This window comes from Malania oleifera, chromosome 5 (assembly GCF_029873635.1).
Source record: "Malania oleifera isolate guangnan ecotype guangnan chromosome 5, ASM2987363v1, whole genome shotgun sequence".
In the NCBI taxonomy this organism is placed as follows: domain Eukaryota; kingdom Viridiplantae; phylum Streptophyta; class Magnoliopsida; order Santalales; family Ximeniaceae; genus Malania; species Malania oleifera.
Genome location: NC_080421.1, coordinates 47,523,890 through 47,668,068, shown reverse-complemented (window position 1 = coordinate 47,668,068; position 144,179 = coordinate 47,523,890). Strand labels below are relative to the sequence as shown.

General features: G+C 35.3%; 1 protein-coding gene across 2 annotated transcripts; it reads left to right on the top strand.

The window, feature by feature from the left end:
* The first annotated feature begins 36,382 nt into the window (after positions 1-36,382).
* On the top strand, positions 36,383-92,607 carry LOC131155162 (myosin-6-like). Of its 2 annotated transcripts, none has more exons than XM_058108111.1 (40): positions 36,383-36,563; positions 36,747-36,939; positions 37,785-37,913; positions 38,193-38,336; positions 38,583-38,728; positions 38,816-38,972; positions 39,134-39,192; positions 39,296-39,455; positions 45,990-46,139; positions 46,291-46,427; positions 46,541-46,687; positions 46,832-46,933; positions 52,046-52,103; positions 52,251-52,352; positions 58,937-58,974; positions 59,058-59,184; positions 59,285-59,452; positions 59,538-59,669; positions 59,757-59,866; positions 60,004-60,064; positions 62,470-62,647; positions 62,763-62,968; positions 63,259-63,378; positions 63,876-63,974; positions 64,100-64,312; positions 64,416-64,555; positions 64,677-64,791; positions 64,898-64,942; positions 65,035-65,118; positions 65,222-65,392; positions 73,374-73,529; positions 73,670-73,858; positions 84,611-84,739; positions 84,850-84,920; positions 85,004-85,103; positions 86,316-86,372; positions 91,396-91,452; positions 91,537-91,617; positions 91,715-91,797; positions 92,051-92,607. In XM_058108111.1, the coding sequence occupies exons 2-40, from the start codon at positions 36,937-36,939 to the stop codon at positions 92,163-92,165; spliced, it is 4,539 nt and encodes a 1,512-aa protein (XP_057964094.1). In that variant the 5' UTR covers positions 36,383-36,563; positions 36,747-36,936; the 3' UTR covers positions 92,166-92,607. The 2 variants fall into 2 exon arrangements, with proteins under 2 accessions (XP_057964094.1, XP_057964092.1); XM_058108109.1 differs by having other exon boundaries at positions 36,389-36,505.
* The last annotated feature ends 51,572 nt before the right edge of the window (positions 92,608-144,179 follow it).

Sequence of the window (144,179 nt, the reverse complement as noted above, 5' to 3'; positions counted from 1 at the left end):
CTAACAGCTATATAATATGATGTGTGACGACTTTGGTCCCATTAAAAAGGGAAGACTATTAGTGACAATTTAAAAAATTCATCACTATTAATAGACTATTAGTGACGGTTTATTAAAACCGTCACTAATAAAAGACTACTAGTGACGGTTTCAATAAACTGTCACTAATAATGCTTAATAGTGATGGTTATCTAACCGTCACTAATAAGTGTCTTTTAATGACGCTTTAATCTTGTGACTAATACTCCAAAAAACATCGCTAATATTTTACTGAGTTAGTTTCCGCACAAAAAATGGTTTCCCGCGATGGATCGGTGGGAAAATTTAGGTTTTAGTGACGAACGTATTAGTGACGGTTACTATTTCTTCACTAATACTTACACTAGTAGCGACGATTTTTAAAAACCATCACTAAAAGACCACTTTTAGTGACAAAAGTGAAACCGTCACTAATAATTTCATCACTAAAAATCAATTTTTTTTGTAGTGATCGGTATTTTATCTAGTCCTATAGATTTCTTGCTTTTCATATTTTTTAATGTCATCTTAATTTCAAGGACTCTAATTTTACAAATAAATCTCCCATTTTTAATCTTCTCTTCATTTGTCACTTCCAAGTTCAATCTTTTATTTTGGTTTTCTTTGAACAACTTATCAAAGTATCTTCGCCACCTTTCTTTTTTGTCTTATTCTCTAACTAAGACATTATCATTCTCGTCCTAAATACATTTTACAAAATCTAAATCTTTGCATTTTCCTTCTCTAGCTCTAGCAAGTCTATGAGTATTTTTTTTCTCCTTCTTTTGTATCCAACTTAGTATATAAAGTATCATAAGCTTTATGTTTAGCTTTGTTAGCCCTAGTAGCTAAGTGTTCTCATTCCAACTTGTTTTGATGACAACTACCCATTTGTAGTTCTTAAAGTATGCTAACATTTTTCATCAAGCTCAGTTAAGATATATAGGAAAACTCCAAGGCAAGCATAAGGGTCAAACATGTATTGAACAAGTAAAGAGCAAATGATCATCAACAAAGTCCAACATATGGCACATCCATAACTCAACCACTCAAGCAAAGCCCATATGATTTTTACATTGCATATATCTATTGGGTTGTGCTTGTAAGATTGATATTGTAACTCCTATGCATATGGTATGTTTAAGAGTATCTTGCAAGAGATGAGCAAATCACGCATGCATATAGTTCATAATAGGTTAGAACATGATTTCGAGTTCACACATGCATATCGAGTCACTTGAACTGCACAAGATATCAAAATGGCTTTCAAACGTATTTTATCAAACCAAGACATATTGAAATTGGTAATTAATTCTGGACAAGATGGGACTTTTACTTGAATAATAACAATTTGAACTTATCCACATTCATATAAGTAAAAGGGATTGTCGACGAATACAAGGGATTCATCAACGAACGAATGAAGTAATTCATCGAGGTACACAGGGGAATCGTCGACAAAAAGATACCAAGACCACCTAAAATCTCAAAGTAGGTTCGTTAATGAACACAGGGGATTTGACGACGAAGCCATAGTGGTGGCTCGTTGATGTACATAGGGGACTCGTCGATGAAAAGAAACCGAGACCTATTTGAATTCAGCACAGAAGGATTGTCGACGAACACAGGTTTTCGTCGATGAAGGCATGTGGAAGAATCGTTGACGAAGGCGTGAAATTGTCGACGAACGTCAAGCTGCTGGCAACATTTAATGTGTATTAACAGCTAGTTTTCAAATTATCTTATCTCCATTAATGCCCAACAGCTCTCCAGCACATTGCTCACCCCCTTTGCCCTTTAATATGAGTCTTATGCATTCATTTCTACCTAGTTGAGTACTTTGTGGTTAAGCACACTGAATGAGCATTCATTTCTAGGGTTTTCATTCTTACTCATACTCTCTTGTTCTTTACTCTTGTCTTACATACCATTCACAAAGAGAGTAGTGTGAGGTTTTGACTTGTACTATTAGCTCAAAAAGGAGCAATTGAAGTTGTATCGTATTGTTTTGATTCATTGTGTTAAAGGGTTCTTTGCGAGCCTTTGTAAGGTGACTCTTGGTGAGCACCTTGTTGTAGCTCTTGGTGAGCAGCTGGATTGTAAAGCCTTCTCTATCAGTGAAAGAGGATTGCTTAGTGGATTTGGGGAATCCTTGAGTTGGTCTCAAGGCGTGGACATAGGCTTGGTCCTAAACCATGTTAATATCATCATGTTGAGCTTTTATTCTCCTTCCTCTTTCACTTTATTTGCTTGTTATTATTTGCCTTAAATATAAATTGTGATATTGTTGACTTTTTTAGTCCGATCTTTGTTTTTATGTTGACAAAACACTTGGAACTAATGTGTGAGCCTAGCACTTAAACAGATCGTTAATTTTGAGCACACACATGCGAGAGGATTGATGGATGTCAAAAAAGACTTCAAGCACATACTCTTGGTGCACTCAATGGAAGACAGAAGAGTAAAAAGACAAGAAGACATTTGTTCTTATTGTAATGCATTTTGTCGTGTATTTGATCTATAATAATGCATGACATGCATGGTATGAATGAAAGCTCAGTAATGACCGTAGACAGACCATAGGGAACCACAAGACCTTAGGGATCACCCTTCGGTTGACCAACGCTGAATTTTTTGGGTTAGCTCAATGACCATAGATTGACTTTAGGTCCCTAAACATCACGTGACAAGGCCCCTATAACTTAGAAATTACAATTATGTGAGCAGGGGTGACTTTAAATTTCAATCAGGACTTAAATGCACACTTTTAGTGTGTTCAGTCGACCGAACCCAAACCTACATAAACTATTCGCTCGACCGAACCTCCCAGAGTCAACTGTTGACCATTTGGTCGACCACTTTTAAAATGAACTTCCACTGCACAGTCGACCGAATTGGCATGTGGCTGATTCCCAACACCCTTGTCGACCGAACTTCTAGTTGAAAAATGACTTGGTCAACCAAACCTCTGAATTTGGTCAATCGAACATATCCTGGTCGACTGAACCTCAGAAGGTCCAAAATCGCCTAAATACGGTCAACCAAAACCTCAGTTCAAAAATGCCACGGTTGATCGAACTTAGTGATATGGTCAACCGAACCTCAAATATGGTTGACCGAAACTCTCGGGTTGAATATTTTTAACTGTAGTAAAACAAGGTTAATTTTATATAAACTTTATTAATCTTTTCTAAAAATACTCCTATGTCCCTCAACGGTTTTATTTTTATGAATGTCTATAGATACTAGTTCATTTGGAAAAATTAATAAGGGATTAGCAAATATCATTAGCCAAAATTCTTTGAAATTCAAAACTCTTATTTTTTGATCTAGAAGCCAAAAATCCATCTCTTACTTATCCTACTTGCTAAAATCCCTTGGTAAGAGTATTATTGAGATTGTTAATATTAGTTCACATTCTCATTGTATTTTTTTTTTTTTTTTTTTTTGATTTTTTGAGAGTGAGATTAAGAGTTCCCTTGTGATTTAATTCATAAGACTTTAGTGGGAATACTCTCTAAAGCTTGTGAATCTTGCATTGTTGTTGCAAGTATTCAAAGGCTTCTTTTTGTGCTTTGTGAAACACTTTTCAAACAAACTTGATTTCAAATATCTCCTATACTTTATACTTAATATTAGTTCTTGAGATATTTAAGTGTACTCTTGAATTCTATGTGGTTATTGCTTGTGATTGATATACACATTTTTATCACAAAGATATACTCACACCACTCTCACATACTACTTGATAATATTGAAATTATCTTGAGAGTAGCCACATTTAGACTTCACTGAACTTATACTTTCATATAATACAGAAGTGCAATTTGTAATTGTATTGAGCGTATCGTGGTACATATCTGCTTATGGAGAAGCATTGAAATTGAACATAAATTTATATTACATATCTGTTGTATTCCAGGCGTGTCCTAAGGAGGTATTGATCTAGCCTGTAAGGATCAGTTGTTAGGGCCTTCTCTGACCCACAAGGAGAGTTTGTAAAGGTTGAGGTCAACCCTAGTAATTTGACCTAGTTGTAACCCATGCCACTCCAGCAATAGTGGAATCCTCGAGCTTGTGAACTAGAGGTGGGGACGTAGGCAGTATTGGTCGAACCCTGATATCATATCGTGTGTTGATCTCTTCCTTGCGCACTTTATTTTCTATACTTTGAATTCAGTTCATGTATGTTTAATTATTTATTGTCTTGATTGTTCTCATATACATGCTTTGAATACTGTGAGTATTGGAATCCATTTAGAAAGACCTTAGGTTGTGAAATACTACTAATATCTGGTTAAACCTAGGAAGAAGTGTAACGACCTGAAATTTACATCCATTTTTTTCTATATTAATATAATTCCTAATACCTTGCATGAGCATAGCTATCATCATCACGGCCCAGAGTGGGACCGTGGTATCCTGCGCATTTCATATAACACCTAAGCAACAGAAGTACATACCTATCCATCATATGCCAAAATACAATGCCAAAGAGTATATACCAAGATGTATCCATACACATATATACACAACATTCCCCAAAAGTCCTAATATACTGTGGGCTCCATAGACCAGTCCAAAACTCACCCCAAAAACTACGCCGACTCAACACCACCTCTACCTCTGAGCCAGCCCTGCTCGCCTCTCTGGATTTCCTGAAATGTTTAATAATCCTAGGGTGAGACACCTCTCAATAAGGAGAAACATGTTATTACCAGTGTGTGGCATATGAGTTAATTGACAACATATCATTTAAATAATACTGTATACGATATACATCAAGAAAAACATATGTATAATAACACATGCTTATATCATATAGAATATGAAAATTTCTAAGTTATCTATTCAAAAGTACTTCTATCTATAATACATAATCTTTGCTTTTTGTATGTACTATACATAACTATATATCTGTAAATTTTCCCCTGGATAACTATATGTCATGACTTACCCCCTCATGACTGGGTTGTGCGGCCCATAGGCAGGGCTAAACACTGGTTGGCCCTACAGTGCTAGCCTAACTATATGCATATCTAGATGCTTATAGCACGAAAGGCCCACTCCACTTGGTCCGAATGTCAGGGAGCTCACAACTCTACCTGAGGGCGCAATCGGTTGTACCATACTCTATCAAAAATGTATGGTTGCACTATCTATACTGTATCGCATCGGTACCATGCTCTGTAAACTGTTGTATTCCATCGGGATTTGATACTATATAATAATATTTCTATATAAGTCTAATTGTTTTACCATGATTCTATATTTCTATAATAACCATGATTCTATATCAACTGTATAGTCATGACGCTATAATGACTATGTATATGTATATTTTGTAGCTGTAATTTTGTATTCTGTATATCATGGCTCTATGCTCTGTATAAACTATATTTATGTATATCATGGTTCTATATTTTGTATATCATGGTTCTATATTCTGTATATCATGGTTCTATAAAATTCTATATAATCATGGTTTTGTATATTTCTGTATAATCATGGTAATGAAACACTGTATAATCAACTCTATAAAACACTGTACAATCTTGTTCTAAAATATACTACGTATTTGTAATTCTGTAAAATACTATATAAGCATGATTCTATAAAATATTGTATATCATATAAACTATATTTTTGTATAATTTTGTATAGTCGTAGCTCTATATATAAAATTGTAAAAGTTATGTTTCATAACTTTGTAGGCTATATAATCATGCTTCTGTAAAATTGTATAACAGATTACATAATATTCCAGTATTTTTCATGCCACGCAATTCAATAAAATTCTATAAATATGTTCTGTAAAACTGTATAATGTTCATGCTCTAATCAAATACTATATTATACTGATAAAATGTCTAATAACGTTGGCATAACATGTATTCCCCTTACCTGACTATCTAGCTCTAGATACTATTTTATAATCCCACGCATGTGGCGTTCATAATTTCCAATATCCTAAAATAACGCCCATATAATTCCCAGTCACACAACTGAATTTACCATAATAATTATCACATTCATATTTTCCCCAAATCCACATATTCAGCATTTCTAAACTATAATTTACCTGACTCCTGGAAATATACCCGCTGGGGTCCTCAACCCATATCTGCAGGGTCCCAAAAACACTCTAATCCTGAAAATATAATACCCTAGTTTTACTCCAAAACACACCAGTATATTCCCACACAACACAGAATCTAAACTCAATTAAGCCTGGTTATACTGAAAATACCCAATTAATCAACTTACCCTGATTTTGGGATGGTACCCAAGTTGGCCTAAACAACAATCTACTCCGACAGACTTGAAGAGAATCTTCCCAGGAGTAGCGTGGCGGCTTCCGATCGTCGAATCGGTGAAAAATGAAGTCAGAATCCTAGAAATAAGGAGAGGATAATGAATTTTAGAGAGAGAGAGAGAGAGAGAGAGAGAGAGAGAGAGAGAGAGAGCCTACATGAAATCTTCACAAAAAATGTGCTTTTTGGCCTTATATAGACTGCTTGTCCACGTGGCCTCATCGACGAGCCATGTCTTCTCATCGATGAGTTCAAGAAGGGGGTTCGTCGACGAGCACCTAACCCTCGTCGATGAGTTTCAGGGCCTGAAATCAACTCTCTCGGTAAGTTCTCATCGACGAGACATGAGTCCACGTCGACGAGACCAAGAAGGCTTCTCATCGACGAGCACTCTGCATTTGTCGACAAGACCCTGCAGAGTCCCTCTTGAAATTTTCCTTTTCTCTCTTTTCTTTTATTATTTAATTACCATAATTCTTCGGGTCTCTATAAGAAGTTTAAAATTTCACTTCACCTCCTCTTGGGACTATACCAATTCCAACAGATATAATACTCTTGCATCTTAACAAGTTATCTTTGTGATTGTAGAAAAAGTTCTATATCCAAGAAAGACATCTATTCACCTCCCTCTAGACGCACACCCAGGCCAACAAGCTTCATTGATAGTTGTTTTTGTATTATTTTTTTCCCGTATCTTTATATTTTTCAAGATTCTCTATATTTCTACAATTTTCCATATCATATAGTAATTGATTTTTGTCTTGAGTCTTTTTGGACTTTTTGATCCCACCACCAAGTTTCTTTACTACACAAGTATCTTTCTTTGGACTCACCTAAAACCTCTTTTGTTATCCTTATAATAGAATTTGCCATTTTATTCCAAACAGTATTTGCATCAACTTTATCCCCTATTGTCCAATCACACTCTTTGTTTATTTTATTTTTGAATTTTACTATATTATTTCCCTTCAAGATCCACCATCTAGCCCTCTTGTGTTGAGTTATGCTACTCTTTCTCTTCCATTTTTTTTAATATGAATATCTAATATTAAGACTCTATTTTGTGTAGCAAAACTTTCACTTGAAATAACTTTACAATCCTTGCAAAATAGATGGTCCCCATCCTTAGTTAAGAAAAAAATCTATTTGACTTTTATTATACCCACTCTTGAAAGTTATTAAGTGTTTTTCTCTTGTTATAAAACAAGTATTCAATACAACCAAATCATAAGACATGGAAAAATCTTAGATTGTATCACTAGCCTCATTTTTATCTCCATATCCATGGCCTTCATACATCCTCTCACATCCTATATTATCCTTGTCAATGTGATCATTCAAATCAATTCCTATGAATGTCTTTTTAGATCTTGGTATCCCTTGTAAAATATTATCCATATCTTCTCAAAATGGTCTTTTAAGATTTTCTACTAAGCCTATTTGGGGAGCATACACACTAACGGCGTTCACTATCTCTAGGCTTAAAGCTATCTTGATTTTAATGATCATGTCCCTTATTCTCTTAACATCTACTACATTATCTTTTTCAGGTCTCTAGCTACAATAATACCCATCCGGATTTTATGTTTCTCTTTACCAATGTATCAAAGTTTAAATCCTATTTTTTCAGTTTCTCTAGCTTTCTCTCTTACCCATTTCATCTCTTAAAGGAAGATTAAGTTAATTTTCTTTCCAAACATTATTTCCACTATTTCCATACTTTTTTCCCATAAAAGTCTCTATATTCCAAGTTGCTAATTTATCTTAGTTTCTTGTGCTAACTTATTAACCCTCTCCCTTTTATACTGACCTAATCTAATCCCTTGATCTAAGTGAATTTGTTAAGAACCCATGATAATAAAATCTCATAAAATTTTACGTTGGCTGTTAGCTACCTAACACAAACTGGTACAAAGAATTTGTGTTACATAGGCAAAGTACACTTTTGCGTAATGTTTTTTTAGCAAACTTATTTCACGTAGACAATTTTCTAAGTCACACCCTACTACTAGTAGAAACCACACACAAGATACAATGCATTAAAAAAAAGAATAAAAGATACTAATCTCCATAGAGGTTTGACAAAAAGACAATGGCCTCCCTTGAGGTTTCAAAAATTTCAGAGACCTCTCCTGATATTTCAAGAATTTCAAGAACCTCCCTTGAGATTTGTCAAAAAGACACAAATTTCTCCTTATATTTTACAAAAAGATAATTTTTTTTTTTTTTTTTAGGAAAGGTTATTATCTTTTTGGCAAACATCAAGGGAGGTCTCTAGTATTCTTGAAACCTCAGGGGAGGTCTTGACATTTTAAAATCTCAAGGAAGAAGTTTTTGTCTTTTTAGCAAACCTTAGGGAAGGCGAGTGTCTTTTTCCTAAAAAAAATTAAAGCATACAATTTTAGGCGTGAATTCGGGCTAGGCTAAAATCCAAGCAATAGTACCTTTTTGAAAAACAAATGTTATATTCCAAGACTCGCAAATAAAACGCAAAAAACAAAAATGTAATATCTTAAGCCTAAAAATCCTAAACACAAAATCACCACAACTAACTGACTATTGAAAGAAATTGTAATAATAGAAATAAGAAAAGAAATAACAAGAGAGGAAAAGGTCTCACTGATGGCTAAAACTAAAAATATAAAGACATTTACATGAAAAATACCCTTTGATGCAGAAAAATTGATACTAGTAATGAGAATCAATTGAAAAATATTTAAGCAACGAGAGATTGCAAGAATTCTTCAATCTAAGATTAAGAATCAAATCCAAAAAATGCCATACAAAATCTCCAAACTCTCCAATGCCCTAACACCCCTTCTTTCTTGGCCCCAGTGCAAGGTTCGGAATCTTCAAATCTTTCAAAAATGCAAGAGATGCAAAAGAAATAATATACAAACTTCAAAATTTCGTAGAAAATATTTTTGCAGTGGTTATTTCAGAACAATTACATGTCTCCAAATATTGGAATTAATATACTTAAAAAACATTAAAGATTTTTGTGTGCCTACATGCAAGATAAAGGATAAGAGAATGAGATGGGGAAGTCTGCAAATGGGATATATGGGGAAGGGGTTGGAAGGTGTCAAAACAATAATACACTATTGTGGGACTATGGTTGGGATTGTGCAAGTTGTGTACCCTTGGGTTGGCCGAACGTCCAACTGATACATGAAAGTCGTGTTCGCATTTTGGACTTTATTTGATCAGCGAGACCTAAGGAGAGGACGTTGATTCGTAGGTTTGGTACCGTACCAGGGGATCCAAAGGTCTTGTTGGTGGCTGGAATTCCTATATAATAAAAAATAATAATAATAAAGAGAGGAATGGAGAATCTCTCTGTGGTTCCCAAAGGGTCAAATGAGACTGTGGGAAAGAGGTTGTGATACATGTTATCTAGGGGGAAAAAATTAAGGATTTTGCAATCCAAAAAAATAATTTGCAATATTTATACTCTTCTAGATTATATAGATATAAACAACGAAATAGATAAAGAAAAAGATAAATAATGAAAAAATAAGATGCCTAGAAAAAAAATTATTAAAAATGCATGGAATATCATTAATTTTTAATATGGAAAGCAAGTTAATTTGAAGCTATTAATATACATTTTAAATTAATAATTTATTTATTTTTAAATATGAAAAGATTCTTTCATTTTTAAATTTAGATAATTGCATCCATAAACTAGTCAAATCTTTGACCATTTCAATGTTTAGGTCAAGTAATAAAAGCAGTTAATGCTTTCCTAATCTAAAATAATCAATCTTTAATTGACTAATTGAGAGAAGTAATAAGATGGTCACATTTATTTCCCTTACATATTCCTCACTTATTGTAGTCTTTAATTCACACTTTTTTAGTCATATTTTCATTAGCTATAATATTTAGTAATATGGCAAGTGATTAAAATAAATAAATGCTTAAAAATATTTTTTATATATACACACACACACCTCAGCAAAAATGTTGCAGACTTCCTCTGTGATTTCAAAAATGTCATAGACCTTTCTTGAGATTTGCCAAAAAAGACAGAGACTTCCCCTTAAAAACTTGTATAAGAGGAGGTTTGTATCTTTTTGAAAAATCTCAAGGAAGATTCTTATAATTCTTGAAATCTTAGGGATGATCTTGCATTTTTTGAAAGCTCAAGAGAGGTCATTATATTTTTGTCAAACCTCAAGAAAGGTCTGTGTCTTTTGCCCTAATTTTATTGTAAGGTTTTATATTTTTTTTAATGTAACTTTTGAAAATGAACTTTTAAAGAGAAATTACTGAAAGTAAATTGGCTGAGATTGTTATAAAAATTATTTGTTCTTCTTATGGGAAAAAAGGTTGTTAGAAAGAAGAAAAGTGGTTTTGAGTACTTAGTAAAAAGGTTGTAAGGTGTCTAAAAATATTTAAAATAATTATAATTATATGAAATGTAATTTAAGCATTGGTGGTATTGAAATATTTGAAAATTAATGACAACCATCCAATATAATAATCTGTTGGAAAAAATAATCTACTCGTTTTTAAAATCTTCAACTCTACAATAATAATATTAAATTATGTGTCATTACTAGATTTTTTCAAAGGGTGAATTTGGCTGCCATTTTTGGATAAGCTTTATCTTCTTTAAAAAATAATAATAACTTTTGGGTATAACATGTTTGGTAGGTAATTCTTTTAACTTCTAAAAGCAAACTTTTAATTTTTTTTTTTTTGGAAAATTTTTTAAATTTGTATTTTGAAACTTTTAAAAAACAAATGCTACATATTTTTTACCAAAATTATTTTATTTTACTGTCAATTACATTTTCTTATAATCCATATTCATTGCAGTCAATTTAGATATTTTTAGGCTTCTGCAACTTTTTCTTCAAATCCAAAATAATAATACTAAAATATGTGTCATTACTGGATTTTATCAAAATATGAGTTTGGCTCTCATTTTTTGGAATGAACCTGTCTTTTTAAAACATAATAATAAAAATTAGTGTATAACATGTTCGGTAAGTAATTTTTTAGATTTTAAAAATTAACTTTCAGCTTTTTTGAAAGAAAATTTAGAAGTTATAATAAAAAAACAAATACTACATTTTTTTTTTCCAACAAATTATCCTATTATATATGGGTCCTTAATTTTTGCAAATATTATAGTATTATCCGCTTGTCAATTAACTTTTTTTGAAAATGCATATCCATTGAGGTTAATTCAAAAACAACTTTTTTTACCTAATACTATGTATTGATAATTTTTTAAAGGCTTGTTTTTAATACAAATCTAATCAATTTTATAATGACCTAAATTAATTGATTTTTATAGTTATTTTTTTAAAACTTTATTTTAAAACAGGGGGCCAAATTAAGTATTGGAATATCTGTTGGATTTTGTGGAGTCTAGTTGTGTTCGATCTAGATGATGACCCAACTTTTCTTTAATGAGATTTCTATCTTAAGACTTAATCCACGGAGCGAAAAATTGGGCCATAAGGCCCAAGCCACATTTAAGGGAGGAAGAGATACAAACATATCAAGTAACTACAAACGAGAGAGATGGTCAGTTATAACATTTTTTACTCTTTTTTTATCTCGAATGGTGATGTCAAATTCCTGAAGAAGTAAAATTCATCTGATCAACTTAGGTTTAGCATCCTATTTTACCAACAAATATTTCAAAGCAAAGTGATCAGTAAAAATAATGATAGGTGATCTGATAACATAAGAACGAAATTTTTCTAAAGCAAACACAACAGTTAACAATTCCTTCTCAGCGTGGTATATTTTTTCCAAGTATCATTCAAAGTATGACTCGCATAATAGATGACAGATGGCTTGTTATCAACTTTTTGACCCAGAATGGCACCAAGAACAAAGTTACTAGCATCAGTCATGATTTCAAATGGCAGGTCCCACCGAGGAGGTTGCATAATGGGTGCAATAGTCAAATGTTTCTTCAGTGTTTCAAAAGCCTGTTGACATTCATCAGTCCACAAAAATTCAGTCTCACTTTGCAATAAAGTATACAGTGGTTTAGCAATACTACTAAAGCCCTGAATGAAACGCCTATAGAAGTCGGCACGGCCAAGGAAAGAACGGATATCCCTAACTATCTTAGGGACAGGTAACTGGGAAATCAATTCTACCTTGGCCCTGTCAACCTCTATGCCACGCTCAGAAACCAAATGACCAAATACTAAACCACTACTTACCATAAATTGATATTTTTTCCAATTCAAACACAAATTTTTTTCTTCACATCTTTTCAGAATAGGAGTCAAATTTTTCAGACAAATATCAAAAGACATACCAAACACAGAAAAGTCATTCATGAAAATTTCACACATATCATCTAACATATTAGAGAAAATACTCATTATGCAACGCTAGAAAGTAGCAGGTGCATTGCATAGACCGAATAACATTCTGCGAAAGGCGAAAGTACCGAAGGGACAAATGAATGTAGTCTTCTCTTGATCCTCAGGTGCTACAGCAATTTGATAATAACCAAAAAATCCATCCAAGAAACGGTAAAAGGAATTACCGGCTATTTTTTCAAGGGGAAGGTACGAGCACCCCCTACGCGCCTATTCTTACGAACAGAACCTAATTAATTATGAAATTATCCAAAAATAAAGTAAAAAAAAACCTTTTAGGTTACTCCTTTTGTGAATTTACAAAATGCACGTGTACTTAAATGCCTCACACAAATATTTACATAATAAAAATATATTCCCTCAGAAACGGGGTATGCGAAGCTCAAAGAGCTCACACCATTTCGTTAAAATCATAGGAATGAAAATCAAGAAATTATTTTATAAAAATAACTCACATATTTGTTTCAAAATTCCATATACCACATATATATATATATATATATATATATATATTAAGATATTAAAGATACTGTAAAAAAAGTAATACCATATATATTAGAATACTAAAAAATATACACTAAATAAGCAATACTAAATATAATCATAATAATAATATATAATATAGAATGAAATACTAAAAACGACATAATATTAAAATATAACCATATTCTTAATATAAACATATAATCTAAGAATACTAAATATAACAACGTATTTAATATGACAATATACTCATATACATCATATAACAATATAACAAGGTACACTATAAGAATATTCGCTACAATAACAATATAACAATACCACAATATAATAATATAACAATATAACAATATATCTAAACATATTCAATAATGATAATAATAACTTGCTTCCAATAATGATAATGATAATAAGGGTAAGATACATAAAGTAATAGTTACCTTAATATTAACACACGATACACATATGAAAGCAATTATCAAGATTAAGGGAACAATTCAAACTTATGATCAAAACATGGAAACCAACTAACTCTAAATTTAGTGGGTCATTATACAAGGGTAAGCAAATAGATAAATTATGGAAACAAATTAAAAAATATGACCACTAAATGGGAAATTATGGAAATAAATCAAATCAAAAATTGATGTACAGCCTTAAAAATTAATATGCTACATATGAAATAAACACTAAATATGAACAATAATAATAACCTTACATATGAACATTAATTATGACAAAAACCCTAAATACTAATATTGAATATAACCCTAATGTGAACTTAAGTATAACATACCATAAAAAGCCCTAAATATATAAATATCAAACAATAACGCCCTTAAGAAAATAAGTACGATAATAACAACTATTCTAAATACATAAATATTAAACATACAATAATAACAAAAATAACCCTAAATATGAAAATTGAACATTAAAATAGCTATGACAGTAACAAAAACCTACAACATAAATATTAGACATATAACAACACATTATAACATTAAAGATCCTACAATAATAATATTAATAATTTAACGAATACAAAAAAATTAAACTTTAAATACCAAAACAAATTCCAACTATAAAAAATCCACAACAATAATAATAAAACGATTAACCTATATGATAACTACAACAAAAAAAACTTACCATGAATATTAAATATTAAAAAAAATATAACAACCATAAAAACCCTGCAAGATGAACGTTAATCATTTAATGTATATAATAAATACAACCTCGACATGAATATTAGACATACATGCATATACAATGAAAACCCAAACGTTAGATATTAGAACAAACCAAAACAAGAAAAGAAACTGAAAAAAAGAAAAGAAAAAAAAATGCATGCACGTGTGTGTGTTGACTGCATGCGTGGAGACTCACTGTGGGGTGGGAAGGCTGTGTTCAGAGCAGACGGTCGTGAGTGAGGTTGGGTGATCATGAGGTGGTTGCGTGGTTGTGAGGAGGCTGGGTAATCATGAGTGGGAGTGAGGACTGTGTTGTGAGGTGGGGTGAATGTAGGGGAGTTGTCTACAGGGATGGGCGTGCGGCTGGGTGAGAGATGGATGCTGAGATAGAGAGGGAGAGAGGGAGGTAGGGGAGGATGGGTGCCAGAACCTCGGTGTCATGCTCTCTTTTATAATCTTCAAAGATATGCCACCCTCAAAAACCCTAGCTGCAAGCCTTGTCTATGGCTGCATGCTCACGGCTTAAAGCAGCTTCCTATTTCAATTAGGCCCAGCCCACTTCAATTGCTCCTTTATCATTGTATGGCCCATGTAATTTTACTTTTGGTTGCCCAATTTTATCATCAAAATGAACTTAACTCTCCGAAAAATGACTCAATTAAAAGTGTTGACCGTATGGGTAATGCCCAGTTTTGATAATGATAAATACTCTAGTATTTAATGGTTTTCAAGTTTGTGTGCAGGTTTATATTATCAGATCATATGCTGGCACATGAGAAGACTTGAAGACTAAAGACCCTAAAGACTTATTATTGTAATTTATATTATTTGGGTCTGTAATAATTTATATCGGTTTGTAATAATCTCTGCATGTTATGCATGTAGGATTTGTAAGTTCTCAAGATGCCATAGATTGACCATACGGACCGAATGACTTTAGGGCACCCTTCGGTCGACCGATGCGAGGTTTTTGGGCGTACTTGAAAAGACCCTAGGTTCCTACACATTATTAGGGGAAAGAATTGAATTAAAAATTGGACTTAATAGGGTAAGCATGTAAGAGGTCGGGCGACCGAACCTCAGGAGTTCAAAACTCCTCAGGCGCCGGAACTGCTAGAAAGTCAACAGTTTGACCATGCTTCGGGCGACCGAACCCAAAATAACCATATTGCCCTCGGGCGCCCGAACCCTTAGAAGGTTACTTTTCACCAACTCAAGCTGTCAAACCTTTGCATTCAAATTAGACCTCGAGCGACCGAACACACGAGTTCGGGCTACCAAACCTATGACCAGGCACCCAAAGTTATAAAGAAATGTTTCTAACTTTTGTTCGGGCCACCAAACTGAGACTTAGGCTGCCGAATTGATTTAAATGACTTTTATAATTGTGTCTATTCGGGCGACCGAACCTAGGTTCAGCCACCCGAATATCGGCGGGTTAAAAATAATTTAACTGCGGTAAATTAAGTTAATTTAGGTTAATACCCCCTAAGCATTTTAAAACTTTTCTAAAAATACCCCATAGGTCCTAAACGGTTATATTTTGGTCTTGGCCTATATATATGGTTTCATTTGCGAGGATTAAAGAGAGATTAGCCAAAAACAATTAGCAAAAAATCCTCTCTATTTGAAAATCCCACTTTGCTCAAATACCCTCAAATACTCATTCTTTTGATAAATCTTGGTATTGTAAGAGCTTAGTGAGTGTGCTTGTGATTGCTAGTATTGCTAATACTCCCAGTGTGCTTGTGTGATTAAGATAATGTTTTTGGGGAGTTTAGTTTAGGTTTATCTGACAGATTTTCATACTACAAATCTTGTGTTGGAATAACCTAGTAAGCTTAGGATATTTGCATTGTTATTGCAAGTGTCCAATAACTTTGTTTTTGGTTGTGCAAAAATATTTTCAAGCAAGCAAAATATTTTTGTTAGAAAAGGTGTATTCCCAAGAGGGGGGGGGTGAATTGGAAATATTAATTTTTCTCCTAGGTTAAGTTAGAAGTCAATATGTTTTGGTAACCTAGGGTCCTTCTACACGGTTCCAAATGTGCTAATAAATAAAATACGTGGAATTTAAATAATGTACATCATTCATACAATAACATATACGTGCGGTAAATATAAAGTGCTGAAATGTAAATAGACACACGAAATGTTATCGGGGTTTGGCCAACTGTGCCTACGTCCCCGCCTCTAGCTCGCAAGCTAGAGGATTCCACTAATAGCTCACTTAAGGGTGGAGCGGCACCGTTTACAACCAGGTCAAATTAACACAGGGCTGACCTCAACTTTAACCAAGTCAATTAGCGGGGCTGACCTCAACCTACACACCTTAACAGGACGACGCACCTAACTTTCCTAACCGGGTCTAAGCCAATCTGGGACTATTCCAAGGCTAGTCTCCCTCTTTAGGCCCGTGCCTGGATATACAACAAATGTGTATATAATCAAATGGTATAGTGATTGTGCTTTCGTGTAAAGCAGATATGTACCCAAATACGCGCAATAACATACACCACAATATGATTCAATATGTAAGCTCAATGTGGTTTAGATGGTTCAACTCTCAAAGTATTTTCTATCAGTGTAATGCGTACGTGAGAGTGTCAAACAAACAATCTTTGTATCACAAGATATGTTCAATATAATAGTTCACACAAAGATATCAGCCAAACAATATGCATATTTCATTGAGCAGGTTTCCTCAATCATATGATGCTCCAGTAATATATATTATATATGTTCGGTTTGCAAAAGATATTAAATCTTTGTATTCAACAAAGGATATGTGAGTTGATGAATATTGCCACAAAGATCACTATCACAAACACAAATATCTTTTCACAAATATATCAATATAAATCACACAAGATATTTGAGTATGTTTTGAAAATGATTTTGCAACCCAAAAACAAATACAAGCTTCCAAAGAAATTGCAACACAAATGCAATAATTAGAAGCTTAAGCAAGTCTTCTTAGGATAGGCTTACTAGCAAAAGCCCCCTAAGAATCCTTAGGTTTGGCTCTCACGAAAATCGTGTCAAATAAATACAACCAAGAGAGCAAACGTTCCCAAACACACACTCAATCCACTTACGAATGATGTACGCACTATTAAACGATAAGCATGAGTGAATGGGGCTAAAAAATGAGTAGTATAGGCTTTGGAAATTTCAAAGAATTTGTCCTAATCAAAGTGATTAATCCATTCCTAATTTTCTCAAATGATCTCATATATATAGGTATGGGAAAAAATATGATCGTTGGGGACCCATTGGGTATTATTAGGAAAGTTTAACGATGTTTAGAGCATTTTAATCCTATTTAAAAAATATTAACTGCGGTAAAAAAAAGCAGGGCAACCCGAGAGGTCCGGTCGACCAAAACAAGTTCGGTCGACCAAGTCTCATATGGTTCGATCGACTAGGGGGTTTTTGAACTGAGGTCTCGGTCGATCGAAAGTGGGCGATTTCCCAAATTTTTGAGGTTTAGTCGACCGGGCCTTTTTGAACTACCTGGTTTCAGTCGACCAGGTAGTTGGAGTACAAAAGTGGTCAATTGACCAAGAGGTCAAAATGTTAACTCCCAGGTGGTTCGGTCGATCGAGGTCAAATGAACTGTAAGGGCTCGGTCAACCGAATCGTGGTCAACATGTTGACCCGAACCGGTTTCGGTCGACCAGGAGGAAATGACCTATGTGGGACGGTCGACCGAAAGTACAAGACTTGTACATTTCTGTCCTTTTTCAAGCATCCAATTACCCAAGTCAAATATTCAAACATATGTATGCATGAGTGAGTGTCCTAGGGTCATTTGGTCCAAAATTAAGACACCAAAAAAGTCCGGTGAAGGTCGACCAAAAGGAAAGCCCTAAGGTCATTTCTGGGTCACTATTTGGTTTGAGCTTACAGATTAAATCATGCATGTGTTGTGTGTGCTTATTACAAACCAAATGTCCTGATTACTATTACAGACAAAATAGACCACTAAATATATTACAACTAAAAATACTAATTAGTCTTCAAGCTTTAAGCTTTTCACATGCCATTAATGATCTGCTAATATGGACCTGCACATGAACTAGATATTTATTAAACACAAGAGTATTTGTCATTATCAAAACTAGGGCGTGACCTATATGGTCAATAATTTTCAAACTAGTAGTGTGCCTATTTCATTGAAGAAAATCTCCTTGAACTAGTTTGAATATCTGATTGATATCTTTGGAATACTGATGTGCTATTGATTTGTGTTTTGCTTAAATTTCAAAGTATTGCTTGTTTAGAACACTCTTGAACATTATTGTGATCATATCTTGTTGAGTGTTATTTGTACATATATACACATCACTAAGCTTACATCTACCTACATTGTTTATGTGTATGTGATTGATTAAGTATACTGCACATATTAAGGTACATATCTACTTTACATGAAAGCACAAGCACTGTACCAACTTGATTGAGAAAAATACTGTTGTATTTCCAGGCATGGGTCTGAAGAGGGAAACTAGCCCTGTGGAATAGTCCTAGATTATCTTAGACTCGGTTAGGAAAGTTAGGTGCGCCATCCTGTTAAGGTGTGTTGGTTGAGGTCAGCCCCTTGAATTGACCTAGTTGTACTAGGTGTTGCTCCACCCATTAAGTAAGCCATTAGTGGAATCCTCGGGCTTGCGAGCTAGAGGCGGGGACATTGGCACAGTTGGCCGAATCCCGATAACATATCGTGTGTCTGTTTATATTTCTACACTTTATATTTACCCCACGTGTATGTTATGGTGTGAATGATGCGTATGATTTAATTTCCACATCATATTTATCTACACATTTGGAAATTGCATAGACATACCCTAGGTTGTGTAAATACTGCTTTTGGATAAATTAACCTAGGAGAAACATTTTAAATACCAATTCACCCCCCCCCCCCCTCTTGGGAATACACCAAAGCTAACAAAAAGAATAAAAGAAAGAAAGACTCAAGTTAATTTTTGAAATAAAATAATCAATTAAAATACCTCAATTTTAAACTTTAAAGAACTCATTAAACGACTCAATTTTAAAAATAAAAGGACTGGATTTTGAAAATATTTGGATCTTAGTTTAAAAATATTGACACTCAAAAATAAATAACTGGGACTTAAAAATAACTGAGACTTAGTTTAAAAACAAATGGGACTCAATTTAAAATAAACGACACTTAAGAATAAATAGGACACAAATTTTAAAATAAATGAGACTCAAACTAATCAGGACTCCATTTCAACAATAACCGAGACTCAAGGACTCATGACTCAATTAGACTTTTCAAAAGGATCCTCTAATTCTCGGGATACAAAGTTGACTTTTACTTCGTAGGGTCTTTTCAAAATGGCCTGACTAAAATTGGGGTGTCTACATCGAGCTTACCCACTTACTGTCGGAGATTAGATAAATGATGTTGGCAGTTAATAATTTCAGCACTTCGTTCTTTACCACCTCCTTCATGGTTGGATTTAATCTTCATTGCGCATCACGAACTGGTCTAGCGTCTCCTTCCAAGAAGATGTTATGAGCACAGATCGAAGGGTCGATACCCTTGATGTCTACAATGGTCCATCCTATCGCTCCTTGATGCTTCCTTAGTACCTGCAATAACTCAGATTCTTGTTTAATAGTAAGGTGAGAAGAGATTACCACTGGGAATATGCCCTCTGTTGGACCTAGGAAAACATACTTCAGCTCTTCAGGTAATGGTTTTAGCTTAATTGTTGAAACTTCTTCTTCTGATGACTTCATAACTTCTAGAAGGTCAATAGCTTCGAATGTTGGCTTACGCCAACTACTCGTGTAACTCGCATCCAACAAGTGAGGGGAACCATCTATCTTTGTGAAATGCCTCTCTGATTCTAGCAATTCTCTAATCAAGGGAGCTTTTTCATCAAGTACCTCAAGCTATTTAGAAGAATTATTTTCAAACGCACCATCAACATCAAGTACTGACAACAACTCTGAAATATCCAAATCATCTATTACATCAACTGCATATGCTTATGCATTATCACACCCACTCGACATCTTGTGAACAGTGAACACGTTCATCTCTAATGTCATATTTCCGAACGTGAGCTCAAGTACTCTACTTTGACAATTAATCAAGGCATTGGAGGTAGCAAGGAATGGCCGCCCAAGAATAACAGGGGCCTGGTATATGGTGGAGACAAATTGTTGCATGTCCAAAACAACAAAATCCATTGAATAGTAAAATTTGTCAACTTGAACCAATACATCCTCAATAACTTCTTGTGGAACTGTTACTGATTTGTCCGCCAACTGTAGCATCATGGAAGTTTTCTTCAGCTCACCTAAACCCAACTACTCATATATCGAAAATGGGAGCAAGTTCATACTACTCCCCAAATCAAGTAAAACTTTCCCGATACGAGATTCACCAATCATGATAGAAATAGTAGGAGAACCAGGATCTCTAAGTTTCTACGGAGTCTGACTCAATATCAACGCACTGACTTGCTCAGTCAAGAAAGCCTTCTTCTTTATGTTCAGTTTTCTCTTCACTATGCATAGGTCCTTCAGAAATTTTGCATATGCAGGAACTTGATGTATGGCATCCAAAAGTGGGATATTGATCTTCACTTGCTTGAATATTTCTTGAGTCTTAGTGTGATACTTATTCTCCTGACCAGATGTCAACCTTTGAGGATAGGGTACCACAGGTTGATACTCCTTAATAGTATCATCCTCCTTATTTCTTGGCTTCTTTGGATTTGAGCTTACTTCATCTGATTTTTCTTTTGCTTCATCCGTCTCAGTTGCAACTTCAGGTGTTGGAGCAACTGTTTGTTGATTAATGGATATTTCAGGATGGGAAACTTCTTTTCCGCTCCTCAAGGTAATGACGGCCTTTGCTGACTTAAAAGAATCCCTTGGAACATTATGCACTGGTTGCTGTTGTTGTCGATATACCTGGGGATTAGGCTAAGGTTGTGCTGAAAATTTCCCTTTTTCTAAGGCATTCAACTGTATACTCATCTTATTAATAGTGCTTCATAGCTCATTTATGGTCTAATTGTTATTATGCATAAATTGTTGAAGAGTGTTTGCTATCTGTGCCACACCATCATCAGAAGGTTTCTTTGATGGAATAAGAGCTAAATTAGGCTGAAATCCTGGAGGCGCGTAGCTTTGAGAGATCTATTGCAGCAGATACTGCTGTTGAGGAGCTGTAACTAGAGGATATAGCGACTGTGGAGGTGGTGTATAAGATTGAGAAAGTTACTGATACTGTGAGGAAGATGGACCAGACTGATCATTCCTCCATGAGAAGTTCGGGTGATTCCTCCATCCCAGATTATAGGTGTTTAAGAATGGCTGATTTTGATATTTGTTGACCCAATTTGCTGATTGCATCTGATTAGATCTACTTTCCTGTCATATTGGTAGAAACGGACAATCCTGAATTTTATGGTCAGGGGTCTCACAAATGGAACATACCTCCACTAATTTTGCAGCTTTCACTTTCTCTAATTCCATAACCTCTAGTTTCTTAGACAAAGAAGCAACAAAAGCCTTTAGATTAGTCTCCTTTTTGACCTCATATTTACCTTCACCACCAATTTCTTTGAGAGATTGTGCTGCCATTGGTGCCTGATTATATCGTGTATTCCATTGTTGGACACTTTCAGCTAAGTAATCAAAGAATGATAAAGCCTCATCCGGTTCCTTGCTGAAGAACTCCTCGTTGCACATAGTCTAGACAAACTATTTACATTCAGGGGTAAGAGCAGTATAGAAATAATTTACTAACCTCTAAGATTTGAATATGTGATATGGACATATATTCATCAGATCCTTGAACCTCTCCCAACAAGCCTAGAAGGTCTCCTCACCTTTCTGGATGAACTGACTGATCTGCTCCTACAGGTACTAGGTTCTCTAAAAAGGAAAGAATTTGTGTGAGAACTCATGTTGCATTTCAGCCCAACTAGTAATAGAGTTAGGTCTCAAAGAGTTAAATCAGATTTTTGCCTTATCTTTCAAAGAAAAAGGAAATAAGTGAAGTTTGACATACTCATCAGTTCCAGCCCTATTAATGAAAGTGATATAAACCAACTCAAAATCTGTCAAATGCTGATATGGACTCTCAGAATCCATCCCGTGAAACTGGGGTATCGTGGATAACATATCATGCTTAATTGTGAAGTTCAATGCATCTTGTGGTAAAACAATGCAAGAAGGTGTAGAAGTGCTTGTAGGGTGCAAAAAATCCTGAAGTGTACATGGTGCAGCCATAACTCCCTAAAAAATTTCTTCAAAAAGATCATTCAAATCAATTTCAAAATCACTTATAAAAGTAATATGTAGTAACTCGAGAAAAATTTTTTTTTAAAAATATTAATCAATTAATTAATTAAACATTATTAAATTAATTAATGAAAAAAACAAATAAAAGGAATAGTGTGGAAAAAAATTTAAATAAAGATATATATATTAAGTTATATATGTACACACACACCTACACTCGTCTCTCTCATCTGCATGCCTCTCTCTCTCCTCAATTTCTTGGCAAATGCTCGGTTGATCGAGAAATGGAAAATACCGCTGGGTTCCTATCTCCGCCACCGACATTCCTACTAGAGTGAATTTTTCATAAGAGTGTCATAGGCACCGCTCCTAGGGTAAGGTAAATCCACTCTTTCTCCTCAATTTCTCTCAAATTTTCAGCCTAACTAAAGATTTGAAACCACCATGTGGTTCTAGGAGCGTTTCTCTAAGTCTAGTAGAGCGGATTTTTGAATTGGGTTTTCCAAGCACTAATCTAAGGCTAGGGTAAGATTTAAGAAATTGACCAAATTTGTGGTTTTTGGTATTCCAATTATTTATTTGAAGTTTATAAGTTTAGGAAATATTAAAATAGTATTTTATTTGGGGTGGAATTGATAAATTCGGACTTATGAATTCAGCGTTCGGGTGAACGCTGCGGGTATAATTTCAAGATTCCTGCAAGTGTAGTTCAGGAAATTAGGTAAGGGGAATAGATTAAGCCAGTAGTTTTTGTGAATTTACCGGTTAAAATGGAAATTATAGGTGTATATTAATGTATATGATTATCATGTGAATTTTAAAAGAAAAACCAACCGTTTGAACTATGATTTTGAGCCTAGGGCTGTGTAGATATTATTTGTGAAAATGAAATGCGGAAAGTAAAGAATTTTTTGGATAATGGTGAAGGATAATAAATTTGTATTTTCAGTAATCTAAACGTTGAACATGGGTTGGCTTTTGTTATTTCAAAGGGGATAATTATGCGTATCATTTGAAATGTGTGGCATGAGTAAAATGAAAATACTGAGTGGAGTTGTGATATATATATATATATATATATATATATGTATGTATAACGTGTTGGAAATATTGAAATGTATTGGGATTATATTGCATGTGTATTGTTAATCGGAGCAGGATGTGAATGTTAAATTGCAATGTATGATTTGAGAACTCTGGTGGACCATAGTGAGGCACAGTACTGTTGCGTATGATTTTTGGCAGAGATTAGTGCACCCACACGTCTTAGAGAGAGTGTGGAGATGGGATAGTCGATTGAGATGTGTAAGGTAGAGATTCCCCTTGGAGTCTAGACTAGTGTGTGAAATCCAATTTGACTTACAGACTGAAGAGGTTGTTTTATGATTTAGCTCTAGTGGGCCGACCAGGGTTAAGTCCAGCCTTCGAGTCGCACAACCCATCATGGGGGGAAACATGACAGTGATTATCCATTCGATAGTGAGTTCTAAATGCATAATTGTTTAATTTAACCAGTGAATAATATGAGAACATAACATGTGAATGCAGACGTGAATACATAGTAGCATGAAATCAGAGTAATGTGAAATGTAAATGTGAATTGTGGATGATATGAAATGTGGAAGTGTGAGATTAGAGTAGCACAAAATCAGAGTAATATGAAATGTGAAAGGAAACTATGCGATGTGAAATACTAAGAACATGAAACGATGAGTAATACCGAGATAACAAATACAGAGTAAAGTAAATGCGTATTATATATTGTAGTATTATATGTATTTGGGGCAAAGTATACTCTCCGCCCGAGGACTTGCTGAGAAAGGCGAGTGCCCTAATTAGTATCTGATGTAGTCATATTGGGCTGCATAACGTATCAGAGCAGAGGGAAGCAACTTGTATGGGTAGGTAATCTTCCCTATTCTCGGGAACTTTTGTCTGTAAACTTTTGTGTGAGTGTGTGTATATACGAAATAAACTATCCACCTGAGGGCTTACTGAGTAAGGTAAGTGCCCTGATATGCTTCAGTTGTAACTATAGGTTGCATAAGGTATCAGAGCAGAGGGGTGCTACTTGTATGGGTGAGTAATCACTCCAATCCTTGGGAACTCTCGTTGGTAAAATATTCTGTATGTGGGTGAGTAGGAACAGAGAATGGTTTCATTACTATGATAATTTTATAAATGATGATTATATATTTGTACACAAACCTCATGATAGCCACACACTGGTGTTAATCTATTCCATCTTATTGAGATGTGTCTCACCCGTTATACAATTCATCTTTTCAGGACCTCCATGTGGTCAAGCTTAGCGAGCTCGGGGTTGGGTTTGTTGGCATAGTATTTTTGTGAGAGGGTACAAATTTTGGATGTATTTTTTATTTATACTTTTTGTTTTCTGAGATATATATATATATATGGATACTAGATGTTGGGAAATACTGTTTTGGGATGTTTATATAGTACTCTGGTATATTATTAAGGATGTTTATTTATTTTTCCGCTGCGTGATTAAGGTTATGGTACTTAACACCGGTGATTGGATCACATTACACCCCGAGCCTCACTTGGCGGGTTCGGGGCGTGACATAAAAGGAGAACAATCAGATTCTATGCTCTGCGTGTCACTACTAGTGCTAAGTGAAATTTTAGACAGTATATTCAAAAGATTTCTGACCCTAGGCATCAAATATCAATGCAAACAGCAGAAATTCACCAACACGGCAGCAAACAAGCATGATCAAATTTTTCAAAATTTTCAATTTTTTTATTTTTTTCAATTTTTTTATTTTTTTAATCAAAAATAAAAAATAATTGGAAAAACACAAATTTTGAAATTAAATCTTGACTCACTCTAAAAATGAGCAACTCAGAAGCTATCCCAAGCATAAGAGTTCAATCGTGTAATAATTAGCCCAAAGGCCAGATCGTCTCCTCAGGGAATGCAGTTTAGTTCCAAATTTTGTATAATTCTAAAAGAAAATAAGAAACAAAAAGTTTATTGAACACAGTTCAGATTTGGGTTCCTAGAATTTTTGATATTTTTGTTATGAAATTTAAACCCTAACTAAAACATTTAACACGCGTAAAATAACTAAATAAAAACCACACTCAACATAGAATAATGAGAGAAATAGACCTGCAACATTCAACTAAATAAACACTGAATGTGCTAAACACTAATTGAAGTTCACTAAATAAAGATACCAATTTTGATATGGAGATCAGACAAAATTAAAATTTAACAAATTACCGAATACTAAAAAAAACACTATCTTTACTAATAAGCACTAAGAAAATTAATTGAGCCGTAAAACAAAATTTAAATAAAAGAGATGCAAATTAAGTTGAGTAATCCCCCAAACAAAACTTAAGACAATAATTAATTCAAACAAGAAAAAAAAACTAGTTAAAAGTTTAGTCTTTAAAAATCTTCAATAAAGAGACTTAAAAATAAAAGCTAATGTAAGAAATAAAGAGTTTGAAATAAAAGAGATTAAATAGGCTGATTTTTGAATAAAAATAAATAAATAAATCCAAATAATTATTCAAGATTAAAAATAATAATAAAAAAGAAATAATAAAGCGAGAGAGAGAGAGAGAGAGAGAGAGAGAGAGAGAGAGAGAGAGAGAGAGAGAGAGAGAGAGAGAGAGAGAGACAAGAGAGGTAGGTCGTGTGGGAGAACTGCAGCAACAATTCTCGGGTTCTCTGGCTACAACAAGAAAGCCTTGCTCTCGGGTTCTCCTCTAGCAGATAGTAGCAAGGCTCAGGTTGAGGAGAGTTACAACACAGCAAGGGGAGTACTCGGGTTGTAGCAATTTGAAGCAGCAGTTGAAGGCAGCAGTAGCGACAGTGGCAATGGCAGTAGCAGGCAACAACAGCGTAGAGAAGAAGGCTCTCGAGTTCCTCCTCTTCATAGAAATAGCACGCACGGTAGCAGGCAAGGCAGTAGAGAATCCGAGAGACTAAGAGGGTGACATAAAGAGCTAAGAGGGAGGGAGACAAAGCTGAGAAGAGGCGTTGAAAAAAAAAACAAAAGAGAAGAGGGGGAGAGAAGGGAAGAGGGAATGAGAGAGTTGAGACAGAAAGGAGAGGGAGAGAGTTGAGACAGAGAGGAGAGGGGCGAGAATAGAGAAGAGGAGAAGGATAGGCCGAGATAAAAGAGGTAGAGAGGCCCAAATTTTTTTTTTTAAAACTCCTCAAAGGAAGCTCTACTCCCCCAGGCCAGTTGCCCTTCACGTGCCAGCATCCCTCACCCGGCTTTCTTGCTTGGCCGAGTCAAATCAAGGCCTTGACTCTTTTTTTTTTCTTGTTCTCAACGCACACACACACACAACCCTTGCATGACCTCTCTTCATCACAGCCCACGCACGCACGCAGGAAGCCCACTCTTCATTTGTTTAACTCCAAAGCAAGGTAAACCATAATTTTCAAAAAAAAAATCCTTTAAATATTCAGGAAAACCCTGGATGCTCACGGTCTTGTCTTCGATGCACATGACCTTGATTCAAACTCCAGCTTACGTACACGACTCATTCACGTGAATTTTAATTTCGACTTTGACGTCCAAAAATTATCCTATAATAATAAAACACAAATGCTTGTAAATTTTTGACAAAAATAAGATAATTATCTAAAAATTATCAAATGAGCTCACTGATTAAAATAATGGACATAAGCATGAATTTAAATGCCTAATTACGCATCTTTGACGTGTAATCAATTAGGTTAAGCTGTCACACTGAGAGAGAGAGAGAGAGAGAGAGAGAGAGAGAGAGAGAGAGAGAGAGAGAGAGAGAGAGAGTATTGTACCACTGCACTCTCTATATTTTCTTCCTGATAATAGTAAAATCTTTGCAACTCCGTGGATGTAGGCAAAATTGCCGAACGACGTAAATACTGTCTTGTGAATGTGATTGATTTTTCTTTGGCGTGTATTCTTTCTTTATTTTGTTTCTCACAGGTTTCAGGAATTTGTTGTTAATTCCCAACAATATCAAAACACAGATTAATTACCTTTTTATTTTTTATATTATAACAATATTATCTTTATTTGTACTAAAAAATAGAAGAGAAAGAGTAACATTAATCAATGCAAAAGAATTAGATGATGGAGTTTGAAAGGAGAAAATATAATAAAATTCAAAGATGAAATGATTAAAAAGAGTGATTGGACAATAATGGATAGAATGAATAATTCTAACATAAAGATAGAAAAATATGTTTTAAGTTAGCTCAGGAGAAGATACTCAGGTAGTCAAGAAAAACTTGGTGTTGGGAATAAGATGTTGAAAAAGCCATATAAATAAAAACACTGATATAAAACATAGCAAAATTGTAGAAATATTGAAAATGTTAAAAAGTATAAAGAGATTTGGGAAAAAAAAAATGCAAAAATGGCTATTGGTGAAGTTAAATATAGAACTTATAATACTTTATACACTAAACTAGATACAAAAGAAGGAAAAAGATACATTTATTAACTTGGTAGAGTTAGAAAAAAAAATACAAAGATTTTAGGTAATATAAAATGTATGAAGAATGAGGATGATAATATATTAATCAAAGAAGAAGAGGATGTGATACATACAGTTAAAACAGTTTGGGTAAAATGGAATAGTGTATAGACTTGTTGTGTGATAGTAAACTACTTTTAAAATGAGAATAAAAGTTTTATAAAACAATATAGGATCAACTATACTTTGTAGATCAGAATGTTAGGCAACTAAGAACAACATGTGCTAAAAATAAAAGTTACTGAAATAAAAATGTTAAGGTGGATGAGTAATATTACATTAGAAGATAATTTAAGGAACGAACATAGACACAATAAGCTAAGCATAACACCGGTTGAAGGCAAGATAAGGAAAAAGCGACATAGATGGTTTGGATATATAAAATATAAGTCTAGTAGTGCACATGTGAGGAGTTAGTTAATTAGCATTTATGGTATAAAAGGGATAAGAGTATACCTAAAAGAACCTGAAATAAGGTAATAAGGAAGGATTTATTAGCTCTTAAGTTAGAGGAGAAAAATGCTCTCAGTAGAGTGAATTAACGAAAAAGGATTCATGCAGCTAAATCCACCTAGTGGGACTTAAGTCTTGTTGTTGTTGTAGTGTTATCTCTATTTATCAACTTTACTATTAACTAATAAAAATGGCAACAATTTTCAATATACATTTTTTTCCTCATTATTCCTAAAATGAATTTTTTTTTAAAATATATAAATTTAAAATAAAATTATCAATAATGAGTAATTATTGGTAAATTGACATTCTTTGAAAAACTATTTATAATTTTTCATTCCTAAGGTTATATTTGGTTTGTGGAATGCTTATTCTTAAAAACAGCCTAGTTACAATAAGTTACTTAGTTACAATTAGTTATACAAAAAATCATTTTATTAACATAAAGCAAAAAAAAAAATTAAAACTTTTCATCACTTTACAATAAAGAATAGATAAGTACTATGTTGTGTGTAATTCAGTTGATTCCTAATTCAATTTTTAGATTTCAATCAATTATAAAATAATAAGAATATGATTTTACCTAAGCATCAACCACAATCACACCTAAACGAAAACCTGTTTATTTTAACGTGTGTGTGTGTGCTAAGCCTGACCAAGAAAAATATATGTTCCCCAATCCAATATTCAGCAAAGCCACAATAATAATTTAGTAAAATATAAACATGCCAATCACACAATCACAAGAATACATTTACGTGGTTCGCCCCAAAAATTGGCCTACATCCACAACAGAAACTCACCTTTGGAGATACTATATTAAATTCGGTGGAAATAAATATACATACATAGATTTACCCTTTCTTGGCTTACCAATCTCCTCTGGAAATCAGCCCAAGAATGACCTAAGAAAGCCCCTCTTTGCACCTGCGAAGAACCCTCGGCTTCTTCCTATCATTTTTCCTAATTTCCTTAAGTGCGCTCCACACTCCCACGCGGCTGTTGAAGGAACCCTTGGCTGCAGGCGTCTCTCTCGGCTGTGAAGGCTCTCGCGGCTGGTGAAGACTTGCGGTTATGGAATGGAAACCCTCCTGCGCTCAGGTGAAGCAAGAAACCTCTTGCGCTGCTCTTTTCTTTTGCTGAAGCTAAAAACTGAAGTGTCCAAAAAAAACCCTTGCCCCCTGCTATTTTTATTCATTTTAAGCAATTACATCATTGCCCCTATAGCAAAAGTAAACAAAGCAACCGTTGGATCTGGGAAAAGAATGGATGACTTGAATTATTTTAAGCTTGACACTCCAATAATTCTCCACCTTGGCAAGCTTATGACCCTTGCACCTCCTTAGCATCTCCTATGGCGGTTCCTGTAAAACAAACACTAGAAACTTCCAAGGTTAACCAAGTTTGAATAATGTTCAAACTTGGATTTAGGTATTGCTTTAGTCATCATATCAGAAGGATTATCCTCTGTTGGAATTTTCGTTACTTCTATTTCACCACTAGAAATAATATCCCTCACAAAATGCAGCCTTACATCTATATGTTTGGACCTATCATGATAAACATGATTCCTAACCAAATGAATAGTGTTTTAATTGTCACAATAAATTATAATGGTTCCACTATACATTCCTAACTCTAGGCACATTCATTTTATCCATATAGCCTCCTTAAAGGCTTCAGTCATGGCAATATATTCAGCCTCCGTACCAAGACAAGGCTACCACCGAATGCATGTGTGATTTCCAACTAATAGCATTACCTAAAAAAGAAAAGACCATACTAGAAAAAGACTTCCTGGTATCTAGATTTCTAGCATAGTCAGAATCTACATATCCTTTTAACCCTATTTCACAATGCATATCCCTTTTACCAAATATTAATCCTTACTATTTTTTTCCAGACAAGTATTCAAAAAATTGTTTCAAAGCATGCCAATGTGGTTTTCCAGGTTTGCTCATAAATCTACTCACTTGACTTACAACATAAGATAGATCCGGTCTAGAACATATCATAGCATACATTACACTACCAACCATACTAGCATAAGGTATTCTATTCATAAACATGGACTCATTTTCAGTTTCAATACACTATTTTCTAGACAATTTAACATGCTGTGCAACAGGAATAGAAGTAGATTTAACATGAATCATTCCAAATCTTTTTAATATCTTTGAAATATAAGACTTTTGAGACAAGTAGAGAAGCTTTTTATTCCTTTCTCTAGTTATTTCCATACCAAGTATTCTTTTAACAGGTCCTAAGTCTTTCATTTCAAATTCAGATTTAAGCATGCACTTAACTTGATTTAACATATCCATGTCTCCACAAGCAACCAACATGTCATTAACATATAATAGCAAATATATATGACATTTATCACATGATTTAAAATGAACACAACCATCATAATTGCTTCTACAGAAATCATTTGAATCATGTAAGAATCAAATCGTTTATACCTTTGTCTAGGTGATTGTTTCAGCCCATATAAAGATTTCTTTAATAAACATACATGATTTTTATTCATTTCTATATCAAAAGCCCTCGGGAGGTTGCATATAAACTGTTTCTTCTAAAGTACCATGCAAGAAAGCTGTTTTAACATCAAGTTGTTCCAAATGCAAGTCATGTAGAGTAGCAAAAGATAATAAAATTCTTATTGAACTATGCCTCACAACAAGGGAAAATATTTCATTATAGTCTACCCTTTCCCTTTGTGTAAATCCCTTACCCACTAACCTAGCTTTATGCCTAGGTGGTTCAACTCCAAGGATTCCCTCTTTCCTCTTAAAGATCCACTTGGATCCTATGAGTTTCTATTTTCCGATCTAGGTACCATCACCCATGTCTTATTTTTGTTTAGAGACTTCATTTCTTCTTGCATTGTAAGAATCCATTTTTCAGTCTCTTTACTATCCATGGCCTCTCTACAAGTCCTAAACTCCACCTCAATTTCTATTTTAGTAACAGAAAGAGCAAAAGCTGTCATATCAGCTTCCCCATACCTTTGAGGAGGTCTTATGACCTTCCTCTCCCTATCCCGTGCTAGAAGGTAGGTTTTACTTAATTTAGAGGTTTCTGATTCTGAGTTTTGCTCCTCAAAATCTGCAGCATTTGTTTCTAAATGGCTATGAGAAGTGGAGGGTTGCTCCACCTCAAGCTGTAGGTTACTAGTATTAGAGTGCGTAACACTTTCATATGAATTTTCTGGTTTCCCCCCATTTGAGTTTCATTAAAAACTACATCCCTGCTAATAATACATTTTTATTTTCCAGGTTCTATAACCCAGAGCTTATAGCCTTTAACCCCCTCTGGGTATCCCACAAAAATGCATTTAATAGCCTTAGGCTCTAATTTATCAATTCTAATGTGGGCATAGGCTAGCACCCAAAAACTTTTAAACCCTGATAATTAGCAAGCTTACCCAACTAGATTTCTTGAGGGGTTTTAAAATTTAGAGTTGTGGAAGGACACCTATTAATAAGGTATACAACAGTGGTCACCGCCTCTGCCTAAAAGGTTTTGGGCAGACCTAAAGTGGCTAACATGCATCTTACCCTTTCCAAAATAGTCCTATTCATCCTTTCAACTAATCCATTCTGTTGGGGAGTATCCCTAACAGTCCTATGTCTAGCTATGCCCTCAGCTTTACAAAATTCAGAAAATTCATTTGACAAGTATTCTAATCCATTGTTTATTCTCAGTGTTTTAACTTTTCTGCCAACTTGAGTTTCAACTAAGGTTTTCCATTCTTTAAACTTTTCAAAAGTATCATTTTTATGTTTTAGAATATAAACCCATACTTTCCTAGAAAAGTTATCTATGATTGACAAAAAATACCTAGAACCACCATGAAAACTAACCGTAGCAGGCCCACACAAGTCTAAATGTATGTAATCAAGAGTTTGTTTCGTGGTGTGAGTGGACTTCTTAAAACTAACCCTAGTAGACTTACCCAAGACACACTCCTCACAAAATGACAATTCCTCAAGTTTCCTATCGCCAAGCAGCCCCTGTTTCTCTAGCTCCTTTAGGCCCTGTTGGCTAACATGTCCTAGCCTCTTATGCCACAACGAAACCTAATTTTCTATTATGTGATTGATAGGTGAAGCCTCACCAATCACTGTCTTTCCTACTAAGGTGTACAGCCTATTCTTAAGCACCCCTTTCATCACTACCAGTGAACCTCTACATAATTTTAGGCTACCTCCTTCAGACTTAAACATGTACCCTGTCTTATCTAAGCTACTAAGAGAAATCAAGTTTCTCTTCAGCTCAGGTATGTACCTCACATCTCTTAGCACTCTTTCAATCCCATCATGCATTAGAAGACTCACAGTCCCAATACCCTGTATTTTACATGACTTATTGTTTCCTAGGATAACATGACCTCCTTCTAAACATGTAAAGGACTTGAACCAGTTTTTCAATGGACACATGTGGAAGGAACATCCTAAATCTAATATCCATTCTTTTCCCGAATCTCTCTCAGAGACGTTCAACACTTCTACACTATCATACCCATCTAAAACTACAATTGCCTTACCCTTTGATTCAGATGTGGTGGCATTGACAACCTTTTTCCTCTTAGGGCAGTCCCTCTTAAAATGCCCTTCCTTGTGACATGCAAAATACTTTAGTGCTTTACTCTTAGACTTTGATCTAGACCTCTTGCCTTTTCCTTTCCTGTCCTTCTTTTCAGACCTACCTCTCACATTTAACCCTTCCCTTGATCCTGATTTAAACTCAAACTTAGTGTGCAATTCCCTAGAGTGCAAAATGACTTGCACATCTTCTAAGGTCAGCTTCTCTCTCCCATACATCATAGTTTCTTTAATATTTTCATATGTGGAATCAAGAGAACTCAATAAAAGAATTGCATGGTCTTCTTCATCTATACTAATATCAATATTAGTAAGATCTAAAAGAATTTTATTAAATTCATCTAAATGTTCATCAATAGATGTTCTAGGGGTCATTCTAAAGGTGTAGAGTCTAATCTTCTTATGGAGTCTATTTGCTAGGGATTTTTTCATGTACAAACTTTCTAGTTTTGACCAAACTCCAGCTGTCGTATCCTCATTGGCAACTTCTCTAAGCACTTTGTCTCCTAAGGACAAGATAATGACACTATGTGCCTTTTGGAGGATTTTGGGCTTTACTTTGTTGGCGGAGGGTAAACCTAGTTTCCCCTCTTGTAAAGTGGAAGCTCCCTTCTTTTCTCCAAGAAGAGCCTCCTCAAGCCCCTGCTGTACCAAGATGACACGCATCTTAATCCTCCATAAACCAAAGTCATTTTTCCCGGTGAATTTTTCTAGTTCAAACCTAGCGGTCTCCATCACATAGCCAAGCTCTGATACCACTTGTTATGTGTAATTCAACTGATTGCGAATTCAATTTTCAGATTTTAATCAATTATAAAATAATAAGAATCTGATTTTACCTAAACATCAACCACAATCACACCTAAACGAAAACCTGTTTATTTTAACGTGTGCGTGTGTGCTAAGCTTGACCAAGAAAAATATATGTTCACAAATCCAATATTGAGCAAAGCCATAATAATAATTTAGTAAAATATAAACATGCCAATCACACAATCACAAGAACACATTTATGTGGTTTGGTCCAAAAATTGGCCTACATCCACGGCAGAAACTCACCTTCGGAGATACTAAATTAAATCCGGCAGAAATAAATATACATGCACAAATTTACTCTTTTTTGGCTTACCAATCTCCTCTGAAAATCAGCCCAAGAATGACCCAAGAAAGCCCCTTTTCTCACCTGCGAAGAACCCTAGGCTTCTTCCTATCCTTCTTCATAATTTCCCTAAAAGAAAACCCTCCCAATAAATAGATCCGTGTATTACCTTCCCTTACCCTTGCGTGAACCTCCGCTGGAGGTTGGAGATCCCCAACACCGAACACGCTCCTATACCGTCTCCCTCCTGCGTGCTCCTCACACTCCCGCGCGGCTGCTGAAGGAACCCTCGGCTGCAGGCGTCTCTCTCAGCTATGAAGGCTCTCGCAGCTGGTGAAGACTTGCGGCTGTGGAATGGAAACCCTCCTACGCTCGGGTGAAGCAAGAAGCCTCTTGCACTGCCCTTTTCTTTTGCTGAAGTTGAAAATTGAAGTGTCCAAAAAAAACCCCTTGTCCCTTGCTGTTTTTATTCATTTACAATTCATTTCAAGCAATTACATCATTGCCCCTATAGCAAAAGTAAACAAAACAGACGTTGGATCTGGGAAAAAGAATGGACGGCTTGGATTGTTTTAAGCTTGACACTCCAACATACTAACTATTCTCAATTTCAATCATGTGAATATTTTTTTTTTCTTATTTCATGTTGAATGAATTTAAGGAGTATATACTACCTTTATTTTCAATTCTCTCATTGTATTACATCTTATTTTAAAAATAACTATTTTTGAACCAAACATAAATTTCTCTTACGATTGGTTAACAGAATGTTTATTCATAGGAGTAGATTAGTTATAATTAGTTAGTTACAATTTGTTTGACAAGTTATGTTGATAACATAAAACAAATAATAACGTGAAACTTTTTAAGTCCATAACAGAAACTAGACATGAATAACTATCTTCGTTTTTAATCATGTCAATATCTATTTATTTCTTGTTACATGTTGATTAATGAAATAATAATGGACATAGAAGAAAAACTGTAATGAGCATATAAGAAATAATTATTGTCTATATTTTCAAATTTGTACTATATTTCATGCTATTTCAAAGAATAACTGTTCTCCGAACCAAACAAGCCTTTTTTGGGTTCATGGAATGGAAATGATAGAATATAGTGAGAAATTTGAGAATTGAAAAATATTTATCCGTCATTACTCCACCTAGTAAAGGATAAGAAACAAATTTATATTTTCATGATAAAATTTAGAAATAATTATTCATTAGCTATTGCTTGTGACAAATTTATAAAAAGTTTGCTATCGTTTACTTTATGGCAATAACATATTTTTTATGCGAACCATCAAATTGTACTCATTATTCTATTTATAAAAACAAGCATTTCATCGAACAAAAGCAACATAAATTTAGGGAAATGGAACGATAATTCGATAGCAACCACGTGCTTATTGTCAAAAATAAAATGTCGATAAATTTCAAATAAAAATAATTAGTTGGAAAACTCTGATTTTTTTTTTGAAATTATATTAAGTATACATTTTTCATTTATAATTCTCAAAAGATTCACATAATTATTATATACACATGTAGGCTGGTAGGATTTGTTTATTATCTCAAGGCGGGAAAGAGAAAGATTTTTTAACAGCAATTAAAATGAAAATTTAATATATTTATCGTTAATAGACGGACGACTTTTACTCCCGAATTTTGATATGGTACCATAATATTCAAAGTGACACGATGATAACTGGAGTTCTTGAGTTTCGCATTATTTAACATAACCTTTTACCACAGTAAAAGATTAACTTGCCAAAAAATAAAATTCCCCCATTCCTAGGCAAGAAAATCTTACGACCAAAAAGCGTCTTTGTGCATCGTGCCGGCCATGACCGCCAAAGCGTTTTGATTTTTTGATTTAAGACAACCTACGTAAGCTGGGATGTAGGGAGGCTAGGCATGGTTTACTACTGTAATTATAAGATAGTGAGGAGGGTAGTTTTGGCATGGTGAAGTTGACAAATGTTCCATTAATTTTCTTAATTAACAATTTACATTAATGATACAAATAGGTGAGAGGGAAGAGGGAGATTAAAGAAAATAGGGGAAGTGGGAGATTAAAGAAAATAGACAGCCAAAACAAGAAAAGCGGAGGCAACGGAAGAGCTTGCTTGCTTGCTTGGGGGAACTCTGAGGTTTAATTCTGGTCTTCTCAACTCAAACCCATATTTGAAAGATCAAGCTGGTTCAAGGGTTTAAGCTTTTTCCTTTATCTACTTCGGTTCTGATCTGACATTTCATTTTCTGAAGAAATATAATATATACATTTAGAATATATATATAAAACTGAACGTTGTGCTGGATACAGGAAAGCAGAAGAAAAAAGTTTATTTATTTATTTATTTATTTTTTTGTGTTGGATTGGACAAAGTGCAGAAGAATCGGGGCGTGGAAGGAGTATAATCTCTGGGTTTGGGTTGGATTGGATTGTATTGTATCTGTTTGTACTGGTACTGGACGGATCAGTCTTTGATTGAGTTGAGTTGAGTTGAATGATAATTGCTGAAGAACTTAGAAGTAGATCGAGGAGTAGACGAAGTCTCTGATCCGATCAAGCTCTTTAAAAATGGTATTGTTTTCTACTTAATCGTTTTTTTTTTTGTCCTTAGAAAAATTTCGTTTGAAGTTGTTGTTGTTGTTGTTTTTTTTTTTTTTAACTCTCGATTGTTCTGATTTTCTGTGTTTTTCTTGGGATTGTTTTGCTGGTAATGATTTATTTTTTTTTCGCGGCGTTGATGGTTTGATCTGTGCTGATTCAATCAGCAGAAACTGAGAATTGGTTTTTATTTTTTTTTGTTGATTATAAAGGTGATGTTTATCATTCAGTTCTTATCACATTTTCGATACTATTACAGCTACTGGGTCTTGAGATGCCCATTTGACTTGCTTATGAAGTATATTTCTGAAACTGAACTTCAGGGCTTCGCCGGGTCATTGAAGGTCATAAATTATTTAGCCAATAAAAAGGAGGAATGTCGTGGAAGACAATAGAATTCAATATCTTTAGGAGAACATTTCTGTTCAATCAGTTTCTCATTAACCCGAAGCTTAAAATTCTGAAACCAAACATGGTAATAGACCTGTAGACCTGTCTTCAATAAAAGTTTTGTTGGTTTCTACAAACTGTTGCCTCGCAAGTTCAGCTCTAATGGTCACTGGGGATTGGTGATATAATCATCAGTTAATATATCAAAATGAATGCTTATACTTTAGTAAGTTTTGTTAAATATAAAAAATAAAATTGAATATGAAGTTGAAATAAAAAAGATATATTTGTGTCTGGGCAATTGTTATTGGCTGGGGACATCTGAATGTTTCTTTGCATATACACGACAGCTTTTCAATGTGTTAATATCATCAAAAGAGAGCACATTGTGATTCAAAAGTGAATGTCTAACATTCTTTGCTTTGTAGGTTGCATTGGTCAATCTACCAGTTGGATCTCTTGTTTGGGTTGAGGATCCGGCTGAAGCTTGGATTGATGGGGAAGTTGTGGAGGTTAATGGTCAAGAGATTAAGGTCCTTTGTACATCAGGGAAGACGGTGAGTCCTTTTCTTGACAATTAATCATGGACATTGAATGTGGGTACTTGCATTGATTTGTTTAGAAGCTTATTATATCATGCTAGTCATTTGTTGTTGTTATTTTTGGTTCTTGTTTTGACCGTTCTTGATTAAGAAAAAATCATTTGTAAAAGTTCTCCATTTCGTGGTACAGATTTTTGTCAAATACTTTTAATGCTCTGCTAGTGTGAGACATGGAATTAATTGGGGATTCACTGGATTTCTTTCCTTCACCTCCCTCCTTTTGTTTGAATGCAGGTTGTAGTTAAGGCTTCCCGTGTCTATCCCAAAGATGCTGAGGCCCCATCTTGTGGAGTGGATGACATGACAAAGCTGGCTTATTTGCATGAACCAGGAGTTCTGCAGAATTTAAGATCTAGATATGATATGAATGAGATATATGTGAGTATTTGGAAGATGGTTACTTCAATTTGGGTTTATCTTCTCTTTTTTTTTTTTAATTTATGACTACTTTTTTTCCCCTTAAGATTTTGATTTTAGAAAGTGTAGGGGTTCGTTTGTTTAGAGAACTGCATGTAGGGTTTTATGCACTCTCTTATCACATTTTGATGAATGTTGCAAGCACGCTTTTTTTTTTTTTAATATTTAATGATAAAAAGAGGCTAATCCACTTAATGGTACCTCTAGACTTATGTAGGGAATATATTGATTGCTGTGAATCCGTTTATAAGGCTACCTCATCTGTATGATAGCCACATGATGGCTCAATATAAAGGTGCAGCCTTCGGGGAGCTTAGTCCACATCCTTTTGCTGTTGCTGATGCTGCATACAGGTACTTTGTTCTATTCGCATTTTAAGTTACTCTGGGAAAATTCTCACTGTGCATCACAACAAATTATTCCCATTGATGTGAATGCAGGCTTATGATTAATGAGGGGATTAGTCAGTCAATATTGGTTAGTGGTGAAAGTGGGGCAGGTAAAACAGAAAGCACGAAATTGCTTATGCGTTATCTTGCTTATATGGGTGGGAGAGCTGCAGCTGAAGGGCGGACTGTTGAGCAGCAAGTATTAGAGGTAACAAAAAATTGAACAATCTCAGAGTGGGTCTTAAAATCTGATATGAAATGTTAACAATTATGACTTTAAAATCCTGGCCTTTCATTTGATAATAAGTTTATTCCAACTCCATGTCATATTTTGTACATTTTTTCATTATAATTTTCTACTTTTTGCAGTCCAATCCTGTTCTAGAGGCATTTGGTAATGCGAAAACAGTCAGAAACAATAATTCAAGGTGGGAAGATTTATAAAAATGTTTTATGCAAACATTGCAAAATTAGTGTCAAATATTGGTTTAATTGGAATCTATTCTAAATAGCATGCGATGAATATTGCAGTCGGTTTGGTAAGTTTGTGGAAATTCAATTTGATCGGATGGGAAGGATTTCTGGTGCTGCTATTAGAACTTATTTGCTGGAAAGGTCTCGGGTTTGTCAAGTGTCTGATCCTGAAAGAAATTACCACTGCTTCTACATGCTTTGTGCTGCTCCTCCAGAGGTATATTGGGTTGGATCTCTGCATTTAGGTCACTTTACCCTGTTATATTTTGTGTTTATTTGTATGTTAACAGAACATTTTTGTTAAGCTTCTATTTTATTTTTTTTAAAAAATAAAATTTAAGTGGGGCCATCTCAAAAACAATCTTGTAGCTAATTGGAACATTGATAACTGCTTATCCATCCTTCCTATGTCTCATTTTTTTTAGCTTTTGCTGCTCATATATGTGGCTATTAGATGCCTGTTAAAATATGTGATACAAATATTTCATATTCTTCTTGTTACTGTTGCTGTTTATCGGTGTCACAAATCTAGAGTTCAATATGAGGTTTTGGGAGGATATTTACCATGTTGGGATGTGATAATAATTGTCGTGGAGGATGGATTATATGCATTTGAAATAAACTGCCAAATGGTATCACTGTCAAAAATCATAAAAATGAAAACCAGAAATAAAAATCAAAAGGAAAAAACAGAAACTGAAAAATGAGTATTGATGGCCTGTTTTGGTCCATATTCCCAAACTTATGATTAGAACAATGAAAATGCAAAAGAATAAAAATTATAAAAAATGAGAACTGAAAGAAGTAATTATAAAAATTATACTCAATTCTTTTATATATATATATATATGTAGTGTAGTTTGATAGCATACTCAATTATTATATTTTTAAACCCGCTTTTTAGTACTCCAAGAATGAACATATTATGTTCAAAAGTTGTAAAATGATGAAAATATTTTTTGTATGATGTTTATTATTTAATTTTTTTTTTGAAATTTAACCTATATTTTTTATTTTATTTTAAATTCTCATGACATTTTTGTAATTTTTCATAAAAAGAAATCATGTACAGATTTATTAAATCTGCAAAAGTGAATTCTAGTATTGTGGCAACAGGTTGATACAACAACTGAAAACCATAAATCTGGTTCTCAGTTTTTCTGTGCAGAAGCTGAAAACACATTGTTGCCACCTCTTTCTTCACTGTACTTTAATGAAAACAGAAAGCAGAGGATAGAAATGATTGCAAACAGCCCCTACTAGTTGTAGGGTGTAAACTTAAAAACTGTCTTTGTGAAATAAGTTTGTTAAAAAAAGAAATGCAAACATGTACTTCGGCTGTGTAACACAAAGTCTTTGTACACACAGCTGGTCTCAAGCCCGGATGAAAGAGTAGGGTTGTGTTAGGTAGCTGACAGCCGAATTTAAACTTTGTCAGATCTTTTTATCATGAATTCTTACCAAAATCACCTATATCAAGGGAATCGAACAAGTCAGTATAAAAGGGAGAGGGTTAATAAGTTAGTACGAGAAGCTAAGATAAGATTAGCAACTTGGAGTATAGGGATTCTTACGGGAAAAAGTATGGAATTAGTGAAAATAATGTTTAGAAAGAAAATTAATTTAGTCTACCTTCAAGAGATGAAATGGGTAGGAGAGAAAGTAAGGGAAATTGAAAAATCAAGATTTAAACTTTGGTACACTAGCAAAGAGAAACATAAAACTGGGGTGGGTTTTATTGTAGATAGAGACCTAAAATATAATGTAGGAGATGTTAAAAAAAATAGGGGATACGATCAATACAATCAAGTTAGTTTTAGGCCTAGGGATAGTGAACGTCATTAGTGCATATGCTTCCCAAATAGGTGTAGCAAAAAATTAGAAAAGACAATTTTGGGAAGATATGGATAGTATTTTACAAGGGATCCCGATGTTTGAAAAGACATTCATAGGAGCTGATTTGAATGGTTACATTAGGAAGGATAACATAAGGTATGAGAGGATACATGGAGGCCATGGATATGGAGATAAAAGTGAGTGGGGTGATACAATCTTACATTTTGCCATGTCTTACAATTTGGTTATATTGAATACTTGCTTTATAAAAATAGAAGAACACTAATAACTTTCAAGAGTGGGTACAAGAAAAGCCAAATAGATATCTTTTTAACTAAGAAAAGGGACCATCTATCTAGTAAGGATTGTAAAGTTATCCAAGGTGAAAGTTGAACATAGAGGCTTAGTATTAGATATGCATATTAAAGAATGGAAGAGAAGGAGTAGCTTAAATCAACACAAGAGGACTAGATGATGGAACTTGAAGGGAGATAATATAGTAAAATTCAAAGATAAAATAAACAAAGAGTGTGATTGGACAGTAGGGGATAAGGTTGATGCAAATACTGTTTGGAATAAAATGGCGAATTCTATTGTAAGGATAGCAAAAGAGGTTTTAGATGAGTCCAAAGGAAGATACTTGGGCAGTAAAGAAAGTTGGTGGTGGGATCAAAAAGTCCAAAAAGCTGTTAAGACAAAATAAATTGCTACAAGATACGGAAAAATTGTAGAAATTAGAAAATCTTGAAAAATATAAAGAAGTGAGAAAAAATGCAAAAAAGACTATCAATGAAGCTGAACATAGAGCTTATGATACTTTATATACTAAGTTGGATAAAAAAGAAGGAGAAAAAGACATCTATAGACTTGCTAGAGTTGGGGAAAGAAAATACAAAGATTTAGATTTTGTAAAATGTATAAATGACGAGAATGATAATGCCTTAATTAGGGAAGAAGATAAAAGAAAGGTAGTGAAGATACTTTGATAAATTGTGCAATGAAAACCAAAATGAAAGATTGAACTTGGAAGTGAAAAATGAAGAGAAGATTAAAAATAGGAGATTTATTCGTAAATTAGAGTCCTTGAAGTTAAGATGACATTAAAAAAATGAAAAGTGGGAAATATATAGGACCAAATAAAATACCAATTGAAGTTTGGAAATATTTAGGGGATAAAAGAATTATTTGGCTAACTAACTATTCAATAATATTATAAAAACCAAGAAAATGCTAGAAGAATGGAGGAAAAGTATGTTAGTACCTCTATGCTAAAACAAAGGTGACATTCAAAACTGTAATAACTATCATGGAATTAAGATTATGAGCCATATGATGAAATTATGGGAAAGGGTACTTGAACATAGAATAAGATTAGAAACAAAGATTTCAGAAAATCAATTTGGTTTTATGTCTGGGAGATCAACAATAGAAGCTATTTATCTTTTAAGAAGTTTAATGGAAAAGTTCAGGGAAAAGAAGAAGGACTTGCATATGGTTTTTATTGATCTAGAGAAAGCTTATGATAAAGTACCTAGGGAAGTGCTTTGGTGGGTATTAGAAAAGAAGGGAGTTTGTAGTAGATATATGGAGGTCATTAAGGATATGTATGACAAAGTAGGGACTAGCGTCAGGACCGTAGGAGGAAAGTCTAAAGAGTTCCCACTCTCAATAGGTGTTCATCAAGGTTCTACTTTAAGTCCTTAGCTTTTTATTTTAGTAATTGATGAAATTACTAGTAATTATCCAAGATGAGATCCCTTGGTTTATGTTGTTTACATATGATATCGTGTTGATTGATAATAGTAGAAGTGGAATGGAATCTAAGCTAGAACTTTGAAGAGATACATTAGAGTTTAAAGGGTTTAGCCGTTTAGGATAAGTAGGAATAAGACTGAATATATGAAATGTAATTTCAGTAATGTAAGGAGTAGCAATAGAGAGAAGATTAAACTGGATAATCAAGAGATTATTAGCATTGATAGATTTAGATATCTTGGATCTATTACGCAAGGTGAAGGGTAAATTGAAAAAGATGTAGTACATAGAATTACGACAGGTTGGGTAAAATGGAGGAATGCGTTAGGTGTGTTGTGTGATCGTAGAACGTCTTTAAAATTAAAAGGAACGTTTTATAAGATGGCTATAAGGCTAGCTATGCTTTATGGTTTAGAATGCTGGGCAACTAAGAAACAATATATGCAAAGAATAAAAGTTGCTGAGATGCATATGCTAAGGTGGAGGAGTGGTTAAACATTACAAGATAAAGTAAGAAATGAACATATACGCAAAAATTTAAGCATAGCACTAGTTGAAAACAAGATAAAGGAGGGGCGACTTATGTGGTTTGGGCATTTAAAACGTACGCCTAGTAGAGCACATGTGAGGAGTAGTTAGTTATGGTTTTTGACATGAAAAGGGCTTAGGAGTAGGCCTAAAATTACTTGGAATGAGGTGCTGAGGAAGGATTTAATAGCCCTTAATCTAATAGAGGAAAATACTCTAGATTAGGTGAATTGGCGGAAAAGGATTTCTGTAGCCTACCCCATCTAGTGGGACTTACGGCTTGCTGTTGTTGTTGTGTTTTCTCCATTTTATTGAATATGCAGAAAGAAGTTGGAGAACTTCTGATAACTAAGGTTGAGAACTTTGTTCAAGTTGGGCATAGATTTTTAGTTTGTTTTCTTGGTTTTTGTCTTGGAAATTTTTGGGAATTTTGGCAATGGATTTTTTAGAATGTTGCTAGAATTTAAGATGGGATGGTTTTGGGTCGAAGATAGAATGCGGATGACCATGGCGTTCTATGTAGAAGACAAATGATGAGGATTGGGAGGAACTCTAAAGAGTGGTGTGAGTAATACACAATTGGCTTTTTCTCCTAATGTAATGTGGAATCCGATTTTTTCAATGAGACATCCTGTAAGGGCTATCTGCAATTGAAGAAAATATGCACATTTAAATCCCTCATAAATAAATTATTTGTGAAAAAGGATTTATATGAATTGAACATGGAGAAGGGAACAAACATGAGGGATAAACAAAATACATTTAATAAATTGATTACAATTTACTAGTGTTCATTACAAGGTGTTTTGGCAGCGTGGTTTTCTCATATTCAATGCAATTGGCCGGCTCTTTTGACTTAGTTTTGGGTTTCTTTTTGTATTAGCTTCTCCTACATTTTTTTTTTTTTTTTTTTTTGAGGATTCCTCATCTTCTTTTTACATTCTTCTTCCTTAATAAATTTTTTTTTTCCAAAAAATATGTAAAATTGAAAAGGAGGATCAGGACCTGTTGTTGTTGACCACCTTTCTAGTCTCATATGGTAATTTTATAACTATTTTGTTCATTGGAGAGGACATTCAAGTTAGTTAAGGTGACCGCTGTTGTCTTCGAGATGAGACATTCAAGAAGGCTTGAAGGAACTTTGAAGGTGGAGCTTTTGTGGTGAACTTAGGTAATGGTGGAAGCACTTATGATGCAGGAGGAACTTTTATATGGGAAAGTCTACCAAACACTACATCGGTGGGTGGTTCATAGTGACAAGGAGTTCTGCTGTTGTCACAAGATAGGACATTCAATATTGTTGCACGAAGATTAAGGAAGACTTAGAAGAATTGAAGAATAATTGTGAGTAGGCAAAAGGTAATGGGAAAGAAGGGTAGCTGCGAGTATGACAAAGTTTATATTTGGAAGATGGAAGAAAAATTGTGAGTAGGAGATGTAAGGGGGAAGAAGGGGTAGCTGCAAGTGTGACAAAGATTATGATGATCTGGTTATAGAATGCAAAAACAAAGGGGGGTCCCCAGGCCACAAGGCTCGCTGCTTTGCCAGGGTATGGGGAGGGTTGTCAGTGTATGCAGCCTTCCTTAGACATGAACCCATGACCAACTGGTCGCAATGGAGCAACCTTCTTACTGTTGATCCAAGGGCTGCCCTTCGTTTTAGAATGCAATACTTGGAAAATAATTGACTGATATCAGAGTTTGATTTCGGTTGTTCCATCATGTGTGCTCTTAAAGGGAGTGGTATGATACTTACGAAAGTGGGAAGGGTCCCATGGCCATGTCTAATGATGGGAAAGAAAAGGTCATAGTCTTTGGAAATATGGAGATTAAACTTCATGAAGGAAGTGTGAAGACTTAGTGATGTCAGGCTCGTGCCAAAACTTGGGAAGAATTTAAAATTTAACTTCTTTAGGCCAACTTGGTTCTTTTGGATATGGGTATTCTGTTCGCATGGGAATTTTGGAGGCTAGGGATGTCCTGATGGCAAATGAAAGGAGAGAAAATTTCTTACAATTTATGCAAGTTGATGGAATTGGAGCCCTTTGATGGAAGTTGATTCCCATCTTTCTGTAAGCTTGCATTGGCTAAGAATAATATAGCAATTGGAGTTTTGGATTGTTGGGCATGCATGTCAGCACAAGGGGTGTGTGACCAACTTGGAGATTTGAGCCATTTTTCTTGGTTTCCAAATATATGCAAATAGGGAATGGTTTCCATATTCTATTGGATTGTCCAGCATATATATATATATACATATATATATATATACATACATACATACATATATTTATAAATGCTATTGTTAGATTATTTTTCAGGACAGCGTACATGGTGATTAGTAGTTTTAGGTTTTGATGCCCATTGCGAGGGATTGTGAGGATTTTGGGTGTATTGGGATTTGAGGTTTGTGAGTGAGATTAGAAGTTTGTAACCCCTTATTTATTAGTGTTGTTGTTTTGTGGAGTAGGCTTTTGCCAAACGACATTAATTTTTATATTCTTTATTTTGTTATGTGATTATCCCCCTAACACTTCTTGTGCTGAGAAATTAATTTTTCAATGGTTAAAAAATTCTTGAAATGTTAATTTCATTGTCTGGAGATGTTTCTAATTCTGTCTTAATGCTGTCAGGATGTACAGAGATACAAATTGGGAAATCCACGGGAATTTCATTATCTTAATCAGTCAAATTGTTATGAGTTGGATGGGGTTGATGATGCCAAGGAATACATAGCAACAAGGAGGGCATTGGATGTTGTTGGAATAAGTTCTGATGAGCAGGTACTTTTACATTAAATTGTTTCAACCATATACAATCGTTCCAACCATATAGTATGATAATTTGATTATAAATCTGTATTAAATAAGTTGTTCTTTTTTCTTCCTTTTTATCTCTTATTATTATTATTATTATTATTATTTTCACTTTCAGGATGCAATTTTTCGAGTAATAGCTGGGGTTCTCCATTTAGGTAACATTGAATTTGCAAAGGGGAAGGAAACAGACTCATCCCAGCCAAAAGATGAAAAATCTTGGTTCCATCTTAGAACTGCAGCAGAGCTTTTCATGTAAATGTTTTTAACTTCATTGACATGCACATACTCTCAAAGTCATGTGCTATTATTTAACACAGCCCTCAGAAGAGAAGAAAATGCAATTTATTAAAATTTAAATCTTGCAGGTGTGATGCAAAGGCGCTGGAGGATTCTCTCTGCAAGCGTGTTATTGTAACTCGTGATGAAACCATCACAAAATGTCTGGATCCAAACGCTGCTACTGTAAGCAGAGATGCATTGGCTAAAATAGTGTACTCAAGGTTGTTTGATTGGTAAGCTTCACTCTCACACCATGATGAGCTGTGGAATAGAGATTAGTCAGTTTGGTTATTGCTTGCTTTCTTTGTGGGGTGCCTTTTTTCAGTTTTTTAGTGTAGTTTGAAATAAAGCTGATTATTTACATATTTGTTTTGCAGGCTTGTGGATACAATTAATAGTTCTATTGGTCAAGACCCAGACTCAAAGTCATTAATTGGGGTGCTGGATATTTATGGGTTTGAAAGTTTCAAGACAAACAGGTGCTTAACCGGTACGCCTTTTGTGTTCATCATTGATGGGGTTAGGACCTTGGAGTAAAGTGCAGAAATTTTGTTTTTGTTACTTGTGGAACATTTAGCTATTGAGGAATTGACCCATGAATGTCAACATACTGTTGCATGTTTTATTTGTGAATTTCTTTTGTTTCATGCTAGTTTGTTCTTTTGATTATTTGTAAAATTTGCTAATAAATGAGCTTTTGTATTCCCATCTCCAAATTTATGGTTCCTTTCTTGAAATTCGTGTCATTTTCTATATGATTTTGTTGTTTTTGCTTTATTGTGTGGGGCTGTCAAGGAGCATCATCCTATTTGTCTAATGCTTAGGTAGTTCACAGGTTTGACTTTGTGGCTTGGTAGGAGAATTATTCTAGAATTTGAGGATAACCGTAGTAAAACTTGGGGATGGTTGAATTATATGATGTGCCACTTTAATAACTCATTCCTTCTATGAGTGCTGTTAAAACTATTAAAGATAGAAGCTTGAGTGGATTTGTAGAAGGGATTGGATTTGCCAAGAAGGCACAGTCCCAATCATTATAATAGCTTCATAATCAAATTGCTACTTCTAGGTGTCTTGGAATACATTATGAGGAGAAAAAGTGACACCATAGACCTGTTGTTCAAAGTTCAATTAAGACTATTAAGAAAATGGAGATTACTAATACAATTGGGTACATTGTCGACAAAGTGACACTAATGAGGGAAACTCAGTACACCCTTTACTAAATATCAAAGAAAAAGGTCCATCAGCCACTTGGACCTTATCCTTATGATGGGGGAAACGGGGAGAATAAATACATCCCTAACTAGATAAGGCCGTCCCTGGGCTGCAAGGCTCCCTGCTTTGCAAGGGTAGGAGGGAGGGTCATCACAGTGTACACAGCCTTACCCTTGCTTTTATGCAGAGAGGCTGTTTCCTTGGATTTGAACCCTGATCAACCAGTCACAAAGGAGCAACCTTCCCAAACAACTGGTCGCATCCTTTACTAGATATGGAAAATAAAAAATATATCATCCGCATAGTCCTTACCTTTATTGGAAAAAATGGAATATGAAGGAAAGAGAGGAGGCATGTTGGGTATATCTCAGAGAGGATGAGGGTGTAGAGTCTTTCAATCGAGCAATGTATTTTATTGAACCATTTATGCTCTTCTTTTGAACTATCTGTGCTCCTCCTTGGACCCTAAGGAACGATAAATCACTGGATAGTAATCTTGTTAGGAAATTGAAACTGTGATTTGAAGGCATTGTGAGTTACTAGGCTAGTGGGGCCTATATATTTGCTGGACAATGACTGTGACAAGGTCCAAACCAGTGCTAATCTTAATAGGTCTTCCTGCATGTGAACCTTCAGCAGTATTTCCCAAATTAAAGCTTGGTAGTTGGCTCCTTCAAGGGAAAATATTCCAATTCAAGATTTTACCGTCATTTCAGAAGGCAGCCGCCATGGCCCAACGATCAAAAAGTCAAATGACCAAGCCTATACAAGCAGTGTGTAACATCTTGCCACGACTGTCCTGTGTTCCAATATTGCTAGCACTTGATTGAGAGATGGAAGGGAGCCCTTCCCAAGTAATTGGGCCCTATTTTGTCTCTATATGCTCTTTACGCAAAAACCTCAGAATTCGATCTGTTCAATGATCATTTCATAGTTGGCTATATTTATTGGACAAAAACAGTTTATTATGATTTCTGAATATTTCAAATTTCTTCCACAATCTCTGGAGTCTGAAGCACGTGATAATGAGTGGACAGTGGTTTATATGCTCAAACACATTAATCATCTGATGGCATTCAAATGATCTATTTAGGTACCCAGCATGAGAATAAACCTGATTAGTTGCAATGCTTAGCTGTTCTCACAAATATAGAAATGTTGCTATTCTATTGCTTCATTAACATATTAGATCATGCCATGTTAATGCAGTTCTCTATACCCATAGTTTATATAACTCAAACTTGAAACAAAGGAACCTAATTCTTTTAAGTTTAATTTCACTATCAACATACTCAAATTTGTCCCTTCTAAAAGTAATGATGATTAACATTATGGGAGATAATTTACTTCACCAATATGACTGCAGTAAGATAAGCATACTTCTAACCCAATGCTCAATATAGAGTTCCTATCTAGTGGATTTGTATTATTCAATGCTCTAATGGTTGGCACAATTCTAGAAGTACCAACTACACACAAAACAAAATGGGAAGTAAGCAAACTTGAAGTCTGCCATTGGTTGCTGTTGCAACATCACTCAATGCTGCCATTCAACAGTTGAACAATTAGCCAATTAAACACTGCTGCAAATTATCAACCAGCGCGTTTATACCTGCACCCTTTCTAAAGATGAAAGATATAAATTTTTGTAAGGCAGTATAGTGCATAAAGTGGATTTTGACATGCTAGTTTACAATCTGTGAAGTGCAGACATGGGTGCAGAAATATGAGAGCACTATATGACAAGGACACAAATGCACATCAAATGCTGAATAGGTGGAATGCGACATGACAAGGGCGCAACAGTTAATAAATATATGACTGCATACACTCACACACATGAATACACACTACATATATTCTATATGATAAATATTATATTTATAATTTTTATTTTTTTGATGACGGAGGGCCCGACTGTAAAATTGAGCAGCTATCTTTTGGAGAACTAGCGTAGCAATTACCTGCTACAGGTGTTCATTTAAGTACAAGTTTGATCCTCTGAGGAATAGAACTTAGAAGTCTGAATTTGCCGCTCTCTCCAGAACTCGCCCTAACAGCTGGGCTACACTGAGGTGTTTTATGATATTCTTTAGCATACCTGAAGACATTCAATATATTACTACTTCTATTGCAAACAAGGTCAAGTTTTTGCTTCTGTGAGTAAAATAAAAGAAAATGTTTTCTGTCTGTGGAACATCAAATGTCAACACTCCCAAACATTGTCTGATAGGGATATGTCTTGTTTATAGAAGTGTCTGTGCTACATGATTCATGAAGAAACATTAATATGCCAACATCACTCTATGGACCTGATTGCAGTACTGGTTTGTGGGATGTTTTCTTAATAACAAAATGAACCTAGCAATCCAATCCCTTGGAATGGACAAGCATGGCTATTAAATTGTTATTGTAGACAACAAATATGGCTGAGATCAATACCAGACTTGCCTTATGAAAATTTGGTTGAGTAGGGGTGTAATCAATGGTTAGTGGCAAAACCAAACACCTAACTGAACCCCTCTGTTTTTAAGTATTATGAACTGAAACTGAACCATGAACCATTGGTTAAACAAAAAATCACACTGCCGGTTTTATGGTTCAGTTCGGTTAAATTTGGTTTTTAAAAATTTTTAATATGCAGAAATTTTTTTTTGTGCCCATGGCTTTGGTAAGGCTGAAGCCTCAAATCCACCAAGGAGGAATTTATAATTTTTAAATGGGCCGAAATCTGAGCACATACAACCCAGCAAGGCAGCCAGAGGGTTGGGTTTGAAGGGAGGTGGTACTTGGTATTTATGGGAAGGGAAATCTATTCCTGTCTCAATTCCAACCAATGTGGGGCTTCGAATACAGCAAAGGAGCCTGGACAGTGGCATGGCCAATGCATGGCAGCACTCCTTTTCTGGCCAGAGGGGCAATTCACTACATAGGTACTCATCCCTTGTTGAAAATTTAAGATATGGGGGAGCCTCACCACCTGTTTAAATTGCCTTGTCCCACACTTGTTTGCTCTCATCAGTCCAAGTTAAATTTATTTTAAAACAAAATGAAATACAATATTATTGATAGGGTGGAACTAAAGATTAGGATTAAATGATTAAATATTTACGAGCGTATCCAATATATACATTGATGTTGTATAAATCGTAACATAAATATATTTAATCGGTTTTTTGGTTCAGTTTTCAGTTCAAAACAGAAATTGAAACTGAATTTTTTTATTTTTAAAGACTGGAACTGAAACTGAGAATCGAAAAACCGAACCGAGACATGTTTCGGTCTGATTTAGGTTTGGTTTTCAGTAAAATATGTACACCCCTTGTTATGAGCTTCTTCATAGCTTCAAATGTGTGAACAAACACTAAGACTGTGATCAAAATCTGAGACAACGCATGGAGTGGGATGGTCCCCCTCCCCTTGCAATGCTAACATTTGCATAGTGTTTTGTTGATGTTGGCTGGTTGTCGTTGATCAATTATTTGAACTTTGGATTTCCCTATATGATTGTTTCAGTTAATTATTTGCTAGATTCAATGGAAAACGAAGAGATGAAACCAAAGAAAGAAAAGAAATCAAAATAGATTCTGCAGTATCCTCAGCATTATGATCTCTTAAATGAACATAAGATCCAAAGCTATGAATCATTTTAGGTGGCCATCTGTTTTCCTAGCTTTACATTGGTGCACGGCTGCTGGATTTTAAGAGGACTGTCTTAGACTGACATCTGCATAGAGACTGAAGTCTTTACTCCGTTTGTTTCTCTTTGTTTCATTTTTGTAATTTTTTTGGAAGAATGTTTATCTTCTATGTTGTATTGTCTTCTTCTATTCTTAAAAATATCTTCTGTATCAATTTATTTTTTTCAGGTGTCCATGTTCTTAAACTTGTAATGTTTTCTAGAAATAGAAATCTATTAGGTGTATAATGTCTGACTGGGATGCGCATCATGAAAAGATGAATGTGAATCAAACAAAACTGGTTAGAGAAGAGTTATTTAGAATTATATTGGAACATTAGAAGTGCAAAATATTTGGATTATTATTGCCTTCTAATATTAAATGCTATTGCATTCATAATGGGACACCATCGGCCTCCATTAAGCATCTCGAGATTACTTTATACGTGGCCATTAATTTTAGTGTCTATGACACCATGTTAACCACCTTTCCTTTGGGTCTTGGCATGACTTTGAATTTTCTGGGAGCTCACTGTATGATGGGTGCTTGTGAGAGGCACTACTTGGTTGGTCACTGAATCTTATTTTATAACTGGTTGATCTTAGGTACTATTTATTATTGCAAATGCGTTTTGTGACAGCTGTTTGTTGGCTTTTTCATCTGATGCCAAGTGCATTGCTGATCTGTTGGCAGCTTTGAGCAATTTTGTATCAATTTGACGAATGAGAAACTTCAACAGCATTTTAATCAGGTTTGTATGAGAAATGCATCCTTGGCATGTTTTGCTCTATTTATATGGCATATTCTATTGCATCCGCATCTTCTATTGCATCCTTGGCATGTTTTGCTCCATTTATATTGCAATATTTTTTTGATGCATTAATGTTTTGCTTGACAGCACGTGTTCAAAATGGAGCAAGAGGAATATAAGAAAGAAGAAATTAATTGGAGCTACATCGATTTTGTTGATAATCAAGATATTTTAGACCTTATTGAAAAGGTTTGCCTACTGATATTTGTTGTTTTGCTTGCAGTCTGTGGATGACTTTGTTCATTTCTGTCTCTTTCCAAGTTGTCTGCTCTCTTGATGAATGTGATTTTATATTTTTCAACTCATGGTTTCTTGACTAATGATTTTCATCCTTGGATAATTTTTTTTGGTCCTTCAATTTGTTTTTATCTATACAATAAGTCATGAAGCAGTGAATGCAAAAACTGGTCTCTGTGAGGGAACTTAGCATTTGAATTTTTTTTGAGGAATTGTGGATGTATTGGGCTGCTATATGGTTGATTTATGCTAATAATTTTTGTGGCAGATCTTTCATGATCTAGGGGCTTGAAAATTTGTTAGTTAGGATAAAGGTGCAAATTGATACTGATCAATAGAATGGGCTTGAAGAAACTCATTTGCTCTTCATTTTTTATGTGTGCACGGTTATCAATTGCTCAAATGTCTTTCTAGATGCTACTATACTATCATCTCTAGGCATAGGGTGTGTATGCTTTTATGTAATCTTTAAAACCATCACCTAAAAATGGAACCGTGAAAAGTTCACGGTTTTCACTGAAGGTCAAGGAGGAAACTTTGGAGAGGACAGAGGGATGGCTTTAGAGGAAACTTAAGTGAAAGGTTGTGGAAGATATTAGCTAGCTTGCTTAGATTGCTGGTCGTGATGCCATTAGATTTTGGTTTGATTCTACTCAAATTTGACTTGAGGTTGAGCTACTATAGTAGCGTAATGAGTCAAGTTTGAATTTAATAATACTAGTCGTGGGCCTAACCATTGCACTGTTGTAATTTTTCTATTTTTATATTATATGTCATATAATATATATTTTTATAAATATATTTACTATTGCATAGAAATTATTATTTATATTATTCTAATATTAATTTATAACCTAATTGAGCTTAATCGAGTCAAGCTCGTGTCCAACAAATTTTTGATCGATCGAATTCAAGTTGAGTTTTGATCTCAATATTTTTCGACTCTAGTCTAGTTCAAGTACTCCATTCAACTCGGCTCCACTCGACTCAAATACACCCCTAGTCAACACGAGCAATTGACTTGAAAATTAACTTGACTAATGTAATCCTTTCTCGTCTGTAAACCTCAATCCAGGAAATGAGAAATAGGCGCTGTCTTGATGAACTTGAATTTCTGCAGTAATTGTAACAGAGTTAAGGAAACTGATTAACTTTGACAAGGAACCAACTAAAAATTTACTTTCATATTTTAATTTAATTTTTTGTTGGCTTTGGTCTAAACTCAAGTTAAGATCACATTAATTACATCAATTTTAATCTGATTAGCCACGACTTATGATCAATCTTTTCATTCACTCATATTTCGTTTGTATTGTGTCTTCTTGGTGGCTTGCTGTTCTATTTGGTTGTTTTGTTTGGTTCTCTAGTATGTTGCTAGCAAAAGGGCAGAAGAATCAGATTAAAAACGTGGCTTAAGAAAGGGTTGCACATGGAACTAGCCATTGGCCACAGTTAAAGTTTTTAGGTGTGCAAGCGGCTTCTAGCCAACTATCAATTCTTGGAGTTAAAAAGATTTTATTTTTAGAGGATAAAAGCACCATATTATAATATGCCTATATAGTTTAAAGTGGAGTAATATCATGTATCCCAAAAAATGTCCATGAGGGGTTAAACAATTGCCGATAAATTCTAAAAATATGAACACCTACATTTATGTAATTGTCCAACCTATTCACCTAGAGGCGTAAACTTGTTAGGTGAGTCCTAGAGATGGTTTTAATCTTTCTAAAACGCCCTTGCACTTCAAAGCTCATTAGGCTTGAACAAAACACAGGCTCACCATACCTTGTGCATTAATTTTTAATTCTAATTAGAAGAACTGAAACAATGAGGTTTGATTACTAGACCTTCTGGTCATAAAGGCTCTGATACATGCCAAAGAACCAATTTCCTTAAAAGCTTAAGGTTAATTGGTGAGGCCCAAGGAATGTATTTTAATGTCTCTCCAAGATAAATATTGGATGCATTGAAAACCTGAAAGTAGCATGACAAATATGGACATGGCTTTCATGCGACATTTAGAGAATGGGCCAAGCCTAAAAGTTTTTATTGAAAACCTTGGCATGGTTTGATCTTGAGGCAAACTTCGCTTCGCCTAAGTTAGCTTGATTCAACATGTACACACTCATGGTGTAAATTAAATCTTGTTTTTTTGAACGGAAAAACAGTGCATTAAATTTAGTGATTTCTATTAAGAGGACGTTCACTATGATATGCACGGTAAATATTTAGTTTCTATAGACCACTATTACATCTTAACAGTATTAATGTGGTCAATTAGGATTCTAGGTTGGATCTATAAAAGTTGGGATATCCATTTGTTTGAAATTTATTCCCAATTCTATTTATCAAAACTGCCATCTTCATACATAAGACATGATCGTCAATTTTTTATTTTATTTTATTTTTTTGATTTTTGTTTTGCTTGATATATTTGTTTTGTTCTATTCTGTGGTTTCATTTTGGGGATGGGAGATAGCCATACATTAATCATGGGATCTTTTCAGGAGAAGAATGTGTTAAGATGGGGAATGGTGTCATTATATTGTTATATGAGGGAATTTTGTGGGTTTTCATGTGAGGCCATATATTTATACTTATGTCTGAGGGATGAAGCACTGAGTCAGCTTTTGTTGACAATATGATGGAGATTTTCGTTGGACTCCGTAATTGTAGGCACATTGCCAAATTATGTATATAGATTTTGAGATGATGAGGAAGTTAAGCTTGTTTGCTTTACGTGCAATTCTTTTGGACTATGAATTTGGGCTACCGTTTCCTTGTTGTCATACAGAGAGTGGTTCAATAGGTGTAGAGAGAATGTTATTATGGCTTATTAATTCTTAGGGATGGTCATCCTTTTCCTATTATTGATATTGGTAATATTTTGAAATGTTTTTATGGTATTATCAGAACATTACATTATGTTAGACATGTTCCAGAATTGAAGAAGATTGTGCTTTCTTTTGGTTATTTAGAGTAAAGATTCTTTATTGATTTTTAGGAGCTTCGAGAAGTGGAACGTTGAAGGTGAAGCTGTGAAGGGGCTCTATTGTTGTGGGTAAACGGGCCGGTAACAATTTGTATCAGCTATTGGGAGTGCAATTGTGGGTAGGGCACCTGCCACTTAATTTGATGCTAACACAATTGACATTACACTCTAGCATACACATTTGGGAGATTTGAGTGAGTGGGTATTCGCCATGGTGGTAATCCTAGCTATATTTCCTTTTGGGACACAGTGGTGGAGAAATTGGGAATAGATTGGAGGAGGGGTGGAAGAGAGCTTACTTGTGTTTAGGACATCACATTACCCTCATTGATGCTGCTCATTCTAATATACTTGTTTATTTTCTCTCTTTTTCAAAATTACAGGTAGGGTCGCAGAGACTTTGGAGAGGATTATGAGAGAAATTTTATGGTCAGGAGTTAGAGAGGAGAAGATAGATCACCTAATTAGTTGGGATAGGATTAGAAAACCTAAGTCTAGAGGGGGTTTGGGGCTTGGAAACATGGAGTTTAAAAACATTTCTCTTGTTGGAAAATGACTTTGAAGGTTTCCCTTGGAGGTTGACTCCCATTGGCACATGGTAATTAGAAGTAAATATGGTCTGCATCGGAGTGGATGGGATACTGAGGAAGTGGTTGTGCTTCTCATTCAAGTCCTTGGAAATTCATTTTCTCAGATAGCCCATTTATTCTACCCTCTTACTCATTTCCAAGTTGGTAATGAAACAACATTTGTTTTTGGTAAGATATTTGGGTGGGTGAAGTTTTGTTGACTCTTTAGCCTCCTATCTATTTAGATTGTCTAAATTACACAACTCTCCGATTATTTGATTTCTACAATTGGGAAGGGCTCTCTCTTTCTCTTGGGATTCGCTTTTTTAGGAAACTGAACAAGAGAGGTTGATAATTTAACTATTTCATTGAGAGTGCTGGAAATTTTTTTGCTAGTGGTGAGAGATGACTTGAGGATTTGCATAGGGGATTCCTCTGGTACTTTTCTCCACTTAATCTTTTTTCTCTTATCTTATGAAATCCTCGAGTCTGTGTGCTTTCCCTTTGAATTATTTTATCTGGAAGGAAGGTTCCTTTCAAAACTAAAGCTTTCATGTTGAACTCAGTACTTTATTAGCTTACTGCCAATCATTTGTGGCAGAAAAGGAGGCCTCACAAACTATATTTCTTGATATATGTATCATGTGTCATGAGTCAAGTGAAATTATCAACCTTTTGTTCCTACATTGCAGGATGGTTAAGCAGCTTTGGTTTTTTGTTGTTTTCAGTCTTTGGTGGGGCAGTGGTTTTCGTAGAGACAGTTGAAGCTTTCCTAGAAGTTCGTTATAGAGGTTTTGGGAGAAGTAAGGAAGAGAGGATCCTTTTAAGATGTGCTAACTGGGCCTCCTTTGGACTCTTTGGGTGGAAAGGGGAATGCAAGGATTTTTAATGGAAAATCAAATCTTCCTTGCTTCCTTTGGGATAGAGTGTTTTCTTGTGTCTTTTTGGGCTCATTCTTTTGAGTTTTTTCTAGGTTTACTTTTGTCAGAGCTTTAGAGGAACTAAAGAGGTGCATTATTATAATCCTTTTGGTTTTTTTTTCTTTAGGAAGATCCCTTATCCTCCATCTTGATGTATATTCTTCTCTCTCTTGTTAATGAATTTTTTTTTCTATAAAAAAAAAGTATCACTTAAGTTACTTGTCATAACACGCATACCTTTATTCCGATTTTATTGGCATTGTAACTCATAGTTGGATATTAAAACAACATTCCTTTATGGCAACTTAGAGGAGGAGATTTATAGGGAGTTCCACAGGTTTCAGGGAGCTCGAGAAGGAGAACCATGTCTAAATTGAGGAAATCAGTGTATAACATGAAGCAGTCACCAAGGCAGTAGTACAAGAGCTCAATTTGTACATGATGAGTATCAAGTATACTCACTGTGAGTATGTATATTTGTGTTAGAGTTTGGTTTGATGGTTAAGTTATCTTCCTATTATCATATGTGAATTATATGGTTATTTCTCTAAATACTAAATAGTATGAGCTTGTTAATCACTTAAAATCTCTATTGTGCAAATAATTTGAAACAAAGGATTTTGGTGCTAGAATCAAGATCCTTGGGATGGAAATTTCATAGGGTCAAGAAAGAAACAAAGTTTTGGGTCTCTAAAAAGACTTGCATAGAAAAGGTGTTGGAGAGTTTTAGCATGGGCAGTCCTAAGCTAGTGTCTACCCCATTGGCAGTCATTTCAGATTATCTTCGACACAATGTCCATGGTTAAGAGGAGGGAGTGAAGGAGGTGTCAGACATACTATACACCGATGCTGTGGGTTGTTTGATCTATGCATTATTGTGCTTGTTTTGATTACGGTGAGTAAATTTATAACAAATTTGGGGAGCAATGGAAAGCTTTGAAATGAGTTGTTAGGTGCTTGAGGGGTATCACAAGCTTGGTCATTGATTTTTTTGTAGGGAGGATTCAGCTTCAATTGAAGGGTATTTTGATGCAGATTAAACAAAAGGTTTGGATGACCGGAGATCCCTCACAAGTTATTTATACTATGGTGAGCAGATGCAGTTATTGCATTACCTACCATCAAGGCTGAATATATGGCAGTGATAAAGGCTGAAAAGGAGGCTATGTGGCTGAAATGATTAGTATTTGAGCTTGAGCTTGGCATGGGGCAACTGGCTATTCGTTTGCATTGTGCAACTAAGATTGCCATCTACTCAACAATGAATCAAATCTATCATGCTAGACAAAGCACATTGCAGTCGGGTATCATGAGGTACATGATTTGATTGTTATTTAGTGGGATTCAACTTATGAAGGAGGCTACCAGGAATGCAACAGACTTGTCAATGAAAATTGTTACTTAAGAGAAGTTCTTCCAATGCTTGAACTCGCTCCATGTTTTTATAGCTTCAGGTGGAGGTATGGGTTTGAAAGTTCTAGGGTTGGAATATTAGCCAAGATGAGGATTATTAAATTGCTGCTCATATTAAGAAGGGTGGTCCACTTGAACATGTGGCAGGCCTCTTGCCTTCCAGATGTGATACTTCTTGATATAGGAATGGCCTAGTAGTGGTAGGGTATTTTGCGCTAGGTTATAGTGTCTTATATTTTTGCAGCAGATGGTTGACCCTAAGGCAATTTTTGTTGACAGTATTGTGCAGGTTTGTGCAGGGGCTCCATAGATGTGGGCACACTGCTGAACCACGTAAATTGTTGTGTTCTTGTTTTCTTCTGTTCTTTTGGATTTTTCATGTGTGTGCATTACTTTAGGGCGTATTTCACAACAAAATGCGAACAAATTATTTTTTTCCAGTTATTTTCAAGATAAGAATAGGTGATGGATGTAGGAATAGCCATACATTGAGCTATATGCTTTCTATTTCTCCTCAATTCATTCTGCAATAAAGTCAAAGAATACTCTTTCTAATAAAATATTTATTGATGCTGTTCTTTTCGTATATATATATATATATTTTCTTCTTCCATTTCATTATATTCTTTACCTTCTGTTCAGAAACCTGGTGGCATAATTGCTCTTCTGGATGAAGCTTGGTAAGCTGGCAAAACTGTTGTACATGTTCCATTCTCTTTTTGACCATTCTGGTGGTGATGTAGTTGAATGTTTTGTTTTGTAGTATGTTTCCTAGATCAACACATGAAACATTTGCCCAGAAGCTGTACCAGACATTTAAAAACCATAAACGCTTCGCTAAGCCAAAGTTAGCACGCACCGACTTCACCATTTGTCACTATGCCGGTGATGTAAGTATGTTTATTTATCATATTCATAATCTGCCGTGAAGGTGAGAAATAATAATATTTGCATCTAAATGCATGCACTGAAATTACAATCATCATTCAGGTCACTTATCAAACTGACTTGTTCCTGGACAAAAACAAAGACTATGTTATACTTGAACATCAAGCTCTCTTGAGTGCTTCCAGATGTTCTTTTGTATCGGGTTTGTTTCCGCCATCTGAGGAATCCACCAAAACATCGAAGTTCTCTTCAATAGGTTCACGATTCAAGGTGTAATGGTTTTCTCTCTCCTAGATTAATTTATCTGTCTCCTTGTGTAATCTCTTGCTGAAATCTGCTTTTCTATTATATGCAGCAACAATTGCAAGCGTTGCTTGAAACACTGAATGCTACTGAGCCACATTACATTCGCTGTGTAAAGCCCAATAATCTTCTTAAGCCAGCGATATTTGAGAATGGCAATGTTTTACAACAACTGCGGTGTGGAGTAAGAATTTTAATAAACTAATTGCTGCTTCTTTGGTCTTGTGGTTGAAGCGGCCTTAATTTACTTTCCAACTATGTATGATTTCAGGGAGTCATGGAGGCAATTAGGATAAGTTGTGCTGGATATCCTACGAGAAAGCCATTTTTGGAATTTGTGGATCGATTTGGCATACTTGTACCTGAAATTTTGGATGGGAGGTACTTTGGGTTGTCCTTGTTGGATGTTGTGTTTCTGCTAAACCATTAAAAGTTTGTTGACTTCTTGTTTATTGTAACATTTTATTATAGTTTGGATGAGGTGTTGACTTCTTGCTCACTATAAAATTTTATTATAGTTCGGATGAGGTTACTGCCTGCAAGAGGCTTCTGGAGAAGGTGGGACTTGAAGGCTATCAGGTAATTATGATTAATTGGATCTCTCTTAGGATAGAATCTTGTATGTACTATGTTTACTTTACTAAGTTACACATTTTCTCTCAATTTATAATGGAAATGAAGAATTGGAAAGCATCATAAGTACTTCTTTATTAACACATAATGGTTATTAATTTCACAAGAATGTCGTGACAATCTTACTGATACTCTTCATTACCATTAGGGTGAGTAGTGGCCATCTTGTTGGGCAGCTTCAGTGTGAGCTTGTAGAACTTTTGTCATTCATCTATGAGCAGTACGGCAATTTCTTTTTCTATTATATACTAACTTCATTTTATCATCCTGAAACACACTCAAGAAGCAAAAACAAAAAATAAAGAAGGGAAAAAATCTCTTGGTGTGCAATTGATTAGGTTGTTTTGGTCTCTTTGACAATGAAAAACACTGAAGATTATCTTTGATGATGGCTCTGCACTCAATGGGAGCATTACAAATCTAGTTTGCATGGTAGCCTCAAACATGAGAGTGCACAAAGCACTGCTGAGGCCACTGTATTTGCACTTTTTATGTAGTTTGTTATTTCTTACTACAGGGTTTTATTTTAAGGATTATTATGTAAAAGATACCAGTGCTTTTTGTTAAGTGGTGTTTCCTCTATTGGAGGTCTTGTTCCTTTGTGCACAAATGGTTCTCTTTAATTTGGGGAGTAGGTGGCACTGTTACATATACAAGCGAAGTGCTTATTTATATGCATCCTGAGCTATGAAGCAATTAAATTGTGGTCTTTGGGTTCTCTTACTTAATTATGATGGTGACATGCCCATCTGCAGCACACATTTTATTTTTATGCGTGTTTTTTTTTTAGTATCAGGGTGCAAGTCACTACCTGTTAAAAGCTAGCCCTTCATATTTTTAGTTTTTTCTCTTTGTTTTTGTTTGTGATGAAGTAGGACATTGTTGGTTGAATGGATGAAATACTCTTTAATCGATAAAAGAGTAATTTCTTGGATTAAAAAACAGTATACTTGAAGTTCTCATAAAACTAGAAATTCCTTTAGTTGCCTGATAATAAAAATCTCCATCCCCCGTGTTACTGTTACCGCCTCCACACTGCTACTGATGCTCAACTTCCTGCGAGTTCCCTTTCCCGCCACACTGCCCAGAACTCTGTGATCTCCAGTGAAGCATCTTTTCCTGTGCTTTCTGGTCTGAGTAAACTGCAATTGCGTGCCTATTTCTAGTAGAATTCTTGATCGCAGATGAAGTTGGAGTAAAGTTATGATGGTTTCCCACTTCGAGTGTGGTTTCCTTTCTGCAAACCACGAGGGCTGCTCCCAAGGGTTGTGCAAGTGGACATGGGTGGGCTGCAATACTTTCTGGTGATAGGAGTTGTTAGGGTTGGTTCTGGAATCTTTGACTTATTACAAGAGCGCTGTGGTGCCTGTCATGTCCTTCCCTGGTTTGTTGCTCCAGGGTTGGGGGGAGGCTGAAGGGCTCCTCCAGGTTGGAGTTCTGGATTATAAAATAAAAATATGGATTCGTAACTCGTTCCAGATTCTCAAATCATGTGTTATATAAAATCTGGGAGAAGGGTAATCCCATATTTCCTGTTTTAGTTTATTGTTTGTACACTTGATGGAATGAGAGAGGAGATTATGATTACTACCCTTGGTGTCTGCATCCAAATGCCGCATGCTGTTTTGAGTATGTAACAACTTCTGCCATGCAAATGCTGTCTAAAAATCCCTTTTTACATGTTCAGACTGTGAAGTGTGATTTCTACTCTTTAGTGATCAGTAATTTTATTTGTACTTTCTTGGGGATTTTGTAACATTTTTTATTATTACAATTAGGAAGTTATGTACATGTCTCTGGTAAATTTCTGTATTTTAAAAATGTCCATATGATAATTTCTGCTATTCTAGTGTCCCCATCTCCTTCTTTTCCTCCTCTTGGATTTGAAAACATGAGGGTATATACACATAATATTTTAAAATCTTTTGTTTGTTTAGTTTCCTTTTCCATGTTTGTCTATGTTGTATTTGTACATGATTTCTTTTTGTTCTCAAAAAAGCTGATACATGTTTCCACATTAGGATCTGAAACACTTGTTACTGCAATAGGAATTGAAATGTGTTGCTATGTATGTATGTATGTCATATGTGGGTATATTTCACATGTTTAGCTTTTTCAAAAATGAAAATTTGCAAAACAAAACATTTCGAAATGAGACCTTGCTTGTGGCCATGTCATGGTTTTGTTCAGAATGTAGATTTATAATCAATGAAATAGAATGTAATTGCTGTCATGAAATCCTGTGCTTGCACATGTAAATTCCACTATCCTCTCATCTGCTGTACCCTGCGCTGTTTCCTCTGAGGGGGTTTTTGGTAATCATTTCTGACTGGTCCAGTGTGCTTCTACAGATTGGAAAAACAAAGGTATTTCTTAGGGCTGGTCAGATGGCTGAACTGGATGCACGAAGGAGTGAGGTCTTAGGAAGATCCGCAAGCATCATCCAGAGGAAAATCCGTTCTCATTTGTCTCGTAGAAGCTTTATCTTGCTGCGCCAGTCTGCACTGCAGATTCAGGCAGTGTGCAGAGGTTGTTTCATTTTTGTTATAAACATATGCTTTTGCGTCTCAACCTGTATATTTACCTTGGCAGTCTAGAAAGTCCTATAAAATTGCATCTTAGTCTTTGTCCCTGTTGGTTGCAGGACAACTTGCTCGGAATATTTATGAGAATATGAGGAGAGAAGTGTCCTGCCTGAGGATCCAGAGAGTTTTTCGCATGCATTTTGCTACGAAAGCCTACAAGGAATTGTGTTCTTCCACTGTTTGTATTCAAACAGGCATGCGTGGGATGGCTGCTCGTAATGAGCTTCGTTATAGAAGGCATACGAAAGCAGCAATTATTATTCAGGTAGAGTCTGTGTTTCAAAGAAGCAGTTATCAAAAGAAAAATATGTCTTTTTCTTTTAAAAAATTGTATGAATGGTTTTCAGAAAGATTTTAAATTCTTTTTTGGTTATTTCCATTACCATATAAAACTTCTTTTAGGAGTGGTAATAGTTTATTTGAACTGTGCTATTCTTGCAAGGCACTGTTTGCACATCCCCTTTCAAAGTTCGGCTACTCTGGAATTTCATTAATATCTTATTTTGTTTTACTTTTCTTTTCTGGATTTTGGAATAACTTTAGTTTTTGATCCAGAGTCAATGGCGCAAATACTTGTCCCGCTTGCGCTTCATGAAGATAAAGAAAGCAGCAATTACCACGCAATGTGCATGGAGAGGACGTGTTGCTCGTAAAGAACTGCGGAAGCTTAAGACGGTGATATTTCTGTTTATTGCTTTTCCTTGTTATGTCTTCTTTCTCATTTTCTTGAGATTTTATTTACAAGAGTTTTTGGAGAACAATGCATGTTATAGTTTATTCTTGTAATGTTTCTTGGGGCCTGGAAAGAAGCTACTGCACTTAAAATTTATGTGAATAGTTTCTATAATTGCTTACAGATCTTTATCTTATAGATCTTTTAATTCTAAGGACTCATTTTTGCCTCTCATTTTTTTCCTGAAAAGTGAATTTTTTGTTTGCTTGGGTTACCCAAAAATTGAACTAGGTGTGGTTACTTTTGTAATAACAAACATATGAAGCTTTCGTTGAGATTTAGAAGCATGAAAATAAAACTGGGATTTGCCTGCAAAATTATTTGTGTTTGACCGCTACTCTTGTTCCTTAACATTCTTGGGCGTGAAGTTGTAAAGTTTGTCCCTTCTTGCTTTCAATATATTTAAATTTACAGATTCTTCTATTGGCCTTATTTACAGGCTGCAAAGGAAACTGGTGCTCTCCAAGCTGCCAAGAATAAACTGGAAAAACAAGTGGAAGAACTGACATGGAGATTACAGTTGGAAAAACGCATGAGGGTTTGTATAGTACATTTTATATATTTTCTTACTTTGCTTCATCTGTGTGTGTCTATACTATTTTTATTGATTTGAATAACTGATGCTTGTTTTTTCCTTGTCCTTATTTTATCCATTATTTCTAGGCTGACATGGAAGAAGCTAAAACACAAGAAAATACGAAACTACAATCTGCTCTACAAGAGATGCAAGTTCAATTCAAAGAAACTAAATTAATGCTCATGAAGGAACGTGAGACTGCCAAAAGGGCAGCAGAGCAAGCTCCTATCATACAGGAGGTCCCAGTTGTTGATCATTCAATTGTGGATAAGATTACGGCTGAAAATGAAAAACTCAAGGTAAGATGTCAGCCCTCGTGCAAGTTTTGTGCTTTCCTTTTTTGAGTTAACATAATATATGCTTTTCTATTGCTGATATATGCTTTCCTGTTATTTATTGCAGTCCTTGGTCAATTCACTGGAAAAAAAAATTGATGAAACAGAGAAAAAATATGAAGAGACGAACAAACTTAGTGAAGAAAGGTTGAAGCAGGCTCTAGAGGCAGAGACAAAGATCGTTCAGTTGAAGACTGCTATGCAAAGGTGGTTGTTGTTATTACACTACTTTCTTGATCTTGGGCTGTTCTACTTTCTTATTGGTCAACTTCAGTCAGCCATGTCTTTTCTTCATCTTTTCTTTTATTTATTTTGTGGTGATTAACAGGCTTGAAGAAAAAATTTCTGGAATGCAATCTGAGAATCAGGTTCTTCGGCAACAAGCATTGCTAAAGCCTCCAGTAACACGAATGTCAGAACATGTTTCATCCCTGACAACTCAGGTACGCATTTTCTGCTGAAATTATGTAGAATCTCCTTGCCCCATCATCCTCCCGTCTCTCTCTTTCATGTTTCTTGCGTAAATGTTTATATGTTTTGACTTTGCAGAGTTTGGAAAATGGTTATCATATGAGTGAAGATAACAGTACCAACGTAATTGACTCTAATCATCTACACTTGTTTATCTGCATAAATGTTATTGGATTCTTCTTTTCAATGGTTGTGAAAAAGAGTTATTTATGCAGGAACCGCAGAGTGCAACACCTGTTAAAAAGATTAGCACAGAACCTGACAGTGTGTCAAGGATATCCTACATTGAACGCCAGCATGTATATGCTTAGATGAATTGTGATCTGTTTTAAGTTGTCATGCTTTCCTCAATATGTGATGTAGGTTGGCTTCTTTTAACATTTTAGTTTCATCCTGCTGCAGGAAAATTTTGATGCTCTTATTAATTGTGTGGTAAAAGACACTGGGTTCAGTCAAGGGAAGCCTATTGCAGCTTTCACCATTTACAAATGTCTTCTCCACTGGAAATCTTTTGAAGCTGAAAGGACTAGTGTGTTTGATCGTCTGATTCAAATGATTGGTTCTGCAATTGAGGTTAAGTGAATTCCATTACTTAAAGTTGTTTTTTGTTTTTTTGCTTATTTTTTCCATGTGAAAATCACAACATAGGCATGACTGATGAACATTGACCGAAAATCTAAAATGTAATGTAAGCATATACAGAATCCGTCCTGTAGTGACTGATTGAGTTTTTACTTCCACATGTGTATATGCAATGACTAGCATGAGATTGTACACAGCTAAAAATCTAAATCGAGAAATGCATGTCTGGAGATTACTGTGATCATAAATCGAGTATTTATCAAGTAAAAACTTGCAACTTCTATAGTTTATAGAATATTGTATGTTAATGAGCTAGATGATGTAGCCAGAGGAAATACAGCAGGGAAGTTAAAAGTTGTAATGATGAAAGCAGCTACAAATCTACGATTAATCTCAATGTGCTTAGTCATTTGTGTAGGATTGGGTTACAATCATTTGCATGCCATTCACCAACTTTATTTAAGAACCCTCCACAACAGCATGCAAGTGTTTTTTTTTTTTTTTTTTTAATAAAAACGTTCACTATTTTTTTTTTTTTTTAAATAACTTCAATTGAATTCATGATTCCAATTGCATCATTAAATATGTCATGTCTGATTATGAGCATTGCCCTTTTTATAGGACTTTAGATTCCCTTTCTCTTTAGAATTGGAAGGAAATTGCTACTCGATCATGTTCTGTTTTTTTCCCCTCTGTGGTACTACTATAATTATAATTCCTTGATTTGTTTGCACTTAATAGCCTCTAAGTAGAGGTTAGGCTCTAAATGGTCCAATATTTGGTGAACCGGTAGTGTTTGTTGAACATCTGAACAAGCTCTGAACTGCCTTTGACCTAACTAGCATATTCCCACATGCTGATTCGGTCAGCACTAAATTTAAACCTCATTTGGACACATTTCTAGAAGCAGTAGGCTTGCAGAAAATAAGGTTTTGGCCGTCTGACTCCTTGCCTACTGTTCTATGGAACTGTTCTAGCTGCCACTCACACTGGTTGATTCTAGACTGATAGAACCTAATCTGCTCCCCAATCTTAACAAGGTGTTTTTCTAGACCTGTTCTGATTTTCCTTAGATCCACTACTCTAGGATCTGAGTCAAAGTTGGTTTTTAAGAAAGACAAGTGACGATACTTCTCGAGCCAGATCTCTCTGATCAGGTTCTCGTAATACTGTATTTGTGAATTTAATTTAGCCCTAAAAAACACCAAATTACGCTCAAAAATCAAACCCTACACTCTCCTCTCCTCTCTTCTCCACGCACAACCCTTCTCTTCTCACGCACAGCCGCACCTTCCCACACACAGCCTCTACCTCCACACACAGCCTCCTCGCACAACCTCTCTGTGATGACCCTTTGTGGTGAGCTAGTTCCTCTTCTTCTTCTTCTTCTTCTTCTTCTTTTTGGCTGTCTCTGTGGTGCCTCAGGTACAGCGCACACAGCCATGTTCATGACCAAAAAAATAAAAGACCAGTGTCCTACGCTGAGACATCACCAATCTTGTTCTGGATTTGGAACTTGAACTATTTAAGCAATAGAATCAATTTTCTGTGGGAATAATAAATTTCATCCTGTTCTACCTGGCTTGTAGCAAAATCCAATCTCAGGAAACCAAGTGCTAGCCCATCTCAGTTTTATGATAATAACAGTAATATTAAAAATGTATTAATTTGTTATGGATAAAAGTACTTCAAAAAAACTTATCCCCAGAACTTCTCATGTTCAATTCAGCCAACACCATAATTAGCCTGGTTCATTACAAAATTTTGAGTAATATAAATAATTCAACAGTTTCTTCTGGAAGAAGAAATTCTATAAATACAAGGTTTTTCTGCAATGGACAAGAGAAATACATACACCAATATTGTGTTGTTCAACTACAAATATGTTTTTTTTTTGCTTGCTAACTAGAAGATGTGCCCCTGTCCACAACAGATTTTTTACGTTATTTTAGATTATGTTACAATTTATAATATCAACAATATTTGTACTATCTATTAGTAGATGATATGGTTTTGTTTATTATTTAAGTGGTGGCTATTTTTATTAAAATTTATTTATTATTGAATAATATTTTTATTTTTACAATCTCTGCAAACAATTTTGCTATTGATATTTAAGAGGGTTAAAATTGGAAAAATACATATATGCAGAGGTTAGTTACCAAGCGACTAAAATAATTCAGCATTCAGATTCAAAGACTGGGTCCAGTTATATTCAGAACCTGGTTCACAGATTCAGAATTTCTTGTAGCATTCACCTCTGAGTGCTAAATCTTGACGAACACCCCCTAACTCATGAGTTGACACGTACTCCTTTATCCCTACTTCAGATGTGAAGAGAGAATCTTTTTTTCGTTTACCCTTCTGCAGAAACTATGCAAAAACTAGGGTAGAAAAGGCCATTACCCAGTGCTTATCATGTGAAGCAGGGTAGTTGTATGATGTGTAAATGTGTAATTGTGTATATAGTTCTATCTTTTAGAATTTTGCATGGAGTTGCTACTTTCATGATAGGAACTTACACGCTTTGCTTTCATGGTTAAGACTTACCATTGCGCTAGATGATGGGCAGCTTGAAGTAGAATGTGAGCTGGATTTTATTTGATTCACGTTCTCAATAGAATGCATTGTTTTGCTGCCCCTTTAGACATGTTCAGGTTTCTCATTGTGTTATATGATTTCAGATTTCTGAATTAGGTGTTTGAAAAAAAAGAAAAAAAGCTCTCTCTTAGTTTTCTTTTCTACTTCCATTCAATTTTCCTGATTATTTCGTTTTATCATTTTAGAGTGGTCCTTGGGCATGGTGAGATCATCAAATTAGTTTCTGTATTTGAAATAATAGGTAGCAGTTTCTTAACCTTTCAAGTAATTTGCTTGGATCTTCCAAACTGTTTTAATTTCTTTTGATAGAAAAGAGTAGTAAAATTGGACTCCACGAGGGTCACCTACATAGTTTTAAATAACGGCCGCGACCGTTACGTAATGGCGTTACGTAACGGTTTTTTGAGTTACCGATACCGTTATACACTGCAAAATCGGTGGGAAGAATCACGGCTGTAGCAGCCGTTACGGATCACAACCTTTTTGTAAAGGCTGCTACGGCTGTTATGTAACCTCTACAGGACTGTTACGCCAAATATTTTTTTTTTTACTATCTCTTCTCACTTTTCCCCTCTTTTTCATAAATCATTCTCATTATACCATGTGGCGAGAGGGGGCAAAGATTATAATGAGGATGACAATGATACAAAATTTACTATTTCTTTAAATACTCACAAGAGATGCATTAATTAACAGTTTGAAAATACTAACTTGTTAGGAAAATATTTTATTTTGATAATATTAGTAATTTAATATTTATGTTCTATACTTTTTAACTTCAACCTTGTTCTTTTCTAGTTATTTAATATTTGTATTATTCGTATGTCTTATGTGTCTAATAGATTAATGGAGTGTATACTGTATTTTGTTTTATTAATTAATTTAGCACACATAAGAATTTATCACAGATAAGAACAATGAGAAATATAAATACGCACATACACGTAAATTTTTCTATCAATGGTGGTTTAAAACAAATGTAAACTTGTTGCCCTTACCAAATAACTTAGTCGAACTAAAAGATCCAAAATATACTAAAATTCTTTCTAAGAAGGGTTAAAAAGCTTAAAACATGCAAATACGCTAATATGCACAAGGTTGTGTGTGCTTGAAAAAAATTCACAGCCATTACACCTGCTTCCCATTATGTAACATCTGCTACTGCCGCTTCCTGTTACATCTGTTACCGTTACGTTACGCTACCCGCTGCCGCGTACCATGGTCACCTAAGAGCAAAAGCAGGAAAATGAAACTAGAAAACTGTGTACAAGTGTGCAAACACAAAAGAAACTTCAACAAAATCTATCAAAGAAGCAAAACTGTTACAAAATGATCTGTTCAATATAAAATAAGAATAGAAAGCCACTTTCCCTCCTGTGGGATTTCAACTCCATCGGAAACCTTAGCACTCATTTCCCTCAAAAGGAGCCATAAGACAGCATGATGGATAGCATACCCCAAATTATTCCCTCTCCTGCTGAAAGTACCTTTCCAGATTTGTGACTTAGTCTCAACTTCATAACCACAACACATTTAATACTCTGGATGTTATAGTCAAGGTTCCGCAGAGTTCTGTCCCAGCTACAGCGAAGAAGAATAATATGGAAACAGCTTCAGGTTGTTTACGCAAAAAGCATTTATTAACTGTACAACTACCTTTTCATCTAGTTATTAATTGTTAAAATTCTTTCCCAAGTAGTCCCCGATTAAAGAAAGGCTATTTTAGAAGAAACTTCGGTTTTCCACACTGTCTTCCTCAAGAAATTAGCTGCCCAATATCTCTCTTTCTTCCTTTAATCCGGGTTAAGAAAGAGTTCATGGAGGATATTCCATTGTCCAGCAGATCTCATTATCACCCCTGTTACTAACTCTACTTTTGTAAGGTTTCTTCAATTAGCCTAAGCAATCGTCCATCTTAGCCTCCCCAAGTTCTTTCTGTAGTTTAAATTCCACTTCACCCAATCACCTCCCTGTTCACAACAGTTGAAGACCAGAACATGTTTACTGGAAGTGATTTAGAGAAGTGCACCACACATCATGCCGCTAATAAACTAGCAGATCATCACCAACTGCAATGTCCCTACAAGAAGAAATTGCCCTATAATTTCCTGCTAAATTTCCATGGACTAGTCATGATCTTCTAGTAAACTCTACGGTCCACACATCATAAATCTCCCTAGCTCCAACCCTTAAACACCCCCCCCCCCCCCAGTGGCAGAAATTATTGTTATTATTTTTTGAATTAAAGAAGTTCTATTCATAAGTTGCATATCCAGATTCCCAATCCTCTCAACTAGTAGGTGAAGTAACAATGCACCATATCACCAAGTGGAATTTATAAGTATCTTCAACGATTACCTACACGAATGCTCTCTGGATACTCAATTCTTCTAAAAACAGAGCAGGGGACGGGAAAGGCATGAAGTGAACTGGAAAATTGGATAGAGTACTATTAAGTTTTAACTAAAGTCCACCTGCCCCCTTTTGAGAGAATCTGCCTTTTCAGCCTACCGTATTTTTCTAAAAAATTTCTTGGTTCCGAAACTCTTATATCCCTGAATTTGGCATGCAAAGGCAGTCCAAGATAAGTGTTTGGAACCGATCCAAGCCCAAAATAGTCACCCAATCTGGGATAATATGACTCTTCCCTATTTTATCCTTCAGCCCAGAAATAGCTTCAAATGCTAACAAGATAGGTTAATGATTGAGCCTCCACAGCATCATAAAAGATAATGGTGTCATCCAAAAAGAGAATGTGAGACACTTTGAAATCCTCCCTTCATATTGCCATCGAAGCCATGCAGCAGATTCTCCCGTTCAGATTTGTTTCAACATTTTAGATCACTAAAATAAATAATAAAGGGTGATGGCGGATCCCTTGCCTTGATCCTCTGCTGGAAGAGAAGAAGGCAGTGGGGGAATGATTCACCAACACTGAAAATTGGAGTCAGGAGATGCATCTCCAAATTCAAATTCTCCGTTTCCAAACAAACACATTGGCTTTCAGTCGCTGGATGACTTATCTCTTTCCTCATGGTATTTTTTAGTCTGTCATCAATGCAGCTGCAAATGCTATGGTTTTAAGGCTTACTTGAGCATTGAACACCAGCATGATGATCCTAAAAAATTTTGAATGTAGGCAAGAGCAATTCCAGTGGCAGAGTGTTTGACAGTTCTGCAATGGTAGTCTTAGTGCCAATTTTAAGTTGTATTAAAATTTACTTAAGATTAATGTATTTAACAGGTCAAAAGGTCGAAGTAGTATATAATTGGGAAAAGCTTATTGGAGATTCTAACTAGTAATGATATAGATCATTTCTAGGTTTATTGACTTTGGGGTTTGGGAGAGCCTAGATTCCTGAAAATATTTATCAATGTTTTGAAGCTGGTAATGATATAGATCATTTCTAGGTTTATTGACTTTGGGTTTTGGGAGAGCCTAGATTCCTGAAAATATTTATCAATGTTTTGAAGTTGGTTATTATTATTACTTTGTATGTAATGAACATTAAGCTTTCAGGAACTATCTGGCGTCCAATAGTCGTTATTTTTCTTATTTCTTTATTTTGGAAGTTAGAATGACTTTTTCTACTTGTCTGGCTACAAAATGGGCAAGCCAGTCTTTTCATTTCCTTTTTTGAGAATAATTTTCTTTTTGGCTCTGTATAGCATTCATTTTTGATCACTTGCTGATTTTCTTTTTGGATTTGTTTTATGCTTCATTCATTTTTAATCACTTGCTCAAAAACTAATATCAATAATGCACTTCATTTTAATAGAAACACTGTAGAATTAAAATCATATTGTCCTAGGATATTTGTGTTAGCTTCTTGAGAGCACTTGGTTTGATATTCCCCATCCTTGAGCTTTATATTGCTGAGAACCTTATTTTTTATGCATCCTCCTTGAGGCTGCTATGCCAAGGCACTAGCAATGCTTTCAAAAGCTTGATGGGGCAATGAACCAGTGCCCTGTCTGATCTGCAGTGTCAGCCAGTCTAACTGCTCCGACTTGGCTAATCTAAGTACTGATGTCAGCATGATATCGTATTAGGTTTTTAATTACAAAATTTTAAAAATAAATTTAAAGTATGATACATCCAGAATATTAGTATTAATAAATCGTTGACACTCATAGCTAATTGTTCTACCCTTCCTACATAAATATTGATACAAACTAAAAACCAAAACATATCGTGTTACTTCACTACTATTGCAAGAAAGACAAAAAGAAAAAATTAGGGAGTTTCTTAACATTTTTTTTTTATCAAGAATGCATTGCACATAGAAGGAAAATTAGGTGATCATAAAGTAAAAAAGAATTGAAAAATCAGGAAATGAGGCATGTGAAGAAGAGAGAGGAGAGGGTGTGCCATACACATATAGATCCTTTTGACTGGATGTTGTTCTGTATAAATAGCATGTTCTAATTTGATGTTAATAGAAGGGAGTTGCACACATGAAGAAGATCAAAAACTAGTTCAATATCTCTGAGGGCTTGGCCCTGGATGTTAGAGCTCTTCCTAAGCCGATCTGTCTCTCTCTTTCTCTCTCTCTTGTGTTGTGAGATGGGTTTGGGAAATGGTTTTTAACTTTTAGCAGGGTTCAGTTTGATTTATGGTTTTAGTCATTCACTTTACCATTTTTTAATCTAATAAAAGAATTGATGTGACCTGCACATGATAAGAAGCTGGTTCTTGGTTCAACAGGTCTTGTTGTCTGATTTTAAAAGCAATGGGTATTATAAGCATGGATTTTTCTTCTTCCTCGTGAACTTGTCCAGATATTTTCAAAGCAAAATCCATTAGTTATTTTTTGCGTCCTTGTTTCTTTTTTTGTTCATCTTTTTAGTATATTATTATCTCTTTATTTTCATAATAGTTCTATTTTCACTTCCTAATGAGTAGGAATATGTCAAAAGAAGAAAAAAAATTCCCAAATTCTCGCTCTTTTTCGTACTACAGTTGCTGTGCTATTGTTCTTATTTATAATGTTTGTAAAATATGGTAACTGTTAAAGCTGTTGGTGTCATTTTTATTTTTATTAATTAACTAATTTTGTGCATGTGTGCTCACACATGCGCATGTTATTACGCACTGGTTTCATTATGCTTTTTATTATTGAGTCCTAGAAACATATGTATCTGCGTATGTTCATCTCATGTGTGTATTTGTATGATTTCCAGTGAAAGTTGTATCATTCAATTTGTTTTTTATTGTAGGTGTAGTTCCCTGGATACATTTTTTTAGTTAACTCATCTCCAAATTTTTATTTGTTCAGAATTTTTTAGGATTTCAATTTTATACTTCTAGTTTTTAAAATTGCAATATAGGTATTATCAAAATTTATATATAAATCCTTTTCAATTGCAGAATCAAGATAATAGTGATCATATGTCCTATTGGTTATCAAATACATCTACTTTGTTGTTTTTGCTGCAACGAAGTCTAAAACCTGCTGGTGTGACCGGTGCACCTCCACGTCGAAAACCAACTCCTCCAACATCCCTGTTTGGGAGAATGACCATGGTTTGGAATTTTCCATCAATCCTTTTTCATTAAGAAGAAATTTTTAGTTTCAGTTTCTTAGTGGTGATTCTAACTTGTAGTATCTAAATTTTCATAATTACTTTGCATTATGTGATGTGTTGTGGTATCACCAATCTTAGGGGTTCCGGTCATCCCCTTCTTCTGCACACCTTGCTGCCGCGGCACTTGAGATAGTGCATCAAGTTGAGGCCAAATATCCAGCTTTGCTCTTCAAGCAGCAGCTTACTGCATATGTGGAGAAAATTTACGGAATTATTCGAGACAATTTGAAGAAGGAGTTGGCACCCTTGCTTTCTTTATGTATCCAGGTTTGTGGTACTTCAGTTTGTATTTTGTCATTAGTTTATAATCCACTAGTCTATTTCATAAAATTTATGTAGTTTGTGAAGATGGAAAATTCCTTATATTAACTATTTGATATAGAAATTTTCTTCTGATTATGTTTAAATCAAGAATACTTATCAAAGATGGCTATATATGAAGGTTTGGCTCATTGAAATTCCAAAATTGTAAGAAAATATATTTCTTGGCCCCGTTGAACAAGTAGATTATCCTCCAAGGGCGTCATAGATTGCAGTTGGAAAAAGAAGATCCACATTGGTTTCATTGTTTAGGAAGACACGACTCAGATCCTTTTTGGTTTCTGCAGATGTTGGAATAAATTAGCACTATAAAGGTTTACGTTGTGGTATGCATTGTTGAATGTAAAAAGTGTTGTAATTTTCAGTAGAGTTGTGGAACAGTTGGAAGTTTATGGTATCTTGTTTAGAAGGACATGTTGTAGCTATTTTAGTGTGGAAACTGTCATAGCTTGGTAAACATTGTTGGCCCACAACCTGACAGCTTAAGCCTCTAGGTAAAGTGGTCAATGGCTAAAGAGTTGAGCATAGCTAAAAACAGTTGAAGTGGAAAGAAGTAACAAGCTGGAGGTTCTAGTTAGTTGATGTGTATGGGTGCTGTTCTCTACTCCTTATGTGAAGGCCTGTTTTTTAACTGTTCCTGTTTAATGTCGAGGGAAAGACATGTGACAATGGGAATTCTTTTGAAGAAGACTATGGGATAACATCATACGAAGCTTAGCATATGGTGGAGAGACATTTTCTCTAGTTTAATTTTCTAGACAATGTGTGCCAATTGGGCATGTGGTGGATAATGACAGTAAGGCAATGACAAGAATGCCAATAAATTAGATGTGGAGCACTATATATTGTGGATTCTTCCACTTTATATTAAAAAAAAAGGAGTTCTTAACACGTTTCTCTTCTTAGTGGAAAGATGTGTGATAGTGTGGATGCTTTCGAAAGAGACTGTGGTTTCCCATCATCCAAAGCTTGGCATATCATGGGAAGGCATTTTCTCTAGGATTCATTTTATAGAAATTGTGTGTTAACTGTGTGAGTCAGTATGAAAGTGACAGGAATGCAAGTAAATTAGATTTGGAGTAATATATCTTGTGGATTTATCAACTTTATACTAATTAACAAAATTCGTCACCTTAATGAGTTTCAAGCAGGACTAAAAATGTGATTTGAAGAAAAAGTAAATTTTGCTCCTAAAATATTCCAATTGTGTGCACACGGTCTTGAAGGCCTCTTCATAATTTGCTGAAGGCTCTTCATTTCTCAATCTTCTCGAATTGCATCATGAGAGAATTGGCAGTTTGTGTATGCATATATGCTTAATGCGTACCTACTCTAATTAACTATTGTACCATGAGTTGTATGTTGAATTTCTTTTAGTATACGTGCTTTGTTTTCCAAAATTACTTATCAAAAGTAAAATAGAAATAAAAGGCACCAAGGTATTTTAGGAATAGAATTTGAATCCCACTATGTCACCATGTCATGTGGTATTAGTTTTGGAAGGCTTCTATGTGCTTATAGGGTTTTCTAAAGTGTACAAATAAAATTTTTTAAAAACCTTGCTCTCTCTCTCTCTCTCTCTCTCTCACACACACACACACATAAACTTTTGCATCCTACCTCCTCCTCCAGTTGTCTCTTGTCTCTCTTTACCCGTATCTTATTCTTCTCTATTAATTATGAGGCGTGGAAGACTGCTCTGTGTGCTCCCTCTCATGTCATATTTCATCTCTCGTCTCTGCTCCTCTCTAGTTCTCTTTCTTTCCCTTATGATTCAGAGTTAGATGAGGTTTTTGATTCTAAATTTTTTACATTTTACTATCTTTATCCTTCTCAGAATATAAGAAAATATTTTCCATTGAATTTATTTCTCTTTATTTTTCTTATTTGTTAGTCCTTAGAAAGGGGATATTGATTGCTAATCTGAAAGCACATTATTCTTGATTCTGTTATTTGGGCTTTCTACCTTTGGATGTCAATTTTAGTTAAAATCTTAAGCTGACTGGTTTCCTTTAAAAGACGTGCCTTGTAGAGTATATATATTGCAATATCATATTCTACTTCTGTGTTTATAGTTATGGGCTGTTGACCGGAATTTCAGCATGTTGTCTGTTGCCAGCTAGGCATCTAGGTCCCTCTGGTGTTCCTAGACTTGATGATGCAGCATGCGAGCAAGAGCTATTTTATTTTACTAATTTTAATTTATTTTACTTAAGGGTAGTTTTATTATGATTATGTCTTCAAAAGTCTGGGCTGTTATATTGGAAGTAGATTCTGGGGTATTATTATTTAGGAAACTAGTATTTTAGTTAATTTAGGTTTCTTAAATTATTTTTCTTAGAATTGGGTGTTAAAAGTGGTCGGAACATTGGTCCTGCATCAAAGTGACATGAGACCAGACTCTAATCGTACACAGTGGTCAGTTTTTTTTTACCAGGTTTGTAATGTTGACTCAAATCATCACCATTCAGTGTTTCTCGGAATTTCCATTTAAACATGTAATGTTCTTGATTTAACTTAAATCATCTTGTGCTGCCGCTGCCTCAACGGCCTTTGCCTCCCGCATTCCACTCCATTGTTCTCTCACATCAGCAGGAATCACCAAAAATTAATGCAGCCCAAATCAAATCTGAATCACTCTTTGACTTTCGGATCAGTTGGAACATTTGAGTTGAGCAAAAGTTCTTCATTATTGCGAGGTTCACCGGAGCTCCTCTGTCACTATCTGCGCCATTGCAGACCAAATTCCCTGACTAGTTGCCAACAGCCAGCCTTAAGCTTTAACATTTTCTGGTGTCATCTGCAGTACCCAGAAAACTTGTTGGGTGTTCTTTTGTCACTGAATTGAAACCTCCGAGGAGCGCACTCAATGTTCACTGAATTGAATCCCTTCGTCATCTGAACGTGTTGAATTCTTCCACAGTTTTGTTGACATTGACTCTCAATGCTGGTGGTTCTCATAGATCGGCTATCACCATGTTCTAAAACCCATGTCATTGCCAATAGTTCCCTTTCCTTGACTTTAGTGCCTCCAGCAGGTCAGTTGTTACTGCAGAGGGATGCTGTCATCAAAAAAGCAAAAAACAATGACCCTCTTCTGATGTCGTTAAGGCAGCTTCAAACACAGCCCTGCCCTCTTGGTTCTCATTATAGAAGAGGGAACTGTTAAAAGGCCTGGCCCATCTGGTTTAATCAAGTCAGCCAAAATGGGTCAATCAAACAGGACTCAACCCTTCACCCAGACTGGACTGAATCAAATTGGTTCACTCAGACTGCTGAAATGGTCTGAGAACAAAAAAGGGAAAAGTGGTGATAAACTTAACCTTAGAAATGTTGGATTCTAGGATGGACTAACTTTATTCTATGTTCGATACTTCGTATTGTTCTTTGATCCTAATCATTGTGAATTAGAAGAGATGCCCTTCTTTCAGCCCAATAAAGAAGAGGTAATCTGTAAGAGGTAGTTGAGGAAGCTACCATTGAGATTGAAAAATCATTGCAAGAAATAGTAAATTCCTCAAAATTAGAGCCCAAGCTCCAACCTGTTGAGTTTGTCATTCCATCTGTCAGTTATACATTAAATGACTTTCTCATCATGCATTCCAATTGCATACATTCAATGACTTTCTCATCATGCATTCTCATTGCATTTGAAGCCAACGTATAAAATTGGTCTCTTTCAAGCTTGTTCATAATTTAGGTTCTTCATCCTTTGGATTTTTAAAATTTGAGGTTTAATCAGGTGAGAATGATGCAACATCCATAGAATGGCTAATTCTAATAGAAGAAATAATGGTATTGAGAGCCTTGTGGTTGATGGTGCCTTGTCTTCCGATCAAGGTATGATTGCTGATTACATCACTCAATTTTTCATGAAATTATACCCTGAGCAACAAGTTAGTCAATCATTCCCAGAAGTCTTAGTATTTCCAAGAATATCCGGTGATAATGCAGATTGGCTAGATAGACCATTTGAGGAGGCGGAAATTTTTGATGTCATACAAAATTTTAATGGTGATAAATCGCCTGGACCAGATGGATTTACAATGGCTTTCTTCCAAGCTTGCTGGGGGATTCTCAAACCTAATCTTATGGCTGTGTTCCATCATTTTTTTGCTAAAGGCCAGTTTGAGAAAAGCCTGAATGCTACATTCATCACTCTCACTACTAAAAAAAGTGAAGCAATTGAAGTAAAGGATTTTCGCCCTATTAGTATTGTTGGGGGGGGGGGGGGGGTTTATAAGATCATTGCTAAGGTCTTAGCCACCAGACTTTGCACGGTTATGGAAGATTTAATTTCAACTTCACAGAATGCTTTTGTGAGGAACAGGCAGATTCTTGACCCTGTACTTATTGCTAATGAATGCCTTGATAGTAGATTGAAAACTGGGGTGCCAGGGCTACTTTGCAAATTAGATGTTGAGAAGGCTTTTGATCATGTATATTGGGGTTTTCTGCTGCAGTTACTAGAACGGGGTGGGTTCTCTGCCAAATGGAGGCGGTGGATTTTCTTTGGTATATCTACAGTTCGTTTCTCCATTCTGATAAATGGCACTCCTTGTGCGTTTTTTGAGAGCTCTAGGGGGTTGAGACAAGGTGACCCATTGTCTCCTTTGTTGTTTGTCTTGGTTATGGAAGCCCTGGGGAGAATGTTGGATAAAGCTGTCCATGATGGTCACATGTCCGACTGTGGGGCATATAGTGGGAAGAGCTTTGGTGGTGTCTCATCTTCTCTTTGTGGACGATACTCTAATTTTTTGTGACGCTGATCTGGATCAGATTTTGTTTCTCCGTGTGATACTTATGTGGTTTGAGGTGGTCTCTGGTTTAAAGATAAATTTGGGCAAGTCAGAGTTGGTTCTTGTTGGTATGGCGTTTAATTTTGACTTATTCTTGCACGTCGTTGGCTGTAAACAAGGTAATCTTCCTATGAAATATTTGGGTCTTCCTTTGGGAGCCAAATTCAAGGATAAAGACAATATGGAACCCAATTTTGGAGAAGATAGAACGAAGGTTAGCAGGGTGGAAACGTTTCTACTTATCTAAGGGAGGTAGAGTCACGTTAATTAAAAGCACTCTATCTAATTTACCCCCTTACTTTCTATCTTTATTTCCTATTCCTGCTGCTGTGGCTAACTGTATTGAGAAACCTCAAAGGAATTTTTTCTTGGGAAGTGGTTATGGAGATTTGGGATGGAGAAGGCTGCTTTTTGGAGGCAAGTGGTAGAGGTGAAATACGGCTGTGAATGGGATGGTTGGCGTACTAGGCCTGTTAATGGTCCGCATGGTGTTGGCTTGTGGAAAAATATTAGTCAGGGATGGCCTTCTTTTTCTTGCCACGTTCTATATGATATTGGAAATGGATCTAAGGTGAAATTTTGGCAAGACCATTGGTGTGGTGAGACGTCTCTTGCAGTCAGCTATCCTGATTTGTATAGATTTTGCCGAGATAAAGAAGCTAGCGTGGCCAAGCTTATGAAGTTTGATAATGGAGTCTTGTTTTGGGATGTAAGTTTCTTTAGGGGTATGCATCTTCGGGAATTAGAGGCCTTGACTGGTTTTATGGATACCATATATGGTGCATCAGTGAAGGGGTTCGGTGAGGATAAGATGTGCTGGAAATCTGATAGAGAGAAGGGCTTCTTGGTTAAAGGTTATTATGGTATTTTAATGGGCTCCAAAGATTGTGGCTTTCCTTGGAAAAACATTTGGAAACAGAAAATTCCATCTGGAGTAGCTTTTTTCGTTTGGACTGCTGCTTTATGGAAATGCTTAACGATTGACAATTTACGAAAAAGAAAGGTTTGGATATTGGATTGGTGCTACATGTGCAAGTGTAATAATGAGACGGTTGATCATCTTTTTATTCATTGTCCGGTTGCAATGGACTTGTGGGTTGTGGTGTTGGGTTTGTTTGGAGTGAGCTGGGTTATGCCGCAATCTGTAGTGGGAATTCTAGCATGTTGGCAAGGCAGATTTGTTCATTATCGAAATGGGTTTATTTGGTTGATAGTTCCTCATTGTTTATTGTGGTGTCTTTGGAGGGAGAGAAATAGTAGGTGTTTTGAAGATAAGGAAACATCCATTTCGGACCTGAAGCTATTTTTCTTTACAACTTTGATGGATTGGTTGGCTGCTTTGCGAAACCAATCATTTTCTTCTGTTTTTGATTTACTAGATTCTTGTAATTTCTGTTTTTGATTTGTTTACCCCATGTACGCTCCTTGTGTACTTGGTGTTTATTTTTGATATCAATAAACTTATTACTTATAAAAAAAAAAAAAATCTAAATCTGAAATAAATTGAAGATTCACTGAAGAAAATACAGACTTAGTGTTAAGAGGTGGAGAAGAGAGGAGAAAAGAAGAAAGGAAGAGCAGCCAGTTGGTCTAGGTCTACCCTATTATGTATTAAAAATAAAAAGGCATGGACAAAAATACTGCCCCTCTTATACTGCCTAATTACTAAAATAACACATTCTCTTCTAGCACTACCCTTCAAGCTGCAGGTTTATAATTACCTCCTAACTCATCTTCCACAACCATTAGACATAAAGCCTTTTGTGTAAACATTGCCCAACTATCCATAGATTTCGAAAATGTAGTTCTTACAAACTTCTTCAACACAGCATCCCTTACACAATGCTAGTAAACTTCAATGCTTTTGTCCTCTCACGAAACACTGGGTTGCTGGCACCTCCTTGATTTGAATTTTTTCTTGAAGCCATGCTTGACATCTATAATTCAACTCTAATTACTGCCAGTGATGATGATATCAGCATAAACTACTAGGGGTAGCACAACCATTATCTTTTTTAGACAAAGCGAATGATTATAGTTGCACTTAATAAAACCAAATGTAGAGACCACCACACTAAATTTGTCAAACTAGGCCTGAGGAGGCTGCTTATGATCACAAATTGTTAAGGGCGTGGTGCTAGTGATGTCTGTGCCTGCTTTTCCTTGTCCACAAACTCATAATTGTTTCTCCAAGTCAGTAACTGGTGGAATTGGAAGAGGAGTGGGAGTTTTTCTATAGATGGATAAGGATAGGAGCAGGTGGATCGACACATATGATGGGGGATAGAAATTGTTGATGAACTCTATATATATTCATCCAAGGAGGACCCAACACTAGATAAATATTGTGTCATAAACAAAGGTAACATCTGCAAAAACATTATTTGAGATACAGGACACTCAAAATGAAAAGTACGGTTGAACTTGGGAAAAGCTGGTTGCAATTCTTGAAGTGATGGATGACACAAACGCCCATACTGCTGATCTAGAGAGAGTGGAAGTTGAAGTTGTTGTATGACAAGAACTAGATCTACCACCACCACCACCACCACTGTCACCAACATTGAAATAGATGTGCCATCTTGGTTGTACTTTAATGGGCCATAGTAACACTAGATATATAAGACCAAGCTTGGAGTTATTTGAACCACATGGTCTTTATTGGTGTTGTCTTTTTAGGATATGGTAAATGATATACCCAACTCCCCAATGGAGTGGTTGGGTGCACTTGAAGTGTCAAGTAGAATCACCCTGGGCAAGAGACTTATTGGCTGAAGTTGGTTTCCCGTGGAGATCCCAACGCCAATCAATATTATGACCCCAATGGAGTGGTTTGGTGCACTTGAAGTGTCAAGTAGAATCACTTTGGGCAAGAGACATATTGGCCGAAATCGGTTTGCCATGGATATCCCAACACCAATCAATAGTGTGATTGTTTTTGCCACGATGAGTGCAGATGCAAAAATTGCACAATAAACTCCTTGCCCTAGTACACTACCTCTGCCACGTCTGCCATCCAAATCTCATCCTCATCCTCTAATACTTCCTTTACCATGGTTAGTGGCATAGCTAACCATGGCTGAACTATCACAAGAAGAAGCTTGAGAAAAAAGAGTCATTTTTGGTGATTCGTTGGATACTTGGATTCTAACATATGCTTCATTCATAGATGGCATAGAATCACCCCAAAAATCTGAACACAAATGGGTTGAAGTTCAAGACTCAACTTGGATAGAAACTTGGCAGCCAAGAACTCTCCCTGTTGTCTCTTTAGTTAAGCTATGATACGTTCTTGGTCAAAAACACTAGTTTGATTTTTATTTTGTAAAAAGCTTTTACAAAGATCATCCCATATGGCCTTGGCTGTTCTGTGAAATATCATGTTCATATCAATTCATGGTCTCATGCTATTCCACAACCACATGATAATATGTCAATTTTATTTCATTCAATCTTCGTAATCCTTGGAGTTTGGAGGCCAAGGAGAATGCGGCAGATAACTTGGACTTCCCTTTTAATGTATACATGCATTGAAGCTCTCTCTGACGTGGCTATTAAATCACCCCCAATACACTACACAGCACACAACAGTGTCAGGAGTGAACAGTCCTGCAACAGTGCAGAATCAGGCAGCACACACTAGCACTGTACAACATTCCAGAATTTCAAAGGTCAGAACTTCTAGTGGCAGATTCAACCACTGAACCGAAGTTACAGTATCTTAGGAGGAATAATAGACATAAGTAGTGTCTCACTCATCCTGTCAAAGTTGGCTTTCGCTAGACCGAACAGTCAACGGAGTAGACCACACAGAGCAAAGCAGACCACAACAAAGCACTGCTGGCATTTAAACAGCATAAACAACCTTGCAACAGCTAGAAGCATATGCAGGCATGAAAACAGCAATAACATCATAAGAGGATCATCAGTTGACTGTTGGTCAGAGGAAACATCAGAACAGCAAATGCAGTCTACCGAAAAGAGTAGGTTGCTGTCTTTACACGTGCAAAGTACCGTGAGCCACACAACACCCACATGTGGCTGAGAGGAAAATGATAAGAAATTGTAGACTTAAGAAAGTGTCTTCTTTAAGAGCAGACTAGAGAGAGAAAGGAGAGGAAGATAAGGGTTGTAACTACTTCAGATTAATCAGGTTCAGCAAAGTGTATTGCTCTGATACCATATTGTAAATCTGAAATGAATTGAAGATGCAATGAAGAAAATATAGCACTAAGGGTTAGAGATCATGAAGAGAAAAGCATAAGAAAGGGAGAGAGCCCAATTGGCAGTTTTCTGGAGCATACGCACAGCTCCAGGTCTGCCCTTTGATATATTAACGATGAAAAGGCACGAAGGACAAAAATACAAAATAACAATATTCTCTTCTACATGTCTTTCTAGTTTTTATTGTGTTTTCATTTTTTTTTTCATTTACATATTTTTATTAGCTTCATATTTTCAGGATTCTGGGATATTATTTAGAATCCAAGATTCAAGGGTATAATGGTTTAGGAAACTAGTATTTTGTATTGGGGCCATTTACTTTAAAAAAATTTATGCAAACGAAGGCCATAAAAAAAAAAAAAAAAAAAAAAAAAAAAAAAAAACTAAAAACAACTAAAAACTAAATACTAGCAGTATATTTGGTTAATCTTTTCAAAACTAAAAAATTTTAAAAAACTAAAAAACCTAATTGAGTGCATGTTCATTTTTTGTCCTTGAATCAAACTATTAAAAACAAAAATATGATTGGAATAATGAAAATGCAAAAGAATACAATTAGAATATCTTATAATATTGTAGAAATTAACAATACTCATTTTACTTAATTATTATAGTTTTAAATTCAATTTTTACTTTTTAGTACTCCTAGAATGATCCTATTGTATATATTTGAAAATGGTAAAAATATTTCTTGGTTGATTTTTGTGTTTTTCAAAATATTTAAAATTTTATTAATATTTTTATTTTAATACTGTTTAAATTCATGTGACCATTTCATTTTAAATTTTTTAATTATTGATTGTTAATAGAATTATTTAATCCACAAAATTGAATTCTGGATATGTAAGTACTATGGCAAAAAGTTGCTACAACAACTAAATGCCATAAAATATGATTTTCGTTTTTTGCCATCACCTATTTTTTCATTCTACTGCAATGAAAACAGAAAACATAAAATAGAGATGATATAAGCAGAACTTAATATTATTATTTCCACTCTACTGCAACAAAAACGGAAAACATAAAGTAGAAGTGATGTCAAACAGCCCCTTAGGTTACTTTAATTACTTTCCTTTTTCTCCATATGCTGTAAACCCGTAAAAGGCCTCTATTAGTTTTATTGAATTGAGACGTAAAGCTGTTGGACATTGGTCCTGCGTCACCTGGGTTTAGTTGGCATTCCAAACTTAATGTTGTTTAGCTAAAGGGATTATCAGTTTGTGAATTGTTTCATTACTGAATTTTATTATTTATTTTTATTTTTATTTTTTAATAAAATAACATGCTTGCTTAAAAAATTGTTTCCATTGTGGAGGGTATATAGTCCAAAACCCTGACCTTATAGTCATTTCTGAAATTCTTCTGATAGGAATCTTCTCCTAAGTTCTGAGCTGACAAGCTGGGCATTTTTCAAATGTAACTATTTTTCTTTTTGAATATTTTTTAGGTTTTATTTTGCTGCTCTTAATAGGTTTTCTCTCATTTTCAGATCATATTGTAAATGTAGAGGCATGACTGTTTTGTTTTCTTAACTGATTAAAAGCACTAGTAAATATATAAATCAGAAGCGGAATTTTTTTTGTAGAACCTTTTAAATTGGTAGTTTGAACATGATTTGGTTTTGTATATCTTTTAATTGTATAAATTTGCAACTTTTTTTTCCTTGAAATTTTAGGCACCAAGAACATCCAAGGGAAGCATGCTAAGATCTGGGCGATCATTTGGCAATAATTCTGCATCAAGTCACTGGCAGGGCATTATTGAATGCCTCAACTCTCTTCTCAGTACATTGAAGGAAAATTTTGTATGTAACATAGTTTTTATATGATTTAAAGCTAAAAATCCAAGCAGTACTTTATCACTTTTCTTGTTTAGTAGAAGGCATTAAAATGCTTATTGTTTTTGGGGTTACAGGTGCCCCCTATTCTTGTTCAGAAGATCTATACTCAAGTGTTCTCATACATCAATGTGCAGCTCTTTAATAGGTAAATGGTTGTTTTGTTCTTGTGGTTATCGTATTCTGCTAGAAGGTTTGTGTTCTATACTGGAGCATTTTGTGATCTTGCAGTCTTCTTTTACGCCGTGAGTGTTGTACATTTAGCAATGGTGAATACGTGAAAAGTGGCTTAGCTGAGTTAGAGCTATGGTGCTGCCAAGCAAAAGAAAAGGTGATTACCATGTGCTACTTCTCAATATTCTCTTGGCATGCATAGTTGCAGTATTTATCTAGGCATGATTAATTGGTGCTTTTAGGATATTGGACTCCAATCACCAACAATTTCTCAGTATAGTTTTGAATTGCCGCCATTATGGTTTTTGGGTCTCCAATACTGTTACACATTGTTAAATTTATGCAAAGAAAAATCACAGCTATAGCGGCTGTTACAGACCGCTACCAGTACGTAATGGCCACTACAGCTGTTGCATAACGGCTGCAGGATTGTTAGGCAAAAAAAAAAAAAAATTTTTAAACCATTTTCTTCTTATTTTTCCCCCTTTCATAAATTATTCTTGATAAGCTAGTTGGTGGGGGGAGGGGGGGGGGGGCGCTATTGTACGCGAGGATGATAATGATACAAAATTATTTTTTTAATATTCACAAGAGATGCATTAACTGCAAATTTGATATGAGCAATAAAACAATATTTATTTTGATAATATTGGTAATCTGATTTTTCCTTTCTATATCTTTCAACTTCAACCTTCATTTTCTTTTCTATTTTTTTTTTTCTTTTTCAAGCTGTTAGTATTTTATTTCTTTGATGACAAATTTTATGATTATATATTATAGTTTTAAAAGCTTAGATAATAATTATACCATATAACTTAGTCTAAATTTATTAAATTTTTATTACTTTAACAAATAAAATAATAGAAATTATTCAATTTATTATATTATTTGTATGTTTATGTGCCAAATAGATTAGTGGAGTGAATAATGAATTTTTTTTTATTAATTAATTTATCAAACATTTGATTAATGGAAAAAAAATTGAAAAACTATATATGTATAATTTTTCCGTCAATTGTGGTTTTAAACAAGTGTAATATTTGCCACCCTTATTAAACAATGTAACTTGAACTAAAGAATCCAAAATACATGCACTCTTTTAAAGAAGAGTTAAGAGCTTAAGACATGAAAATATACCGATGCACATAAGATTGTGAATACTTGAAAAAAATTCGCAGCTGTTACACCTGCTTCCTGTTATGTAACGTCTGCTACTCTTGCTTCCTGCTACACCCATTACTGTTACATTACGCTACCTGCTACCGCTATTTAAGACCATGGTTTCTAATTCTTTTAACTGATATATATCCAGACTCCGATAACATGCAAAATTCATTGCATTCATACCTGAAATCTCCTTGAATTGCAGTATGCAGGTTCGTCTTGGGATGAGCTGAAGCACATAAGACAAGCTGTTGGATTCTTGGTATGTACATCTGTTTGTGTCAAACGCATCTACTAGCTGATCATTAAAACAGTAAATTAGTTCAACTTTTTAGTTTTTCTCTTTTTTATGAATGGACAACTTTCCAATTTTTCTTAGAACTGTATTTGTTAAACTTGCAGCTTCATTCAATTCCTCTGCCATATATTTTTTCTTCCTCTACATCTCAACTATAAATCATTTTCTTTGACTATTAAGTGGCATGCTGGGAATGATCTGAGCATTAATTTGGAAGTAATATGATACTGTCGCACCTCATCATCTTGAAATTTACTTTACTCTTATACAATGCTCTCTGCAAGCCTTTTATGAAGTTTCTTTATTCTCTTTTAATTCCACTTTCTATGATCTTAAGAAACTTTGGAAAATTTAATGAAGTTTCCCGCTGGGTACTCTAGAGGACAAAGCTAATATCGACCTTGGACTAAGATTTATTGTGCAACTCACATTCACATTTCTGACTTTTTGAATCACAGTTGTAAGCAAGAGGAGTTGGATTTCAGCCGATTTATTAATTTTTTTAATGCTTTGTTGTTCCAGCAAGAAATAAAGTCCAAGCCGTTTGGGGAAGGGAATGTGCACAGTTAATTAAAATATGACAATATGACTAGGTGTATGACAATATGACTAGGTGCTTGATGTAGGCTATGGGATGGATGATTTTGATCCTATTTGGAGGCCATTTTCGAAGAACAGTGTCAAATGATTGTTGGATCCTGAACCCAAATGTGTCCAGTTTAATTGTTAGTTAGGCTTATTTGTCTTTGTTGACTGAGAGGTTTGAAGCCATTTAAAAGCAGTTTCTAGTGAATTTGATATCTGAAAGTTGTGTGTGTTTTTCCTCTGTATCCTCTTCCTCTCTCTTCTCTCCCCTGCTCTCCCTTTTTAGATGCTACATTATTTGGTATCGGAGCAAAAAAGATCAACCTTGTTTTCTTCTGTCGATCCTCATGCAATACTCTGGCTTCATGCCATGTCTTTCTTCTTTTCAGCATTTCCTTCAAACCAACCACATTCCTGCTCATCTAAAACTTCAATTACAACCTCCTAATTTTCCTCCCCACAATATTTCTTTCTCGTCTCTCTCTTTAAACTTCGGTCGTCTTCCATGCCGTCCCATATCCAGCATAGGATTAAAAGAAGAAAATAAAAAAAAGAAGGTATCCTTAAATTGTTGTTGCAAGACCCTTTTCATTCATCTTCTCAAGCCATCATCATACAGAATCTCCAGTACCATGGTGATCATAAATCATACTGGCTAGAATCTCAACAGTCATTGACACCGCCTCACTAATGCATCAGCACATGTTGCCTGAGAATCCACCTGTTGCTGCTCTCTTAGTTGCTTATCATGCTGGAGTTGTCAGGAGACACCACTTGCACCATTGAGTTCCCCTTATTTTGATCTGCCATCTATTGGAGTTTTGCCCAAAATCAACCAGAGAAGCCCCACGCACATTGTGCTGACTGCTCTAAGTGGTCTTCCAAACCAGTTGTCCCAGCATACCCACTTGTTAGCACCCCTCCCCGCAGGGCCGACTCTTCACAATATGGGGCCCTAGGCGAATGATTTAATTAGGGGCCATTAATATTTTGTTTAATTTTATTTTTATTTAAAATTAAATTTTCTAACTTTTTGAGATGCAAAATCACTAATTAAAGTTTTATATTGAAGATTACATTGAGACTTGAAAAAGAAAGAATTAAATTACATTTACTTTACTTTTCAAAATACAATTTCATTTACTTTTGAGATAGTGAGAAAGTCATGTATGAGAAGATATGATATCATAAATAATGTTAACATTAAAAAAAAAAATTGGGAGCTCTAACTCTTGAGATAGTTGGAAAATCAATGTATGGGAAGAGATGATATCATAAATAATGTTAATATTAAAAAAAAAATTTGGGGGCCCCAAAAAATTTGAGGCCCTAGGCAAACTGCTCAATGGCCTTATGGTCAGGCCGGCATTGCCTCCCCGACCCTCCTTAATAGCAACTAAACCCAGCCTAATTTTTTTTTGTAAATAAGAAAGAAAAGAAAATAAATACCCAGCTGATGAGTTAGCTTCCATATTCTGCCATGTCATCAGCTACATCATCAAACCTGCCACATCAGCATATTGCTCCAGACAGAAAAAAGCTCCTGAATTGTCGTGCCTAACTTGGATCCAGGTGGAATTGTTGTCTGATAGGATAAAAAAATTGATAATGCTTTGGAGACCACTAGTAGTACGTTGAACATGCTATCAGCTGAAGTTGCAGCCTTGGGTAAGGGGCCAGTTGACTCCTCCTAAACAAGAAAATGGAAAACTGCTGCTGTTCCCAACTTTTGAGCTGCATCAAGACCAAGATGACCAATTGGAGTTTTCGGATTTTAATGGTGCTAGTCCTCTTGATGAATTTAAGGATTAGGCTTGTTTCTTGAGTACCATTTTGATGGTATGACTTGACTGAAGCCCAAGGTTTTATTTGGCTGAATCCAAATGGAGGGGAGCTGCTCTAAACAACAAGAAATCTTTAGAAGGAGAAGATATAGTGAAACCGTAACATGGGATTAGATGAAGCTTGCCATGCACAAACAGTTTGTACGTCCAAGTCCCATCTGCAAAGATCATGTTTATTTACAACTTTTTGATTTCAAGTAGGAAGACAAGATAATAATAGATAACGCTATTGGATTCTATTACTTGACTATTTGTGCTTGACATAGAATGGAAAGACGGCGATGAATGAATGCTTTGTACATGAAAGGGTTGAAGCAAGCTATTGCCTCCAAGCTTGCTCCATATTGCCATATTCAATTGGAGATAGCACAGGATAATCCTTGTAGAGCTACAGCAACCCCTCTGTTTGAGAAGAGTACCAATGGGATTGTGTGAGAAAACTCAGTTCTGCTCTTGGGAGACTTCAGAACACTCCAAACAACTTTTAGGGTCCAGCTAGCAATTAAAATTTTCCAGTATCAAGTTTTTTGACATTGAGCTGCACAATATGCTAAGCAAGTAATGGCAATTGGTAGAAAAAAGAAGATTGCTGAAAAAAAAGATGAGGCCGCCCCATGTTGTGGCAGCATGGGGGATTGTTTCGTACTTTGACCTATCTTCCCTTCCCCCAAGCTTGAAGGAAATGAAGATTGGAGATGAACCAGTAATTTTCTTACGCAGATGATTTTTCACAAGCGGTTTTGTACTTAGGTCATTGATCCTATTAGTTGTACAAATGTAGTTTCTGAAGAGAGGGAGTTGAATTTGAAGGTTGAACTTTCTTGGTCCATATTAGATTGCTTGGGTGAAAGATATCAACTTGGAAGCCCATGATCTTTGCCTGTTTACCTTTAAGATTGATTCAATCATGGAGACACTGCATATCCTTCCTATCAAGATTTACTGCATTCTTTTGGGGAGTCCATGGTCGATTGATATGAGGGTTAAACATGTTGCATATAAAATTCATATATGTTTTCAAATGACAAGATGTGGTAGAATTCGATGCCAACTAACCATGTTGAAGGGCGCTGCTGGTTCCTTTTTATCAAGTGTGATGATTCCTTTCATGGTGATGGATTCCTTGGTGCTTTCCCCAACTTAAAAGTCAAGTTTGTTTTGGCAGAAGAGAATCAATGCAGGACAGGAAGCAAGCTATTGGATCAATCATTTTGACCTAATTTGGAGGCTGATTTCAATCAAAGGCGTGTTGGGTCGTAAACTCAAATGTTTTTAGTCTAATTATTGGTTAGGCTTATGTGTATGCATGGTTTGTTTGTAAATAAATGTGTCTTTAAAGGCTTATTGTAATTTTCTTGTATTTTAGTAATTTAGTCTTTCTTAAAAGTAGAGTTTTGGAGCAATGTAAAAACAGTTTCTAGTGATTTTGAATTTGAAGTTATATTTTTGATTCTATGCTACCCATATTGTTTACAGTTCACTGGGATGATTTCACATAAAGAGGCCACTGAACCCAAAACTGAAATTCCATGATGAATCGAAAGTATTTTTGTGGTCCATCAGACTTGAAGGAGTTTCTGTCAAAAATCACATTCATTCAGCAGGTTTAATTAGGGTAAAAAATGGATCTGCTTGATTATTGTAATTGAGCTGAAAAAAATTGCAAAATAAAACTTAAATACCTCTGCATTACTAAGACATGCTGGACAGATAGTTGCAATTGAATTTTTGCTCCCTGGGTGACCTACCCTGTCTTTTTTCTCTCAGTTCTTATTGTCTTCTCTACAAATTTTGGCAAGCTTTGCATGTATTCCAGCCATGCAGCCAAAGTTATTTCATTGTTTTTGGATCTCATATCCTAGGCATTCCAAGAGTGGCTCTTATGATTTATCAGATGACCATGAGATTCAAACTTCAACCAAAGCTTCGTTCAATTAGATTCATTCTGATTCTGCTAAACAGTTAAAATTGATGATATTTGCAATAGCCCTGACCCACTGCTCTTCATATCACATTGAAATTTTTTCTAAACTGATTGCCTTCCTAATCCATGTCATCTTAATTTATTTTGGAAGGTTTTCCTGCAATTGATCTTGTTTCTCTAACAATCAAATCTTGAGACTTCCAAAATTTTTGTTTTGATTCTCACTTGCTATGCTTGGTTTTTCTGCCCAAGCTTCCTTCTCTAAGAAAATGTTTAGGTTGTATGCTTTACTCAGTGCTTGACTTAAAAATAATAATAATAAATTTGTTGTAGTTTGTTTGACCCATAACACTTGAATGAGTCTTGTATGAAAATGGGTACCGGGTCTTTGTCAGATATTAATTACTTTTGAGTGTATATTCAAGTTTAGGTGTATTCAAATTCAATAACATGTTCTTTTAGATTGAACTGAGTTCAAATAACTTCCATGAATTTTGTTGTTTTTAGGGGAATACTAAATTATGATCACTGTAGTAACTGAAAATTTTTGTTGCACATGTAGAAATTATTTGTATTCCAAATTTTAGAAGAGTCTATATTATTTTATTGACTTGCAGTACTCTTTGATTTTCAGGTTATACACCAGAAATATAGAATTTCATATGATGAAATTACAAATGACCTATGCCCTGTAAGATTCCCTCCTTCCCTCCCCCCCCCCCCCTCTCTCTCTCTCTCTCTCTCTTTCTCTGACGATGTTGCCTGGTTTCTTCAGATTCTGAGCGTTCAACAGCTGTACAGAATATGTACGTTGTATTGGGATGACAACTACAATACCCGGAGTGTCTCTCCAGATGTATGTTTACGGAATATCTTCGCTATTTTGGTAGTTTTGGAGAACATTGTTGGCAAGTAAATCAAAGTAACAAGCAATTTATGTGTTCCTTTTCTAGGTTATTTCCAGCATGAGGATACTAATGACTGAGGACTCCAACAATGCAGCCAGCAGTTCTTTTTTGTTGGACGACAATTCCAGGTGATACTTTATCCTTTGAAAATTTGAAATACACTCTATCTTTTACTTTGGAAAATGTAGGTTGAGAAAATAGTTCCTCGAACTTCAAACACATGTTTGAATTACAAGAAAATTAGCTCTTTAAGAAATATAATTCTCAAAGATAAAAGAAATTTACTTTATTTCTTAATTTTATTTTCCATTGGAAAAAGATGGACCATTATTTAGATTACTCTATTGTGTACTCAAACTGGATTTATCCCTCTGAATACAGCATTCCTTTCTCCATTGATGACCTTTCTAATTCACTGGAAGAGAAGGATTTCTCGGATGTCAAGCCAGCACCAGAACTGCTGGAGAATCTAGCTTTCCAATTTTTACTTGAGTGAGAGGCTAAGGTGCTTTTCTCTTGCTTCCCCAAAATGGGCGATGAAGTCAGAATCTCGTCATTGCAATGAATTTGTTGTAAATTCATTCCATTTTTTTTTTATACTGCAAGCTTCTGTCTGCATCCATGCCCCTGCTGTACAATTATTTATTTATTTGTTTTATTAGATTCATCAAATCCATATAGTTAAAAGGGGCAGGGATATTTTCATTAGTTTTCAATTTGTGCACATTCTTTTGGGTTGGTTTTGGTTTCTTGTTTTTTGTTGGGAGCCGCATTCTTCATAGAAAGTTATAGTCGGGGTGGGGTATGAATACTGTCATTGTAGAGTGGTGTGGCTGAAGTTTTGCCTTTTTTTCCACCCAAATTTTTCTTTGTATAAAGAAACAAGTATGTGAATTAAGAAAATAGAGTTATAAGAATTGTTTGGTTATTGGTTTTTACAATGTTGTTGCCAGTTCGTGTGAAATTGGATGGAAAAACTCTTCTTCTTCTCCTCCTCTTCAGTGCATGTATTTTGTTATTCACATTGCATTGAGTTTCAGTATTTTAGTTAGTGAAATTGAGTTGGGGTGCAATGGGCATTGTAAATTTGAATTTTATGTATGTATTACAAATTCTTCAGTTTGAAACATATGCATTTACAAGTTCAATGTTTAGATTATTTTTTAAATTGTGAAATCTATATGCACCTATGTAAATTCATTGTCTGAATACAAAGAACTTCATCATCTGAATTTTATTTTATATTATATTTTTTAAATTTGGAATCATAAAAGTTGCCTCAAAAGTTTAAAAGTAAGGATGTTAACAATTGAGATAGAATTAGTTTTTGTGTGAGTTGTTCATTCGTCGAAGTAGCATTACGTAGGGGGGCTGAATTGGGTATTTAAAATTTTCTGCTTTTAAGTTCAATTCAAATCCACAATCAGCATAACACAACTTAGAGTCTGTTTGAATAAATATCAATCACTCAACAAAATAAAACTGAGCAGAAAAATAAGATAAATAAAACAGATATAATAGACTCAGTATTTCTCAATCATTCACAATAATTAAAGCTTGTGCACATTCATAATAAATTTAATTCTAAGCATGCATGTGTAGAAATGTAAGTGCGAAAAATTAAGATTAGACACTAGATATGATATCAGGATTCAACCAATACTACATGCGTTCCCGCCTCAAGCTCACACAAGTAAGATGATTTCATTAATTGCTCGCTTAAGGGTGGAGCGACATTGATTACAACCTCTCCTCCAAGGGGCAAGGTATACCCCTTGCTCAAATTATAGGGCTAAGCCTAGTGTGAAAAATAAGGGCGGTCTTTCCCAACAATGCGCGGCGGAATGAACATTGTATAAATGATCACACATACGTACTTGCAATATACAAAATGCTGATAGACAAAAAAAATTTCACAACCATAGCAATATAAAGAGAGTAATAATAAAGGCAATGACACCAGGAATTACGTGGTTCGACAAAGCTTACATTCATGGGAGCAATCGACAAGAGATTTACTATGAAAATCAAAGTCTCACAATACAATGATCTTCTCTCCTTCTCTCACTCTCTCTTACTCTCTTATATGTTGAAATATGCCCAGAATGACATATATAACAACCCTTCGGAGGTTTCCTTCCTAATACCTAACCACTTCAACGTTCAAATTCAAAATTTAAATTCTTTCTCGTAGCCTAGCGACCACTCGTCGACGAGAATAGGACACTCGTCGACGAGCCAGAGAAGGCCACTCATGAACGATTTTGTCCACTTGTCGACGAGTCTTTGAACTCTGAGATTTTTTGGCTCTCGGCATCTCCGAAGCACTCGTCAATGAGTCTTTGCTGCTGCCCTACACCAAGACCACATCCATATGTTTTTCCTTTTGTTTATAAACTCTCGAACTATAAAAGCCACACCATAAACAACAGAGCCCAACAAATACACCTTATAGGATGGTGCACCTAGTTCTCATAACCGGGTCTGAACCAATTTAATGCTCTCTTAACCGAGTCTGAGCAATTCGGGATTTTTCACAGGGTAAGTCTCTCTCTTTCGACCACACGTTGGGAATACAACAAATATAAAATATTTTGTACAAAAAGGATGCTTCTATTACAAGCAGATGATGTACAATATGAAGCATAAATGCATTCACAGATAGGGGTGGCAAAACGGGCGGGCGGGCCGGGTTCGAGCGGGTCACCAACGGGCCGGGTCATAAACGGGTCGGGTCATAAACGGGTTGATGTTAAACGGGTCACACACATGTCAACCCTAGCCCGCCCGTTTAATAAACGGGCGGGTAACGGGTCACCCGTTTAAAAAATATATTTATTTATTTTAAAATTTTTCAAAAAATTCCATATAAAATGACTTTAAAAAAAAAAAAATATTGCATTATATTTATTAATACAGGAGTAACAAGACTGTGGAAGTTGGAGGTGTCACGTGTGGTCCGTGTGGACTGTGGAGGCTGGAGCCTGGAGGTGTTGACTGTGGAGGCTGGAGGTGTGGCTTGATCCGGGACCATGAGTGGAAAGTTCGCAGCACCGAAATCGCAGCACGTAGCAGCGCACCAAAGGAGAGCCGGAGAGGAGAGGACTGAGAGAGTGAGATATGAGAGGAGAGTCGAAGAGGAGAGGATTGAGAAAGTGAGAGCTGTGAGGAGAACCGTGGGCCGCAGCGTAGCAACGCACCAGAGATCCAGAGGAGAGGAGAGGATTAAAAGGGTGAGAGTTGAGAGGAGATTCGAAGAGGAGAGGATTGAGAGAGTGAGAGCCGTGGGCCGCAGCGTAGCAACGCTCCAGAGGTCCAGAGGAGAGGATAGAGAGGGTGAGAGCTGACTGCTGAGAGCCTGAGAGGAGAGCCGCGGCTGGCAGCGCAGGTTAGGGACTTAGGGTTTTTTTTTTTTTATGTGGCTGTGTGGGTGGAGATTAGAGAGTCGAGACTGGAATCGCCGAGGCCCGAGAGTCTTCTGACCGAGAGTCTTCTGAAGAGTGAAGAGTGAAGACTGAATTGAATATATATAAAGGATCCAAATTAACGGGTCACCTGCCCGAACCCGATTGAACTCGTTTATAAACGGGTCAACCCGTGACCCGCCCAAATATTAAACGGGTTAATTTCTTTAAACCCAAACCCGTTTTAAATGAGCGGGTCCGGTTAACCCGACGGGTCATGACCCGTTTTGCCAGGCCTATTCACAGATGATATGAATTAAAGCTCAATGTGAGTATGTGTATTTTTCACTCAAAAATATTTCTCAATAAAAACCAAGTGTGGAAAATAAATTTCTCACTAACAAAGAGTAAGGTACCTTCCAAGCAAAAATATTAAAATAAAAATATGCTCAAGGTGCTCTTTTCAATATTTCAAGCATTTTCCCTAAACTAGTTTTTCAAATAAAGTTTAGGGGATACAAGGGCTTGTGCTCAAAATATTTTTGCAAATGAAAACAAATAGGCTTTTGAATCTTGCAATGAATGTGCAAAAGATTCACAAGCCTATTAAAACTTTCTCCCAAAAAAAATATTATCAAGAAGAATATATGGGAGAAACTTTAAGCCAACTCTCAAGAATGATTTTCAAAATTAAAGATTTGATTGAGAGTAAATGCTTTTGGATAAATGAAATGCCCAAAATAAATAATTCTTTCAACAACTCTCAAGTGCAATGATTTTGCAAATGAAAGTAGTATGAGAAAAAATTTAATCTCTCTCTTAAAAGAATTTTTCAAAGAAAAATATAGAGAGTATGAAATTTTTAGCTTGAAAATGAAAGAATAGGAGTATAAAAATTTGAGAGAATTTCTTAAGCTAATCTGTGACGACTTGATTTTTCATACCATTTTTTTTCCATATATTGTTAAATTACACTGCTTTGATACCCTGTACTATAATCCATGTCATCATAGTGGAGGAATACCGTAGTTACATAAGCAGTTCTGGGAGATTACAATTATACTCATAAAAGAAAAATTCTCCCAAAACCAAAACCACTATCTACCCTATAATCTATAATACAACTATACATTTATCATTCTATACTGATTAAAGTAAAATTGTCATTATCTGAATAATACTAACTATAACTGTATCGCACTAAACAAGCGTGAGAATTTCTGTCTGATTTCCTCCTCAAGCTCCCACGAAACTTCCTCTATAGCATGATTCCTTCACAGGACTTTTACTAACTGAATTTTCTTGGTACACAATTCTTGTTCCTTCCTATGTAGGATCTGTACTGGTGCTTCTTCATATGACAGTGAATCTCTGAGCTCTATCTCTACATAACTTATCACGTGGGATGGGTCTGAGACGTTTTTTCTTAGCATTAAAACATGAAATACGTCGTGTATTCTAGATAGAGCTGGTGGTAAAGGTAGCTTGTAGGCAACTAACCCCACTCTTTCAAGTATCTCAAATGGGCCAATGAACCTAGGGCTCAGCTTACCCTTATTTCCAAATCTCATAACTCCTTTCAGTGGAGCCATCTTCAAAAATACTCGATCTCCCACGTCAAACTCTAATTCCCGGCGACGAGTACCTACGTAACTTTTCTACCTACTTTGCGCTGCACTGATTTTGTCTTTAATAAACTGGACTTTATCGTACACTTGCTGCACCAACTCTAGTCTCAATACTCGCCTTTCTCCCACTTCCTCCCAGTATAATGGAGAACAACACCTCTTACCGTATAAAGCCTCGTATGGTGCCATCCCAATGTTGACCTGATAGCTATTATTATATGCAAACTCGACCAGTGGAAAATGCTCGGTCAAACTTCCCCCGAAATCCAAGACGTATGCTTGCAACATATTCTTAAGTATTTGAATCATCCTCTCTATTTGCCCATCTGTCTGAGGATGAAAAGTGGTGCTGAACGCTAACTGTGACCCCTTAGCCTCCTGAAAACTCCTTTATAATCGTGAAGTAAATCGGGGGTCTCGGTCTAAGACTATAGATACTGACACACCATGAGAGCGCACTATCTTTAGAATGTATAATTCTGCCAGTGTGTCCATAGAATAGCTGATCTTGATAGGGATAAAATGAGCAGTCTTTGTCAACCGATCTACGACCACCCATATAGAATTTTGTTCCTAGCCCTGTCACAAAATCCATGGAGACGTGATCCGCTGCAACTGCCCCGCGGGTCTCTGGTGCCCAGCTTTTACTTGTTGGCACGTCAAATATTGCTTTACAAATTCAACAATATCCCTCTTCATGTTGCTCCACTAGAAGGATTCCCGTAGATCCCGATACATTTTAGTACTACTTGGATGCACGGTGTATAGGGATCTGTGTGCCTCTTCTAAAATAGTTCTCCTAATATCAGCATCTGCAGGAACACATAGTCTGGTACGAAACCACATGGCTCCGTCATCTGATATGCTGAAATTCTCCTCCTGTCCGTCTTATACTTTCTCTATCCACTCTGCTAATTCTGCGTCATTCTTTTGAGTGACTTTAATTCTTTCTTGCAATGTAGGCTGCACCACCAGGATGGCAATGAATGTCTGGTGATCAACCTCTATCAGCTCTATGCCTAATTTCTCTAAATCTATCTAGATAGGGTGCTGAATCTCCACTACTGACACCGCTGTTCCTATTGTTTTCCTGTTTAGTGCATCAACCACCACATTTGTTTTCCCGGGGTGGTAGCTGATAGTACAGTCATAATCTTTAATAAGCTTTAGCCACCTCCTCTGCCTAATATTCAACTCTCTCTAGGTAAAGAAATACTTTAAACTTTTGTGGTCTGTAAAGATTTTGCATTTCTCACGATAAAGAAAATGCCTTCAGATTTTTAAAGCATATACCACTGCAGCTAACTCTAGATCGTGCATCGGGTAGTTCTTCTTATATTCTTTAAGTTGCCTAGATGCATAAGCAATAATTCTCTCGTGCTGCATCAACACGCACCCAAGTCCCCTCTGGGACGCATCACTGTATATGACAAATCTATCCTCTCCTAATGGAATAGCTAACACCGGGGCGGTAACCAACCGCTGTTTCAACTCCTAGAAGCTCTGCTCACATTCATCAGACCATTCAAACCTCGTGTTCTTTGTCGTGAGCCATGTCAAGGGACCTGATAGTCTGGAAAAACCATCTACAAAGTGCCGGTAATACCCTGCCAAACCTAGAAAGCTCCTGACCTCCTAAACATTTTTCGGCTTTACCCAATCTACCATTGCCTCTATTTTGCCTGGGTCAACTGATATACTATCCCTTAATACCTACAATACCAGCCTCAAATGATGTTCATGTTCCTCAAAGCTCTTTGAGTAGAATAGTATATCATCTATAAATACCACAACAAACTGATCTAGAAACTGATGGAACACCCGATTCATCAGGTTTATAAACGCTACCGGTGCATTCGTCAGACCAAACGACATAACGAGAAACTTGTAGTGCCCATTTCTAGTCCTAAAAATCGTTTTTGAAACGTCCTCCACTTTAACTTTCACCTGATGATAACCTAACTTGAGGTCAATCTTAGAGTAGACTTGAGTCCTCTGGAGCTGATCAAATAGATCATCAATTCTGGGAAGAGGATATTTATTCTTTATCGTTACTTTATTTATCTTTCTATAATCAATGCACATTCTCATGGTCTTATCTTTCTTTTTCACGAACAAGACTGGCGCCCCCCAAGGCGACACGCTGGGCCTAATAAAACCTTTATCTAATAACTTTTGTAGCTAGTCTTTCAATTCTTTCAATTCAGTTGGAGCCATTCTGTACGACGCTTTAGATATCGGTGCCGTCCTTGGAAGTAGATCAATTGCAAATTCTACCTCCCGATCTAGTGGTAAGCCAAGTAACTCCTCTAGAAAGACATCTGAAAATTCTCTAACCACTAGAAGGTCGGTCTCTTTAAGTTCCTCTTTTGGTAGCTCCTTTATGTAGACAACATATCATTGACAACCACTAAGAAGTAACCTCCTCACCTGCATTGCTGATACCAACTATGGCAAGGTGCATACACGCGGCCCTATAAATTTGAATTCCTACTCTCCCGGGGTTTTGAAGATTACCTCTTTCTGATGGCAATCAATGCTGGCGTAATTAGCTACCAACCAATCCATACCCAAAATAACATCCAACCCCTGCATATCTAATACTACGACGTTAGCTGGTAAAATTTTCTCTTGAATGCCTATTAGATAATTTTTAAGTACCTTTCTACATCTCACCACTGATCCAGTTGGCGTAGTTACAACCAACTCAATATCTAGAAACTGTGTCTCAAATCCAGACAATCTAACATATCCCGATGACACAAACGAGTGGGTGGTACCTGAATTAAGCAAAACAACAACTTTATATGGTAAATCAATAAATGTACCTATAATAACGTCTCCGGCAGCCTCGGCGTCTCTCGGTGTTAGAGCATAAACTCTCGCCGAGGCTACATTCCTCTATTGGCCTCCATGAGGCGCCTGATAACCACCCTGGAATGGTCTGGGAGCTGGGGCCTGGGTTAGCGGTCTTGGACATGCTCGTGCCATATGGTCGGGTCTCCCACAATGATAGCATACGTTTCTCCCTACTCAACACTCTCCTAGATGTTTCTTCCCGCATGTCTGACACATAGGGTAGGTCTACACACCCTTATTCCCATGAGGTCCCGTCATCTGTCTCTGACCTCCACTATAACGGTCTCCTTTCCATGGGCCCCGGCAGGAATCCGCCTTGAAAACTTGAGGCGTGAGTCTTTTCTTCTAACTCTAAGCTGCGGTACCTTTCTGCATGCCACTCTCAATAATCGTAGCTCTATCCACAACCTCTGCGAATGTTTGAGCCCGAAAGCCAATAACCTGCTCAAACAAATTTTGCCTCAGGCTTTCCTCAAACTTTCTTGCCTTCTTCTCTTCATTCGGTGCCAAATGTGGGGCACCGAGACAACTCTATGAAGCGAGTTGCATATTGTTGTACTGTCAATTATTCCTGAGTCAGGTTTAAGAATTCGGCTATCTTTGCTCTCCTAACGGTGGCGGGGAAGTACCGGTCGAAGAACAACTCACGGAAATAGCTCCTCGTCACCGCTACTGGATCAGGCCTCTGTTCCTCAATCAACTTCGCCAATCTCCACCAGCGTTTAGCCTCTCCAGTCAGTTTGAACGTTGCAAATACTGCCTTCTATTCGTCTGTACATGGAAGTACTGCCAACATATCCTCAATGTCCTAGACCCAGTACTCACCTGCTAAAGGGTCTGCTCCTCCAGAAAGTGACGGAGGTCTCATCCGCGTAAACTGCTTGATTGTGCAGCTACGCTCCCCCGAGCTTCTGACCATCTCAACCATCACCTGCTGGGTGACGCTGCGCAATACCGCATCGAAATATCTACCCCCCATACTAGAAGGTCTTGCTCCGTCACCTCCAACATTCGTACCACTGCTCCCTTAGTCCATCTTGAAAAAACAAAAAACATAATTTAAGGACCCTATCTCCCATACAGATCTAATTTATTTCATTTAACTGAAATACCATGTTCATGATTAATTACCCTCCTCGATCTTAACTCGAAATTCAATCCTATAACCTAGACACACAACTCGACAATAGTTTACTATGACTTTCCTGAAATCGTTACCCCAGGAAAGACATAAAAACTACTACCGAAATTCTGCACCCAGACCACAGAACAAAGCCTCAAATCCTTTTTCCTATACTTTGGTATTGTTTCCGCTGCACTCTAAATTCTACAAAACCTAGCAACCTAGGCTCTGAAACCAAACTGTGATGACCTGATTTTTCATGCCATTTTTTTTCCATATATTGTTAAATTACACTGCTCTAATACCCTGTAATATAATCCATATCATCATTATGGTCCAAGTGGGATCCGTGGAACCTGTGTATCCATAAACTACCTATGCAGCGAAAAAAAAATGCATATAACCATATTTTATATACAATATCAGAGTGTTAATATTTTTCCAAAATATACATGCATAACCATTCCTAAAATACCCCCACCTCATCACCTAGGGACCACTCAAAAAGTGACTCTCCCAAAATACTTACCCTTCAAACAGGGTAGTACAAGGTCCCCTCTATCTCTGTGCCTAATCTGCACGCTTATCTGGATCACCTGAAAAGTGATAAATTATTGGGATGAGATAACTCTCAGTAAGACGAAATATGCTATTACTAGTGTGTGGCAGATGAGTTACATATATATATATATATATATATATATATATATATTATACCGATAAAATTATGAAACTAAGTTAACTGATAAAACAATTTATATTACAACGCATACCTATATAATTTAAGATAGAACTGTGTTAGCTAAACTTCCTATTTATTTATACTGCTAAAACTATAATATATCTACTATTTACTATAAATCTATATACATACAAATAACTGTGATAATATCCTGGAAAACTATACATCATGATTTAACCTCTTATGATAGGGTTGTGCGGCCCGTAGGTGGGACTTAACACTGGTTGGCCAACCTAGATAAGTCAATTGAACTCAAAAAGTCAGATCTGCCTCCTCAACCCTAACTGACGGGGAGCCTGTCCACAACATAGGTACGATCGACTACTTAAAAATCCACATACCATCTGAGTTATGTGGTTGCACTTTGAACTGAAATAGCAACGGTACCGTGCTCTGCTGACTAAATCTGATTGGATAATTCATTAGGGTTTGATACTATATAATACTGGTATTTATAATTATCTTACTATTTTTATCATGATTTTGGAATAACCATAATACTTGTAAAACTGGTCTGAATAATCTGAATATCTAAATATTTGTATATCTGAATATCTGACTGAATATCTAAATATTTGTATATCTGAATATCTGAGTGAATATCTGAATATTATGGTCCTGAAGTCATGGTAACTTGAAAATGTTATAAATTATGTTTTCAAATATTCTGTAAATTGTCTATCTATATGTATACTGTGAATTTATAATTCTGTAGAACATATATATATTTCATGATATTTTGAGAACTGTATAAATTCTGTTCTGAATAAATACAAACTCATGCCACACCAAATAAAACTCATGTATTAAAATCTATATAAATCTATATTCTGACATATTCAAAATCACGCCCTGTACTCATATTCAAATATTATAATTGATACTGATAAAAATTCCTGAATTTGCTAACATAGCATATTTCTCTTATCTAACTGACCAAGAGGTTTGCCTCCAATTCCACTCTCACGCCCTCAGCGTACTATCCTAAAAAATTCTGAAATAATACATATATACATATTTCCAATAAATCAATTATATTTCCCCAAACCTACATCCTTGTAATTTTCTGAATTATAATTTTTCTGGGCTCCTGAAAATATTCACTGGGCCTTCAACCCATGCCTGTAGGGTCTTAAAAATACCCTAAACCTAAAAATATAATACCCAAATTTTATTCCATAAAACTCCAATAGATTCTCATATAATACTAAATCTGAACTCAAATAAACCTGCTAATACTAAAAATACCTAAATAATCTACTTACCCTGATTTTGGAATTATGCCCAAGTTGGCCTAACCAACAATCTACTCTAATAGATTCGAAGAGAATCTTCCTAGGAGTAGCATGGCGGCTTCCGATTGTCGAACCGGCGAGGAACAAAATTAGAATCATAGAGAGAAGGGGAGGAAAATGTATTCTAGAGAGAGAGAGAGAGAGAGAGAGAGAGAGAGAGAGAGAGAGCTGCATGAATTTATTGCTGGAAAACTGAGTTAGGCCTATTTATAAACTGCAGATTCGTCGACGAGACGTGTCACTTCGTCGACGAGTCCATGAGAGGAATTCGCCGATGAAGACCTCACCCTCGTCGATGAAGTTTAGGCCCTGAAAACAGCCCTTTCGATAAATTCTCGTTGACGAGACACGTGTCCACGTCGATGAGACCCTGTGAGTCCATTTTTAAATTTCATTTTCCTCTCTTTTCTTTTATTATTTAATTGCTATAATTCTTCAGGTCTCTACATAATCTCTAGCTAATTATGTTTATCAAGGGGGTATATATAAAGTTTGACCAAAATATGACCGTTGGGAACACATTGGTCATTCTTAAAATTGTTTAATTAATTTTTAAGCATGTTTAAGCATTTAAAAATAGTCTAACCCAAGAGGTTCGGTTGACCTAGGCACAAGTCGGTTGACTGAACCAAAGGCGACACAGAACCCTTCGTGGGTTTGGTCGACCGTGACAAAAACCCGGTCGGCTACTCATAAGATTTAGTCGATCGTGGTCATTTTGAACTAAAAGACTGGTCGGCTAAGGGCAGTGGAAAGGTCAATATTAAAGGGCCGATCGACCGTGGAAGTCACGTTCAAACTGGGTCGGTCGACTGAGCCTTGGTCAACAAGTTGACTCTAGGCAAATAGTGCTTCGGTCGATTGTTAGGTTATAACATAAGAATGGTCGGTTGACCGAGGGCATTAAATTTTACTATTTTGCCCTTATTTTGACCCAAAAAATCCAATGTCGGTTGACTGAGGTCAAGTTTGGTTTCCTACAATCAGTTTATGGTTATTTTGAACAACATTCACATCATGCATGTCATGCATTATTACAGACCAAAATATAAAACAAAATGAATTTAAAATAAAAAATAAATGTCTTCTTGTCTTTTTGCTCTTCCGTCTTCCATGGAGTGTGCTAGGAGTATGTGCTTTTTAAGTGCCTCTGGCTTCCATTTGCCTTTATCTTATGTGCGTGCCAAATTAAAAATATGTTCACACACTAAATGCACACATAAGACATTTGTGTTTTGTTTGCATCGAAATAGGGATCAGACTCAAAAAGTCAACAAAAGTGTTATATCATAATTCATCAGAAAGTTTAAAAATAACGTGGTTTTTACAATACCACTCAAAAAAAAATTTAAAACTTGTAGGGTTTAATAACAAGTTACAATAATCATTATTAATCTCTTTAGCTTATAAGAAATCATATGCATTCTTATCATAATGGACACTTTGGTAAATTGAATTTTTTGATTCACCACATTGTTGATTTCTTGGAGATTAACTTTGTTCATTAACTAACAACTTGAACTAGAAGATCTTTCATTTCTTTTGGGGTTCTTTTTTGCTCTTGATGGCAGAACTTTTCAAACTGATTGAGTCATTTTTCACATTGCATTAATTGCATGTTCAAAAGTTTCATCCTCTTCACCAATCGCCATATCTTTCTCAGAAAAAATAAACATCAATATGTATTTCTTCGTTTGCATACAATTATTTTTATCATTTATCTAAAAAAATACAAGTTAAAAACTATTAAATGTCATCCCAAGACCTTACTATTTGAATTTAAAAATTCACTACAGCATCATCTCAATTATATATCTCTTTGATTGCATATGAATTTACTTTTATCATCTACCTACAAAATCCGAAGTTCAAAACTATAAATATCATTTAATAAACTATTGTTAGAGCATTGAGTGAATTGACATTGTTAGCCCACACGACATAGGCAAACTATGTGCCAAGGCAGTGGCTTGAGATGGCCTATCACGGGTCATCTTGACAATGATCAGTTGTTTTAAACAATATTGTTGTTAGGGGGAGCACATAGTTAAGATGTTGCCTACATGACATGGTCATGGATGGACATGGTTGGGGTCATGGTCCTTGACAAGATTGCTCATAATGGTTGGATGCGGTTAATATGGTTCAAATGGTTAATTTAGTTATAGCTAGTTCCTTAACGATAGCTGCTTTTGTCAGTGTGTAGACAAATCGTGGTTGAGAGGGAATCCATGCTAGACACTAGTATTGATTCAAAGGGGAGTACACAGTGTCAATGTCAATGGCTCTTAATTGACCATATAGGGTAGTTACTTGGTAGTTTACCCTTGCATGGCTGACATATATGCTTGGTTAGTTGGTAAATTTTTTTTTTTTTTTTTTTGGGGGGAGGGGGGGGGGGGGGGGTGGTGGACAGCTTGAGGTAATCTTAGTCATTTACTTGTAAGCATAACTTACTCTAACCTTGTTGCCAATTGTTGGTTACGTCTAGCATAACCTAGGCAATTGGAGTTGTCAAAGGCCCTAGGAAGTTTGGAGTGTTGACTATAGACCCTAGGTAGTTGGGGATGTCAATTGTGTATGAAATTAACATGTGGGTTGCAAGGGGAATGGGGTGGACAGGTTATGTATGTTTTGTCCTTGTCTTTGAATAAGAAAGGTTGGGAGATGTTGCTTATGTAAATTGCTTGTTGCATTGTGAATGTTTACTTGAATCATATCCACTTGCAGGACTCAACCATGGATTATGTGTGCGTGTATGGTGTTGGCTTAGCTGGGTGTGTCACTTTGTGCCACACAGTGTCAAGTTGTGTGCTATGAACTTAGACCCTAGGACAACTACTATTTCTTGAATTCAAAATACTAGAACATTCAATATTTGAGGATAAATACATAGAAAATGTGGGAATGAATGTTGGTTCAACAGTGAATACATGTCACAACTTGCAATCAATAGTTTGGCATACATCATTTTTCAATTTTATCATTTATGTGTACAAAAGTTAATTAAGATGTTCAATTGGTGTAATGGAGAACTAATCAAAATCATAAAGGAGCCAAACTAAGTCGAAGAAAAACTTGACAACTCTGTTGCATCAATGGTTTTAAGTCAAGGCACACCTAAGCCTAGTCAAGGAGTTAATGGAGCTGCTTTGAAAACAAGCCAATTCACACACTTGTATTTGATAAAAAAAAAAAATTGCTTCTCACCTTCTGATTTTATGTGTAGACAAATTTGGAGAAAAAAAATATGTAACATAAGATAATTTAAGATCCAAAGTTGAATAACTGCTGCATAACCCTAGCCAAGGTGTCAAACTTCCCAATGAAGAGAAAAAAAAAGGATCTAAATTTGTATGAATTAAATGCTGCGCATAATATTTGAAAATCCTATAGCTAGCAAGTTGGAATCGAAATTTACATTTTTTGTATTGAAATTCGACAAAAAATAAAATAACATAAAGTACAAGCTTATGGTTCTCTTTCATTGTATCCAAATGTTGCTCTCCAATTGAGAACTCTTTACAATTTCCCATTGGAAATTAGAATCTACAAAACTGCAACAAAGTAATAATATCATAATATAATATCCTCTTGGCATGCCTCCAATCAAGCCATAGAAAGGGAATTACAGCTGGCATAAAATAGTGTCAATCTTGATTTTCTTTGTGTCCAATGTCTAGCTCTGCGTGATACTCCTAAGTTGTATCCCAAATTTCACTTCCATCCCTTTACAAGATGCCCTTTTTTTAAGCAATTAGATGTTAATTTTGAAGATAACAAAGATCCATAAATTATGGCCAAGGATAAGAAGCAACAAGTTATCTTAATAGATGCTAGTTTACATTGATTAGAAAACGATTGTTTGAGTAAGAACAAATAGTAAAATGGGTTGTTTCCAATGAAGTCCTTTAGGAATTTGGATTCTAGGATTGAGTATGTATAGCTTCACTATAGCAATGATCTATGGTTTTTTTTGTTCCACCTAAGAGGATTGCCTTTATTTCTTAGATTTTGATAGTTGTTTGGGATGAGGTTATTGATCATTTGGTTTTCCAAGAGTGCTATTTTGAATAAATGATTGTTGGCTGAGGGAGAATGATTAGAATTGTTATGTTAATTCACATTATATCCGCTGCCTTCTGCAAATGCTACCCTTTTTGGTTTCCTATATCTCAAATCATCCTCATTGGTTAGTATTTATGGGAACCTATAATCTAAAATTGTGTCTGTGCTTTTATAGGTTGCAAATGTAATTTTGTTTTGTTTTATTTGGTACATTTACATAATGCAATGGTCCTTCTCGTCTGATGAAATTATTTCAAATAATGAGTCCCATGTAGATTTCATTTGATAGGATCTATATATAATATGCGTGAGACCTATTATTTGGCACAATTCATTAGAGGTGAGACTTGATTGAAGGACCAACATGGTCCTCTAAGAAGACCTAATTTTTTTTTATCCCTTATGCAAATCCTTTTGTTCGTATTCTAAATGATTGGGCATGATGTCCTAGTGAAGTTATGGAGATTCCTGCCAAGGATTTCACTTTTTGTCCTGCTCTCTTGTCCTTTTATGTTTGTGCAGCTTTGCTAGGCCTAGTTTTTTTGCCTCTTTTTCTACAATATCTATCTTATCAAGGATATAATCTTCCTAAAAAATATTCAAAATAAGGGTTTTGAACTCTCTCATGATCATAATATCATCATCATAATATTATGAGTGGTAATGTATTTAAGCAAATAGTACTTTTCTTTCCACAATAACAAGCAGTAAGTATAAACAAAACACTAAAAATAACAAATTGTACTGACATAAGCTATCGGCAAAGTTCAAAAAATAAGTCCAACAAGTAAATGAAGCACTAAAAATAAAAAGCATAGTTCAAAAAATTAAAAAATTTAGCAATTATATTCTATATTCTAGAGCAAGTTAGCAATGTATACTATATTGTTCACGGGGTGTTAGAATTGGCGTATTCCCAAAGGGCCGGGGGGGGGGGGGGAAGGGTGAATTGGAATTTTAAAATTTATCTCCTAGGTTAAATGAAATACCCATATAATACAACTTAGGGTCAGTTTATCCAAATACATAGATAAGTAAAATATGTGGAATTTAAATCATGCGCATCATTCACACAATAATATAAAGTGCAGAAATATAAATAGACACGCAATATGTTATCGAGGTTTGGCCGACTGTGCCTACATCCCCGCCTCTAGCTCGCAAGCCTAAGAATTCCATTAATACTCACTTAACGGGTGAAGTGACACCGATTACAACCAAGTCAATTAGCACAGGGCTGACCTCAACCTTTACAACCAGGTCAATTAGCGGGGCTGACCTCAACCTACACCTTACCAAGATGGTGCACCTAGCTTCCCTAACCGAGTTTAAGCCAATCCGGGACTAGTTCAAAGGGATAGTCTCCTTCGTCAAGCCCGTGTCTGGAAATACAACAATATTTTTCTCAATTAAGTTGGTACAGTGATTGTGCTTTCCTGTAAAATAGATATGTACCCAATACACGGGGCAAAATGAACATGAATTGCTAGTCGACCAAAGGTGCACATTTTGTGCAATAAGGTCCTGTTTCTTCCAACAAACACCCAATTCAAGTGACTAAACATATAAATGCATGAGTGAGTGTCCTAAGGTCATTTCTAGGTCTTTTTGAAGACACCGAAAAAATTCGGTGTCGGTTAATCGAAGGGTGTTCCCTAAAGTCTTTCTATGGTCATTTTGATTTTCATGAGATGTGTAGGGACCTAGAGTCATTCTAAGATCTTTGAGCTTATAGTTCCTACATGCATGAAATGCAGATTATTATAGACCTTTTCTTAATTAAATATTACAGACACGAATAGAAATTACAACAGTTAAATTATAACTAGGGTCTTCAGGGTCTTCATTTTCCTCCGAGTCTCTGATTGCCATCATATGATACCACTAAGATAAACTTGCACATCAACTCGGCAGACATTAAATACCTGAGTATTTGTCATAATCAAAACAGGGTATGACCCATAAGATCAACACGGGGCAGATCAGCTGGTGCAACAAAAATTTTTAGCCACCCCTTAAATTTGTGACCCTCTAGAAAAACCAAATTTCTCCATCCTCCACAATTGGTTTCCAAAAGAGTTAGAAATTTGCATGCTTATTTGAATTTAGTTGCAACATTAGTTACTTAACATTGATCCTTTTTCAAAACCATGAAGAAGTCTTGAGATTATCTCTTGTTGTTACCCATATATCCCCATAGACAATAAGAAACCAAAAAAACTCATCAAGCTCTTTAAAAATGGAAGAATGTCTTCCTTTGTTGTATTGCATGAGCCTAATGATGTCAGTACTCTTACCTTCCATGACTAGGTCAAAGGACTTTCTCTTGATAATTAAAGTATGTTTCACATAAGCCATATTCAAAGTTGTAGGGAAGGGTGACTTTGCATGGAGCAGGTCTAGGTTTATAGCAAAAAGAGGGGGAAGGGTGATAGGAGAAAGATTTAAAGAGGGATGGTCAAATGAGTTGCATGATCAAGAAGAAATAGAGGAGGGAGATTTAGGGTTTACGGTGAGGAGGGGAGATGGAAAAATGAGAAAGAGAAGAGGAAGGGGAGGGAGTTTCAAGTTTAGGTTAGTTGAAAAGAGAGGATCCACCATGGTTTCAATCCTATAGGAGGGACATGACAAGGAGAGGTAAAAGATTAAGAGACCATGGTTACAAGATTTCCTAGAGACAAAAATCGAGATCCTTATGGCTCAAGGAGGGTGATTAGAATTCTACTAGGCAATAAATGACCACTGTATATTGAATACCATCTCCAACATTGATATTAGGGATTACACCCTAACTGAGGAATAGGAATTCAAAAAGAGCATTTATGAATTCTATCCTGTAATCTGAATCCAAAGAATGAAGACCTGTGGTGGATGGTATCAACTTCAATTCCCTCAACTTTTCTACCACGGAGTGGCTAAAGAGACTCTTTGTAGAAGGAAAAAAAAAATCCTCTAATTCATTAAAGATTGCAATGGGATAAAGTGCAGGGCTTGAATGGTTTCTCTTTGGCCTTCTTTCAATCTAACTAAGGGGTTCTCAAGAAAGACATGTCAACACCTTTGAGGAATTCTTCAGATTAGGAAGATTTGTGAGTAGTAGTATTAATACTATTTTTAAAACTTGATTCTAAAGAAAATGGGGGCTATCAACATCAAAGATTTTTGTTCAATCCATTTGGTGGAAGCATTTATAAGATCCTTGCCAAAATTCTCATTATGAGGATCAAAAGAGCCATTCTAGAAGTTATTGGGCACTTCCAGCATTTTGGAAGTTGTGATTTTTTGTCAAAAAGGAAGGAAAAAGTGGTGTGGCAAGCAAGCTTGACATAAAAAGCCTTTGTCCATGTCAACTGGAATTTTCTTCTTTGTATTGTAAGGAAAATGGTCTTTGGGGAGCATTGGTGTTGCTGTATTGCTCAATTCATCAACACTCTAGACTTCTTAGTGTTCATAAATGGTTGTCCTTTCAAATTCTTTCGTTTTTCATGAGGTTTAAGATAGGGGGACCCTTTGTCTCCCTTCTTGTTCATTGTGTCAATGAAGGTGTTGAGCTTCATGCTAAATAAAATTATCATAAGAGTGATCATTAATGGTATCAAAATGAGAAAAAGGGAAAGACCCATGAAATTGTCTCATATTTAGTTTGTAGATGATACCATTACTATTTGGTGATGATGATGCCCTCCGTATCTTAATCTACAATGCATTTTGGTAGGGTTTCTAAGGCTTGAAAGTTAATCTTGTAGAAAGCGAAATCATTCTGATTGGAGACAATATAAGAGGGCCTTTGCTTGCTAGCCTTTTGGGATGTAAGATGGAATCTTTCCCCAACAATTATCTTGGCCTTCCTTTCAAAGCCAAATTCAAAGATTGAGAAGTGTGGGACCTTATTATCAAAAACTTTGTAAAAAAATTGGCAAGATGGAAAAGTAATTTCTTATCTAAAGATGGTAGACTCACTCTTATTAGATTTACCTTAACAAAATTCCCTGTTTATTTCATATCTCTCTTCCCTCTTCCAACTTCAGTTACTAGAAGGCTTGAAGGAATTCAAAAGAGGTTCTTATGGGGGAATGTGGGAATGGATTTCAAATTTCACCTTGTTAAATGGAGCATGATCAAACAACCCATTTTCTTAGGAGGCTTGGTGTTGAAATCCTTTCTCACTTTCAATAAAAATTCTGTTAGGAAATGGTTGTGGATATCTATGAAAGAGAAATACCATCTTTGGTGGGGTATCATTGTTTCCAAACATGGTTTTGACTAAATTGATTAACCATACATTTGAGACCAATCAATCGCTATTGGGGTGAATGTCTTTGCACATGTGTAAAAAAAACGAGGATAGAAACTAGTTGACTGCGCTTAAGTGGTCGGTCAACCATCCTTTATAATTTTTTTTCTTCAGTGTTTTAGTTTGAGTTTTTAACTATCCAAATAAGTTATAAAATATTTGGACAAAAAATAACTATTACCATATTTCAAGTACAAAATGAGATTTATAGTAGCAAAGGCGAGGCAACCATTGCTTGTAGTTGTTAGACTAATGACTAGAGTAAAAATAAAGATAGATCAACATTATAATCATGCCAAGCAATTCCCTCTCTCTAAATGCAATTAACTCTTATTTATCATCCAAAAAAGTTAAAAATAAAGTTTACGAACTCTAACTAAAAGATTAATGTTATGTTTTGTTTACGGAATAAATTGAAATGAAAAATATGAAGAAATGAAGTCATGAATTTGATTTCATTCTTCTCAATTTCATTTCATTTCATTCTTACATAACAAATACACTGTAAATTCTAATGGGCTTTTTCTCTTTTACATTTACCTCCTACACAAGGGTAGCTCATTGCCCCCAATGCATACTAAGTGTGGTTGCATTTGCCTTGATGGAAAATATTTTTTAATAATAATATTATAAAAAATATAATTTAAACTTGCAACACAATTAGAGTTGATGAAAAGTAAGATAAGGATAGAGATACAGTTATGATTTTCTGATTTTGTTTTTCATGTGCATTATTTTTCTTGTACACCAGAGAACAACACATTAACCTAATAAGGGTCTACATGAGAGAACAAAGCATTAGCCTAATAATTGTTTTTTTTTTTTTCCCTCTAATTTTTTCATGTAATAGGTCATATTTGTATTTTTTTTTATTTTAATAAAATATACCATCAAAGTTATAAATTTTAAAAAAAAATTTAGCGTCACCCTATTGTTTGAAAGAGGACTATCTTTCCTTTAAAAAAATGCAAGATATATTTCATTATATATTACTTTTAACGTATGTTATAAAATGAGTTTTTTATATCCTAGACCAAATAGAGCCTAAAATACGATACCCCTTTGGCTATTAGGCAATTGCATGTGAATTATTTTCATTTATATACCCCTTGAAGTTAAAATTAACTATTTATTTGAGCTAAATATTGAATTGTAAAGAATTTATCCTTATTACATTTTATGGTTCGTAAAATCTTCACTGATTGTGAATTATTTATCCTTTATATGTTGTATGATGTAACTCCGTGTCTTTTGATAGAAGATAGTAAAAATTCACTGTCGTTTGCTTCCATGGATGTAAGTATTGCCAAATCATGTAATTTTTCGTGTCATTGTTTTTATTTCTTTTATATAATTTGAGTGATTGTGTTTTCTATATATTTCATTGTTAGTTGCTGCGTTGTAAGATTATTTGTTTCCGTTGTACATTTATTTGCACAACAATAACTATAATTTTGTTGTAGCATCTAGAGCTTGTCCCACTACCATCTTTTGATGTGATATTTTTTATAGGATTCCACAAAACCTAAGGGGTTAAATGCCCAATAAATGTTATATGCCAGATCATACGTCACTAGGGCTACAATGACAAAACCAAAATTTTTTCTTTGTGGGGATAAAAAATATATACAAAAATAAAATAAAAGTAATTTTCATATTTTTCATGACATGTAATTAAAAACACATACATCCTCATTTAATGCTAATAATCATTGCTTCTCTTTCATAAAGTCTTAACTTAAATGACAGAAATTGTCATAAAGTCAAACTCTTTCATATTTGCTATTTTTAAAAGTGGAACTAAATGAATATTGAGTTTCTTTAATTAATAAAAAATCTTTCTTTTAAAAATTTGAATGAAGGTATCTACTGCTGCTAGAATATGTGGAGCACCATTGGAACTTCTTCACCTTTGCCCAACATTTTTTGAGCATTGGAGGTAAGGCACTCCCAATTTTTTATTTTTTAATATTTTTTTAAATGTTTTTTTTGCTTAGACTCTAGGCTAAATTGTTCCTTAATTTTGGACTCTAGGCTAAACCCGGATTTTTGCATCCACAGGTCATGTCAATCACTTACAATATAGGGAAAAAAATAAAGACTTGAGTTCGATGGCCTCTGAAGGCCTTCTCGAACACGCAAATGAGTATGGGGATGATGCATATAAGGTAACTATAAATTTATTATAGAATCCGAGTTTGATGTATAGAATTTTCCAAAACTTATGGGAATAAATGCCCTGTTAAAGTTATAAGTCGGGATCATATGTCATTGGGCTTTAGTAGCAGGACTAGAAATTTTTATTTAGTGGGCGCAAAAAATATATACAAATAATAAAATATAAGTATTTTTCATATTTTAATTTTTATATATATATATATATATATATTCTCATTTAACACTAATAATAATTGTTTCTCCTTCATAAAGCCTTGGGAAGATCTCTATTTAATTAAAAAAAAAAAATAGTGGATACATTTCTTTAATTAATAAAAAAATCCCTCCTTTAAAAGTTTTAATGGAGACTATAATATGTAGGTCCACCACTATAGTTTGCACCTTTTAAAATTTTCTTCCAACCAGACGACTTTTTCATTCACAATGGGCCGAACGAGGCATGGCTGGGCCTAACCCAAAAACAAACAAAAGATGGGCTGAAGCCCATCCCATAATAATGGGCCTGATTTGACGCAGTCCGTATCTCTAAAGCAGCCAAAAATGGTAAGCTGCTTCCACGCGTCACGTGACAGTTGTCCAACCACCATCTCACGTCACGGCGCTCGTGTTTTATCGCGACCCTCTGGAAATTTGTGGACACAGTTCAAGAATTTTGAGCAGTGAATTAATTGCTCATTCATTCAGAGGGACCCCTAAATGGGCCAAGAATTTGTTCGGGCCTGGCCCACGCACAATCAATGCCACTTTTGGCCCATACCTAATGCCAGTGCCTATGATTGGGCCTAAGCCCTCAATTTTCTCCTGACACGTGCGTACGTGGGCCTCGCAGCTCATTTAATGCACCCCTGGCCTAATTCTCTAATTAAATTTAGCCGACACTATTTATATCAAAGCTTTTTTGTGCAAAACTTATTTTTATTTCATACTCATGTAATTAATTATTCATTTATTTAAAATTTATATTTTATTTTTTTTAATAAATTTTTTTTTGAACTTACGGAATATTTAAAAGGTCGTTGACCTTTTATCACATAACTCGTTATATAATTTTTTATTTCTTAATTCAATTTTATTCTAATATATCAAATATTGGATAATTATGGTGTAGTTAAGGATTTAGAAGTAACTTTAAAAATTCATAAAAAAAAAATATATAAAATTGAATTTGTTTAAAGTTATAATAGAATTTTGAGCTTAGAGAACTAAAAAATTTGAAATAATTTTTTACACAATTATTTAAAATTGAATATCTGAAATTTAAATTTCAAGTTCAAATCAATGAATCTAAGCACATGCTGGGCTTTATCTAAAAAATAAAAAAAAAATACTATGAATGAACATGCAAAAAGATTAATTTGTCTAAATTACACTGCATGATCTCGAGTCAATAAAATCTGGATTTTTTTTTTCCAGCTGATATATGAACTTTGTAACACCTGCTGGCTTTACCTCAAATCAAGGCATCCAAACAGCCCAAAAGAAAAGAAGAGAAAATTAAGAAAACCATTTCCCAATTTCCACATCTGTCCGAGGATTGATCACAATCCAAAATGTGTGTGTCACAATCTAATGAGCTTGCAAGAGATAGATATGCTGAAGGATTGTTAACAAGAGAAATAATAAAACCCTAATATATTGAAGAAGGATCACTGGGAGGTTGGTTGGTCAAGAACAGGATCGTTGATGGTTTGGATTCTCAGCTGCACATGTTTTGTTTGGTATATATATAAATTCTGATTTCGTATATATATATATATATATATATATATATATATATATATATGTCTGGACTAATTTCTTACTAACGGTCTCTAACGAGTCTTTATATTCCTTGCTCTAATCTTAATCAGCCATTCCATGTGGTCTCATGTGTTTTCCACATCTCTCTCTCTCTCTCTCTCTCTCTCTCTCAAGTCAACCTTCTTCTTAAATAATAGAATTTCATGGCACCATGTTCTTCAGATATTGTATTCCCTGGTTAAGACATGTACATACTGCATGTTGTAGTATTTATATGTTTACAGTTAATATAGTTAGGGCATGGGTTAGACTGATGTTATGAGCTAGAATGAATATTAAACAATAGTGTCAAGGTACTTTGAACACTCCACTGGATCTCTTCTCCTACCTTTTTCTAATACTAAAATATCATCTCAAATGGAAGAAAAAGAAATTTTCGACTTACATATATTTTCTCTTATTTTTCTTAAATTTTCATAAAGTTATCTTTCCATTACAATATTTTATATAAAATAATAATAATAATAATATAATTATAATTTTAAAAATCTAAAAATGATTTTTAACTTTTCATTATCTCGAGAAAATAGTAAATTTGAAGGGGTGAGGAGTTGAGTTACTTTTCAAGTTGCATTTTCTTCCCTCATTCTTCTTTAAACGCTTCAATCTTACAAAGTTATATTATAATTTCTAATACTTACAAATCATGGGCACATAATTAATTAATTAAACAACTTTACAACTTTCTATTATCTTCTCAACTTTATAGATTATTATTTCTAATACTTACGAATCATGTCTTTTACTTTGTGTATATTTTTGTGAATATGTTAATTAACATGACTAATTGAATTATATGTAGTTAAGACTCCATTGCCATTTATTCAACTTGTAACTAGGAATTTTGATTTCTTGGTTTTTTTTTTTTTCTTTCTAAAAACAAGTTTTTATTACAATCAATATAAGTTTACTCATTTAGTACTATGCATAACGATTATTCAATTTAAAGAGAGTTTAGAAGATTATTTTCATGATTAACCATGCAATTAATTTTCTTAAAAGCGACAATGACAATTTTTAAAGAAATAATAATTAGTACGTAAGAAGGAGCATCGGGATTCAATTTCAGATAGATACAGTCACAGAATTAACGGTACTTGTGGATGGTGAGGATTTACTCTGTGAGCTAGTGGGACCGTGGATGGTGAAAGTTTGCTCTGTGAGCTAGCGGGGCCGTAGATTGTGAGAGTTTTCCAGTGAGCCAGCGGGAACCGTGAATGGTGATGGAGATGTGTCCCGAGGGTCGGGTTGGGCGAACGTCCAATTGATACAGGAAAGTCGTGTCTGCATTCCGAACTTTATCTGATTAGTGAGACTTAGGGGGAGAACGTTGATCCGTAGGTTTGGTGCCGCACCAAGGGATCCGAAGAGTTTGTTGGTGGTTGAAATTCCTATGTAATAAAAAAAAAAACAAAAAAAAACAACCAGCTTCAAAATGATAAATTTAAACTTTAGTAACAAACTACTACTCCACGCCCAACTGGGTCAGCTCAAGTGGTAAATGGGAACTTGTGATTTTGGAGACTCTAAGGTCGCAAGTTCGATTTCCCTTAAAGGCATTATGCCGGTGCATTACGTACCAGGGGTGCGTCAATGGGCGGACGACTTTGATCCCCCGAATTTGGTGCCGCTGCCGCATCATAGTATCTAATGTGATGCGATGGTGACTAGAATTCCCAGATTATCAAAAAAGAAAAGAAAAAAATCTAATGATGTATAGATTCTTTTTAAGAAAGTAATAGACATATATATCTTTTACTCCCTACAAATTCTTATTAATTAAAAATCAAAATAGGAATGAATAACTAGTCAAACAGAATGCAAGTGGCACCCTCTTAATTTTATACTAAAACAAAGATATCTTAATAAAAATTTGATCGTTTTTATTTAACAGTATGAAGAAATGGAAATAATATTTTAGAGCATTTTTATAAGTGCGTGGAAGAAATTGATCACTCAAAAGTGTTAGTAATTTTGGGGAGGTTGGTGGAGGGATGGGATGATCTGTTCACATGGATGCGTAATTGCGTATGCGCATTAGTCGCAATAAGCACGTTTGGACGGCCGGCTCTGAACATAATCTAGTGATGAGCGCAACCCATTCATCGCACCGCCGGTGCAGTGCTGACCCTCATCCACGGGATGGCCAATGTCACGTGCACTCTGCACTGTGCACTGCAACATTTCGTGTACGCCTTATTAGAATTATTATATATATATATATATATAAGGTATCCATTTTTAATACTATAACCCCAGAAGCAACTTTAAATTTGGAGTTGTATTGAATTTGATAAAATATAATATAAAATTATCTTGAAATTTATCCAAATTCATTTAAATTTAAATTCAATAATCAAAATTTATAGTCCTAAACTATCGAAAATGATTTTTTCTTTGATATTTTTTTTAAATATCAAATTAATTCTTATAACTATCCATAATTATTCAAAAATATCCCTACAATAAATAATAAAAACCTAAAATATCCTTATAATTATATTAGATATATCCATATGATTATTGATAATTATCCTAAAACTTTCATGTAATTACCCATAATCATCCCAAAATGTCTCTAACTGAAATTCGTGCTCCCGAACAAAATGTAAAAGGTTTTTCCTTCGATTATTTTTTAAATACCAAATTAATCCGTATAACTATCCATAATTATTCGAAAATACCCCTACAGTAACTCATAAATATTCAAAATATCCTCATAATTATACAAAAAATATCCATATAACTACTTATAATTATCCTAAAACTTCCTTGTAATTACCCATCACCATCCCAAAATGTCTTTATATTCTTTAACTCTTGACTATTTTTTTAATAATATTTTGAAATTTTTAAAAAATAGAGAACTAGTATATGTTGATGTTCGTTCAACTTGAACACGCGCAGCAGAAACACACAACCATTAATACAATCACTCAATGATGAAATATATTCAAGAAGCAATCAAACAATAATACTGAAAAATTAAAAAACACAACTAGAACACACAAGATTTACGTGGTTCGACAATAGCTTACGTCCACGGGAGCAGTACTTAGGTTTCCACTATGATCAATGTCAAAGCTACAATCTTTGAAGCTTAATCCCAACTAGGGTTACATAATGATGTTTATACAACAATCTAATACGTACAAAAGTGCTCTTGTATAACTAAACTACATCTGTATCGATCCCTCGGAGGAAAATCCTCCAAATAAACCCAATCTACAAGCCATAGATTTGAAAATACGTAATCTGTGCCAACGGAAACCATTGACAGTTTAGAGGAGAAGAAAAATCTTTGCAACTACTGCATGAAAGCATCGACAATTTGCCCTCCTTAGTTGCACCTTGCTTTTGTCCCTTTGTCTCTCGCGTCTTCGGTACATACGATCCGCCATGAATATGAGCCACATCCCAAACAATCTCCACCTTGACAAATATACACCACTTTGAAAATCTAAAAGCATAACCGCTGCTCCACTCAGACCTGTAGATCGGGACCCGCCTCCCCTCTAACACTTAGAGACATAAACCAAGTCCAAGCCATGCTTGAACTTGACCGTGGTAACATGAAGTTCACCTATATAGTTGAACACCTAGCTCCTTGAACGATCATTCGAACCACAATGCTACCTTGGCAGCCTCAGCCTTTGTCAAGAACTTTGTTGACATTATAGGTCATACCCGGTTTTGATAATGACAAATACTCTTGGTATTTGATGAATTTCAAGTTTGTGTGAAGGATCATACTAAACTGGATCATATTGATAGCATGTAGCAACTTGAAGAAATATGAAGACCCTAACACATTTATTATTTGTTGTAATATTATTGGGTCTTTAATAATTTTATATCAAATGGGTCTGTAATAATTTGCATATCATGCATATAGGACTATAAGCTCAAGACCTTAGAATGACCTTAAAGAGCACCCTCTGGTCGACCAACGCCAGGTTTTTTGGCTTAATTAAGAAGCTCAAAAAGGCCTTAGAAAAGACCCTAGGTCCCTTCACTTTTATGCATAATAATCAGGACCAAAATCACATAAGAGAAGCAAGTTTGGTCGACTGAACCAGTCCAATTCAAATATGTTGGTTGACCGAACCGTTGGGGAGGTCAACGTGTTGACCATGATACGGTTGACCGAATGATCTTTAACTTCACCAACTTGGTCGAACGAATCCCCACATGGGAAACCCCAACGCTATGGTTGACTGACCAAACCAGTTCATTTTCATGCCGGTCTATCGAAGTTGGGAATACGATCAACCGAACAAGTTTTGGTCAATCGAACCGCAGACACTTTGGAATCGCCCTAAGTCTGGTCGACCATATATTCAATTAAAAAATGAGCTGGTCGATCGAACCACCCAAAGTGGTCGACCGAACCTTAAGTATGGTCGATCGAACCTCTCAGGTTGCTATATCTTTAACCACAATAAAACAGGGTTATTTGGGTTAAACTTATTTAAAACAAATTTAATAATTACCCATATGTCCTCAATGGTCATAATTTAGCCATTGTCTATATATAGAGGTTCATTTTATCTGATTAGGAAGTGATTAGCATATGGATTAGGAGAAAAATCCTCTAAAATTTTCAAAGCTTATTTTTTCAATACTAATCCCATACACTCATCCATTTGCTCTTCCCTTGCAAAATCAAAGTGTGTTTGAGTGATTTCATATTATTCCCACTTGGCCAAAACTCTTATTGTTTATTATGTGTTTGATTTTGATTTGAGAGTCTACCAAAGTTTTCCCCCGGTTTAACTCAATAAATCCATTGTGTGGGAAACTTTGTAGCTTGTGGGTCTTTACACTCACATTGTAAGACACCTAAAGCTTATATTTTTTGTGTGTATAAAAATATTTTTTTTAAGCTTATTTTCAAACATCTTTTGGTTGAAATGTTTTTAGAGATTGTTTGATTTCATTTGTTGAAAATCTTTGAAACCCTAAACCGTGATTGATATATTCTATACTTTGTTTCAAAGATAAGGTTGTTAGTACATTCATTGCTCTTGATTAGATATAGACATTGTATTGAGTGTAGATTGCACATATACATCACTGAGCTTATAGTTCTTATCATCTTGATGTGCATCAATTATTGCTTGTGCGTATCGGTATAAATCTACTTGTGTTTATAAGCAACTTTATTTGTACGCAAAATTTGTATTACATTTTTTGTATTCCAAGCGTGGGCTTGAAGAGGGAGACTAGCCTTGTTGAATAGTCTCGGATTGGCGTAGATCCGGTTAGAAAAGTTAGGTGCACCATCCTGGTAAGGTGCGATTGTAGGTCGAGGTTAGCCCCGTTAATTAATCTGGTTGTAATCGGAGCTACTCCACTCGTTAAGTGAGTATTAGTTGAATCCTCGGGTTTGCGAGTTAGAGGCGGGGACATAGGCACAGTTGGCCAAACCTCGATAACATATCGTATGTGCATTTTATTTTTCTGTAATTTATTTACCGCACGTGTATGTTATATTGTGAATGCTGCGCATGATTTAATTTCTGCACGTTTTATTTATTTGCGCATTTGGAACTATATAGACAGACCCTAGGTTGTAGATATACTGTTGCTATTTAGTTTAACATAAGAAGAAAGTTTAAAATTCCAATTCACCCCCCTCTTGGGAATACACCAATTCCAACAATTGGTATCAGAGTCTCGTCATTGATTTAAACATTTTTGCTAAAAGACCGAGATAGCTCTCATTGGTGTATCCCCATTCGGAGAGGGACAATCACCTACTAGTCCTCCATTGTTTTATGGTGTTGATTACACTACCTGGAAAATTAGAATGAGTGTATTTATAAAATCTATGAGTTGGAGGGCGTGACAGGTGATTGTCAAATGAATTTGTATGCCTGTAAACGAAAATGATATTACTTTGACACATGCAAATTCACATGCCATGGAATTATTATATTGTGCTCTAGATTCTAACATCTTTCTTGAGATCATGGCATATAGAAGTGCATAGGAAATTTGGGATGAACTTGAAAAATAATATGGGAGAATTCCGAGAGAATGAAACCACCACTCAGGAAGTGGTAAATGACGGGGTTAGTGCATTAACAGAACAAGAGGTATGTGATTCTTACTCTAACTCAATTGATGATTCATGTGCTGAATGTTGTGTTGCCACATGTGCTGAATCATCTACTGAATATTGTGTTAATCTTGTTTTTGATGCATGCAATGATTCTTATGTTGAATGCTGTATTGTATCTTATGTTGAATCATCTAATAATCCTTGTGATAATCCTGCTGATGACACATGCAATGATCCATATAATGATTGTGTTGAATTTTGTGATGAATCATGTATTGAATTCAATAATGAAAGCATGGCTTGTAATGAAAAACTAGAAATTGCTTTAATGAAAATGCATAAATTTCTAGATAGGTTATCTAAGAAGAAAATATTTTTGAAAAATGAAACTAAAAGGATGGAAAAGCAATTAGACAAATTAATAGAGTATCATGCCATCCTTGAAAAGAAAAAGATTGAAAAGATATTGAGAATTTTCTGCCTAGAAGAAAAAATGGATGATTATTCTAGAGCTACACTCAAAATTATAAATAAAAAGAATAATCATAATAAACCCTTTGAAATCAACAAGAAATTTTTTTTCAAAAAGGGTTCATGCTTGACCCTTAAATCCCATCATCATAAATTTTTTCATACCTCATCTAGTAAAAATAGAGTATGCAAGCACAATCTTTCACGGTTATTCAAAACTCGCATGCAATATAAAATGAAATGGCACGTTCTATCTACTTGCTCATCCATAAGTGCTGGAGGTTTAGAAAAAGAAATGAAATGGATAATCATGAAAGCAAACCCTGTAGGACCTTTGGAAAAATGGATCTAAATTAATATTATATAATCATTTAATCCATCCTTAGTTCCTAGATTTAGGGGTAGTGATGATCAAAAGGTTAGGAAATGGTCTATGCTTAAAATGTTAAATCTTAGTATGTGCATTCATTATACACTTTCACTATATGCTAAGAACATTAGAAAATTTAGCCATTATGCAATCTCAGATAAAATATCCAATTTAAACTTAACACATATATATATAATAATGATTGGATAAAATATGAAAACATTGGCTATAGCATACTTGAATGAAAATCCACTTCAAAATGGACATGACATCTTTGCCAGGTAAATAATTCTAAATGCTTAACTCATGCTTAAAGATAAACATCCTATGTTAAGCAAATGGTGTCCATTGCATAAGACTGAGTTTTAGGAAATGAATCACATATATTAAGCATCGTTTAATCTTAAACTCATCTCAGAGCCTTAAAAGCCTGATAAATTTTTAGTCATTCTATTCCATGCAAATATCTTGAATCATATCCACTCATATTGAATACCCTTGTAACTTAACAGAAATTTTAATCCTTAAGAGTATTTATCTACTTCTCACGCAGAGCTCTCAGCTTTCGAGTCAAATTCATTAGAGCTTTGTGAATTAAGTTAATTGGCTAATATGATTGCTATAGGTTTCAATTTAAAGAAAAATCAAATGTCTAAGAAACCTATGCACGAGCAATTAAAATTAAAAGCCATTTAGACTTGGGTCTCGTACATATTAAAATTCATAAGAGAAGAGGCATTATAGGTTTAGAACACTCAAAGAAATATTCATTGTGACTTTTTGGTTCGGTAAGCCTAAAGCATTCATACCAAGATTAAATCATTGAAAATCTTAAAACACTTGGCTAAAGAATTTGAAAAGTAGAAAAGGCAAAATTCAGCTGATCGCTTAACTCATGGGAGCATTTATCTTTCATGACTATTTATATTAAATGCTCTTATAATTCTATATTCTATGCCTATATGCCTTTATATGAAAAGCACTGAATTCCCATTATTCATTGCACGTTAAATGAGTATATCTTCTAATGGATAGTTTATCTTTTGTATCATTTGTTGATTGCTACCTGATTGCATGCTTAGTTTAGAATGCCTCCTGCATAGCAGATACAATTGATGAGACTTGCATGCTGGTAGTGGATATAGGTTCTTGTGTGCCTTGAAACTGAATTATAAATTGTTTGTTTGAACTTATTAGGTACAATTTTTATAAGAAAATTTTTGATTTACAGACGGGATGCTGCCGAAATTTCGACAGGATTTTTCCCAAAAGTAAAACCTTGTACAAAGATGATTATGATAAAATAAACGTTAAAATCTTTTTGAAAGGATGAGTGAAAAATGAAAATTTTGAATTTCATCCTTACATAATCATCAAGTATTGTGAGGAGCTAAGCTCCATCTTTAGAAAAAAGCATAATGGTCTCATACGCATCATATTGTGCTTCTTGAATATTAAGGCTCTTCAGAAAACCCTGAACATTATACCCTATATTTTACGCTTTATGATACGATATGGAATGTTCTTAGTTCATGAACTACATTGCATGCCTTAATATCTATTTTTGATGCATTTTTTGCCTATAGGGATGACCATACTAATCAGAATATTGTTAATAAATCATTAGTATGGTTGGTTTAAAGGATTTAAAATGAATAACTTATACTCGTGACATACTTTGTGAAATCAATCTTAATGAGTATAAGTGGTTTATTGCATCCAAGCATGAATTCAATTTGAAAGGGGGAGCATCTAAAACTAAACTCTTATCTTGTTTTGCTCACCCGCACTTTTTAGCTTAGATCTGTTTTTGAAATCATGCGTGGCATGTACTTAAATGTAATGTTCTTATTGAAAATCATAATTTGAAACACGTTGATTTGCTACAGTCATTTGATTTGCCATATGCTCTTACATTTGTCTGTTAATATCTTCTTTGGATCCATATGGTTATGATTCTAGTTATATTTTAGTGCGTGCTTAATTGATAAACCAAAATAATGTTTGCTTGCTTGCATTAAATTAAAGTCTCTTTTTAGCAAGCAACCCCCATTATTGTTTTTAAACATAAAAAGGGGGATATATATTTTTATATATATACATCTATATTTATTTACATATACTTTTTGGCAAGAAATATTCTCAAAACTTAAAATTCTTATTTCTTGTCTTGTTATTTATATATCTATATACATGTCTTAAATTGCATAACTGGTTCGATTACTACACATGAAAATGCATGCGAACTAGTTAGATCATGTTTTTGCTCAAACCTATTTTTTATGCTGCATGTTTACAAATTTCAATTTTCTGCGGGTATTATGAAATTCTTAAATTGTCATGGTTTGAGAATACTTCTAGTTTGACTATAGTTTTCATGTCATTTAAATCATTTTAATAACTAGTTATATAGTTTGTGTGCTAAATTGCTATATTTCATGCTTTATAAGGTTATCTTTGTCATTCATTTTGCATTGTATGACTATTCTATCTTTTGGATGATTGAAAGTCATACTTCTGTTTTTCGTCTTGATCATACTGAACTATTTGAGTTAGTTATTGTGGATAAATTATTAATTTAAAACTCAACCAGGTCATTTCTATATAGGTATTTTTGGGAAAATGGTTTATTTTCAAACGGCATGCTGCAGAAATTTCTAAATACTTTCCCAATCTTATCGTGTATTTAAATGATTCATACTCAAATGCCTTACTTATATGCTTTATATTTATATCCCTTTTTGCTGTTGCCAAAAGGGGGAGAAGTGGCAAAATTGGGTAATGAATAAATTTTTAAAATCTTTATTTTTCCCATTATGCATAAAGTCAGGGGGTGCCTATCTTGGCTGTACTCATTTTTGCATGGTGTATTTGTCATCATCAAAAAGGGGGAGAATGTTGACCTTATAGGTTATACCCATTTTTGATAATGACAAATATTCTTGGTATTTGATGACTTTCAAGTTTGTATACAGGATCATACTAAGCTGGATCATATTGATAACATGCAGCAACTTGAAGAAATATGAAGACCCCGACACATTTATTATTTGTTGTAATATTATTAGGTCTGTAATAATTTCATTTCAAATGGGTTTGTAATAATTTGCATATCATGCATATAAGACTATAAGCTCAAGACCTTAGAATGACCTCAGGGAGTACCCTTCAGTCGACTGACGCCAGGTTTTTGGGCTTAATTAAGAAGCTCAAAAAGGCCATAGAAAAGACCCTAGGTCCTTTCACTTTGGTGCATAAAAATCAAGACTAAAATAACATAAAAGAAGCAAGTTTTGTCGACTGAACCATCCTAGTTCAAATATGCTGGTCAACCAAACTGCTGGGGAGGTTAACGTGTTGGCCATGATATGATTGACCAAACCATTTTTAACTTCACCAACTTGGTCGACCGAATCTTCATGTGGGAAACCCCAACACTATGTTCGACTGACCAAACCAGTTCATTTTCATACTGGTCGACCGAAGTTAGGAATATGGTCAATCGAACCGCAAACACTTTGGAATCGCCCTAAGTTTGGTCGACTATATATTCAATTCAAAAAATGAGCTGGTCGACTGAACCACCCAAAGTGGTCGACTGAACCTTAAGTACTGTCGACCAACCTCTTGGGTTGCTATATTTTTAACCATAGTAAAACAGGGTTATTTGAGTTAAACTTGTTTAAAATAAATTTAATAATTACCCCTATATCCCCAACGGTCATAATTTACCAATGAGAAAAGATCCTATGTTTAATCAGCCAAGTAAGAATTAAAATCCATGTTTGAACTTCGGACAAAAGCACTAAAGATGATCACTTTCCTATGTAATTAAAGTAGGCAATTCTAACAACCTCAATCAAACCCAAACTCAAAAAAAAAAAAAAAAAAAAAAAAACAAATTTTTAATGCAATCAAGAACGAAAATTTAACTCCTTAAGAACTTAAGAAATAAACTAAAACACAATAAAATTTCAAATTTTAATCAAACTGAATTTAAAATAAATGGAACTCAACAAATTTAAATCCCTAATAAGATTTTTTTCTTTTTGTATTTTATTTCGTTTTTTTTTCAAGAAACCAAACTTAACTTTAATCAATAATAAAAAAATAACTCAAGCAAAAATTAAATCTAATGCTAATATTAATTGAGATGAGGAAGAAAATAAATAAATTTCAATAATAATCACCTAACAAAAATTCAAAAGTTTAAGACTTTAATTAAAATTCTACTACAAGAAAATAACAATTATTCAATTATTTAAATGCAAGAACCAAAAAAAAAAAAAACTAAAAACAAGAGAAGAAAGAAAAAGAAAAAGAAAGAGATTAGAAGATGGTTGGCTGGCTGTATGGGTTGAGGCAGCTGCAACCATGGAGGAGCCTTCGAGTCTTCACGGGAACACAACACAGCAGCAGGTTGAAGGAGATTTAAGGGCAGCAGCAGCACGGCGGCAACACAGGAGGAGGGCAACAGGAGCAGTGGTAGCACAGGTAGAACCTGTAGGAGGGGCTTTGGGTTGGAGACTGTAGCAGAAGTAGGAGATTGATAAGAAAGAAGAAGGAAGGAAGAAGATAGATGGGAAGGAGAGGGAGTAGAGAGGAAAGGAGATGGAGAAGAAAAGAGAAAGGAGGCTAGGAGAGTTTGGGGCAGTGAGGGAGGAAGGAAGAGGGAGAGAAGGGGTTGCGGAAGAGAGGAAGAGTGGAGAGGGGGCTACAGAAGAGAGGAGAAAAAAAAAACTTAAATAGCCTCCAAAACTCTACCAGCGCACCAGGAAAAGGAACCAGCTGCATGGCCGGGTCAAATCAAATTTTTTTTATTTTATTTTTTTTCTTTTCTTCTCTTGTTCTTCTTTTTTCCTTTTTTTTTTTTCAGCACACAAACCCGATTTCAGCCTTTCTACAGCTCGTAACTTTCAAAGCTCAAAACACGAAAAAAGCACTTTCTTGGCTTTCCACAACATTTCAAATGACTTCGATTGGAGCTTGGGTGGGGGAATCATGCCCAAATTACGAAGTACTATCGACTTTAACATCCATAACTTTCCTTGCAAAAATAAAATACCAAAAATTCATAAATTATTCAATGAAACCCAAATATTATAAATAGAGCGTAATGTTAAAATATTGAGCATAATTAGTGTTGACCTTATAGGTCATATCCCTGTTTTGATTATGACAAATACTCAGGTATTTAATGTCTACCGAGTTGATGTGCAGGTATTCTAATTGGCATATCATAGTAATAGCACAAAGAGGAACTGAAGCTGAAGACCCAATTTTCGATTGTATTGTATTTCATTTCTATGCAAAGGGTCTGTAATAGTAAATAGGGATTGGTTTGTAATAAGCTCACACACATCACATGCATAATCTAATAGGTAAGATCAAACCAACTATAAACTAAAAATGACCTTAGAAAGACCTTAGGGAATGGTCGATCGACACCAAATTTTTTTGGTGTCTTCAAAAAGACCTAGAAAGGATCTTAGGACACTCACCATTGCATTGGTATGTGTTAGGCACTTGAATAGGGTGATTGTGGAATAAAACAGGACCGAACTGCATAAGTTATGCACTTTTGGTTGACTGACCTATACAGATCATTTTGCCCCTGGTCGACTGAATCAGGTCTAGGTCAACATGTTGACCGAGTCCGGTCGACCGAGATTCTAAAGCTCATTTGACCTTGGTCGATCGAATACCCTTGAAGTCAATAGTTTGACTTCTTGGTCGACCGAGCGAAATTCGTATTACACCAACCTGGTCGACCGAGGATCCTCGGGAGTTATCCCAACGGTTTGATTGACCGACCAACTTAGTTCATTCTAGCCTTGGTTGACCGAACCGTGCTGATTTTGAAAAATCGCCTCAGATATGCCATTCTAGTCGACCGACTAGTTAGTTCATTTTCACCTCAGTCGACCGAATCTTGCTAATTTGAAAAAAATCGCCTCGGACATACTCGTCTGGTCGACTGACCTAGGTAATTCATTTCTGGCCCAATCGACTGAATCGTATGAACTTGGGTCGACCAAAAGTATTCTGGTTGACCGGTGCTCTCGGGTTGGCCTACATTTTTACCGTGGTTAAATATTTTTAAATAGGGTTAATTAGGGTTAAAATGATTTTAAACAATATTAATAAAACCCTACATGTCCTAACGATTATAATTCTTCCAACATCTATAAATAGCCCATCATTTGCAAAGATTAGTAGAGGATTAGTCATTTTGATTATGAGAGATTCTCTGAAATTCCCAAAATCTGTAATACTCATTTCTAAACCCCAACCACTCATACTTACCTTTTCTTATTACCAAAAGTCTTTTGTAAGTTGATTGAGTGATTGTTTTAAATAGGTTTGCTCTCCTTGTTTGTTTGATTGAAATGATTTTCTTGAGAGCCAAAACTAAGTGTTCTTAGGGGCCTTTGACAATAAGTCTCTCCTTAGAAGACTTGTATTAAACTTATTGCATATTCGTTGCAATATCTTAAGAAGTTTGTATTTTGTTTTAGATTGAAAAAATATTTTCAAAAACATTCTCAAATATCTTGGGTGATTCGTTTTGACATATTTTTGAAAAGATATTTGTGTTTGTGTCATTGATCTTTGTTGCAATATTTATTCACTTACATATCATTTACCAAATACAAAGATTGAATATCGTTTGCAAACCAAGCATATACATTATTTAATATTTGCACGATTAAGGTATTCTACTAATAGGAATATTTGAGACTTGATTGACATCTTTGTTTGAGCACATTGATTAAATATCTTGTGATACAAAGATTACACTGGTTTGCACTCTCACGTACTAATTACATCGATAGCAAATATTTATTTGCGAGTTGACATATTGTAAACCATACTGAGCTTACATATTAAATCATATTGTGGTGTATATGATTGCGCATAATTGAGTACATATCTGCTTTACTTGAAAGCATAATCACTGTACCGTTTCATTGATTGAGCAAAACTATTGTATTCTAGGCACGGGCCTGAAGAGGGAGGCTAACCCTTTGAAATAATCCCGGATTGACTTATACCCGGTTAGGAAAGTTAGATGCGCCATCTTGTTAAGGCGTGTTGGTTGAGGTCAGCCCTGTGCTAACTGACCTGGTTGTAATTGGTGCCGCTCCACCTGTTAAGTGGGTCTTTAGTGGAATCCTCGGACTTGCGAGCTAGAAGCAGGGACGTAGGCACAGTTGGACGAACCCCGATAACATATCGTGTGCCTTACTTATATTTCTGCACTTTACATTTACCGCACATGTATGTTATTGTGTGAATGACGTGCATGATTTAAATTCCACATATTTTACTTATCTGCGCATTTAGGTAGACTGACCCTAGGTTGTGAATATACTATTGCTGAATTAGTTGAACCTAGGGGAGAAATTTTTAAATAACTAATTCACCCCCCCTCTTGGGAATACACCAATTCTAACAATTAGACATTTAGTTAAAAATATAATCCTTAATGTATGAATTGAAACACCTAATTACGCAATTTAGGCACGTAATCACACCTCCCAACTAATGTTTTGCTAGTCTCTAGTAAATAACGTGAATGAAATCCAAGCTCGTACCCATAAATACTAATTCGAACAAACATGAAATGACTACACATGCAACACAACCATACCAATTCATGTATAGGCATATAACCAAATTTCACACAAGCTTATCATATATAATGCACGCAACTCCGAAGTAAGCCATTCATGCAAGTTTCATCATTATATAGCCATTAAGAACAGTATACTCACATGAAGTTAACCAACAGTACAATTCAAAGTTAATGTAGTTATATAAATTCGAGTATAAACCGGCAAAATCTCAAGGTATGTGTAACGTGTATGACTCGTCACACTTAGGATACCAGTGGACACCTACAGAACGATCATTTTGACTCGGCCTAACTGGTATACCCTAAAAAACACTCAAAAAGGATAGGTTCACTCAGCATATGTGAGGAGGAGTGTTGCGATCAAACATCCTATATATTGCAAAGAACAAACGCTAAATGCATGGAGTGGACTAGTTTGAAAAGGATCTAGCCTATTTTTGAGGTGTCAGGTCCTTCACCCTAGCATTTTCTCACCTACTCGCCATGTCCAACCAAAACCACCCTAGATCAACTTATTCACAAATCAGGCGTTAATACATCTGAGGCATTAGGCAGTTGAAGAGTCTTCATATGTGGAGAACATGTGTCGTGTCCCTAACTTTTTGTGGTATTTATGTTAAGCACGTATTAACCTTTCATTTTATGTGCATTTCTATTTTCCTTATTCTTTCTTCTGCTCATTCTTTAATTTTTGTCTTTTCATTGTCAATTAGGACAATCATTACACTTCTTTTATTGTCTTCATACCACCAATGTGAATTAAGTTCGAACAGTAGTCCATGAACTAAGTCTATCTCTAGGGGTGGCTCAGCCTTCACATCTTAAGTAGGCTACAAGACCTAGGTTTCTATCTCCCCACTAGATGCCACCTCTAGGCTAACAAGTCAAAAACAAAGACTAGTGCACAAAGAATCGTCCAAAAGAAAAGAGAACTGATTTTCATGTACTCTAATTTGATGTTAACACTCAAAAGGACGATAAATAGCTTAAGGATACCTTACAAGGTGTCATAGTCGCCACAGGTGTTCTCTCAGTGCTTACAAGGAACCCTAAGTGTAATGAATCATGTGAATGTGTCTACTTAGCCTCATGAGATACCATGTAAATACCAGAGTTTATATAACCAAATTAATACGAGTGTACTACCAATCAACCTTTATGGTATTACAAAGTCATATAAAGAGAAATTACCCATAAATGACTCGAGTGTGTAATTCTTAGGTTATATGCAAGTATGTGAAGAGTATATCTCAGTGTTAATCATGACATAATTATCTATCCTCAATACTCTTTCTTTATTTCTTTCTTTTTATTTATTTTATCTATTTTTTATTTTTTATTATTTATTTTTTAATTTTTTTTATTAATACAAAACTTAGCAAGTAGACGTGCACAGTGTCACATGCAAATTCTCACCCCCAACTAAAGTGGAACATTGTCCTCAATGTGAAAGGATATGGGAAATAGAAAAATTGTGCACGGGTGAACAAACTAATTGAAAATCACTTCCAACTAAAGCAACAGAAAAAGAAAATAGAAATGCAAATAAAGAAAACAAATAAAATAAAAAGAAAAAGAAAAGTAATAAGAGAGAGGTAAGAAAACTCCCTTCGCAAGACCTCTTTATTTGGACTGAAGGGAGTCATGAGAGGCTTGAGCTGTTGTCCATTGACCATGAAAATGTTATCATTCGTTGGATCCACAAGTTCTATTATGTCATGGGAATGAGCGTGTTCAACAATGTACGAGCCACCCCATCGGTACCTCAGTTTTTCAGGAAATAGATGGTATCTAGAGTTGTAGAGAAGAACTTACTGATTCGGGAAAAGTTGTTTATCATTGATTTTATGCAGCAGCTTCATCCACTTATTCATGAAGCGGTCCTTGTCATAAACTTTCCTCTTAGATTCTTTAAGCTCACGCACCTGCAACTTTCTCAAGCCTATGACAACATCAAGTGAAAAGTTAATCTATTTTATAACCCATAATGCATGATGTTGAATCTCAACAGGTACATGACATGCCTTACCATAAACCAACCTGTAGGGAGACACCCCTAAGTTTATCTTGAATGTAGTTTGGTAGGCACAGAGTGCATCAACCAGTTTCTTGAACTAGGCCTTTCGATTAGGAGAACTCATCTTCTTAAGTATGATCTTGATCTCTGCAAAGAATTGACACTTATCCTGTGTTACCCCATGTTCTGGCATTCGATCGTTGGCAAGGTAGTTCACAATATCATCAAACCAAGCGCTGCATAACTTATCGTTGATAGGATAGAGGATGTTAGCATCTAACATCTTCAACACTTCTTCCTTTACCACCTTCGTCATGGTTGAGTTTAGTTTCCATCGCGCATCACGAACTGGTATTGCATCTATCTCTGTGGACTGCCCTTTTGATTCAAGTAACTCTCTAATCAAGGGAACTTTTTCATCAAATACCTTAGGTTGCTCGGGAGCTTCATTCTCAAATGCATCATCAGAACCAAATTCCAACAACAGTTCTAACATATCCAAGTCATCTACCACATCTACTACGTGTACCTCTGAATCATCACACCCAGTCAGCGTTTTATTAAACACATTCATCTCCAATGTAATATTTCCGAACATGATCTTAAGTACTCCGCTTCGACAGTTAATCAAGGCATTAGAAGTAGCAAGGAATTGTCACCCAAGAATAACAGGTGCCTCGTAAATGTTGGAGACAGGCTGCATATCCAAAACCACAAAGTCCATTGGGTAATAAAATTTGTCAACTTTTACTAACACATCTTCAATAACACCTCGTGGAGCTTTTAGTGATCTATATGCCAATTGTAGCATCATGGGTGTTTTATTCAGCTCTCCTAAACCCAACTGCTCGTATATTGAAAATGGGAGCAAGTTCACACTACTCCCCAAATTAAGTAAAGCTCTCCCAATACAAGATTTACCAATCATGATAGAAATAGTGGGGAAACCAGGATCTCTGAGCTTCTGAGGAGTCTGACTCAATATTAATGCACTAACTTGCTCGGTCAAGAAAGCTTTTTTATTCACATTCAATTTCCTTTTTACTATGCACAGATCCTTCAGAAATATTGGGTATGCAGGAACTTGCTGTATGGCATCTAGAAGTGGAATGTTGATCTTCACCTGTTTGAAGATTTCTTGAATCTCAGTGTGATACTTATTCTTCTGACCAGATGTCAACCTCTGAGGATAAGATACCATATGTTGATACTCCTTAATAGTCTCATCCTCCTTATTATCTGACTTCTTTGAATCTAAGCCTGCTTCATCTGATTTTTCATTTCCCTCGTCTGTCTCAATTGCCTCTTTAGGTGTTGGAGCAACTGTTTGTTGATCAACGGGCATTTTAGGATGGGAAACTTCTTTTCCGCATCTCAAGGTAATAATCGCCTTCGCTGTTTTAATATAATCCACTAAAACAGTATGCATTGGTTGCTGTTATTGTTGATATACCTTGGGATTAGGCTGAGGTTGTGCTGAAAATTTCCCTTTTTCTAAGGTATTCAACTGTGTACTTATCTTATTCATGGTGTCTCTCAGTTCACCGATGGCTTGAGTATTCTAACTGTTGGTCGCGACGTGAATCTGCATGATTTTTTGAAACATATTCGCCATCTGTGTCATGCTATCATCAGATTATTTCTTTGATGGAATATGAGCTAAATTTGGTTGAAATCCCGGAGGTACATAGTTCTGAGAGACTTATTGCGACTGATACTACTATTGAGAATATGCAACTGAGTGATATAGAGATTGTGGAGGTGGTGCATAAGATTGAGGAAATTGCTGATACTGTAAGGAAGATGGACCAAGCTGATCATTCCTCCATGATAAGTTTAGGTGATTCCTCCATCCGAGATTATAAGTGTTCAAGAATGGCTGATTTTGAGATTTGCTGATCCAATTTACTGACTGCATCTGATCAGATCCATTCTCCTGCAACACTGGTAAAAGTGGGCAATCCTCCACCTATTTCGCAGCTTTCACTTTCTCTAACTTCATAACCTCTATTTTTTTAGACAAAGTAGCAACAAAAGCCCATAAATTTGTTTCCTCTTTGACCTCGTATCTATCTCCACCATTGATCGCTTTAAGAGGTTGTACTATCATTGGTGCCCATTCATACTGTGTGTTCCATTGTTGGCCACTTTCAGCTAAATAATTAAAGAATGATAAAGCCTCATCCGATTCCTTGCTGAAGAACTCCCCGTTGCACATAGTTTGGACAAATCATTTACATTTAGGGGTAAGAACAGTATACAATTAATTCACTAACCTCCAAGATTCGAATCCATGATATGGACATATATTCATCAGGTTCTTGAATCTCTCCCAATAAGCTTGGAACATCTCGTCACCTCTCTGCATGAACTGACTGATCTGCTCCTGCGGGTATTGAGCTCTCTGAAAAGGAAAGAACTTATGTAAGAACTCACACTACATTTCAGCCCAGCTAGTAATAGAGTCAGGTCGCGGAGAATTAAACCATATTTTTGCCTTATCTATCAAAGAAAAAGGAAACAGGCGAAGTTTGATATACTCATCGGTTCCAACCCTATTAATGAAAGTGGTGCAGACTAACTCAAAATCTATCAAATGCTGGTATGGACTCTCAAAATCTATCCTGTGAAACTGGGGTATCACAGATAAAATACCATGCTTAATTGTGAAGTTCGGTGCATCTTGTGGTAACACAATGCAGGAAGGTGTAGATGTGCATGTCGGCTGTAGAAAATTCTGAAGTGTACGTGGTGCAGGTGTAGCCATAACTTTCTCAAAGAATTCTTCAAGCAGATTACTCAAATCAATTTCAGAATCACTCATTAAAGTAATAGGAGAACAATCAGATTCTATGCTCTGTGTGTCACTACTGGTGCTAAGTGAAAATTTGGGCAGTCTATTCGAAATATCTTGGACCCAAGACATCAAACATCAATGCTAACAACAGGAAGTCACCAACATAGTAGCAAACAAGCATAATTAATTTTTCTTTTCAAAATTTTTAATTTTTTTTATTTATTATTATTTTTTAATTAAAAATAAAAAATATTTGAAACAACATAAATTTTGAAATTAAAGCTGGCACTCTCTGGCAACAATGTCAAAAACTTGACTCATTCCAAAAATGAGCAACTCGGAAGTTATCCTAAGTATAGGAGTTCAGTCGTATAGTAATTAGCCAAAAGGTCAGATTGTCTCCTTAGGGAATGCAGTTTAATTTCAAATTTTATGTAATTCAAACAGAAAATAAGAAACAAAAGGTTTATTGAATACAGTTCGGATTCGGATTTTCTGGGATGTTTGAGATTTTCTTTTGATGAATTAAAACAGCACGCAATTTAAATTATGAATCTTAACACGCACTAATTAACAACTAAATTGCCAATGAGAAACGATCCTATGTTTAATCAGCCAAGTAAGAATTAAAACCCACGTTTAAACTTCGGACAAAAACACTAAAGATGATCACTTTCCTATGCAATTAAAGTAGGGAATTTTAATAACCTCAATCAAACACAAAATCAAACAAAAAAAAAAAACAAATTTTTAACGCAATCAAGAATGAAAATTTAACTCCTTAAGAACTTAAGCAATAAACTAAGACATAATAAATATTCAAACTTTAATCAAACTGAATTTAAAATAAATGGAACTCAACAAATTTAAATCCCTAAGAAGATTTTTTTTTCTTTTTGTATTTTTTTTCTTTTTTTTTTTTCAAGAAACCAAACGCAACTTTAATCAATAATAAAAAAATAACTCAAGCAAAAATTAAATCTAATGCTAATATTAATTAAGATGAGGAAGAAAATAAATAAATTTCAATAATATTCACCCAAAAAAAATTTAAAAGTTTACGACTTTAATTAAAATTCTGCCAAAAGAAAATAAAAATTATTCAATTATTTAAAGGCAAGAACCAAAAAAAAAAAAAAAAACTAAAGAAAAGAGAAGAAAGAAAAAGAAAAAAAATTAGAAGATGGCTGGTTGGCCGTATGGGTTGAGGCAATAGCAGCCGTGGAGGAGCCTTCGGGTCTTCACGGGAGCACAGCACAACATCAGGTTGAAGGAGATTGAAGGGCAGCAGCAGGGGGTTGAGGTAGCAGCAGCCGTGGATGGCAGCATCACAGGAGGAGGGCAGCAGTAGCAGCGGCAGCACGAGGTGAACTTGCAGGAGGAGCTTCGAGTTGGAGATTGTAGCAGCAATAAGAGCTTGATAAGAAAGAAGGAGGAAGGAAGAAGAGATATGAGAAGGAGATGGAGCAGAGAGGAGTGGAGATGGAGAAGGGAAGAGAAAGGAGGCTGGGAGAGTTCAGGGTAGTGAGGGTGGAAGGAAGAGGGAGAGAAGGGGCTGCGGAAGAGTGGAGAGGGGGTTGCCGAAGAAAGGAGAAAAAAAAACTTAAAAAGCTTCCAGAACCGTACCAACGCACCAGGAAAAGGACCCAGTTGCATGGTCGGGTCAAATCAAAATTTTATTTTACTTTATTTTATTTTATTTTATTTTATTTTCTTCTCTTGTTTCTTACTTTTTTATTTTTTTTTTCAGCGCAGAAACTCAATTTTAGCCTTCCTTCAATTCGTAACTTTCGAAGCTCAAAACACGAAAGTTATAAAGCACTTTCTCGAGTTTCCACAACATTTCAAATCACTTCGATTGGAGCTTGGGTGGGGGAATTATGCGCAAATTACGAAGTACCGTCGGCTTTAACGTGCATAACTAATCCTGCAAAAATAAAATACCAAAAATTCATAAATTATTCAATAAAACCCAAATATTATGAATAAAGCATAATGTTGAAATATTAAGTATAATTAGACATTTAATTAAAAATATAATCCTTAATGCATGAATTAGAACACCTAATTACACAATTTTGGTGCGCAATCAATGTGTTTGAGTGATTTCATATTATTTCCACTTAGCCAAAACTCTCATTGTTTATTATGTGTTTGATTTTGATTTGAAAGTCTACCTAAGTTTTTCCCGGGTTTAACTCAATAAATGCATTGTGTGGGAAACTTTGTAGCTTGTGGGTCATTGTACTCACATTGCAAGACACCTAAAGTTTAGATTTTTTGTGTGTGCAAAAATATTTTTTTAAACTTATTTTCAAACATCTCTTGTGCTAGTATCTTGAGAAAATGTTTTTAGAGATTGTTTGATTTCATTTGCTGAAAATCTTTGAAGCCCTAAACTGTGATTGATATATTATATACTTTGTTTCAAAGATAAGGTTGTCGGTACATTCATTGCGCTTGATTAGATATAGACATTGTATTTATTGTAGATTGCACATATACATAACTGAGCTTATAGTTCTCATCATCTTGATGTGCATCGATTATTGCTTGTGCATATCGGTACAAATCTGCTTGTGTTTAGAAGAAACTTTATTTGTACGCAAAATTTGTATTACATTTTTTGTATTCCAAGCGTGGGCCTGAAGAGGGAGACTAGCCTTGTTGAATAGTCCCAGATTGGTTTAGACCCGGTTAGGAAAGTTAGGTGCACCATCCTAGTAAGGTGCGGTTGTAGGTTGAGGTCAGCCCCGTTAATTGACCAGGTTGTAATTGGTGCTGCTCCACCCACTAAGTGAGCATTAGTGGAATTCTTATGCTTGCGAGCTACAAGCGAGGACGTAGGCACAGTTGGCCGAACTCCGATAACATATCGTGTGTGCATTTTATTTTTCTGTAATTTATTTACCGCACGTGTATGTTATGTTGTGAATCCCGCGCATGATTTAATTTTCGCACATTTTATTTATCTGTGTATTTGGAACTGTATAGACAGACCCTAGGTTGTGGATATACTGCTACTATTTAGTTTATCATAGGAAGAAAGTTTAAAATTCCAATTCACCCCCCTCTTGGGAATACACCAATTCCAATAAACTTTAATCTAGTTGCAACCAACGCACCCTAAGGCTGTACCTCAAACTTCCAACACTTAGATCTTTCCACAACGTACCCCATTGCAAGCCTCCCGTCTTCCAAGTCCCCTGTGTAGCCTCCATCTACGAACCAAACAACTGACAAAACCCTCTATTGCCTGCTGATGTACCCAACTACACTAGCGCAGGAAACCTTTGACATGACTTGAACATCATTGTTTGTCCTCGAGTACTGAGCGGTAGACTGTTTACTTAGATTTGCCAATGGTGTACTAGTAACCGGTTTAACACTAACCATGCTAAACCTCACCAACACTTGATCCCCAAAACCACCTTGAGATGATCACAATCTTCATGTAGTTTTGTTCATACAACCGCCCTGTGATAACACCAGTCTCCTTGCAGCTATGACTACAAAATCACCACGAGATAATCCCAATCTCCCTGTAACTTTAACCTTGTGAATCTCCAACCCAAGAATGCTATTGGAAGCACTTAACACCTTCATGTCAACTTCTTTTCTCAACAAAGTCTCTGACTAATTTACCTTAGTCGAAAACTTTCTAGCAATCAGCATGTTACTCTCATAAAATAATAGAATACTTGCCCACTTGCAACCTATCTCCCTCTCCTTATCTGGAAGCACCACCAACCCCCACGTCTGATTCTTATACAGTACCTCCATCTCCTCTAACATGGCAGCTGTCCACCTACCCTTCTTTTGGCCATGCACTGCCTCTTGGAAGGTAGTAGGATCCTTCCTAGTAGTAATGGTTGCATAAGACATCAGATCACACCTGGTGTTGACTTTTAAGTCTGATTCCTGCTTTGATGCTGACAAAGTACAAGTTACTTATGTGTGTATTTAGTATGTGAACATGTTTATATCTGGCACACACATAAGAAAAAGGGAAATGGAGGCCATATAGGACTTAAAGCTCACATCATTTGGCAGATTTCATGAAGAGTTAAGAGCAAAATAAGAAGAAGAAGAAGACACATATTTCTATTGTAAATGCAGTTTTGGTTTTGGTCTATAATAATTACATGTCATACATGATATGGATTGACAAGTTCAGAATGACTATAGTTTGACCGTAGGAATCCAAACCTGACCTTAGGGGACCCGACCTAAACTCAAAAACCTTTTTTCTTAAAAGCTAAACTTATACAAAGGTTTTTAAAATAACTTAACATAAAAAATAGGGTTTGCAAACGGTCGACCGATGTTGGATTTTTGGACTTAATTTAAAAGCCCGATTGACCGAACCCATGGTAGTATAAATGCCTCGGTCGACCGAACAGGTTAGAGGTCAACATTTTGACCAAGCCTCAGCTAACTGAACACGTTTTGAGCATATCGTCCATGGTCGACCGAAGCTGAGATATGACTTTCCTCACCTTCCTCAGCCGACTGAACTGTTAGTTCAAATTGATCTTGGTCGACCGAGTTCAAAATCTCAGCAAACCGAACCCTCACCGGGCGACCGAAACCACGAAGCCCTGAGGAAATTTCCTGGCTTAGCCGATTGGCCAGTAGCCACAGTTGGTCAAATTGGAAAATTGCCTTGTTCGGGCGACCGACCCTAGGCGTTGGGCGACCGAACCTCTCGGGCTACCAAGTTTTACCGCGTTAAACAAAGGTTAATTTTAATTAAACTTAATCAAAATTTTTCTAAAATTCCCCTTGTGTCCCAAATGGTCATATTTTATAAGAGGTCTATAAATAGCCCCTCATAAATCATTTTTAATGACATGCATAGATTAGAAAATCCTCTCAAATAAATGTTGTGTTTTTAATCCTTACTCCCTTATTTTTATTGTATTGAAAATATTTTTAAGAGAGATTTCATTTGGGCATCGATTGTCCATATCCAAATCATTTCACTCCCTTTCCCACACTCATTTGAAATATTCTTTTTGAAAGAGAACATATTCTATTTGGGCATTCATTCTTCATCCAAAGCATACACTCACAAGTTTTATTTTGAAAATCATCCTTGAGTGTAAGTTTAAAGGTTCTCCTATATATTTTTATTAATAAATATTTTTGGGAAAAACCTTATTCTAGCTTGGGAATCCTTGCACATCCATTGCAAGATTCTAAGAGCTCACTTGTTCTTATTCCTTAAATATTTTTTGAGCCATAACCTTAACTTCTTTTGCACCTTAATTTGAAAAACATTTTTGGAGAAAGATTTTATTGTGGTTTAATCTTTGAAGTGTATTATCATATATATTAGTTTTCAAAGATTGTAAAATCACTTTGAGAAAAACACATACTCACATTGAGCTCGTATTTCATATCATACGTGAGTGCATATTGTGCTTAATTGTTGTACATTTTGCTTTTGTAAGAAGCATTTTCTTGTACAAAAATATTGATATCTGTTGTATTCCCGATGTGTGGTCGAAAGAGAGAAACTTGCCCTGTAAAAAATCCCGAATTACTCTGACTCGGTTTGGAGAGCACCAGACTGGTTCAGATCCGGTTAGGAGAACTAGGTGCACCATCCTATAAGGTGTTGTAAATGGTGCCGCTCCATTCGTAAGTGAGAAAAGGTAGTGAATCCTCTTGCTTGTGAGCTTAAGGTGGGGACGTAGGTAAGTTTAGTCGAACCCTGATAACATGTCTTGTGTCTGATTTTAATTTTCGCAATTTATTTTCTGCACTTGAATGTTTATGTTTTATTATTTTGAATGCTACACATGATTTAATTTCTACATATTATATTTATCCGCGCAATTGGTATATGCTTTTAAAGACCCTAGGTTGTGTATTACTGCTGGTGGTTGTGTTGAACCTAGGAATAAATTTTTAATACCAAATTCACCCCCTCTTGGGAATACACCAATCCCAACACCTGGGTGGTGACCTGATAGTGCCTCTGGGCCCATTATGATTCTGCTCGTCTCCCGTGTTTGAACTCCATGCATTTATGCCCTGAGTTTGAAACTCCACTCGCATCACAATCTCCTTTCTGCTCCAGTTTATCCTGTGATACTGCAAGTCTCTTGAGTTAGAACTCCCTGCACTTTTGTCTTGAGTCTTTAACTCCAATCGCACAACATGCTCATTGCTGCTATTTCTCTTCATCTACCTAAATACATTGTCTTACGACCTTAATACCTAAAGTCATGTATCCACCAATCGCCACCCTGTTTGCCATTGGATCATCCAACTTGAACCCATCTTTCTTATATACTAGAAAGATGTACTGTCCAGACATAACACCCAACCTAGATCCCACCTCACTAGAGACGTGTAAAGCTGGACCTCCAAAGTCTACCACATAACCAGTCCAAGCCTCTCCTACAACTCTCCCATCTAGTGATTCCTTTGGTGATCGATTAATCAAGAAACACACCATACTCACTGAATTCACCAAGAAGTCCCTTGCAGACACTGCATACACCATGCCTTTCTCACAAAACTCCTTGAACACTAGTGTACTTAGAAACAATATCCAACATGAGGAACTCTCTCCCGGTCTAGTACTCCATATCAAACCGCACCATTTCCTATTAGAGCGGAGCTAGGAGTCGCCAATTTGTAAGTGGTGAACCAGGATTTATTTGGTGTCATATGAAAAGAACATCCCATGTCTAGGATCTAAGAACCTGTGAGGCGTTCTGAACTTGATGAAACAGTAAGAATCTCATCATCACTGCTCCCTGAGTCCCCTTCTTCAACTACATTCATGGATTTTGACAAACCCCCTTGAGTTTTTGCCTTTCCCTTCTTCCACTCTGGACATTCTGATTTTATATGCCCTAGTTTCCCACACTTAAAACACCAAACATCCTTCTTCCTCAGGGACTGAGTTTTATTACCACTCGGTCCACTCTAGGATTTGCCTCTCCCATGATCTTGATTACCCTTTGCTTTGAGCCCTTCACCAAGTGAACCCTCATCACTGGCATTCTTCCTTTGGTGGAACCCCAGCAACACACTCGTGATGTCCTCAAACTCTAGGGTTTCTTTCCCCCAAGTCAGCATCGTAACCAGATTTTCGTATGTAGGCAACGTAGGTAGGGAATTCAGCTACATCAACACCTTGTCCTCCTTCTCGAACTTCACATCAACTCGCCCCAGATCATTAATGATCTGATTAAATGTGTTGGTGTGCTGAGTCAAGTCCAAACCCTCTGCCATCTTAAGCCAATAAAGCTTTTGCTTAAGATACAACTTGTTCGTAATCGACTTGGGCATGTACCGGCACTCTAGTTTCATCCAAACTGCTGCTGGTGAGTCCTCCTCCATGATGTGATACAATACGTCATCGGCTAGACATAGCCTGATCATGGAAACCGCCTTTGCTTCAAGTTCCTTCCAATTTGTGTCGCTTATGTCGTTTGACTTCTTTCCGTATAATGCCTTCACCGTCCTTTGTTGCACTAGCAAGTCTTTCACCCTTCATTGCCAAAGTCCGAAATTACCAGTTTCATCGAACTTGTTCACATCGAACTTAATTGAAGAGACCCCAACCATTGTTGAAATAATGGCTCTGATACCATATGTAGATGTTCGTTCAACTTGAACATGCACAGGGGAAGCACACAATCAATCACGAAACAATCAACAATAGCCACTAATACAATCACTAAATGATGAAATATACTCAAGAAGCAATCAAACAATAATAAGAAGAATAAAAAACACAACTAGAACACATAAGATTTACGTGGTTCGACAATAGCCTACGTCCATGGGAGCAACACTTGGGTTTCCACTATGATCAATGTCAATGCTACAATCTTTGAAGCTTACTTGAAGCTTAATCCCATCTATGGTTACGTAATGATGTTTATATAACAATCTAATGCGTACATAAGTGTTTTAGTATAACTAAACTACATATGTATCGATCCTCCGGAGAAAAATCCTCCAGATAAACCCAATCTACAAGCCTTTGATTTGAAAATACATAATCTATATCGACAAAAACCGTTGATGGTTTGGAACAGAAGAAAACTCTTTGCAGCTACTGCCTGAAACCATTGACGATTTGCCCTCCTTGGTTGTACCTTGCTTCTGTCACTTTGTCTCTCGCATCACGTAACTTTCTCCAGTACATGTGATCCACTCTAAATATGAGCCACATCCCCAATAGGATATATAATTTTTGTATGTATGTCCACACACATGTCAATATATAGTTAATTTTGTGTTCAAATACCATTCACGATCACATGTAACTAAGTGAAAAAGGATTTTAGAAGACCTCTAGTGGCAATTAAGGCATTATTTATTCAAATCAATGACATTACATTAGAGAATATGATAAATTTACTATAAGATACTATCCCAATAAAAAATATTTAGGTTTCCCAAACTTCTTTTTCCCTTCATTACAGGTTGAGGGAAGCAAAATGTGACATGCCTAGTAATTTATTATATATGATTCATTATTTTAAATTGAGTTCAAGTTTAAATTACATTGACCTATTTATAATTAAGGCAATCTAAATTCGATCCATTTGCTTAATGAGTTAAGGAGGTTTAAATAGGGTATTTTTCAAGTTACCTATCTAACCTTTATCTCACTTGGTGCTTGCCTACTGCTTAGGGCCAATCCAATCGATTCTCATAGATCATGATTCATGAATTTCCCTACAAATCCATTCATGACGTCTCACGAAAGCCTATTTTAAATTTTTATTTAATATTAAAGAGAAATATAATAATAGTTAAAATAGGCATTGTTCTTTTTTTTTTTTTTTTTTTTAAAAAATTTAACTCATTTGGTCGAAATATTAAAGAGAAAAATAAAAAAATAGGTGCTTTTAAAAGTTTAACTCACATTTACTGAAATAATAAAGAAAAATTAAAATAAATTTATTATATATTTGTTAACATGTATTCATTTATAACATATTAATTACTTGAGTAAGTTTGTGTTTATGTTTTACTCATTCATTTATAAATGAGCCATTTCAAACCTAACCCATTTAAGTTGTACCGATTAACGACCTAATTAACTCGAATCTGGCCCTTAAAACCTATTTTATCACTCCTAAATTTACAAGTGATTGTCAACTGTCAATTAGAACAAAGATTGAGAATCAACATTCTAAAATAAATAAATTTCTATACTACAATATAAGTATGAATAGTATAACTCACTTTGTGAACAAAAATATACTTATCTTTTGAAAAAAAGTTAAATATTACTAAATGAAATAATTCTTATATTATAGAAAAAATAAAATTTAAAAATAATTGGATAAGATATTGTATTAAAATTGTCTAAAAGTTATTGTTTGAACATAAAAAAAAATTCATTTAGTTAAAAAAAAAAAACTAAGAGTGTCTATAAATATATATATAATATGTATGTGTATAGGTGTGTATTTGTGTGTTTGTGTGTGTATTAAAGAGGAATATAATAATAGTAAAAAAATGCATTGATTTAAAAAAAAATTAACTCATATTTGTCTACATATTAAAGAGAAAAATAAAAAAAGTAGGTGTTTTTTTTAAAGGTTTAACTCACAATTATTGAAATAATAAAGAAAAATTAGAATAAATTTATTATATATTTATTAACATGTATTCATTTATAGCATATTAATTATTTGAGCAAGTTTGTGTTTATGTTTTACTCTTTCATTTATAAACGGGTCAATCTAAACCTAACCCATTTAACTTGTACAGGT

Excerpts from the sequence above, each read along its gene's own strand:
- LOC131155162 (XM_058108111.1), top strand. Across the intron at positions 38,729-38,815 it reads GTTGCTGATGCTGCATACAG|GCTTATGATTAATGAGGGGA; the intron begins GTACTTTGTTCT and ends ATGTGAATGCAG. Across the intron at positions 52,104-52,250 it reads TTCAACAGCATTTTAATCAG|CACGTGTTCAAAATGGAGCA; the intron begins GTTTGTATGAGA and ends TTTGCTTGACAG.